Raw genomic sequence first — 144,179 nt, 5'->3', positions numbered from 1 at the left:
CTTGTGTCAAAATTTTGAGGATGTCTTTGAGTATCTACTTGTTTTGATTGATCCATACCTTGAGCATGTGATTGAGCATATCTATCCACATAAGGCTTCCATGATGGTCTTCGAAGGTAAGTATCATATGTTTGAGCTTGTGTATGTGGGATTTCTGGTTTTTGAAGGAAAACTGATGGTGACTCTGGCATCATATTTGGTGCTCTATTTCCTCCACTATTTGGTCTCCTTTGATCCATGTTGGATTGAGTTTGTTGTGAGGGTCGACTTTCCATAAGTTGAGACATGTCAAAGTCATGAGGTATTTTAGCTCCACTTTGTGCCATCATGTGTAAGAAGTATTATCTATCCCTCTTCATTATCTCTTCTGCCAATCTATTGAAATGAGGGTTCATTATGGATTCTTCTATATCTGCTGATTGTATTGAAAAGTTGTCTACATTATCATTGTGTGTAGCATTGTTGTTTGTAGTGTCTGCGTTTTCCACATTTGGAATGTGTCTATAAACATCCATGTCAGGCAGTGTAGTGTGCTCAGGATTGAAAAATAAATCATTGCCATACTCATAAGAACTCATGTTTGCGGACTCTTGAGCTTCTTTAGCTTTTCTCCTAGATTTTTGAAGACGGGTTTCAACCATGAACTAGGTGTTTGACCAAGATGTGTAAGACTAGATGAAAAATGGAAAGAGTATGGAAGACCAAGAGTTGTATGGAGCGTAAATGAATCTGAAGTTTACTTGCAATGTCCAAAGCGTAAGACCAAGTATGTAAGTAGTAGAGTAGGTGTGACTTCCAAAGAGAGGATAGTTTCTCTTGATGAGGTAAGCTGACCTTGACCCTAAGTAAGACCAAATGAGACCCAAAGGTAAGAAACCTTGATGAGGGACCACTTAGCAAAGTTTTGTTGTATGTAGTGTGTTGACAAAGTATGATGAGGACAAGCAAGTGACCTTTTGACTCAAGTTTAGACAATTGTGAATGTAAAGCGAGATGTGAAGCAATGATGGACTGTATGAGACCCAAGGACAGGTTGAATGCTAGATGAAACCTGAAGAAACAACCTAGGAAGCTCAAGTATTCCGAAACTGATTTCTTTTGTTTGTTGGACTCTGAAATTTTTTTTTCTTGCAATTTTGAACACAGACGCGACTGTATCCTTCACAGATGCGGTTTCCTGACACAGACGCTACTCTGTTAAACCCAGACGCGGTTTTGAGATTTTCTTGTTTATGTTTGCTGGACTAAAATTTTTTTTGCAATTCTAGACACAGACGCCTCTGTATACTTCACAGACGTGATTTCCAGACACAGACGTGTCTCTGTTCGACACAGACGCTGCTAAAAACATAGACGCTATTCTGCCCTTCACAGACGCGCTTAGACAACACAGACGCGGTTAAAACAGACACAGACACGTTTCTGTAAACTTCGTGCAATTTTTTCCAATCTGTGAAATTGTTTTTGTTGTGACCAAATCCGACTGTTTGACTGTTTTTCGTGACAAGAGGACACAATGTTGATGACTCAATATTTGCAAACTGTTTAGACTCCAAAAAGTGTATTGTTTGGTGTAAAATTATTTTGCATACACTTGAAGACACAAAAGACACAATGTTTTGTTGTTTGGTCTTGAATGTTTGAGTGTTTAGCATAAAGCAAGCACAAATCTTAAGGTTGGCCAAGACAATAGTTGTTGATCCCACATAGGGTTTTACCCCCGAGGCTGCGCTATTCAGAGCAGATACTTAGATGCTTGACCTCACTGGCTCCACCCTCGACACTCACTTCTCGGGTCAGCCAAGCATCAGTCCCCATGAAAACTCCCCATGGCAAACTTTGTATCTCTACTAAGAACCGTATGTGTGTGGGCCGCTACTAGAGGTCCGACCTCCTGCCCCAACAACTAGAAGGATTTGGGCCTTTAAAACAAAATGGTGCTAGTAAGGGCATCCGCTCGTGTGGCCATACATGCGGCACTTTCAGCTCTGTAAATACAGAAGGCTCCCAGCCGGTAGGGGTTACGCCCTACAAATGATCAAATAAATTTGATCAAACGGGTTTATGGGGAGACATAGTGTCGGTATGAACTAATCAGCACACGTTATCCATAGTTTTCACCATGAATACATTTGATTATAGTGGTTCGGATGAGGTGGGTTTTCCTCGCTACCACTTGGGTCGTCCTCTTCTCACTAGTAGTCCTAATGACCACACGGGAAGACAGGCCCTCTAAAGATTAAACAAAAAGAGCCTATTGCTCAAGACACAAAAGACAATGATTCAATTTTAGTGCACCAATGGAAGTGTTTGCTAATCTATGAAAACAAGGCACACAACAAAATTTCAAAACCCTAGCCAAGGCCCTGCAACAAAATTGTTAGTAGTTTGGGTTGTTTCAAATGATAACCCCTTCCTGCAAGCACACAAGTTAGGTAAATTTTAGAAAAACCCAAAAGACTTTGTGAAAAGGGGCCTTCAACAAAAATGTTTTTGCTCCCCAAAGCAAGCTGCACAACTTGATTAGCTAGATCTGCAAGGATTAGTGCAAAAATAAACCAGATCTGAAACCATAAGCGCGAAATCCGAAAATGGAACCAAAGAAAAATTGAAAATTTTCAAAACAGTAAACACGGACGCTGCTATACCAGACACAGACGTGTCTATATGACACAGACGCGGTTCTGTGATGCACAGACGCGTCCAAAATACACAGACGCTCTTCCAGGATGCAGACGCGATTAGATGCAACACAGACACGTTTACGATACACAGACGCGGTTCCAGAAACTTGCAAAAAATAAAAATTTGGCAAAAACACAGGCGCGATTCCCGACAACGCAAACGCTTCTGAAACTCAAAGACGCGATCCGAATGCTCGCAGACGCGGAAATACCTAAAATGCCGTCGGAAAATGTCCGATCTGCGACTTCAAAAATGCAAAATCTGCAACAAAAATGTTAAATGCAAAGGGACAAGAGTCCCACCGGGCGTGCCAAAATGTTTATGGTAAAAATGGATAACAATAATAATAATATTGAAAGACTAAATGAATTCAACCACAAAACCCTAGCCTAACAATCAACAAAGATCCACCATAACATATGAAGATTACCTAAGACAATGCAAATCACATGAAATCACAAAGATTATACCATCACATGTCCAATAGGGTTTTGATCTCCATTCTTCCTATCTCCATTGATCTTGCTTGATGAATATTTGCTCTCAGATTTTTGTATGCACAAGAGCTCAACAAAGAACGGAATGTGGTTGCAAGTAGGATCATAGTGTAGCCAAGTCTTCAAGATTAGTCATTAGGGTTTGACAATGAAGGAAGCATCTCCTTAAATAGAAGACACAATATGAAATGGAGGGTTAAGATTGAGAGGTGTAAAAAGAGAGGTCGGCTAGGATTAGAGGGTAGGTAAAAGAAATACCAAAATAATGAAAGGAGTAGGTAGTGTAGGAATTAAGAGATGAACGACATGTGTCATGGGTAGAAAAAGCTAATGAATTAATTAAATAAATAAAGATTTATTTAATAAATAGAAGAAGTAGGATAATTAAATAAATAAAAATATTTATTTAATTTAGGAAAAGGATAATTTAAATAAATAAATGTATTTATTTAAATGAGAAATAAGGCTAGAAGAGGATAAATGAATTAATTAAATAAATAAAGATTTATTTAATTAATAGAAGAATTAGGCTTAGATAATTAAATAAATAAAATATTTATTTAATTAATCATGATAATTTTGGGTGTCTACAGTAACCTTTAACAGGGTTTAACCCTTAACTGGGTATTCTAGCCATCCCTTAACCAGGTGATCCCTAACAGGATCAGTTCCTAACAGAACCTATTGTAATAGTCTTTAGCCGGACTAGGCTTCTAATAGAGCGGACTTCTAAAGAGTTCAAAAATAGCTTGTGGGTATTCATCCCCACCGTGGTTTTTCCCAGTTGGGTTTCCACGTGAAAAATATGTGTCTTATGTGATGTCTTTTTCATGTGATGCTCTGTCAAGAGGTTAATCATGTTGATCTAGAAAGTTATTATATTTCTGATGATAGATTACCTATTTATGCACAAGGATAATGTGGAAATGAAGGTGTAGGTTGTGTGTTAAGATAAGTGTTTCCCTTTATATCTTTCATAGTCTCATTGTGCTTAACCGGTATTAATCTGGTTTAAGACCGGTGTTAGTGATTGCCAGTCAAGTTCACTATTTGCAACCAAACCGGTTCAGAAAAAGTTTTTGTGTCTGTATTGATTCACCCCCCCCTCTCAGTACCAGTTTGGTACTCACTGTTCATCATTGAGTTATCATATGTGTGTGTGTGTGTGTGTGTGTATGTATACATGTATACATGTGTGTGTGTATGTATATATGTATACATACACACACACACACGTGTGTGTGTGTACATGTATATATGTTTATATGTATATATATACACACACTTAAAATTTGTATTATTATTATTTTTTAAATATAATAATCAAATGACTTCAAGAAGTTTCATTAATTATAAGGAACATAAAGAGTTAAGTAAATATCTGAAAATAGTTCGACGAGAGAAAAGGCTACTAATCTCAGACAAGGATGGTAAAACCCTAACGTCTTATACTGACCAGTTGGTTACTTGACTTGACATTGGCTGATGGTAATAAGGTTAACACAACTCTACATGTTCAACTTACAGATATGATTACAGATGGCATCGATTCTTTCTTTGTTATCTCTTGACCTAAAGATACTTCCCCTCCCTTCTTGGAGGATGACGATCTCCTACACACACTAGGTAAAATCCATGTAGTTAGTCTGAAATCCCGACATATCTCTATCATTGCATTTATTATTAAAAGAAGCAAACATCTCATATTTCATAATGATTAAAATTAAATCATCAACATATGTTTTGTGAATCATCATTCCACAATATTGAGCAACGAGTATCAATGCATAAACTATCATCAAAATATCTAGCGAACAAGTGGGATATAACAGTACCTGACCAAACTATCATGTCACTCAACCATAATAGAATGAGATTATGATGTACTCATAGCTATTGATGAAGAGTTGATACCACTATATCCTCACCATCTAACCCATGATGCTTGCCCATCCACTCATATTATTGTATGATTTCTATATGATATATGGAGTCTATGGTCTATCAAATGTGAATCTCCAATATAGTAAATCTCCTCTCCTCACAGTATCCTTAGTGTGTAGGCATGTGATCGTAGTATTATCCAATAAACTATGATCATATAATCCACTAGTCATGTGCATGCAATATGCTTTAATGAACACACTTGGAGAAGTGTTGAGGTTACCAAGATCTATTTCTCATAGTGGACATGTCATCCTAGATCATAATACAAATGTGCTAGCATACTTTGTCCCCATGCAAAGATACTCCTATGGTCCTTCATATCTTTAATGGTGCATATGAGCCCCCCATGAAGGTGTGTTCCTCATTCATCTGGTTCTACTATAAGAGTGATAGTAGTTATGAGGATACACCATAGGATAAGAATGTCCATGGTTCCTTATAGAACCAATATGTATAGATGTGACCCTTGGTATCTCTTCCTGTGACTTGGTTGGGACAATACATCTAGTACTATTGGTTTATGGTTGGTGATCGTAGTCCTACAATACTCATGGTCTTGACTACACTAGAAGCCATAAAATCTTGTATACATTCTCTAGAGTGAGAAACATCTCCTCCATCAAAAGATAAAATGTGGAGGTATCAACATTCCATCGCTCCATCAACACTAACATCAAATTGTGAAATCACATCCTCGACATGTGGTAGACCCACCATAGGTCGATCTCTCATAAATGTGTTGATTCGTAAAATGACATGGAATATGTGTATTCATGTAGTAATGTGTATATATGATGACCCACATGCTCTCACATAATTGGAGGGACTTGTGATAATATCAAAGAGATTTCATTAGATTTTTTTATCAAATTGATAAATTATCATCAATTTCACAAAGTTTCAAGAAAAATCACATTGATACCTGTTTAGACCCGAGTACCTATTGCAAATATGAAGTTGATGTGTGTCAGTATGGTTGTCATTGATGTCAACATATTGATTCTTTGTTTTAGTGATTGGTTTGTGCTCCGCATTTCAAATATGTTGCAGTTGCAGTCATGAAGTTTTGGTATGTTGTTGGATGTTGCCTTGGGATGTCATGCTTATGATTTGGTGCTTTGGAAGTTGTGCCCTAGAAGTGTATACAATGATGATGGTGTTTTACAGTGTTTGTAGTGCTCCACATTTATCTGCATTTTTGGTTCTGATGATAATATTTTGGAGTTATGCTATTTTTGTCTTTATCTTTGTTATTCTGATTGGAGATGCGATGATGTGCTCTGGAGACGTGGTTGTTAATATGTTCATTCCGGGTCTAGGTGACCTTGAATGTTTTTGTTTTTGCTTCGGTGATTGTGGCATATGGATAAGGTGTTGTTTTGGTCAATGTACTATATTATGGTGTGGTCTACTTCTCATTCCTTTCCACCATGGGAATGTTTAGCGTAGACCTATTTCAAATTGTGTTCCCGTAAATTCTTTGGCCAACTTGGGAGACCTCTTATTCAAGATATTAGTATAAATAAAGGATGATTGTAATGAAGAATATATAGAAGCAAGTGGATTGAGAAAGAAGATCTATCTCCTATTGGTGTGAATTTGTGCGAGGTTGTGTGAAGTTGTGATTGAGTAGTATGGTTGTGTGTTGTTGTTGTTAAGTGTCGGAGGTAGTGAGCCAAAGGTCTCTTTTGGCATTGCAACGTAGTGCCAGCTGTGCTATAGTGGTGGATTCCTTCTTTTTCCTTCTTCCTCTGGGAACTGAGTCCTCTTTTTCTTGTGGTTTTTATTGGGCAATGAGCCCACCTGCAATGAGCATTCTGGTAGTGAGCCACCCTTTGTAAAAATCACCTTAACTAGTGTCACCCTAACAGGTGTTTTATACTTGAGAATTGTCATTCTCCATGGTTTTTCCTTTTCTTGGGTTTCCCACATAAAACCTAGTGTTTCATGTGTGTGCTCTCTCATTCTTATAGTAGTTTATGGTTAAGCAATTAAGTATTAGTTTACTAGATTTATTTATGTGGAATAAGAAAAAGATTTTAATTGACAAATGATTCACCCCCCCTTAGCTGTCCAGGATATTCAACAGTACCCAAACAAAACCTAGGTGTCGAGATTGTACTCAAACACCCAATCTAGAATTTAACGCCTAATGAGGGTACCAAATCCCTTAAAAGGGCTATTTGCAGATAAATATCTAAAAATACAAAAAAGAAAAAGCAAATCAAAGTCAATGTGGCCTACCTCATGGTTTGGATGCCCTTTACAGCATGTTCTCTTAGTACTTGGATCCTGGGTGGTTGATACATTCATGTACGTGACACTCTTGTTCTCTCATTCGCATGGACCCCTCTATAATGATTATAAAGTAAATAAGACAAATGAATATTATAAAACTAAAAAAACTTTCACTATTTATGGTAAAATTTATTTAAACTCTAATTCTATATATTTCATTCATTTCATATTAACTTGAGCTTGTGAGCTTTGATTTTCATGTCATTTGTTATGTTGAAATCATGATTTTGCTCTTGTTTCTCTCAAATGATTTTCTAATTGGTGTTGTCTTGCTAGATGACCATACCAAAATCATTTTTCATTACTCCCTTAACAATTCATTGTGGTATACATGATATTGTGTTTCTACCTTCAAAAAAGTAAGCAAAAATAGGGGGCATATATCTACCCTTGAATTTCATCACTCCTAAAATTACTCTTGATGATTTTGATTTTCCTAACAAAGTAGTTTTGCAGGATGTGATTCCTCATGTTGCAGTATTGTAGGTCAGCACATTGCGGGCTTCATTTGACATCCTTTTGAGTTTTCTTTTTCACGAGTATTTACTTTTCTATACTTTAGCTTACATATTCACATAATGTTATATGATTATTAAAGTGGGGGATAAATATAGTGTCGTAAATTGTACTCCTCAATTGTGAGACCAATTTCACACTCTTCTTAACATATGCTTTAGTTTCCATTTCCCTAGATCTTTTTATGACCATTTTGTAGCCTTGACTTTACTCCCCAACTTGAGGATATGTGTCTTATTCTATTTTAAATATTCATCATTTATTCCACACTAAATTCATTATCAATTACCAAAATTAGGATTAGTTATGATTTGCAAGCCTTGATTCATGCACCCCTTTTTCAAAGATCAAATTTTGGGAGGACTATGATGCCTAGCTCTCGAGTCTCCCCAAAATTTCTTGAAAAGTTTGAAATTCAAGTGTTGGCGTTTACATTATGGAATTTGGTCTCAATTTTTGTATTTTGATCATTTTGTGTCAACTTTTTATTGAATATTTAACCTTTTGATCTATATATAAGCTAATACATTTTCTTATTTTGAAATAAAATTTCAATGATGGTGAAGCTCTGCCAAGCTGATCACTCAACTCTGCAAATTTGAAGCTTTATCTGAAATTTCATGAAATGATGGAGGATGATAAGGACTATTGCTTGATGATTGAATTGTACCTATCCTCAAAGGTTTGGTATGGTTCTATGTTCTTCTTACATTTTTTAGTTTTGATCTCTAGACCTGAAAGCTACTATTCCTTGTTGTCCTTTATGTACTTAAGCTCTCTTGCGTTAGTTTGTACACAACATTTAATTAATAACATTTAGGGATCTACTCTAACATACTTTTGTAGGGTTTCCTTTTTGGAATGTGTCCAAAATTTCCCCGCAAGTTTTGTGATATGGTTTAATAGCTTCTTGCCTTAACTAATATGGTAGTGGTTTCCTTGATAAGTTCTCCTTTTGGAAACAATGATTAGCTCAACTCCCTACAAGTGATATTAGAGTGGGGTCACAAGTTCAAATCCCCTCAAGTAACACTAAGAGGGATTTGTTGGAACATGTCTATCATATACCCTCAAGGTTTGTGACATGGTTTAATAGCCTCTTGTGAGATCCTTAAATTGGATGGTAGTAATTTCCTGAACATGTACTCCTTTTGGGAAAAAAAAAACCAACTCAACTCCCTAAATTCCTTTTTATATTTATGCATGTCAATTTTTGCCACAATATTAGATGCACTTAAGGTTCAAAGCACACACTTTATTTCAATATCTATTCAACTATTTGTGGAGGTAGGTATACTAAAACAAGGGCTTGATTGCAGAAAGCTCCTATGTAGCCACAAGCATTTTTCTTCTCTTTGTGCTTGTGCAAGTACATATCCCAAATTATACAAGACTACAAAGGTACAATAATATATAATTTATAGAGACAAAGAGTGTCATCACAAATTTAGGAGAAAAATATTGGACAAGGGCACTTAGTGCCCTAGTCCTGTCTATTTGAGATATTTTTTTAGGTGACAAAATCTTTGTGTCTATTGATTCTAGATCTAGACATTTCCTTTCGTCTGTGAAATTTTAGTTTGGTATAAAAACCCTCTACTTTTAGCTACAGGTGCACCTATGTGTCTCTATTCCATATCTACCACTATTTGTTATGTCCTATGTGTTTTCTATTTTGTTTTTTCATTTTATATTGTCATTTATACATGATTCTTAACCTAATTAGACAACATTTGAATTAATCAATCCATCATCTTTGCAACAAAGGAGCAAATCTAGGTTGTTTGGATATCTTTGAGTAGAGTTAGCTAGACGAAATACCTTTGGCTAGATTGTGTTCCAAGGTTTAATGGAAGAGAGGTTGGTCATAATTAAATTACTAGCGAGTTTAGTCCATAGCTTTTCCATATTAAACAAGAATAACAAGATAGTTTGGCTCTAAAACATGATCTAAATGAATATGAGAGCGAGAATGTAAACCAAATAGTAGAAAAAGAAATATTACAGATTTCAAATGGTTTCAGTTAGCTATGGATAATAGAGAGGTTATAGAATCAAAGCTAATGGAGAAATTAGAAGAGGCCAAGTTTTGGTCTTAAGTTGTAAAAGAACCAACAAAGACACAAAATTATCTTATAAATAAACAAACTAGGTTGCAAATGTGGGAAGAACAAGATTGGCTATATAGAGCAACAAATATTATAATGAAAGGTTTAAAATAAATCAAGAAAGAAGAAAATACTAGTAGGTTGGTAAGTGACTTCTTATAAGACAAATTTAAGTGGGAAGACATGTAAAGAAACTTACAACCTCATATAAACAATTTTTGCATAATCCAAATGAGAAATCAATGCAAACACGTGCTCATAATCTACATGGAAAAAATAGACAACATACACATCAAATATGACACGAGATATACTCTAGGAAGACCCTCATGAGGGAAAAACCCAACCTCTAAAAGCATTCATCATCCATGTATTATTCAACAATGCAACATTACAGTACACCCATGAACACCTTTGAATGACGAGCCACCAACAAGCACTCCATGTGAACAATCATTTAACCACACATCCCATGTCATGCTTGAAACCTCCAGAAATGCTAACTTAGTTAACTTGTCAAACCTTGAACAACTACCCTTGTGGTTGCTTTTATAGAATCAAGCTCCCACAAAACTACCAAGTGGTATTACATAAAACCATGTGACTGAAACCATGGTCTACATAACCATTGACCTTATATTTAATATTGGGTACTAAATTTTCACTTTATTAAATTGCATTCTCTAATATTAAATAAATACTATACCTAATTCCCAACAAGACACATCATTCGAGTAAACAAAATGAGAAGACTGACAAAGGTAGAAAAGTAAGAATAATATTAAAAAATATAGAGGATAAAAATAAAATGTTAAGAAACAAAAGATCCCTCAAAGGTATTGAACTGTATATAGATGAATATTTAACCACTGCATAGTTTTAAGAGAGAAAAAATGAAAAGTAGAAGATTATAGCAACAATAAATGAATAAAAGAAGGTATGGTTATACAAGGGGAATTCCCAAACAAATCACAACATGACTCACAATAAATAGGAAAGTGAGGCTTCCTAGGATTGCCTCTCTATTGTAAGTTGGAATCGTAGGGGCTACCCATGGAGGAGGTGTCTTGGTTTTGGGCCCACTGTAGAGGTAAAGGATATCTTTGTCCTTATTGAAATACATGAGCATGAGGGATGCAATGAACTGGTTTTTGACAATTTTAAAAAGTTTTCAGTTTAGAATGAGTTAACTCAAAATGACAAAGGGCATGGCTAAGTGACAATTTTAGTAAAGGATTCATGACAAGAAATCATAAAAATGGGAAGAAATGACCCAAATAACTAGTTTATATGGGATAAGATTATATATAAAGAGACTACCAATTTTATTGTTTCTTGTTACTTTGGCCCCTATGGCTTAAAAACCTACAAGAAAAAGAAACTAAACAAGGAAGATCCTTATGAAGTTCTAAAAAGGAACATAGTTGATAATTGTGCCATGGGTGAGATCATGCTTATTGGAACTTTAATTCTAGATCAATAAATAATCAAGCACTATGCCTCAATGGGTAAGACATATTGAATAGTAATTTGTTATGGTTAGAAGAAGAAGGGAATCAAATGTGGAAAAGGGTCTCTCTAGAAAAAAAGAGAGGATGTATTTAGTATTTTGTAGTCAAGTTTTTTGGATTATGCAACCTTCATTATTTGATAATTTGTAATGGGATAAAAATATGATCAAGATCGAGGAACATCACATATCGAAGGTACAATGGGCAAAGTGTAGTAGACTATATCATTCATTTGCAAAAAAAATGTACCAAGGATAAGAGAGGTTGAAATTGGAAGTTGTCCTATAGAAATGAAATATGATCATAACGTTATTTATGCAAAGGTTAACATGAAAACAATCAACCAAAAAAGGGAAAAACTTTAGATAAATAAAGAGGCAGCTCTGTAAGATAAATATTCATGAACCAAGAGAGTTAAGACTCAAAATATTCCTTGAAAAATAAGTCCAAGATTGAAAAGGCTAAGAACCCCCAACAAAGGAAAATGACTAATAAACAAAAATAACCTTATGACAATAATATATAATGCTCTTCTCACATGCAAAAGAGTCAGAATAAAAAAAAAGTATCAAAAATAGTTTCCCAGCAAACTATTTGTTTGATGAAAAGTGAAAGATCACAAAAAGAAAGCTTAAAATCTAAGGAAAGGAAAAAGAGTTTAAAAAGGTGTATGAAAAGATTGCAAGATCTAAAAAAGAAGACTACATGTAAATAAGAAGGATGGAGCTAATCTCTTTCAATAAGAATAATCCTAGGTGTTTTTGGAAAGAATTACAAATGCTAAACAAAAAATGGAAACTAGCATCTTAGGCATCCAATGGCTTGGATATGCCAAGGAATTGTATGAAATAGGATAAGATATATAACCTTCTCTAATTATTAACACAGAGACCAAACTCTTCTCTACTAAGGACATAAGGGTAGGAATTAAAAGGTTGGTTGAAGGAAAAGCTCATAGATGAACTTCAAGCTATACATAAAAAAAATACTTAATCAAGTAATTGAGGATGGATTTCCAAAAAAATGGATAGCTACTATTGTCATCCCTCTCTTAAAAAATGGCGATGTTAACAGTCTAGAAAAATACCGCACTATAATGATCAAACCCCTTTTTGGTGAACTCTTTGGAAGTATGGTAGAACATAGGATCAACCTTTGAACTGAAAAATAAGGGATAAGGGTGAAAGGTAAAGCTAGTTTTATACCAAGGCACTCTATTATTGATCACCACATCAAGCTTAAGCATTTCATTGAGAAGGTTTGGGAAAAGCAGGGGGAAGAGTTTTTTGTTATTTCATCAATTTTTAAAAAGGCTTTTGACATTTTTCCTATAAGTAAACCATGACACATAATGGAAGAGTTCAGAGTTTTAGAATACTATAGGGTAGCAAACCATAGGTTGTATAAGTAAGTATAAGCCAAAATAAAAACTAAGGATGAGTTCTTTGAGATTTTTGGGAGTGACATCAAAATCAAACAAGGGTGTCTATTTTCCCCCACTTTGTTTGGGCTCTACATAGGCAAATTAGAGGATTATATAGTCATGTCATATGGCGAGGGTGTGCATATGTTGATGACCTTTCTCTATTAGTTAAAACAACTAACAGTCTTCAAGAACACCTAAGAGCTCTAAAATCATTTTTTCAGGAAGTGGGAATGCAAGTGCACATTGAAAAACCAAAGTCACGATTTATACTTTGAGAAGAAAAACGAAGCAAGTAAAGTTTGAGTATTAGGAAAGCCCCTTAAAAGTGGTATACAAATACTTGGGCCTCAACTTTCATATCAACCTTAGTTGGAGGCCTATAGGGAAAAGAGGGCAGAAGAGGGATGTAAAGCATTATACATGCTTCAAAACATACACAAATGAGTTGAGCTATGAGATTGGAAATCTAAGAAGACATTATTTGGGTTGCTTGTTTTACTAGTGCTATTGTATGGTTGTGAGGTTCATAGAAACCACACATCAGTATCAAGATGGAGGAAAATAGAGAGATTACAAATATATCTCATCACATGCAATTTCGGATTTAAAACTAGAGTCCCTTACGACATTTCCTTAGTTGAGGTTGGAACCTTTCAAATTGAGGTAGTTGTGACGATTAGGTTGTTAGGTTATTTAAAGATAACAAAGAATATTGAAGATCACCATTAGCCCAAAATTATATTTGACAAAAAACTATATAGAAGAAAAAACACTTTGATGAAACAAAACATCAAGTGGTTGAATAGATGGGGAATTAGTTTGCATGAATGCCTAAATGTAAATGTAGAAATCAAAAAGTATATAAGAGAGAAAGTGAAAGTGGCATCTTGGTGAAAACATCTTGGGCAAAAAAGGGAATACTATGTCAAGAATTTCAATCCCACATGTGAACATCAAAAAAAATACTACATAGAGGCAAATATAAAATGGAAAGCTATAATTTTAATATCCCAATTAAGAACTAGCTCACACCATCTTAGGTGTGAAACAAAGAAGTGGAAAACACCTAAAGAAGAAGGGGCTAACATGGTTTGTCAACTTTGCACTTTAGGGTTGGTGGAAACATAATGACATTACATCATGGAGTGTTCAACATTTGAGGATACTTAGGGAACACATACTAATATTTTAAAAGTTGAGTCTCTAATGTTTTTTTTGAAGAGGAATGAAAACTAAAAATGGCAAATTACTTGGTCGAAATTCACAATAAAAGAATCTCGATGAAGGATTAATGGTCACTCTATGTTTGCCTCTAGAGTTTGTTGGTTGGTTCTTTTGTGGTCATTGTGTTGTTCTCCACCTTGGGTCCCATAGACTACTTTGTCTTGTGGACGTCATTAAAAATATTAATTCATTCATTCATTTTCATGAGAATCCTTTCATTTATGCAAAGTGGCGAGCTATATTTATGGTATATAATTGTTATCCTTTCACACACACAACTCATTTCTTTTCAGATATTTTTCAAACATTATATGTGAATGCATGGTGAATAAACTGACACAACCATTGATAGATATCATTTAAAACTTAAAATACAGAAGAAGCATGTTTATAAATGAAAAAACAAAAATATTAATTGCTATTTTTAGGGGTCAAATAAGGAATGATGTGAAAATCATATATTAGATTTTTTTCAATAGATCAAAGTTGTTTTTTAGACATGGGAAATACTTGAATCCAGTAGGCAATGCCCACACTATATAACCTATCGGCTAAATTATATTGGTGTCGGATGCTTTTCTCCCTTTTATTTTTACTGTAGATTATTTCTTAACATAATATTTTTTTAGTAAATAAAAATAATTATTCAAATAAAATTAAAGTAAACAATAAAAATAAAATCATCCATAAGTAATTAGCATACTTATATTTTAAAAAATCTATGTACAATACACCAAGAGATCATTTTAAATTATAGAGAGACATAAATATAAGAATACTAATACTAAATATAAATCCCATTAATTTTTTTTCTATCACTACAAAATAAAATTTAATTAAATTGTACAAAATTAAAATTTACTAAAAAAACAAATTTGACTATTGCAAATTCAAAATTTTTTGATATTTAAATTTTTAAATAAATTTAGTCATAATTTTTTGAATATTATAAACTTAAAAAAATATATCAAAATAATTAAATTCAAACATATATTAATAATTAACTTGAGTATTATTTGAAAAGGTTTTGCATTAAATTGAGTATTAATTGAAGAAGTTTCATGTTACCTTCATAAGCATAACATGTAATAGACAACATAAATTTCATTGAATTGATGATTCAAAAACATTCAAATTACAAAATGGACTAAAATCACTTAAATCTATTTCTCATGTTATTAAAATTTGGGATGAAAGAAAAGCATATACCTTATTGATAAAATTTACCAATCTAATTTTAGTATTATTTTGATAAGTCATGGACAAATCCACACATACTCCATTCACAAATGACAAAAGCGAATATCCTCTAACATTTCTATCTAGCAATACTACATTGATAAGATACGAAGAAAGTTCATTCAATTGATGTGCATCTTTGAACCTAAGACAAACACAAAATTGATCTAACTCAATGACACATATATGAGAGAAAACAACATTCTTGTTTGCACTTACTTGTAGTGTTTCCTTTGAAAACTCAAACGCAAAATTTGTTTGTCCATGAATTGAAGACTTGATTTTCATTGCTCCTTAGTTCAATGTATACCAAGTACAATATTTTATAAAATAGAATTGTCCATCTATAATTTGACCCTATAAGAATTAACACAAATAAATAAATATAAACAATTTGAAAACAAAAGATGTAAATCAAAATTAAAATAATAACATGGATGCAAACCTTAAAATACAATGCACTTTGATTTTATTAATGATTGATTTCAATAGACTAGATTTACATAGATTTGATTGAATGAAAATGTTGAATAATCATCTTATTTATAGATTTTTCTAGGAAAAATCAAATCAAAGATGGAGATGAGATCAAGGATTTGAGTTTGAAAATGAAAATTGTCATTTGAAAGTGATAAGGAAATAATGATGAATTATTTAACTCAATTGATAATTATGAAGCTATTCTATCTTTTTCTAAGTTTCAAAAAGAAAAAGAAAAAAATATTTAAAAATTAATAATAAAAATAATAATTTAATTTCTCATGATTCCACTTAAATAATATATTATTATAATTTATAATATTAATATATATCATTTTATAATATTTATTATGAAATTTTTTTATTTTTTATTTTTTAAAGATAGAAATATATGTTTTTTCATTTTTAAAATATTTTAATTTTTTTCATTAATACTATTTAAATACTGGTGCAGGGGCACTAGGACATGTGTCTACTTCATTTTGAAATGTGTCTACATCATTTTCATTCATGGTTATGTTAGGAATAGAATGTGCAATGTGTGTGTTTGAAGGCCTATTGATTAGGCCTAGGCAGTGTAATAAGCCTTAAGGCCCCAAGGTGTGTCAACTTGGTCAAAGGCCTTGCATGGGTATTTTATATGTATTTTTTTGTGTTTAGGGGTCTGAAATGTGTGGTATGTTCATTCTTGACCTTTGGTGTGAAGGCAAGACCGAATTGTAGAAAGATGACAAAAGTTGCAAAGTTGCATTATTGTCTTAAGCAACTTTTCTTGCAAGATTTTAAAATGTGGATATTCCAACGGTTAGTTGGTTGATTGTATGTGTTTGAGGTAGTTGGAGGAGTTCCTTGGCGTGATATAATCCTAGAGGCATTATGTCTACTAGCTAGAGATGATATTGAATGAATTTCTTGTCTTCAAAGCAAACGGTTATTATGTTTTCTTGCATTTTTCTTGAGTTTTCTACTCTTGCATAATTTCTTGTGAATGGTGGGAATGAATTAAATATTTGGAAAGTTATAGAAGAGGTTCACCATCCATTTGGAGTTGACCTGAGGTTTTGAAGCCTTCAGGTTTGGAAGAAACTGGATTTTCTATCCCACTGGCCTGACAAAACCCTCAAAACCAGGGTTTGGATGCAAACAGTGACACAAATCAACATCTCTCTATGGGATCGATTTGAAACTTGGGAGGATGTTTATTTGACATGTATACTATATGTTCTTGGAGTTTTTGGAGACAAAAAGTGTCATTTGTCTTTCCTAAGATGAAGCCCTAGGCTTGACATCGCTCATGTGGCAAGCCTGTGCAGTAGGAAAAGAGGGTGGAAACCTTGAACAATAGATTGCAGGATGGTCAAACTTGACATGAGAAGGACCCTTGAACAAGTTAAAACCCTTGGCAAGTGATATCCTTTCATTCCTTTGTGACTGGTGAAGCTTTTGAGAGCTTAAACCCCAATACTGGCTAAAAAAGGCTAAATAGGGTCAATAGGGGTTGACCATCAGTACTCAAAACTCAGATGCAGAAGTTTGGAATCTTGTAGAATTCCCAAAAGGATATTCAAATATTAAATTTATTCAGGGGGTTGTTTAGGTAGGTTGCGAGACAAATCAATAAAATTCCAAATGGAGGGCTAATTGCTTGTAGCCCTATTTCCTATGTCCAAATGGGGAAAAGATACAAAGGGATAGTAAACACCCATCCAAGGGGTCAAGATTAGTGAAAATTCCATATAACACATGTGTAAACACTCACATAGGTTAGATTCCACCTTTTGAGTAAATATCTCGTTGCTTGGAGTTTGGGGTTGTTAGGTGTCCTTGGTTGAAGGGTTGGAACCTTAGGGGTAGGAGACTCCTTGTCAGTTGTGAGTCATCCTAACTGAAGAGATCCTTGGGAAGGATCTAGGGAAAGCTCTATAAACCTTGAGAAGGTTAAAGACATTGGTCCATTGGATGGTACCAACTGGAGACCCTTTTTGAGAAAAAACCAAGAAAGTGATATAACATCCCAAACCTTCTGCATCATATTGGTATAAGAACTATACCAAGGGTGGAATAGTGTATGTCAGACTCAGAATTTGGAGAAGAGGCTGCTACAATGCCTCCTAAGGCAATGAACCCAGAGGCCATCAAGAAGATGGTAGAGGAGTTGCTTGAAGAGAAACTCAAAGAGACTGGATAGTCCAAGGGAAAGGACAAAATTTGTGATGATGAATCAGAAGAGGAGAATGAGGAGTAGGAGGCCATCCCTCAGAATATGGCACCTGATCAAAAGATGTTCTTGGATGCCCTGAAATCAGTAAACATGGATAATGTCAAAAGTCTACCTATCTATAGCGGTAGCCTTAATGGAGAAGAGGTGCTTGAGTGAATAGAAGCACTCAATAACCACTTTGAGTATAAAGAGGTCCCAGAGGAGAAAAGAGTGAGTTTGGCAAAGTCTAGACTCAAGGGGTCTGCCTTATTGTGGTAGATAGTGCTGCAGGAAGAAAGGGTGAACATAGGTAAGAAGAAGATATCCTCTTGGGAGAGGATGAAGAACAAAATCAAAGACCAATTCCTACCAATAGACTATGAGGTTCAGATGTATAAGAAATTGCAAAATCTTAGACAGAGGGAGTTGGATGTGAATGCATATACTGAAGAATTTGACAAGCTAAGTCTTAGGTCCAAGAAGCATGAAGAAGAGCTGGAGAAGGTGGCTAGATACCTGAATGGGTTAAGGAAAAACATCCAAGTTGAGATCAGCATCATGGCTCCAGACACTATGCACAAATGCTTCCAATTGGCATTAAGGGTGGAAGATAAGATAAAGATGAGAGGAGAACAAAATAATAGAGGAAGAGGTGGCAGGAATTTCAGAGGTAGAGGTGGCTTTGGAGGAAGGAATACTCCTTTTAAAAATGGTGATTCTAACCAGCAAGAGTCCAATGGAGAGTTCAATAATAAGAATGGAGGCTTTAGAGGAGGAAGAAGACCTTTTGTAGGGGTAGGCAAGGAAACCAAGGCACAGGACCTGGTGTTTTCACTAGTAAATGTTACAATCGCAACCAAGTGGGTCTCACTATGAGTAGATGCCCGGAGAAAGCTTCTAGCTCACATGGACTAGAAAGAAGGACTCAACTTGTGCAAGAAGATGATGGACAAAGTGTCAATTCACCCATGGGAAATTCAGGTCCTACCTTGGATGGAGAAAGCCTTATGCTAAGGAGAACGTTTTTGAAGGTACCCCAATGCAAAGAGCCCCCACAAAGAAATTCACTCTTCAAAACTACTTGTAAGTATCATGGTAAGGTTTGCCAAGTGATTGTTGATTCTGAATCAATAGAGAATATTGTTTCTTTAGAAATGGTAGAGAAGTTAAAATTGAAAAGGTTACCACATGTGAGTCCTTATAGAGTATCTTGGCTTAACAAGGGGCAACATGTAGTAATAGATGAACAAACTTGGGTAGATTTTGTAATGGGGGACTATAAGGATAGGATCTTGTGTGATATCCTTTCTATGAATGCTTGTCACCTATTGTTAGGCCACCCTTGGCAGTATGATGTCAAAGCACAACATGATGGTGAGAAAAATGTGTATGTCATTACCAAGAATGGTAGACAGTTTAGGATGGATCCTTTACCTAATCAAGGGGAAGAGAAGATTGTTAGTCCACATTTCATGTTGCTTAGTGGAAATGAGTTTTTGGAAGTCCTCAAACAAGAAGAGATCCAAGGCTATGCTTTAGTTTTACACCCAAAAGATGAGTCCAAGAAAGGAAATGGTGAGAAAGGAGAGATTCCTAGGGAAGTGAAAACCATGTTGGATAGATATAAGGGAGTTGTGGCCAAAGACATGCCTAATAACTTGCCTCCCATCAGAGAAATCAGTCATCAAATTGATCTAATCCCTGGAGTGCCTTGCTTAATAATGTTGCCTACAAGATGATTCTTAGTCAGAATGAGGAGATAACAAGACAAGTGCAAGACCTTTGGGATAAGGGGTTGATTAGGAAGAGTTTGAGCCCATGTGTTGTACCTACTATGTTGGCACCAAAAAAAGATGGAACATGGAGGATGTGTACTGATTCTAGAGCCATCAACAAGATCACAATTAGGTACCAGTTTCCTATGCCTAGGATTGAAGACCTAATGGACTATCTTGGAGGGTCATGCTACTTTTCAAAGATTGATTTGAAGTCAGGTTACCATCAGATCATAATCAAACCTGGTGATGAGTGGAAGACAAACTCTAAAACCAATGAGGGCTTATATGAGTGGATGGTGATGCCATTTGGCCTCCCAAATGCACCTAGTACCTTTATGCGCCTCATGAATGAGGGATTGGTAGAATTTATTGGCAAATTTGTTATTATTTATCTTGATGACATCTTGGTGTTTAAAAGGTCCAAGGAGGAGCATTTGAAGCATTTGGATCAGGTTTTGAGGAAGCTTCATGAGGAGAAATTGGTAATCAATCTAGAGAAGTGTGAATTCATGAAAACTGAGTTGGTGTATCTAGGCTTTATAGTTTCAAATGGATGTTTGAAAATGGATCTTTCTAAGGTTGAGGCTATTGTAAATTGGCCTACACCTAGGACAGTAGGAGATGCTATGAGCTTTCATGGATTGCCTACTTTTTATAGAAAGTTCATCACGGGCTTTAGTCATATTTGTGCTCCCATCCTTAACACTATAAAAGGAGGAATCAAATGCAGGTTTGAATGGACAGAGAAAGCAGCCCAAAGCTTTGAAATTTTGAAGAGGAAGGTCGCGGAACTCCCCACCTTGAGACTCCCTAGTTTTGATCAACTTTTTACAGTTGAATGTGATGCAAGCAAGCAGGCAATAGGTGCAGTCCTTAGTCAAGAAGGACATTTGGTGGCATTATTTTCAGAGAAGTTGAATGAGGCTAAACAGATTTATTCAACTTATGATTTGGAGCTTTATGCCATGGTGCAAGCACTCAAAAACTGGTACCATTACCTTCTTCCAAAAATTTTTATTGTTTATACTGATAACCATGCATTGAGTTTTCTTAATGGGCAACAGAAGTTGAACCAAAGGCACATCAAGTGGGTTGAATAACTCCAACCTTACACCTTTACCATCAAGAACAAGAAGGGTGTGACTGATAAGGTTGCAAATGCTTTGAGTAGGAGAACACTCACTGCCCAAGAAATTCAGTTGCAAAGTGTTGGTGTTGATTCTCTTAAGGTCATGTATAAGGAGGATCATGATTTCAAGGATGCATATGATGTATGTACTAAGTTTTATAACTCTTTTCATGTTGAGTTTTCTGATTTTATGTTGCAGGATGGATTGCTCTTCAAGGGGCATCAATCATGCATTCCTCAATGTTCTATGAGGGAGGATATCATTAGAGAGAAACACGATGGCAATCTTGGAGGTCATTCTGGTTTGGACAAAACCTTAGAGCGGGTATCAAGGTTTTATTTTTTGCCCAAGATGCAAGCAGAGGTAAGAAGATTTGTGGAGCATTGTCCCATTTGTCAAAGGGAAAAAGGTGTTTCAACCAATGTTGGTTTGTATCAGCCTTTACCGATTCCTACTAGGCCTTGGGAAAGCCTTAGTATGGATTTTGTACTTGAATTGCCCAAAAATCCTAGGGGGTTTAATAGTGTCTTTGTAATTGTTGATAGGTTCAGCAAGATGGCTCATTTTGTGCCATGTAAATGCACAAATGATGCATCTCATATTGGAGGTCTATTTTTCAAAGAAGTTGTAAGGATACATGGATTACCTCTTAATTTTTGTCACTGATAGAGACTCCAAGTTTGTTGGTCATTTTTGGAGGACTATGTGGAAGAAATTAGGTACCAATCTATCATTTTCATCAGCATACCACCCTCAGACTGATGGACAAACTAAGGTGGTTAATAGATCCCTTGGCAATCTCCTTAGATGCCTTACCAAGCAGCATGGACAAAGTTGGGATTTAGTGATTGGACAAGCTGAATATGCATACAATGATTCAGTCAATAGGAGCACAGGGAAAAGTCCATTTGAGGTTGTGTATGGCCTACATCCCAAAGGGATACTTGAACTCAAAGATCTTGGAGGCATGGACAAAAGGAGTGCCCAAGGAGAAGATTCTGTTGTCACCATGAAGGAGATTCATGAAAAAGTTAAGGCTTCACTTCAACAAAGTGTTGATAAATATAAACTGAGAGATGATGTTGAGAGGAGAGATGTTCAGTTCAAAGTAGGGTATTTGGTGATAGCTTACGTAAGGAAAGAAAGGTTACCTAAAGGCCAACCTTCTAAACTGCTCATGAAGAAGATAGGTCCCCTCTGGGTGGTTCATAAATTTGGCAACAATGCATATGAAGTGTAACTTCCAGCAGACTTGGGAATATCTCCCATCTTCAATGTATGTGATTTGACAGCCTTCAAAGGATCCTTGATAGATGCATCACATGATTCATCTCTTGAGGAAGAGGATGTAGAATGGATGAAGGATCTACCACCTAGCTAGCATTGGAATTGGAGTGCATTCTTGAATCCAAGGTGATCAAACAAACAAGGAAAGGTGTGTACAAAGACTATTTGGTCAAATGGAAGGGGCTTCCTGAGTTTGACGCTACTTGGATGAGTGAAAGTGATATCCTCAAGCATGGAACCAGAATCAACCGGTTGTCAACTCAAGGGACTTGAGTTTTCTTGTCCAGGGGAGTATGGTGCAGGGGAACTAAGACATGTGTCTACATCATTTTCATTCATGGTTGTGCTAGGAATAGAATGTGCAATGTGTGTGTTTGAAGGCCTATTGATTAGGCCTAGACAGTGTAATAAGCCTTAAGGCCCCAAGGTGTGTCGACTTGGTAAAAGGCCTTGTATGGGCATTTTATATGTATTTTTGGTGTTTGGGGGTCTAAAATGTGTGGTGTGTTCATTCTTGACCTTTGGTGTTAAGGCAAGACCGAATTGTAGAAAGTTTACAAAAGTTGCAAAGTTGCATTATTGTCTTAAGCAACTTTTCTTGCAAGATTTTGAAATGCGGTTATTCCAACGGTTAGTTTGTTGATTGCATGCGTTGGAGGTATTTTGAGGAGTTCCTTGGTGTTATATAATCCTAGAGGAATGATTTCTACTGGTTAGAGATGATATTGAATGAATTTCTTGTCTTCAAAGCAAACGGTTATTGTGATTTCTTGCATTTTTCTTGAGTTTTCTATTCTTGCATAATTTCCTATGAATGGTGGGAATGAATTAAACATTTATAAAGTTGTATCAGAGGTTCACCGTCCATTTGGAGTTAATCTGATGTCTTGAAGCCTTCGGGTTTGGAATAAACTTAATTTTCTATCCCACTGGCCTGACAAAACCCTCAAAACCAGGGTTTGGATGCAAACAGTGACACAAATCAACATCTCTCTATGGGATCAATCTGAAACCTTAGAGGATGTTGATTTGAAATGTATACTAGATGTTCTTGGAGGTTTTGGAGATAGGAAGTGTCATTTGTCTTTCCTAAGATGAAGCCCTAGGCTTGACATCGCTCATGTGGCAAGCATATGCAGTACAGGAAAAGAGGGTGGAAACCTTGAACAAAAGATTGAAGGATGGTAAAAATTGGCATGAGAAGGGCCCTTGAACAATTTCAGACCCTTGGAAAGTGAAATCCTTTCTTTACTTTGTGACTGGTGAAGCTTTTGAGAGCTTAAACCCCAATACTGGCTAGAAGAGGCTAAATAGGGTCAGTACGATTTGACCATCTGTACTCAAAACCCAGATGCACAAGTTTGGAATCTTGTAGAATGCCAAAAAGGGTATTCTAATATCAAATTTATTTATGGGGTTGTTTATGTATGTTGTGAGACAAATCAAGAGAAGTCCAAATGGAGGGCTAATTGCTTGTAGCCTTATTTCCTAGGTCCAAAAGGGGAAAAGACACAAAGGGATAGTAAACACCCATCTAAGGGGTCAAGATTAGTGAAAAGGCCATATAAAACATTTGTAAACACTCACATAGGTTAGTTTCCACCTTTTGAGTAAAGATCTTGTTGCTTGGGGTTTGAGGTTGTTAGTTGTCCTTGGTTGGAGGGTTGGAACCTTAGGGGTAGGAGACTCCTTGTCAGTTGTGAGTTGTCTTGACTGAAGAGATCCTTGGGAAGGATCTATGGCAAGCTCTAGAAACCTTGAGAAGGTTAAATACATTGGTCCATTGGATGGTACCAACTGGAGACCCTTTTTGATAAAAAACCAAGAAAGTGATATAACATCCCAAACCCTCTGCATCAAATACGAATTTAGAAACTTTACTTTATGAAGGATATCCTTATCATTGTTAGTTTATATTTAATATTTTAAATTAAATTACATTTTTTTGAAAGCATATCTTTATCTATATTATTCTTTTTTTTCGATTGGTAAAAGGTCGAAGCCAGAATATTTTATTAAATTATAAACAAGAATACATTCTCCACTCAGTGCGGGCGCTGGTAGGAAAGAGTGGAGAAGAGAAAACCTCTGGCCTTGCCCGAGACATTAATTTCCAGTCAAATAATAATTTTGAAACTCTACAACATTTAAAAAATTACATAATTTCCATCTCGAGCCTTTCATCCTAAACTAAGCAGACTCATTCAGGTCCAAGTGCTCTTCTCTTCTAACTATTGTAATGAAAGTATCCCATCATAGGGCTGCTCCTATCGACATTCTACCTCCAATCTCTATAGAATATTTCCTCATTTATCTTGATTCACAGGCTTCTAGCTAGCACTATCACCTGCTATATAAAATCTCAACACAACCCTACGACATACCACTTCATGATTTGTTAGTCCAATTATGTATGAAAAGACAAATTTCATATAAAATAGCTTTCAAAACACTTTTCACTATTGCTATTACAACCAAGGCATCTTTTATATTGAGACAACAAATAATTCCTTTTAATGTTGACTGCAAGATGAAAGATTACCTAGGTTACAATAACATTGTGAGAAGTGAACTTGCCCATCCCCATTCTAGGAAAACACCTTTTATATCATAAAGTCAAATAGATCATATACAAAGCCGAGGAACTGAAAAAGAAAGGATAAGCAATCCTCCTTACGGAACTGAAATCTCGTAATAATCACCCAGAGGAGTTTCAATCCCATTAAGTTTCCGCTTACAGAAGATTTCAGTTTCTTTCCCACAATAGTTGCATATGATTTCCAGATCCTTTCGAGAGACTATGTGTGTAAAGTTACATATATACATATATATTTATCTTAATATATGTATATATATATATATATATCATAAATATATTATAATTTCTGAAGAATCTAAGTCCCAGAATACCAACATGTGTGAATCATAAAGAATGTTGAAAAATCTGATCATCCTTATACCAGGAGTACAATGGTTCCTTAAGAGAACCACACCACAAACCATAAGTGCATCCAAAGGTTATATTATTTATCTTTCAAAATTAGCCAGAAATGCACCATGAAAATGGATAATGCTAAAGGGTAGGTAGAGATATCTGATTATAAACCCGAAGGCTACCTTCATAAGGCTCACCAACAAACAACCTATGTCAGATAGGCCTTAAGATAAATCCCAGGCCATGTCTCTAAACTTGCCTTAGAATGGCAAAAAGGAACCATTCATAAAGGGAGATTCTTCTGCCTACCTATTGTCATGGAACACACAACTCCTAGCCACAAATAACCAGGTAAAGAACAATCTGGAGCCAATTCTACAAATACACTAAAGCTTATCAAGTAATAGACCAAGAAAATAAAATAGCATGTCAGATGCACCGCTGCAAGTCATAAGAAATGCTTTAACCTATTAAACAACACCAGATATAAAGAGACAGGAACCATATCAATTTGCTAATACATACATAATCATTAGAGTTTAATAGGCATCAATACATATAACCTCTCATGTTAAACCAAAGTATAACAAAACTCTACTAAGTTACCATAAAAAAAACCAACCAAGCAAACACATATTCGAATACATTGTATAAGACCGGATAAATGAACTAAAATTTACAAACATACTATTTTGCTGGCCTAATAGCTCAAAAAGTCTATACGCCAAACTTAAGCTTATAAATCAAAGTAATATAATGCCTATTCCTTATTCTTCCATATCTGTGAGGTCAATAATAGAAGGAGATGCCTTGTCCGAGGTCATTCCCTCAGTCAGATTGCCAGAGGTATCACCAGCTTTTGCTTTCCCTTTGGTCTACAAGGCCTTAATTATAATTGGAGGTATTACCTGGATCCTGTCCATTGGTATGGTTGGCATGCTCTATGGGATAGAATACCCTTCCTTCTCGAGATACTCCACCCACCAATTGATATGAGGAGGGTCCTTGATATGATTCCAGATTAGCAGAAACTCTGCATTCCTGCGAATAATGAGAGTTCTCTCCTCAAATACTATTTCATTTTTAATAACCAGAATTGGCCTTCTATGTATGTTTGTTCCCTTATCCCCATAATCCTCCTTCGGATATGGAATCATAAGGGTTTCATCCACACACCTACTGCAATCTCAAAGAGTCTCGGAAATTCTTGCTTGAATAAAGACAAACCCAACAGGATTACCTCACTCTTTCGAATTCCTACCCTTAATAGTATTGTCGAATAAATGGTCAGGATATCGCAGTTTACATGGTACATGAATTTGAAACTAAAGAACTCTTCCCCCGTAATCTCCCGCACAGCTCTAATCATTAAATCATCTACCTCATTCAGGATTCTATACCAACGTTCCAGTTTAATTTCGCCTCTGAATGCCATAAGATAGTTATCGCTAGCAGAAAAAACCTTAATGTTTGATTCCATGGCTCTGAGATACTCAAGCATTACAGTATTCACTAGGTATTAACTACTGGGTTCTATCGTATAATATCATCCAATCTGCCTTGAATTGTGTGAGCCAGACCTCCATCCAGCTCAGAGGTCCGTCTTTTAATAATTAAATCGTATAATGATAATCTAAGCAATGAACCTCCGAAAAATATCAGACCTTAAAATAAATAAATAGAAATGCTATTTGAGCCTTTCCTAAGTATGATAACCATCATCAATTGCCTAATAATCATAACCTCTACAATGGATTTGAAAGGATTGCATCATGCAGTGATGCAAGAGGTGACAGTTGTAGGTTAAACTTGCACATGGTAGCAATAAACGACTACCACGTGATCAGGAAGAAAGCGTATACCCAAAAGGCGAAGAAATTATGGCCTCCAATATATATATATATATATATATATATGTATATATATATGTATATATATATGTATATATATATGTATATATATATATGTATATATATATATGTATGTATGTATGTATGTATATATACATGTACATGTTATACATATGTATACATGTACATGTATGTATACACATGTATATATATGTATATATACATGTACATGTTATACATATGTATACATGTACATGTATGTATACACATGTATATATATACACACACATGTATATATATATATACACATGTGTATATATGTGTGTGTGTGTGTGTATACATGTACATGTATGTATACACATGTATATATACACACACACACACACACACACACATGTATATATATACACGTGTATATATTGTAGACACTTAAAAATAATTATTTTAATTATTTTTAATTTCTCGCATAATTAATTAATTAATTATGTTAATTCAAATTCCTTTCAATATTAATTAAATATAATTAATATTGTCACTATAGCATATGATTGATTTATTTAATAAATCAATCCCTTTCTTTATTCTTCTAAAAAAATCAAATCCTCACAAATCTTCCTCTTAGCTAATTAATTTCAATTAATTAGTTAACCTACATGATTCTTAGAAATCATCTTCTTAATTCATTCTTCTAGAAACTCCCTAAACTCACTTAACATTATTCTTCTAATTTTTTTTATTCCCTCCACTCATTCTCTCTCCTAGTCAAATTCTCCTACAAATATTAATTCCACCTAACATTTCCTCTAATCCCCCTCCTAATGAGTCATTAATAGTTAATCAGCATAATTAGCCACAAAGTCAACTCTTTGTCCTTTTCATCCAGCCACTAGCTTTAAATGCTCTTTTCCTAGGTGAATGTAAGATTTTTGAAATCACATATTCCTCTAGGCATCCCCTCTCCCAAGGAATTTTTAATTCCTTTTTATTCCTCCAATCCCCATGATATCCTTTTTTGGAGAATTTTTAATTCCTCCAATGCATCTTGTGGAGTGTGGAGATACGAAATGCCTTTAAGGCATATTTCTTGGTCTCCACACCCTCTCTTGGACCTTGTGTGAGCTCACAAGTAAATCTTAGCCCTTCATCTCGAATTCATCCTAGCCATCCGTTTTCCTCTCCTCTTCTTATAAAATAGGGCTACATCCCTTCATTCTAAACATCTTGAAATCCAGTAAGTTTATGTTGCCCTTTTGAACCCAATAAATCATCTTGGCAACTTGATCATCTCATTCTTATCATTTTTCAAATCCATTCCATTTGTGCACAACATTGGAGAGTCATCCACATCCAGCAATCAAAGGAGCACATCAAGTGGAGCATTATCAAGGGGCGCCTTCACTTCATCAAGCTCAATCCGAAGGAGAAGGTAAAATAGCAAGGTGAAATGGTCTTTTAATGATATTTTAGCATTCTGCATGTTTATTTTGTTATGTTTTGATCATTTGACCTTCAAATCTGTTTTCCCCTCTTCATTATCCATCTCCAACTTTTGCTTCTTTGTCCCTCTTGGACAAATTTTCCCATTCCTTCATCTCTCCTCCAAAATCCCCATTTTTCGCTTGCCTATCCCTTGGAAAGCAGCAAAAACCTAGTCAAACCCCATTTACCCATCAAATCTTTCTTCAAATCCACATTTGTCATTAGTAAAAAAGTTTTTATTCGTGTTTTTCTATTCATTCCCAAAAAATCAAAAAAATTAATATTTTTGTCATTTTGTTGTTTTTTGCAGGACGCTTGTTGAAGACTCTATTTTTTCAAACTACTAATCAAGTTGTTTTGTAGGACGCTTTTTGAAGACTCCATTTTTCAAACTACTAATCAAGTGGTTTTGCAGGTTGCCTAGCTGATTCAACCAAATATTGTGCATTTATTTAAATTAGGCACCTAGATATTAATTAAAATGGAATGAACCATTGTCTTATGTGTCTTTAAGAAAAGCGTAAAGGTAGGAAAGTATGCTCTTGTCTTACTAGATGATCAGAAATCCAGACCCTCCAACCTTTTCTTGTTTGATTGCGTGTTTACCTCTAGCGAGCTTGCCTTCCCAACTTGCTCTTTGAGAAGGTAAGAGGGGAACGACCCAAGTGAGTACACCCAAACCTAGGGTTCCCAACTCACTATAATAAATAGGCCATTGACTACGAAAGGGTTAATGGTTGGGGCTATATGAGAGTTCACTCTCACATTGGGTGCTTAGTAGGATCCTAGAGATCTCAATCACGGTTGCATGACTACTAAGTTCTTGGTGCTTCGTTGGGCTATAGGCCTCAATTACGCTTGTGCAACTTCGAAGGGTAGCTCCTAACGGGAAGACTTACTAAACACCTTGTTCCTAGTGGCCAAAAACCTTCTAGTCATTGGTGCAAGAGGTCGGACCTCTGAAGTGGCCCATATTCTTACGGCCCTTAGTAGAGACACAAAGTTCACCATGAGGAGTTTTCATGGGAATTGATGCTTGGCTACCCCAAGAAGTGAGTGTCGTGGAGGGGAGCCAGTGGGGTCAAGCATCTAAGTGTCTGCTCTAGGTAAGCATAGATGGGAAACCAATTGGGATTCAATGACTATTGTCCTTGCCAGCCTTAAGAATGTTGTATATGAGCATGAGTGTCTTTGATATAACATGCATTTGATCACTGTGTTTGCTTTGTTTGATACATACTTGCCAAGAGTAGACTAAAAACACATCACTATCCCCAAACACTTTGCAAAAACATTTGTCAAGACACAAACAATTGTCCAAGTCATTACCCACACAAAGTCCAAAATTGCGTCAAAACTCTGTCCGTCCCATTTTTCATAAGCCCAAGAGAGAAGCTAAGAGTTTATCCTCTACATCAACATTCAAGTTTGTCCTTTGAAACACCTATTATTGTCCAAATCAGGGTGGTCATATCCCTTCATACAACTTGCCATTCAAATCGATCCTCCATTAAGTCGTATTCATGTCAAAGACAACCTAGTTATCAAGTTTCTTCTAAACCATCACTACCACACCTTCTTCATCAATCATCCTCAATTTTCTTAAATCCTTTCATCCTCAATTTTCTTAAATCCTTTCATCACAAATTTCTCAAATCCTTTCATCACAAATTTCTTAAGTCCTTTCATCCTCAAATTTCTTAAATCCTTTCACCACAAATTTCTCAAGTCTTTTCATCCTGAAATTTCTTAAAAAAAAAAAAATTCATCACAAATTTCTCAAGTCTTTTCATCCTCAAATTTCTTAAATCCTTTCATCACAAATTTCTTAAATACTTTCATCACAAATTTCTTAAGTCCTTTCATCACATTTTTCCTAAGTCTTTTCATCACAAATATCGTATATGGTCGCAACTCGATCCCAAAAGAAAAAGATGGTTGAACAGCAATATGGCATGCTAGACATTGGTGTCCTATATGAAGATCCTTATAACTCAATGATGAACCACGAGTACCAAACCGGTACTGAGAGGTGGGGTGAATCAGTACAAACACAAATACAGTCCAAAACCGGTTTGACAACAAATACCCCAAATGACTGACAAGCAAGGATATCGGTAAAACAAAGTGCAACCGGTAACATCCAGTACAACTCACTCAGTCATGAACCAGTCACTCAATAAGCTACCCTCTTAGCTCAATACTACTGTATCATTATATTCTCATGTTTAAATAGGTAAACTTGACCATCAGATCTTCACAAAAGTGAGTTCAATATGTTTTATAGACAGGCATAAAACATAGAACCTTCATATGCTTAACAGGTAAAACAAAGCATCACACGACAAAAGCATTTCACATGACACACATATTTTTCATGTGGAGACCCAACTGGGAAAAACCACGGTGGGGATGAATACCCACAAGCTTCTTTTTGAACTCTTTAGAAGTTCGCTTTGTTAGGAGCCTTGTCCAGTTAAGGACATTACAATAGGTTTTGGTAGGAACCGATCCTGTTAGGGATCACCCGGTTAAGGGATACCCGGTTAAGGGTTAAACCTGGTAGGGTCACCTTGTTAGAGGATTTCAAGAACTTAATAGCTGAAAGGATCTCCTAAGCTCTCTAGCTTCTCAGAACTCATTAGCCTTGAGTTACCCGATTAAGGGATTTTAATCAAGCTGGTTGAGACCACCTGATTTAAGGGATTTTGAATCAAGTCAGTTAAGGCTACCTTGTTAGGGGATTTTACAACTGTTGAAGTGGTTAGAGATCAACAGGAATTACAATGATCTGTTAACAACACTAAATGTTAATGCAGATCCGTTTAGGCTCCTCTTCACCTTCTGCACATTCACTTTGCAGATATCTCTTCTCTCCTTTGGTCTGGCAAGAATCACGTATCACTTCTCTTGGATACACACTCACAACTTTTGCCAACAACTTCAGAAAGAAACACAACATCGACCTTATAGTAAACATACAGGTCGGTAGAAAAAACCCTAAACCCTAAACCTATTAGGTTAACCAATTCAAACAATTCGATCCTGACCATTGAATCATACTGCATTAAATGCAACAATCTTGAATCGATCTCAAGACATTCTCCATCATCCATTATCCACCGATTTCATGGCGGCTGATAACCCTTTACGCGTTATCACCGTTTGACAGACTTCGCTCATTCCTGAGGTAGATAGGAATAGTCTTCTTCATGCAAGATCCTTCACGTGCACAGAGCTTACGTGGCAACACAATCTGTCCTCCATTATACTGCTAACTCATCACACAAAGATCACCGATTGAGTCACACAAATTTGAGGTATTCCAACCAGAAACCTTGAAGTGGAAGCTACCTACCAACCGGTAGTCATACAATGCTTCCATGTGTCAGTTCCCATAACTACATGTCGGTTCCCATAACTACATGTTGGTTCACCTTGAACAAATATGCCGCTTCACTTTGGCATATAAACTGGTTCATACATATGCCGGTTCCTCTCTCTTCACCTATCACATGTGCCGGTTCACACCATGTCTCATATTGACATCAATGACAACATACAATATCATTATGTCTTCATGTCGGTTCACCTAATGCCATGCCAATTCACATAATGCCAACAGATCCCACACAAGATCATACACAAAGTGGGAAGCCTAGCAATCAAGATCAAAGTCAAAATCTTGACATGGTTAACCAAGATGAACTTTGTCCGAAAATGCAAACTTTCCTAGCGGATTCTTATAACCAAGAGATGATGGAAAAGTTTATTAAACACAATCCTACTACACTTCTGAAAACTCTCCTTGAACATGGAGCTCAACTTCCGCTTGAATTTAATAGATCCGCTCTCACCCAACAACCACAAGGAGACCTCGCTCCCACACAAAGTGTTGCACCTACTATTCAAACTCAATCAATTGTAGCCCCATCAATCATCCAGGCTCAATCAATGTCACCCATGGTACCTCCCACCATGATCTCCATCCCACCTTCTTCCTCCTTACCATCCATACCACTATCAAATCCGATCTCATCCATTCTTCAACAAACTTCTATACCACCTCCTTCTATTCAACCACAAATTTCTATTCCACAAACTTCCCTTCCTCCCAACAATGTCGCAAATTTTATCCAGGTCGTATTCAATCCCATCACAACAATTGGCAGACCGCAACCAACTATCCCTCAAACCCCAACGACATCGGTCATCACATCCCACGTTCCCACCTCCTCATCATATCAATATATTGGTGGTGGTGCACCTTCTTTGGTTCATCCAATTCTTGGGGAAAATACAATTCATCAATATCAAAGTCCACAACAAGACCTCATCGAGGAAATTCAAGACATGAAGAATATCATCAAGGACATGAAACAAAGGACTAATAAAAGGAAAACTTACTCGTTCGAAGAGTTTTGCCCTTGTCCTTATGACCCATCTATATCAGTTGCACAATATCCCCCGGGATTTGAGATCCCTAAATTCACCAAGTATGAAGGCAAAGGAGATCCCCGCGACCATGTCCAAGAATTCCACATCTTATGCCAAGAAGTCTCCTATAGTGACCTTTATCTTCGCAGACTCTTTCCCAAGAGTCTCACGGGAGACGCCTTAGCATGGTTCTCATCTTTACCACGAGGTTCCATTGTCTCTTTTTCAGACTTGGCAGAAAAATTTGTGGCCCACTATGCATACAACATGGGTAATGATGTATCTATGATGGACTTATGTAATACAAAACAAAGGCCCGAAGAAACCTTCGCCAATTTCCTACAAAGATGGCGACATCTTATCAAGAAATTCCAGTGGGACATGCCAGAACAACATCAAATTGAGCTATTCCAAAAGAACTTAGTGCCTGAACTTTCAAGACCTTTAATATCTCAATGTATCAAATCCTTCCAAAAATTGACAGATAAGGGTCTCGCCCTTGAACGTGTCTTGTTGGAGGAAGGAACCTTGAAACATTACCAGAAATCAACACAAAGTTCTTCCTCTTATTATAACGACAAGCCAAAATTCTGGTCCAAAAACAAAAATGTGGTCAATGATGGTATAACTAATGCAAAGCAGGTCCAAACCGTGTCGCTCCCCCAAAATCCACCACCAACAATCATCAATTCAATAACCAAAATCAATCCCAAAAACCTCACAACAATGTCTCAATCCAGGGACGACCACCCCGATCGAATAACAGAACTCCAAGAGATTTCACTCCTCTGGCTGAGCCTATTGAAGTGGTGTTTCAAAAACTTGTCCAAGCAGGTATAGTAATTTTTCCAATCACTCGCCCGTTTGACCCCAATCAACCTAAACCAAGATGGCATAATGAAAATGAGTATTGTGAATACCATTGTATCAAGGGACATGTTACACGAAAGTGTATGAAACTGAAGATCTACATACAAGATCTCATTGATAGAGGTGAGATTGAGATAGCAAATACAAAACCTGGTAATAACAATGACAAACTCAAAATGTACTAGGAACCCTTCCCAAAGCATGATAAAGGAAAAGGCTCATCATCTAACGCAATGGGTTATGACTATGCTAATCATGTAACCGGTTTTGATTTTTTGGTAGGTCGCATTGAACCTGCAGACAATAATGTCAATGCCATAACCATTCAAGGAGTTCATCCTCCTTCTTCCCAAAGAAGACCAAATCCTGCTCGGATAGTCATTCAAGGCGTCACGCCTTCCACCTCCCATTTTCAGAATGACTGCAATGCAACTACACGCCAAGGAAGAGTCACCATCCAAGGAGTTCCTCCCCCACCAAACCCCCCACCCATGTCTTCCACCTGCCGATATGACCTCCTTGATCAACTTGGGAAGACACCCGCGCAGATCTCCATTTTGGAACTTCTCAAGACCTCCCCGGTCCATAAAGAAATTTTGGAACAAGCCCTTCTCCAATCACGCGTTCCAAATAACATCAATGCCACCCAATTCCAAGCCCTCATTGGAAACCTTGCTGCCCAGCAACACATTGTATTTAACTCCAAAGATTCTCCCGCACATGAAGACCATAAAAAAACCTTTACACATCGAAGCTCTTATCCACAAGCACAAGGTCAAACGTATCCTGATAGATGGTGGGTCCGGGCTCAATCTGTGTACATACAAATTAATAAAACAATTGGGACTTTCTGAGGATCTGATAGACACACTAGGAAGGATCACAATAAAAGTATATGATGATGCAGAAAGAATTTCAAAGGGCATGATCACTTTACCTCTTCAAGTGGGCCCCATCACAATTGAAACCCCTTGCCAAGTACTAGATCTTGACCTCCCCTACAACATTCTCCTCAGGAGGCCATGAATTCATTCCTTGCAGGTCGTACCCTCTACCTATCACCAATACATCAAATTCCCCTATAACAAAAGAGAGATCACTATCAAAGGTGATCCCCAACCTTTTCAATATTGCAAACTATTAGAGGGGAAGCATCTGTATCATTGCCCACTAAATAGACCCTCGCCAACGCCTCCATCTGACACATCAAATGTTGCCTCCACATCATCCCAACCAGATAATCAAATCAAGATCTTGGACAATGGCTGTGGAAAATACAAATTGGAGGATGTCTTATTAATAGGCAACCTCCCTCTCTCTCCTAAGTCATTTGGCAAACCAAAAGAGATAAAAAAGGACCCAAAACTAGTCATGCAATGCCAAAACACCACCTTCCAGCAATGGGGCCCACTTGATAACGAGAGCCTCGAAGTAGATATCTCTTCATGGTTGTACCGGGAAGAAGATGAAGATCCAAAAAGAATATCCAAAGAAATGTACCCAAAAGCATCTGCCATAGTTTTAAAAATGGGTTATAAAGGACACGATCTGGGACCAAAGGAGAAAGGAAGAAAAACACCCATAAATCCTATCTCCTACAGATACAATAGAGGCTTGGGGTACACCCCAGTGCCTAAGATTACTATCGCTGGTACCCCTTCTAGTCCTTCTTCAGATATCAAAAGCACCGACAAAGAGGAATTCCATGAAATGTCTTATTAATATGAGAAAGATATCTTCTTGGCCGCTTACATCAATACCATCACCCCCGTAATCCCTCCCACTTCACATGAGCTACATCTTGTCCATCCTGAACTCATTGACTGGGGCCAATGAGACAAACCCACTTTAGATATCTGCGACGACAATAATGCTCTTATTGCTCTCCTAACAACGCAAAATATGGAAGATTGTAGCAGAATCGAGGGTATTCAACTACATGAAAAGGGATACTTTTGTAGTCAAGTCAATGCCCTTAGCCACAAAAAAGATAACAAAAGAAAAAGATATGATTCCCTAGGTGAAAACCTCCCCGAGGCACCTTTGGATGAACAAGAAATAAAAACAAAGGGCGTATCTGAAAGTGAAAACCTGGAAAAGGCACTTGACGATGAGGGATTTGACCTCCCTACCATTGGTTACCTTCCATAGGACAAATCAAATTTGTTGATAGAAGAAACAGACAACATCAACATGGGCACCGAAGTCATTCCGAAAAATGTGCTCATTGCCAAATCCCTCACAGAAATCGAGAAACAAGACTTCATCAACTTCCTTACAGAGGTAAAAATCAATTTTGCATGGTCCTATTCTAATATGCCAGGGTTGGACCCTGCCTTGGTGGTTCACAATCTCGTCGTCCGCCCAGATGCAAAACCTGTAAAACAAAAATTGCGCAAAATGCACCCACATATTGCACTCTTGGTCAAGGCAGAACTCCAAAAGTTATTAGACACAGAATTTATCAAACCAATAGATTATGCTGAATGGGTCTCCAACATTGTACCTGTCGGCAAACCTGCTGGGGGCATCCGCATCTGCACAGATTTCTGAGATCTAAATATAGCTTGTCCTAAAGATGATTTCCCGCTCCCTAATATAGACATGATTGTGGACCTTACAATAGGACATAAAATGTTATCGCTAATGGATGGGTTTTCTGGATACAACCAAATCAAGATAACAGATGAGGATCAGCATAAAACTGCATTCACAACACCATGGGGTACCTTCTATTACCGGGTCATGCCTTTTGGCCTTAAAAATGCTGGAGCTATGTATCAACGGGCAATGACAATAATTTTTCATGACCTCTTGCACAAAATTATGGAGGACTACGTGGATGATTTGCTAGGAAAATCCAAGACAAGACAAGAACACATCCTCATTCTAAAACAAATCTTCGAAAGATTGGAAAAATACAAGCTGCGTCTAAATCCCCAAAAGTGTGTGTTTGGTGTCACATCGGGAAAACTATTGGGATTCATTGTTTCCCGTAGAGGCATCGAGGTTGATCCCGCAAAGGTAAAAACTATTATGGAAATGCCTCCACCAAAAACTCTCAGACAACTGCGCAGTCTCCAGGGAAAACTCCAGTCTATCAGGCGTTTCATTTCACAGCTAGCAGACAAGTGCCATCCATTTGCACACCTATTGCGTAAAGACACAAAACTTAAATGGGATTGCCTATGTCAAAAGGCCTTTGAGAAATTAAAAGAATATCTAGCATCATCTCCCATATTGATGCCTCCTGCTCCTGGAAAACCCCTTATTTTGTATATATGTGCTACTGCAGTGGCATTGGGGGCATTATTGGTGCAAACAGATGATCAAGGGAAGGAACACGCCATTTACTACATCAATCGGATGTTGGTAGGATATGAAATCAATTACACCTCCATTGAAAGAGCATGCTTGGCATTGGTGTTTAGCACACAAAAACTCTGACATTATATGGTAAACAACAAAACAAAACAAATTGCTAAAATTGATCCACTTAAATATCTCTTGTCTAGAGCTACTCTAACTAGTCTAACGACTAAATGGGTCATGCTCTTAAGTGAGTTTGACATTGAATATGTAGACAAAAAGGTAATCAAGGGACAAGTCATTGCAGATCAGTTGGCTGAAACTCCACTTCCAGGCGATCATCCTCTTCTCACAGAATTACCAGATGAATTCATTATGACTGTTACCACATCCTCCACATGGAAATTGTATTTTGATGGCTCCTACACTCAAAATGGATCGGGGGCAGGAATATTATTGGTCACACCTCAAGGAGATGGCATCCCCAAATCATACAAGATAGCCTTTGCATGTACCAATAACATAGCAGAAAACGAGGCCCTCATCATAGGTTTACGCTTGGCTATCCACTGGAAAATAAAGGAATTACAAGTCTATGGCGATTCCCAACTCATCATAAAACAAGTCAATGATGAATACCAGACAAAAGATGATAAACTCCTTCCCTACCATACCATGGTTGAAGATCTTAAGCAACATTTCACGGCAATCAAGTTTGACCAAATCCCACGAACAAACAACAGGGCTGCAGATGCAATGGCCACCATTGGCTCCCTCCTTCAAATGCCAGCATACAGTCAAAAGTGCGAGTTCTTGGTCGAGCAATTGTTTATACCGACATACGACCTACCAGAGTCTGAAATGGTGTGTGTTCTCGTTGGTCCCAAGTCCCCTTGGTACTAAGAAACCTTCACTTTCCTCAAAGACAACACCATTCCCCCACACCTCACCAAAACCCAACAACAAACCTTCATCTGCCGATGTGCCCGTTACACCATCCTTGCAGACACCTTGTTCAGAAGGCATTTTGATGGTTCCCTCCTAAGGTGTTTAGATAAACAAGAAGCAGAATGGGCATTATGTGAAGTACACGAGGGTATCTATGGGGCACACTCAAGTGGACTCACATTGGCTAAATTTTTTTTGAGAACATGATACTATTGGCCTAAAATGGAAGAAGATGCATACAATTATGTGAAGAAATGCATCCCTTGCCAACAGCATGGCAACAAGATTCATGCACCGTCACAAGAATTGTAGCCATTCATTACACCATGGCCCTTCTCGTAGTGGGGGCTTGATCTCATTAGGAAAATCCACCCTTCATCTTCCAATAGACATAAATTCATTATCACCACCACCAAATACTTCACCAAGTGGGTAGAGGCTATCCCTCTTACTTTCACCATCGGCAAGCAAATATCCAAATTCATCCTGAACTGCCTAATATGCCGATATGGCATCCCAAAAGTTATCATCACAGATAATGGTAAACAATTTAAGAACCAGGATGTCAAAGAACTCTGCCAAAAATTCAACATCCAACACCGCTTCTCCACTCCATATTACCCCCAAGGCAATGGCCAAGCTGAGGCTTCTAATAAAACCCTAATAAAAATCCTCAAAAAGATAGTCAATGAAGCGGGTCATGATTGGCACCTCCAAATCCATCCTGCATTGTGGGCCTACCGCACCTCCATCTGTACCCCCACAGGCGCCACTCCTTATTCCCTGGTATTTGGTTCCGAAGCCATCCTTCCCCTTGAGATTGAGATCCCCTCTCTAAGGGTATCGCTGCAAAACATCCTACCAAAGGAAGAATATAGAATTGCCCACTTACAAGAGCTCGAATTGTTAGACAAAAGGCGCCTCAAGGCCTTGAATCATCTCTGGGTATATCAAAACCGTCTGCGCATGAGTTATCATAAAAAAGTCAGAACCCGAGAATTCCAAGTTGGTGATCTTGTCCTCATGGAAAATCAAAAAAATCTACAAGAACGAGAAAAGAAAGGCAAGTTCGAGCCTAATTGGCTTGGACCATATGTAATCACAGCGAAATATGGATCAGGAGCTTATCAGTTGGCTACTCTTGAAGGCGATCCTTTGGATGATCCAATGAATATCATGCACCTCAAAACATTTTATGCTTAGTCCTCATAAAGTCTTAAATTGTCAAAAAAAAAAAATCAAGAAAAATTAAAAAAAAAATGAGAAAAAGATCCTGAAAAAATCGTCACTTTGGTGAAAACCTGGCAAACAGGCACCTTATGACACAAAAAAATTAAAAAAATCAGAAAAAAAAAAAAAAAAAAAACAATTCGTCCATTAGTGAAAACCACTTGGTGGCATTATGGACAAGTACCTTGGTGAAAACCTCTGTGTAGATGCCAAGGTAAATAACCAAATCCACTGTCTATCATGTTGATACTACAAATCATCTGCCATCCAACCCACCCATGCGCAACATTCCTTCTTTCCGCCTCCCAATAAAACATGCGTATGATGATGAAGTCTTCGCCTGAGTCATGAACAAGGAATGTCCCATTGAAACTAAGATTTTATGCCTCTATGTGTAAGCTTCAATAAGTCTTGAGAAACAATCCCTAGTCCATCTTAGTTCTACTCTTGGCAAGAGGTATCATGTGGTCGCAAGGAAGAGACTTGTTAGATTTTGTTAGATCTTTTCATACAAGCTTGCATCTTTTTCCCTATGACTGCCACTATTTAGGACTGCCTAGGTTCTTCCATATCCAGGTACGTTATGATAGGTGCATACTGGGGCATATTTCATAGTATGGCATGTTTTGGATCCTTCTTGTATAAATCAGCGACCTGGTACTAGTGTTTATCAACACTTACCTTCTCGTGTGCAAGAGGTATCAGTGTGTTTGAGGGTTTCCTTGCACAAACCCACAACTTTGTATTAGTGTTTCTTAACACTTGCATTATTGTGTGCAAGAAATTCCCGTTTGTCTACAGAGTCAATCCACGCCCTGTGTTTCTCATGGCATCCTGATTTCTATAATCAATGGTGCAAGTCACTCAGGGCAACATCAAACTAGGTTGGCTCTCCACATTTGTTGTGCACAAAATCTCACCATCATTCCATCAAATCCTAAACTCAATAATCCCATGGAGTTCTCAATTGCCCCCATTTTCCTCTGCGGTCTCGCATCTCGTATTCTTCTTTCCAAATACCTCACGACTGCTTCATATTTGTTCCTCATCTATCCCTTCCACCCTAATTTTTCTTCCTCTATTTTTTCCTCACATAATCAATTTTGATTCTGAATCATGTCTTATACATGATGAATCCTTCCTGAAACCAGACGTTGTGATCTGATCATGTCTTATACAGGATGAATCCTTCCTGAAACCAGACGTTGTGATTAGTCATGTCTTATATAGGATGTATCCTTCTTGAAACCAGACACTCCGATCATGTCTTATACAGGATGAATCCTTCCTGAAACCAGACGTTGTGATCAATCATGTCTTATACAGGATGAATCATTCTTGAAACCAGACATTGTGATCTGATCATGTCTTATATAGGATGAATCCTTCCTGAAACCAAACGTTGTGAATAGGATGAATTTATGGCTCTGGTGGAAGGGCTTGAAATGTGCAAAGCATCAGGAGTGGAGAAATTGGTTGTTGAAGGGGACTCGACCATTGTGATCAATGCTTTGAGAAAATGATCCATTCTAAATTGGAGGTTAGATACGTTGCTTAGCAAAGCTCTAAACTTGGGTAAGGCCTTCAAGAAGATTATATTTAATCACATCTTTCGGGAGGGTAATTCTAGAGTAGATGAATTAGCTAATATGGGAGCAAATGGTCTCTACATAGAGTAGTAGTAACCTCATGTTTTTTAGCCTCACGACTCGAAAAGGTCATTCCTTCTCCTACGTTCCTTGATATATGAGGGGATAACAAATAGGTAGACCCTAGCCATACTGGTGGCTTATAAGATGGATAGCGATTTATCTCTCATCACCTTGCGTTAGTGTACATATATACGACACACACACACATACATATATATGTACACTAACGCAAGGTGATGAGAGATAAATCGCTATCCATCTTACAAGCCACCAGTATGGCTAGGGTCTACCTATTTGTTATCCCCTTATAGATCAATGAACGTAGGAGAAGGAATGACCTTTTTGAGTCATGAGGCTAAAAAACATGAGGTTACTGCTACTCTATGTAGAGACAATTTGCTCCCATATTAGCTAATTCATCGGCTCTAGAATTACCCTCCCAGAAGATGTGATTAAATAATGTGTGTGTGTGTGTACATATATGTATCTCACACACACACACACACACACATTATTTAATCACATCTTCTGGGAGGGTAATTCTAGAGCCGATGTGTGTGTGTGTGTACACACACACACACACACACACACACACACACATGTACACTAACGCAAGGTGATGAGAGATAAATCGCTATCCATCTTACAAGCCACCAGTATGGCTAGGGTCTACCTATTTGTTATCCCCTCATAGATCAAGGAACGTAGGAGAAGGAATGACCTTTTCGAGTCGTGAGGCTAAAAAACATGAGGTTACTGCTACTCTATGTAGAGACCATTTGCTCCCATATTAGCTAATTCATCGGCTCTATAATTACCCTCCCGGAAGATGTGATTAAATATAATCTTCTTGAAGGCCTTACCCAAGTTTAGAGCTTTGCTAAGCAACGTATCTAACCTCCAATTTAGAATGGATCCTTTTCTCAAAGCATTGATCACAATGGTCGAGTCCCCTTCAACAACCAATTTCTCCACTCCTGATGCTTTGCACATTTCAAGCCCTTCCACCAGAGCCATAAATTCTACCCTATTGTTGGTTTCGATGCCTACTAGTTTTTCTCTCTGAGTCACCTCGATCCCATTAGAGTTGTGAAGACAACACCCAATGCCAGCCTATCTTGAGTTACATCTAGAAGCACCATCAAAGTTTAGCTTGAACCATCCATTCTTGGGTGGTTGCCAAACAAAAGTTTCCCTATTACCTTTACCTTGCTTAGGCCCTGGTCCAATGTAAGGGGGGATCTTCAAGACAGTCCACCGACCCCTCATCTTTTCATCCCAGAAGGACATATTTTCCTCCCCATGCTGACACTTCATGACTCTATTATTCATAATTTTAATAATAACAACTTCCATTTTTTTAGTGAGTTGTTCGCAACCCAACCTTTGTCCTTTAAAGAGTCTCCTATTTCTTTCTTTCCACAGTTCCCAGATAACAATAGATGGAGCAATGATACAAAGACCTCCATACAAGCACTTCAAGTTTCTTATAGGCCAAGCTTGGAACATGTTCAGAACAAAGCTCAGAATTGTTGAACTCCACCCAAGTTTATTATGAAGCCAGTTCCAGCAATGAAGTGAGAAATCGCAAGATAATAATAAGTGGTCCACATTTTCCTCATCCTTTTCGCAAAGAGGGCATCTGCTTGGACCCTCATAACCCCATTTTCTAAACAAGTCAGCAATAAGGACCCTATTTTGTAGGGCTAGCCAAGAGAACATTCCTGCCTTCGGGAGGCAATTTTTATCCCAGCATAACTTTAATGGAATATCGCATTTTGGCCTTAGTTGTTTTCCAACAAGGACTTTATAGCCCTCCTTGGTGTTATAGCTCCCATATTTGGAGCCATCCCACAATAGTTTATCCTGGCTAGGTTGAAAAGTTATGACTCTCGACTCTAGGATTATAATCAACTCCTCCTTCTCACAAGTCGGAATATCTATGTTATCTAGAGATTTCCACCTCCAATTCTTGGCTATGCTGCCATCTGCTTCTTCAATATAATTTCTGACATATTTTCCCCATCTTTCTTCCAAGAGGGTTTGGGAATACTTGAAATTGGTCATCTTGTTGATTACCAAATATCCACCCCATGAGTCAGACCAGAACAAGGCTTGTTCACCCTCTCCTAGATTATAGGTTAGTTTTTCTATAATAATACTTCTATAGTCTAGCATGAAGTTCCAAATGCGGGACCCTCTTGGGGGGTTAGCAGTTCTAAAGATGCTCATAGGGTTGATACTACTCAAGTATTTATGACAAAGGATCCTGGCTCATTTAAGGTGGGGGAATTTGTGAATTCTCCATACTAATTTCGCTCCTAAGGCCTTACTCTGATCTCTCATATTCTTAATTCCAACCCCACCGATCTCCTTGGGATTACAAACTTTATCCCAAGCTAGTAATGCAAATTTGTTTTTATCCCCTGACCCTTGCCAAAATAAATTTCTAATGATTTTATTTAGCTCCTCCTTTTTGACTATCAGTAGATCAATACAAGAAAATTGATAAACTGGCATGGAAGAAAGAACTGATTTAATCATGGTAGCTCTGCCAGCAAAGGAGAGCCATTTTGCTTTCTAGGATTATGTTTTAATTTTTATTTCGTTGACAATATTTTCCCAAAGTTTAGAAGATCTACAACCTTTAGCTAAGGGTAAGCCTAGGTATTTGCATGGAGTTCCCCTACCCTAAAATTCAAAATATTACAGATTGCATATTCCTCATTTCTGTAAGTATTAAAAAAAAAGATTTCAGATTTTTCAGTATTAATTTCCTATCCTGAAGCTTTAGCATAGGAATCGAGAATTACTTTGAATGAGTGTGCCTCATGTCTATTGCCAATTCCATATAGCACAATATCATCAATAAACTGACGATGAGTGATGGGAACCACCTCATTGGTTATTCTAATGCCTTTAAAGGACTCCCTTTCTCTAGCTCTGGATATGGACCTACCCAGAGATTCTACCATAATGATAAAAAGAAAGGGAGAAATAGGATCCCCCTGCCTCAAACCTCTAGAAATGCCAAAGAAGCCCTCAGGGGAACCATTTACTAGGATGGATATTCTAGGAGAGGAGATGCATTCATAAATGAGGTTAATCTATGTTTTAGCAAGGCCAAAGGCTTCCAGAAATTTACAAAGGAAATGCCAATCCACTTTGTCATAAGTTTTCTTAATATCTAGCTTAATAAGCATACTTGATTCCTTGTTTTGTTGGATGGAGTGAATGGCCTCTTGAGCAATGATAATACCATAAAAAATAGACCTGCCTGGGACAAAACCTGTTTGATCTTCACTAATAAGGAGAGGGAGCAATTTTTGTAGTCAGTTGGCAATAGTTTTGGTTAGCAATTTGTAAATAGTATTGCATAGAGCTATTGGCCTGAAATCACCAAAGTTGTCTGCCTTATCCTTCTTAGGAATAAGGGTGATAAAAGTATTATTGATTTCCTTAAGCATCCTACCCGAGTTCCTAACTCCCTCCAGTGCCTCTATTACATCATCCCCAATAAAATGCCAACACTTTTGGAAAAAAACAGTTGGGAAACCATCAAGCCCAGGAGCCTTGCCAGGGTTCATCTGCATTAGGGCTATTTCCACCTCCTCTTTAGTGAATCTGGCCCCTAGATTCTTGTTTTGCGCTTTAGTGACTATTTTTGGGATGTTGGCTAGGATATCAGCTCGGGAGCTTAAGTTAGAGCCCTCCCAGTTATTTAGGATATTCTCAAAATACTTAACTGCCTCAATTGTGATTAGGCTAGGATCTTCAGTGGTTTGACCTTCACTTGTTCTGATTTTAGTTATTCTGTTAACTAACCTCCTCTGTTTAGTACTATCGTGGAAAAACTTAGTATTCTTATCTCCATCACTTAACCATAACTCTTTAGACTTTTGGTGCCATAAAACTTCCTCCTTAGCTAGGATATTCTCATAATTCGCTAATAACCATTTTTTTTCCAAGAAAAGAGCCTGATCCATCCCATTATCCATGACTATCCTATTAAGCGCACTAATTTCATCCTCGAGTCTAGCCTTAGTCTCAAAAATGTTACCAAAGTGCATTTTATTCCACCTTAGTAGATTATTCTTAACCACCTTCAGCTTGCTAACAACTCCAAAAAGTTTGGACCCTATGATTTCCATCTCTTTCCACCATTGCTCAATCGGTCCCATGATCTTGTCCTCTTTCAGTCACATCAATTCAAACTTAAAAAGACACCTTCTAGGTTTAGATTCCTCTATGATTGATAACCGAATGGGATAATGGTCAGAGTCGGAGATAGGAAGGACTTTTGCATATAGTGAGTTAGGGAAGTCGGTCAGGCTCCCCCAGAGAAAAAACCTATCCAGTTTTTCTGCTATGAAGCTAAAGCGTGACCTTCTATTGTTCCAAGTATAAGTATCCTTCACTGTCTTAATCTCCACGAGGTTTGTTCTATGTACCCACTCACAAAAATATTTTTCTGATTGTGAACTTGTTCTAATACCTCCCCATCTCTCTTTTGGGTTCAAGATGGCATTAAAGTCTCCCCCAATGATACAAATTTGGTTAGGGATTGCTTTTAGAAATAGATCAAGTTTGCTCCAAATCCTTCTTTTATCCTTATTTTGTGTTGGGCCATAAACATTTACAAGAAGGAAACAAAGGTTGTTTCTAATACTTTTTACCCAACCGCTCATCCAATGTGCCTGGCTATTAACCATCTCAAAGGAGACCACTCTAGGATCCCAAATTACAGCCAAACCCCCTAAGGCTCCAATAGCCAGGTGTCCAACCATCTCCCTAATACCTAATCTTTTCTTAAAGATCTCAATATCAGCTGAATTAAGTTTGGTTTCCTGTATCATTACTATCTTAGAGTTAGTTGTTGTAATGCAGCGTTTTATGATCCGCTGCTTGTTAGAGACATTCATTCCCCTAACATTCCATGAGAGGAGTTTCATGGCTCCTTGGGAAGGTACTTCCCCTTCCCCGCATCAAACATAGAAGTTAATTTTACCTGGCCTTCTGCAGACCCATCCAAATTTCTCAGTTTTGATAGAGATTTCCTGCCACTTATTTTAATCTATTTTGCATAGTCCGGGGTTTCCATGCCAAACTCATTTTGATCAATCCCCAAAACTTCCACCCTGAACTCGCTGACCTCAACATCTTCATTGCCCAACCCTTCCACCAGCTCAGCCTGATTGCTTACCTCCCCTACCTCATCTTCTAATTCCATAATCTCCGCAATTAGGGCTTGTTTCTGGAGTGTCAGTTCATCTTCATCAATAATTTCCTCTATAAATCTATCCATAAGATCATTAATGACATCATTACAGGCTTGGTTGATTGAAGCCTCCCTCTTTTCCTCATTTGTCTCATCCCTGTTAGATGGTGACATCTTATTTCTACCCATCAAGAACTTAGGATGCTCAATTACCGACTGATCAACACAAGCCTCATTTTCAGTAGTATTAATCATCCCTACAACCATTGTGGGGTTCTTAGGGGAAGGCTCTTGAGTCCCACCATCCATCTTCATGATCTCTAACCTTTTACTGAGACCATTCAAATTCTCATCCTCGATTCCACACAACCTATGATTATTTTCATCCTTATGAGATGAAGGTGGAGACAAATTATCATGCGAAAGGTTTGCCAAACCTAGCGATACAAATCTCGACAGCGAAAAATTGCCATAAAAAATTACAGTCCCATTGTTTTATGAAAGCTTCTCAAGTGCTAGTGGGGAAGCAAGGGGAGGGGATAAGGGAAGTGTCTTATTCAACACAAATTCTCCTTCTTCAATCTCGGAGGGAGGGTTTGGAACGAAGGCATTCTCAGTCAACCTGGATGGGCGCTTAGTGCCCTCAGAGCCCTTCGACACAATGTTTGAATTAGCTAAGTTCAAGTGCTCTGTGAGCGGGGGTTTGGGAGTTGTATTTTCCTTTCTTACAAGAGAAGAGGGTGATAACTTAAAGGCTATGTGGTTCAACACCGGGCCATCGTAAAGTTTAGGTTCTAAATGATATTTGCAATTAGTAGTTGTGAAGATTGTTGGTTTAAGCTGAGATGTGTAGGTGTCCAGATTGATAAGCATTTTAAGATTCGAGAAACGATACCAATTCCTTTCAAGGCCCACAAAACCCCCAAGGCAGTCATCGATATTAACCAGAATTTGGGCATGCATGAGTTATATCAGAATGTATTTAAATCTAACCCATTTCGAGATTTTCTAAAACTTATGCGTGCTAGGGCAAAAATTCGGCTGCCAATCTATGAAATTAAAATTAAAGCTATGATAAAATACAAATTCACTAGTTAACAACTTCATTTTTAATGATTGCCTTCCACAGTCAATATAAAGAAAGTCATAAGGAAGGATAGTAATACTTACTTGGCCCGCATAAGTCTCTTCCAACCAATGGGCAATGGATTCCACAGATTGTCCTTTCCCGCACCATTTAGCAAACAAACCATACTTTCTGTAATGATCCCTCAAACCCTTGGCAAGTTTATCTTTAGAGACATGCAGAAAATCGTCCTGCGATCTAGGGTTTGCAATTTTAGATTCGTTTGGCCTCTTCCGAATAAAAGTTCCATTCCTTGATCGTGTTTGAGGCAAATGATGATGGGGCGAGGAGGCACCGAGGATAAGGTTTCATCTCTCACCTAGGGGAAGCAAATTGGTACCTGAAGCAAAACTTGATGTGAATGAGGATATGGGGGCAATCCAAACCTTCTCTCCGAGATTCTCATAAATAAAACTACCAGAGATCTTGCCATGGGCCACATTGGTTCGAGCTCGTAATAACCTACAATATCTCTTGCTTAAAACATCTCACTATTCATTAGAATTGTGCCCATTGTTTATATTTTCTAGATACTGGTTCTGAGGCCGCCACTCCCTCCCATGGTTAACCAAAGCAGAGTGGGACAAACAAGTAGTAGGTTCTGTGCTTGTAGTAGGGGGAGGATGACGACCCAGAATTGCGAATCTGTTTTCATGAAACCTATAGGCACGAAAACATGAGAGAGGGTTTTGCGTTGTATTCTGCTTTACTAGAGGATTTTGCTTCTTGCGAGCCATTTCAATTATTGAATAAGAGTTGTGAGATTTAATTTTATATGTGTTATGTATTTTATCTATATTATTCTTATACTTTTTAAACATAGCTTAATTTTTTAAATATTGATACAATTTAACAATTAAATATTTATTTTAAAATAAATAATATAATTTAAAATAAATGAATAAGTAAAATTATTTATATATAAAAAAGAAACTTTATTTTTCAATTCATTATGTGAATGCATTTTTTTTTAAATATGAAGGAAGGAGGCAAGGGAGGTATAGAAACCATGAGAAATGGAGTATACAAAGAAATGAAGGGGGTTTATGGAGGTTAGGTTCTAGAAGGTGTCAAAGCAAGGAGAAATGTATCGATATATAATTGACCTCTTCTAAATGAGAGATATCACTTCCAAAAAAGGACATTCGCAGTACGGTCACAGGCGAGCCGTTAACCTAAAAATACCTGGATATTCAAAACAGCAGGAAAACGATTTAAGAGAGTCGAGATTTATGATGGTGTGAGTTGCAGAAGTATAAGAACAAGGTGAAAAATGGGGGCAATGCAGCGGTTGACTCTTCCATTGATTTCAGCTCAACATCCTGACAAGGACTTGGCCACCATCACAACTCTCTCATTTCCCAAACGGGGTATTACACAGGTATTGCTAAAAATATTACATTTCCGTAACAATGTAGTTGACAGGGTTTTATCAGGGTTTTTTAAGGTTTCAATATGGTTTTAAGGGTTTTAAAAGGGTTTTTACAGATTGTAGGACTTGATGCCTGCGAGAAGTTATCACGCCTTGACCTCAGCAACAATAGCTTGTCTTCCATTGAGGTAACCTTTTCCAATAGATTGCTTTTAGTGTGTACACTCACTTTTTTTTATAACCGCTAAAAGCTTGTAAAAGGCAATTTACCCACATTAGCGTATCTATTAATTAGCTTTTTTTTCCAGACAAAGCAGATTTTTTTTTTTTTTGTCGAAACAAACGTGGCACGAATAATTTTTTCATCCCTTGTAGCTGCAACACGGGGTTTATTTGATTCAAATAGAATATGATTCATATTGTGACGGGTCTTTGTTAGAAATTAGAATCCCAGGTTATTAATCATTACAAATAAATAAAGTTGGACTTAAAAGATATGATATATCTCGACTTTCACATGCTCAATAATATTTCTTCTGCATAGTGATAAAATTTGTATAAATCCCCAAATTCATTTTTCCCAATGAGAAATAACCTCTTTAAATATAAGAGAAGGCGTGACAAAATATCTAAAAGGGTATTAGTTACATCTATTCAAAATTACCATCTATAAATAATTTAAAAATCTAATAATATATTAGATTACCGATTATCTAAATGGTATATGCTAAAGCATATAGTGTACATAATGTTTTATATCTTTATATTTGAACAAGATATTAATATTATACGAGTATGACGCTCCCATGTTCATTACATACTGCTTGCAGGTCTTATATTATATAGAAGGATTTACAATGTCTTTGCCTTTTGGATATAATATCTATTGGTTTTATCTTATGCCCGTTAGGTCTTATATCCAAGATTTAGCCAGTAGGAGGTGTCATTGACATGCACATTCCTTTTCATTGGCTTCACTTCAAGGCCAATGTTGATCTAAATTTGAAGAATTTGGTATTGCACACAGATTTGATATGTGATTGCCAGGATTCCAGCCTAGTTTTTCTTGGTCATAGTATATCTTCCACTTGATAAATGAATGAGTAGAACATGAATTTTTTTATGATGGAAAACTTCGCCTTGAATGAAGTGTCCATAATCTTCAACTTGCTTTTTCTCTTTTTGCTTAAAAAAAACATGAAAAAACTATGGTAAGAGTAAAATTGCTCTAGTTAAAAAGCATTGATTTTACGAGTATTTATATGAATTTCTTCCATTAATGTTCAAAGCCCCGTTGATTTTTCTAGAGCTACTTTTGTATGTAGCCTTTTAATTATGAGCCATAGAAGGTAGCTTGTTTAAGTATGACCCCATCTATGGGATAGCTTTTGCATCATTTGTTTTTGAAGACATAGTTTGAGGTGGATTTTCCATCAACAGGATCGCTGACATAGTCAGTAACAAAATAACAAGATAGGTTTTATTTTTGGTTTAGAAATAATAAAGACTATGATTGATTGACCTTTAATATATTTTAATCTGCATTTATCATTTTTTAATGATTGTTTAATATTCTGTAGATGTAATACCTATTGTATAGTGTAACATTTTGTCTAAATATGGTTAAGATCAATCAAAATTATTACAAGGTAAGTTTGGTCTTTTTTTTTCGATCGGTAAATGGTACTTTATATTGATATTCCAAAAAACAGTAGATTACAAACGTTATACCGCAAGACAGAGTCCACTAGAAAACTTGCTACAAAAAAGCAAGACATATACAGTCTGATAATTACATACAAAAAACTGTCAAAATGTTCATAACAAAAACCATCAAACAGAAACTACTGTGGTGCATTAACCACCACAATCTCCTTGCCTTTCTCGCATCCTTCCATGGCATGCACACGCTGGTCCTCCTCGTCGACATGGTCATCATGGGCTTCCGGGGGGAGGCCAATCCACAACGACCTACCATCCGAGATGTTCTTGGAGCCTCGAGGCTTTCCGCATTTCTTCTTTGGAGAGGAACCCGAGCTTGAGTCCCCACCCAGTCGCCTTCCAAGAGAGGGGCTCCATTTTTCCAGGTCCAGTCGGATTTCTGCATTCTCCCACGACCTTATGTAGTCCTGCATCCCTTGCATACCGATTTGGGCCGAAGCCTTGCGAACTTCTTTACTACAGTTTGCACTCCATAACAGAAACAGACGTAAGAGGGGTTAGAAATCACACAAATGCAGCCAAACACCATTTGGGCAGACAAAGCCTTCCCCATCCCTCGCCATCCTGATGAAGCCCGTCAAGTCGCCTCTCCATTCTTCCTTAACACTTTTCGAGACCAAGACCAACCAGTGCACTCGGTCCACCCCTAGCAGCTCAAAGGCCCACGCAGTAAACATGGAAGCTATATCCACATTAGTGTGATATTTGAATTCACCCCGCATATATTCGTCCCCAAGAACAATCTTTACTTTGTTGAGAAAATCTCGGTCTTCAAACTTGAATACGTTTGAAAGACGCTCATCAGAGATGGCACCTCAAAAGGCCACCATAGGGCGCGTCGCCTTAAGAGAAAGGTTCGGCTCCATCAGTGAACCAAAACACCAATCTTGCACCACCGACACTCCTGCAACTAACTTGCCAAAGACTCACTTCTCTACGCTCATTAACCAAGATTAGTTTTGCTTCCTTACCACGATAACTCCCTTCATAAATGCATATCATCCTTCGATATCCTTGAGACATTCCTCGACTGCACACCATTAATGCGAGTACCCTTTTCGCGTGTACATCACATTTGGCCAACTCTCCAGCACTACCACCCTGCCCGATATAACAACCCGCCTACGTGGAGGAATGTCGATCACCACGGTCTGTCAACCCGTACCACCGCCAAGATGCATTCAAACCTCAACATTAAATGCTCGTCATCTCAATTGAAACAGATACTCTATCAAAATTTAGCCCCAAGATATCGCCTCTACTTGGGTACGGATATCCTCACCATCCCAGCGTCCAAATTCTAAGCCTTGTTTGCGCGTCTATTTGCCTCTTGATTGCCACCTCGAAGAGTGTGGGATATCTTGAAATCATCAAAGGATTTCAAGCAATACGAGATCATATCGATATCACGACTTATTTTCCAGCTAAGCGAGCTGCCACAAATAATTGCATTGACAATCACAAGGGAATCCCCCTCTAGATGAAGCTTAGTCACCCTATTCTAGAGCCAGAATTACAACAAGAACGGCTGCTTTGGCCTCAACTTTGTTATTTGGACCGTTTGGCAACATTTGCCATCCTTCACCAATTATGACCCCTAGAGAGTTCTTTGCAACACATCCAACACTCGACGGTCCCGGATTACCCTTGGACGCACCGTCGAAATTGATCTTTGTTCGTCCATCTTCCGGGGGTGTCCACTCAACTCCTCTCTCCCCAACGTCTACCGGATTAACCCGATCCTGCCCATTAACGGGCGGTAAGTTTGGTCTTTTTATATGATTGACTTATGGTATAATTACATACCAGCCTTAATAAGCATAACAATTAGTTGATCGTATTACATTTCTTAAGTACACATTTTGTTGTGAGATATTTGTAATTAATCCTAGAATGTTTCTAATATAATGTAGCTATAATAATATGACAACACCAAAAACTAATGATAATTTGTTGATACTTATCATGGAAATTATAAAGACATGAGATTTTCATAATCAAATGTAGCTATAAATTCTATTTTATTTAAGGAGGAAAAAACATTGGACTCAACATATAGTAATAAGTGAGCTATTTGTTCTAGGTTTTACTCAAATAATTTTTTAGTATTTGTTGATAATTGTCATAAACCAAAATGATGACTTATATTTTAGTTTTGAGATATTTAGGAGTTGTTTGGTGGCAAAGGAAGTATATTATATAATTCATAGCAGCAAAAATTGTTTGGGAAAAAATCGGCAAACCAAAAGTATAATTTTTTTTGAAAAAATAGGATTTTAAAAAAAACATAAAAAATTGTGGGGAAAGAGACTTTTTAAATTTTTTTTAAGGGCATTTCCATAACATAAAGATATAGGGAGAAAATAAAATAGAGAGTTTAACCCATGAATTGTCAAAAATAGATTCTTGTTGTTCATATTCATATTGTTGATTGCATTGCATTGTACAAAGCATATTGTGCATAAATTATTAAATAATAACTAGATGGTGACAATTGTACGAAGTCAACATATAAACTAAGTACAAAGATTGAAAAACTCAAATGTAGCCAATGACGATTAATAAAATAATGTAATGTTTCTAATGGTCATCTAATCATTTTTAGTTAGGTTAGGTAGTTTCTATTTTTGGCTTCAGTTCACGATTGTTTCGTTTAGAAACATCGTCTTGTAATTTTCTATTTAAATAGACTTCGTCTTATTGTTTAATATAACATCGAATATTTTAACATGGTATTAGAGCAAGCCAATGGGATTTCTTAAAATTTGAATTTTGTGGGATCTTTTGGAGCTATAATTCGAAATTTTTGTGGGTTCATGGACCTTTGTTCGTGGGCAGTTTGGGTGCTATGTTTGAAGATTGTGGAGGTTTTCTTTTGTTATTTTCGTGCCCACGGATTTCTGGTATCTATTTGTGATTGTGATGTTTCAGATTTGTAACCCGCAGTTGTATTTTGCATCCTGCGACCTAGGGTTTCAAATCCTCTGTATCTATGATCTAGGGCTTCGTGGAGTCAGGCCTTGTTCGATGTCTTCATCTCCGTGTAACAATGCGACTAGGGCATAATTTTTGTATTTTGATCCATGTCTTTGATTTTGTGTCTTGGGTTTTAATCGATTTTTCACCTCAAAAAATGTGTCTGGTTTTGATCGATTTTTGTCCCCCAAAATCTTGTTTCATTTGTAATTCGCAATGTTCGCGTGGGATTTTGGGTTTTGCCTATTTTTTCCTCAAAAACAATGGGTATAGGGGTTCTTGTCTTAGGGTTTTTACCGTTTTTTCTGAAAAAATAATGCTTTGTAATCTCCATTTTTTTGGGTTTGGCGATTTTTTCCTCAAAAGTCATGGCTTCTTGCAGTCTGTTTTGAGGCGTCGTGCTCATTTGCAAAAGTTGCTGTTTTTTTGAATCAATAGAGGGTTTGCCAATTTTTCCTCAAAATTGTGGTTTTGGTTTATGCGACTATTCCAACTTTAGGTTGGATGATATGTGGTGATATCTAGAAGTTTTTCAGATTTTGGGAGGGTCAGTGGCAAGCTCCTGTCGCAAAATGTTCTTAAGAAGAAGGGGGCAGCCTTCTCTATTTTTTCTCTTGGCAGTTAGAACGATTACCATTAAGGGAGGCTATTAAAATAATGTAATGTTACTAATGGTCATCTAGTCACTTTTAGTTAGGTTAGGTAGTTTCTATTTCTCGCTTCAGTTCACGATTGTTTTGTTTAGAAACATCATCTTGTAATTTTCTATTTAAGAAGACTGTGTCTTCATTGTTTAATATAACATAGAGTATTTTAATAATAACTCTTACTACTACAAATAGAGCTGTGCTAGAGGGTAGGAGGTCATGATTATGAAGCTCCTGCGTAAGAGTCTGCCCTCACTTCTTCAATAACATGAGGATCCAAGTTAGCCTCCATTAGGATCTCAAAATCCTTAGGCTCAATAAATTCATCATCAACAACAATAAACTCAAACTTTGGATCAATCTCATCAAGGTCAATCGGCTCATCATCCTCAATAGTTCTTGTTTTTGTCCATGTAGTAGTCTGTCTTTGCCTAACAAGTGAAAAACATAATGAATACAATTTCAATTGCCTGCAAGTATATTTAACGTCTAAACTTGAACTTTTTTTAGCTTCAAGTGGAGGTTATGGTGAACAAACATCAAGTCATTCATCTGTTGCATTAGGCGGTTGTGTTTCTTGGAATGTGTTCAAAAACACCCCAAGTATGCTCACAAGTGGATGAGTTGCATGGCTGGCTAAAAATGCGTCTCGCCATGCATCCAAGATTTTTGGTTTCATGACCAAAAAAATCCCACTATTGCGCTGAAAAACACATTATATGGAGATGATATTATGTAAGAATATTTTAAAATCTTAACACATTTAATGATCATGTCCACAAAATAGAGAGATTGTCAAAAGTTTATAGGATCTATATGGTTGGAAGGTCTTCTTGCCTTCTAGGAAAGCCTTAGATGAAAGAAAACCCCTTGTTTACTTGTACATTGGCAACTCTGCCATAGCTGCATGCAATTGTTTTCAGGTTGGAAATATTTTTTCCATGCATATGAACAAATCTTGTGTTATCTTAACATCATCATGTCTAAATGAAGAGTTATATAACAATGTTGGATTGAGATAGTATCTTGCAACATGTAGAGGAGAGTGCATTTGTTGATCCCATCTTTTGTCAATTATGCCCCATAATGGCATATACTTGTCCCTATTATTTTCCATTCTACCCCTCATCCCCTCCTTAGCCCTATCCATGACCTCATACAAATATCCCATGGGGCACTTATCCCCATCCACTAGTCTCAAGACTTTTGCTAGAGGCTTTGAAAATTATACAACTTGCTCAACTGCTTCTCAAAACTAGTAGAATACATGTACTTTGCCACTGCCATGCCATGCGCTTGATTTGTGAAGCTAGACTCCATCCACTTGTTTGAAACAAATATTTGTTCAAATTCATTTTTTGTTGGCAAAGAGTCTGTAGTGCAAGGAAGTTTGTTTCAAATCTTGTCATCTTTGGTCAAATCAGCTCCTTACCTTTTGTGAAAGAGTGCATCATACACAAAATCTTCATGTGATTATAGATAAATTTGGTAATTGTGCTAGGTTTCTGCAATACCTCCTTAATCCATTCAAATTTTCCAATGTCCTCTAGGGTTAGATCAAGCCAATGTGCTACACATGGGGTAAAACACATGGACGGTTATTTGTCTGCTAGGGGTCTCCTAGCAACAACACAAGTAGCATCATTGTCTCGTCTGTAATTAATTGAACCACATTTTGTGGCCTTACATCTATGACCACTAGGTTAAACATCTCAAACAATGCAGTTGCAAATTCAATTCTATCGATGCATCCATAGGTTCCAAAATTTGCCAATATCACAAGAGATAGGGAAGTTGATGAGGGTTGGGTTCCTTATATTTGTCCATCCATCTGACACTAGGGTCCAACCACTATTAGTCCACTCTAATTGTGCAACTACATCATTGAGCATACCAACCCCCAATGTCTCATATGATGGGGCTTGAAACCCAAGGCTTGTAACTGCAATAGCATCCACTGTACCTTACCAATTTGGAGTCTTGGCAACATGGAATGGCAAGCTAGATTAGTACCAAAAATTTGCTATCACCTTCTTTGCTTGTTTGTAGACATTCTTCCTCCATCGTATACTCTCCAAAGTGGTCTGTGATTCTTGTGTAGTATTGGGTGCAAAGAAAGAATTAATGCTTCCTCCACTTGTGTTTCCAGCCATGTGCTGTAGAAGGAGGTGTTGACCAAATTCCCTAAAATACTCATGTGCACCATTTTCCCCATCCAACCAATTATTTCTAGCATTTGTAGAATTAGAACCTATGTCAATCTTGGTTCTTGCCTTTTTCGCCTCACCCTCAAAAATCGAGTCAAGAGCATGTTTTGCTTGAAATGTGACATTTGCAGGGTAGGCCTTGCAAACTTTGGTGATATTTTCCGGTTTTTTTAACAAATGCCATTTGCATTGATAAATTCCACCACTAATTTCACTTTGACACTAGTTGCATTTAATCTTTGTGCTACCCACAATTGGTGTGCAATGTGTCTATGCAAAGTCTTTTTGACGTGGCGTTATGATCAAGAATCAAATTCGCAAAAGCATTTTAATTTAGTCTTTCATGGTTGGAACTACCTCATTCAAGTGATTTGACATGGGAAAACATATGAAATTTGACCAAAGTAAGGCCTTTGAAACCACACAAAACTTCGTTATGGACGCCATATGAAAATTTATCCCTTATTTTTAAAACATAGTGTTTAAGAAAAAAATGATTTGACAATGTGAAACACATAAAACTCGGAGAGAACAAGCATCAAGACACAAACACTAATTTCTCGTGGAAAACCCTTTCGGGTAAAAAACCATGGCACACCAATAACTTTTAAATAAAAATGGGCACTGACCCAGTATTACAAATGTGAGCACCGACTCTCAGAGAGCACCAACTCATATCAGCAAAGGCACCAACCTCAATTTGTGCACCAACAAAACTCAGTAGTCTAGAACTCACAGCTCCTTCACAGACCATCACTCAAAAGCATATATTCATTTTTTCAATCACCTTCTCAGACTCAGATTCCTTCATAAACTCAACACCTTCATTTGTCAAGAATGCTTTTGTCACAGCCAAAACAGGCTCCTTTTAAGTCTTTCAATACATGTCCTGTATTGGGAGAATAGGATTCCCCACCAACCAAGTAAAGCACAGCTCCTTTAATTTCCTCGTTATTTTTATTTGACTGTGAATTCCCCACTCCAATCTGTGTCAAACTCCTTCTAATACACACATTTTGCTCTGTAACATGAATTATATTTCATAAAGGCCTCTGCCAACAAGACCAAAGTAAGGCCTTTGAAACCACACAAAACTTCATATGGACACCATTTTCACAATTTTATCACTTAAGGGATAAATTAGGTATTTGGCACATTTTTGTTCATAAAAATGTTTTAAAAGAATGATTTTGAGTTAATGTCTGTCTGAGACTTGTCACGTGTTTTGAAAAAATTCGCCTAAAGCTTGCCTAAAATGCCTATGATTTTTTTCATGAGTTACTTGCCAGACAAAAAATTTGGCGAGTACTTTATTGACTCTGCCAACTATGGTCTCTACAGACCTGCTCATAGAACTTTTTTTAACCCCAACATATGGCACACTCTAATATTTTAGCCAGTGTCTGAATTGAGCTCTTTTGACATCTACAACCTATTTATAGCCAATGTCTGACCTTAGCTCTGTTGTCTTTTGCATGTAGGCTAATTGATTTTTGCAACAACTCCATTAACCAACAAGAAGTATGATGGGCTGTCACTGGCATAAATTTGTTAGCTGACAGAAACATTAATGACAATCTAATTTGCTAATGACCCATTCAAGGTCTTGTTGCCTTTTGGGATCATAACAAACCCACTTTCTTGTTGTTTCTTTTCAGTAAAAAGCTTTTGATTGTTTGAACTACAGATTTATATTTTACTTTGATTTATTCATAAATTGGATGCTAGGAAAACAAGTTTACATTGTGAAGCTAACAAATAAAAGAAAAAAGAACTGAATTAATAATATAAATAAAGTTTATGTGAAATTCATCCCTGATTGATGAATTGTAAATCATAATGCAAACAGAGGATATGTCAAGGCATTATCTATGGGGAACAAGGACTTCGTTTTTTGATATATTGTGTTCTGGAAATTTTGCTTGGAGGCACAAAATTTGTTACTTCTCTTTTTCTATATGTTGTATGTTTGGCAATAGCTTTTGAGCAAGTTTCATGACTTACGTTTATTCTTTCATGACATTGGACAGGGACTTGCATTGTGTTCAAACCTAAAATGGCTTTCAGTTGCAGGCAACTGTCTTCAGAGTTTAAAAGGAATTGAAGGTCTAGTGAAGCTCACTGTGAGTTATTAGAATGATTTTCTGAACATTTTAGAAAATGGATATTTTCACCTCTAGTTCCTTTGGGTATGTGCTTTTACTAGTGAAAACATAGATGCTCATAGATACATGTATTATATATCCCATGGTGACAAGTAATTGTGGTAAAATGTGCTCCTCAAGTGCTTTCAACTTTTGGCAGGGAGGTACTTGTATTTGTTGACATATAACATATGTAAATTTTTATGTTTTAACTTGTAAAACTTCTACCTCTTTTATAATATCCTTGTTTTTTAATTATCTTTGCTTATGTCTTTGAGGTGCCAAATTACCTTCTTTCACAATCTTTCATGTGTATGTCCCTATGTTACTCAAGGATGCCTCCCCAGCCAAAATAGGGATGTCCCTTGCAGGGGATGTTTTAGGGATGTGGGGATGGGTTGGAAATGTCCCCTCGCTGTCTCGTTTGTAAAATTCTTGGAAACCGCAGGGGATGGCTAGCTGTCCCCTTCGGTCCAGCTTGTTTTCATTTCATTTTTCTTAAATAAAACACAAGTAAAAAAATAAAATTACTCCGTATTGTTATGTTGCAAACATACACGGCCCATTGCAAATGGGGACCCCCACTTTTTCGCTTTTGTTTAGGTGTTTTAGTCTGTCATCTTAAGCTTGGCAGTAGTTTCTTAGTCGTGGTTTTAGCCTAAGTTGCCGGTTCGGGTTCGAGAACCTGGTATGCGAGTACAACAAATTATAGTGTCACATAGCATCATATAAACAACAAAACCAACATAAACTTGTAATCATAGCATCATGATCATACCATCATAGCATCATATACATCAAGTTCAATATCAAAATGACAAAATAATATCGAGTTCAAGTATCATTTTTTCAACTTTAAACAATTGAAACTATAGTTTTAATTCTTAAAGTTTAATCATCAAATGGTTTTTCTAATTCATCAACATCATCATTCTCATCCTCATCCTCCTCATCATTGACATTGACATTAGATGAACCAATGCCAATGCCACTTGCACTTGCACTATAAGTTTACTCTCTATTTGAGTCATCAAATGCAACAAGCTGAGAAGCAGAATCATCCAAATTAGTATGCTCTACCTCTATATCTCACATCTTCGTCTCCCCTTGCTTGTAGTCATGTTGCTTGTGTGTAAGAAGACGTAGGTTGGAATGTGCATATACTAAATTCTCTGCTCTTTTCGATTGCAATCTATTGTGCTTTACTGAGTGGATGAAAGAGTATGTGCTCCAATTTCTTTCTAATGTAGATGAATTAGCAACCTATGAAGACAAAGTAGGCAATTAAAGTTATAAATTTATAAAATTAAAAATTACTAGCAACCTATGAAGACAAAGTAGGCAATTAAAGTTATAAATTTATAAAATTAAAAATTACTAGCAACCTATGAAGACAAAGTAAACTATAAATAAAACTTGTGATAAATTTTAATTAATGAAACTTGTGATAAAACTTTGATTGTGAGAGGATGTAGGTTTTGGAAGCATGTGCCATGGAAGTACCACCAACTATGAGCATCCTTCTTCAATCTATGACAAAGAGTATCAACACTTAGACCATTTCCATTTGCAAATTCTATGAACTCATTTGTAATAATATCTCGCAAATCATCTTTAGGGTAGAGTCTAAGGAATGCTGCTTTGTACCCATTAGACACTTCTAAATCTCTCTATGGTGCAAGTTTTTTTGGTTGATCAATAAATTGACTGCTATAGTACTTTGGTGTCAAGGCATAGGCAAGAAGATGCAAAGGAGTGGTCATCTTATTCCACCTTTCTACAACAATTGCTTCCACTTGTTTGAAATATTTCTCCTCGGGGTCTTGCTCTTTTGCATTTATAATGCACTTCATTTTTTCAAGCATTGAGTCAGTGCCATCATAAATCTCACCAATGCAAGGCCTATCCATGTTAGTGTAGCGAATCATGCTCATAATGGGCTCAGTGAAACTAAGGAGATATGTCACAAGATCCCACCATGACTCATCCAACATCCTGACCCTAATTCTTGCTGCCCTCTTAGTGCTGCTTTGCTTCCATATAGCCCAATTTTGGCTGATCACCATATTGGAAAGTGCCACTTTAACTTTCACAAGTAGTTTCAAGACGATGGCGTTTGATGCAAAACAAGTCTTAACAACCTATAACACAAATTAATGCCAAAATGATTAAAAAATAAAGCCAAATTTTAAAGAAGAATACACATTGTAGCTTACACAATCAAATTATGAACATTAAAAATAAAAATTTAAAAAATCAAAAAATGTTAAATTAAATTACTATTTCACTTACTTTCAATATCTCCAAACTTGAAAAAGATCTAAAAATCCTTTGAGACGTGGGGGTTTGTGATGAACATCTGGATGTCCTCAGCCTCCCAATCAATTTTATTCCCAATTTTTTTAAGCATAAGATTGAGTGAATGGACCACACAAGGTGTCCAAAAGATGTGATGATAACGTTCCTCAACCAACTAACCAACAGCTCTACAATTTTTTGCGTTGTTCTGTTATGACTTGAACAACTTTGCAGGGTCTCACTGTTTCAATGAGAAAGATGAGAATATCTGCAATAAATTGCCCATCTTTTACTTGGCCCTCACAATCCATAGTTTTCAAAAAGATTGCCCCTTTAGGGGACACCACCATTACATTGATCAAGGGACGATTTTTAGAATTTTTCCACCCATCTGAAACAATTGATACACCTGTTTCAGCTCATGAATCCGTTATGGGCTTCAATACATCTCCAACCCCCTTCACCTCTCTTTACAATAAGGTTCTACATAGATTCTCATAACCTGGGCCCTTATACCCTTTTAGAGCTTCATTAACACTTTTCAATATTTTTTTCCAATATTGGGAGCAAACCATAGCTAGCAAACTCGTAGAGTTTTCAAAACTCGATGAGTTTCTATAAAAAACTTGAGTACACTAAGAAAAGAGGCCCAAACACGTAAAAAAAAATCTATTTTTGTTTTTTCAGGTCAATTTCATTCCCTTCATCAGAATATATACATGAAATATAACATTTAAGTATAAATGGTTAAGTTATATTTCATGTATATATTGGCAGGATGTTTGAGAGTGGTTTCAGATCTCTAGGAGTTATAATTCAAATTCTAGGTTTTAGGAGATCTTTTAATTTTTCAGACAGTCAAATTATAGTAATCAGTATGCTCCTATCAACATTCTTTCGCTCTCTCTATCTCACTCACTTTATCTGCCTTAATTTTAGACCTATCTATCTTCCTATCACTCTTCCTCTATCCCCCTCTCTACCACACTCCATCTCACTCTCTCCTCTCTCCCCCAAGATGTAGACCTATCTCTCTACCTCTCTCTTTCTCACCCTCAGACCCCGGCGAGGGGTGCTACTCTCAACCTAATTTTAATTTGCAGATGCTTGGTGCAAAGTTGGGGTGGAAATACCCCCCATCTCAAAAAATTAGCCCTCAAAATCTTATGTCAGCCTTGTAGTTCATCCAATTGTGAGCGCAATTGGAGCTTGTTTGAAGCAATCCACACGAAGAAGAGGAGCGAGTTAGTGCAAAAACGCCTCAATGACCTTGTCTTCGTGCAATATAATCTTCGATTGCGCGTAAGGAAGGTAGAGAAAGTAGAAGGTTTGGATGATATAGATCCTTACAATGATTGGACATCATAGGAGCAGCCTCCATTGTTTTCCGAGGATGACATCACTGATTTGGAGAGGCAGGCTATGGAGGAGGGGGGTGGATTTGGTTTCACGTTGGGTGACATTGAGGAGGAAGAGAATGAGGATGAGTCATTGCTAGTGCCAAAAGGAGGTGGAGACATAGCTTCATCCAGGATGGAGAACGAGCCAGCCATATCGAGCGAGGAGGCACAGTCACACCCACTGCAGACTTCTAGGACTAGACCCTCTAGTTCTACCTCTCCCCTAGTTTTTGCTAGAGTTGGAAAGAGGAAGTTGTAATTGTAATGATGTATTTACTTTTGGTTTTACAAAAAACTATTTACTATTTTGCTTCCAGGCTTCCAACCATCAGCATTCCTCATGAGGATGCGATTTTGTAGACACTTTGCATTTAAATATATCTAGAATTAGCTTGTTTCTTTTGTGTTCTCATTTATTGACTCATTGGATGCATCTTCTCATTAAATTTTGCAAAAAAAATTCATTTTTAATTAAATTTAAGTGTGTTTTTAAGTTATCGATTTTTTCTCGAGTTTTTTTTTTCAGGCCTTGGCGAGTTTTGCTGAGTGGCAAGTAGTTCATCTATGGAGCAAACAACATTGAAGGCCAACCCATTTGCATATATGCATCTTGCTACATCTTGGCCGGCAATGTCTCGACTCTCATTTTGAAATGCGGTTTTTAAAGGCCCCTTTGATCTATTGCGTGCAATGGGTGCTTCACTTTTAGGCTCAGTTGTGGAAAAGAAGGGGTGGTTTTCTACTACAACATTGGGATTAAATGGGGGCTGGGCTGCATTCCCTTTTTTTTCTGGAGTGGTTTGATTTAATCTACGACCTTCTTTCTCTTCTGGTTCTTCGTGCTCCCTAATATATTTCAACATTGTCTCTTGTGGTGTACTCACACCATTTTTTCTTAGGCATTTTTTGATGCCTCTTCCTGGTATTCCACACAAATGGCCTATCAACCGATAATATGAACTATTACGTTCTTTATCACATCCTCTGCATTTCCAACGAAATCCCCCACCTCCTGTAAGCGGTTGTATAATGTTAACATACTTCCATAGGGGAGAATTTTGATCATTTCTTTGTTTTGATTGTTCATTTGTGCCTTTGGAGGAACAAGTAGATGCCATTCTAGTGTTGAAGTTAGGTAGCAATCGTTGGATGACCCTAACAATTCAAATGTCTAACTAGCCTTACGGCCTTAGACATCAGCATGATTAATCTTTCTCTTCTATCCTTGCATTCTGATCATAGATCAATGTACTGTATGATGATCGATTTAATCATCTATATAACTATCGAATTATACATGCTATCGATCCTATGTATAATTAGTAATAGCTTGATATTACTAATTATACATAGCATTGATTGCATTTATATATATCAATCCGTATGTGCTATGATTAATATTGTTATCATTATATGTTATCGGTTAACTAATTATACCGATTGCAAATTGTGGTTAAATGTCACTTATTATTGATCGCTATTAATTGACATGGCTACACATAGGAGTCACGACTCTATATGGAACTATGTCGGTTCCACATAGAGCTGTGACTCAATGCGGTCCACAAAAGCATAGATATATCGGCACTATCACATTGGGTGGTATATAGATACAACAATCGATACGATAAGGTGCAGTCGATATATGAAGGTGAAGATCAATATAAGTGCTGTCAATATCATTGATTGATATTATTACAAGTGCAATCGATATTCTGCAGATATATATAGTGTGATCAGCATTAAAGTAAATGCTGAAATATATGTATAGATATTACTGTGAATAATTCAAAATCAGAGATTAATCAAAATATCAGAATATTTGAATAACAATTACGGTTTGAAAATTCAACAGAAAATTCCCAAACCATTAAGAATATTTGAATAACAATTACTGTTAGAAAATTCAACAGAAGAGGTTGCATACAAACTGTTTGACAAAATGCCTATGAAGCATAGTTTGAGAAAAATGGCCAGTTTGTTCGGGATTTTGACAATAACCTAGAGTTTCAACAATCCCTTCCTCCTTCAATGGCCTCACATAAAACCTCTCTTGTGCAGTCATAGTGAATATAAAACCTCTCTTGTGTAGTAATTTTCAGATTTTAAAAAACAATACAATAACAGGTAATGTATCACCTGACACAGATTTCTGATTAAACATAATTTCTGATTAAAACATCTCACATCTGATGTTGTTGTTGATTGTGTTGTTTGTAACTAGGTCTATATATGGGTTCGGATTGCCTTAAGGCAACATCCAAACCCATTTAGGACTGAGCCCTATCCTAAAGGGTAACGTGCCCCCAAGACTAAGCCCAACCCTATACTTGCACACCATCCTAAATACCCACGCCACAATAACTATATTGGCACCTAAAAGGAAGGAGGCCGACTTGAATTAATAAAGGCTAAAGACACATATAAATAAAGATATCTTGCAAAGACAATTCATTCAAGTTCAGCGAATTAGCTCTGCATGAAAAGGTGCAAATTTACACAAGGAGGGTGTGAACTTGTCCAAGAAGACATAGGCTGTTTTGGTGCAGACTTGAAGAGCTTAGAAGTGCAGATCTCTCATACAAAAGGGATCAGATCTGACAAGGAAGCTAAGTATTGTACTTGTGATTTTAAAGGGAGAATATATAATCTGACCTGTGGGTCTTTAATGCTGGGTTTTTCCTCCTTGGAGGTTTTCCCAGGGTATTTGTGTTTGTCTCTTGTTTACTTCCTTCATTTCTGAGTTTACTGAATTATGATTTACTGAAATGTTACAAATCTGATTAACAAACTAGGGCATAATTAAAGGACATAAATCTGATTACTGATCTAGGGCACAAAAATTACATGGTATCAGAGCTAAGGTGTCACTAACTTCAGATTTTAGTAAATCATTTGTTGCATATAGCTGCTGTTTGTTTTCAGATTAAAATGTCAGGTTTGAGGGCTGAAGATAGACTTGATGGAGCCCTTGATTTTGCTGCTTGGAAAGTCCGTATTCTATTGATCCTTGAAGAGAATGATCTGCTGAAATTCGTAGAAGATGCTGAAGAGCTGTCCCCACCAGAAGATGCTGAAGAGCTGAAATAGTTCAAGAAAGACTCCCTCAAGGCTAGGAAGATCATAGTTGAATCCGTCAAGAATCATCTTGTCACTGTCATATCAAAGTTTGTGTCTGCCAGGGAAATGATCAAACACTTGGAAGGGATGTATGAAGTCAACAACCTCAGCAGGGCTCTTGCTCTAAGACAACAACTTCTTCACATGAAAATGAAAGAAGAAGACTCAATCATAGCCTACTTCATGAAGATCAATGAACTAAAGGACAAGTTAAGTACTCTTGATTGCCAAATCTCGGATAAAGATCTTGTTATGATTGCATTAAATGGTCTACCTGATGAATGGGAACCATTCATCCGTAGCATTGGTGGAAGAGCCGATCGTCCCAACTTTGAGCGTCTTCAATCTGATTGCATCAAAGAGGAATCTCGAATTGAGGTAAGTGGAAAACTCAAGAACTCTCACAAAGATAATCATGTTCTCTTAGCTAAATCTAGGAAAGGTGGACATTGGAAGAAAGAAAAGAGAAGCAAAGATTTTAGATCCTCCTCCTATGATCCAAGGAAGAAGTCAAGAGATTCCTCTCACATTCGTTGCTTCAGATGTGATAAATATGGTCACTATGCCAGAGATTGTCAGAATGATCCAAAGGAAAGGGAAGTCAATTTAAATGAAGTTGCCGAACAAAGTGAGGATTATCTTCTTATCTCTGCTCTATCCAACAATGTTCCTACGGACAGTAATACGTGGATACTTGACAGTGGTGCCTCCAGACACATCTCAAGTTTTCGTGAGCATCTCTCAGATCTGATTGAAAAGGACACCAACCTTCATGTGGTAATCGGTGATGATGCTCGATACTCGGTAAAAGGTTCTGATACCACCTCTTTAAAACTAGATTCTAGTATTTCCTTACAACTCTGTGATATTCTCTTTGTACTTGGTATTAAAAGAAATCTTATTTCCATTTCTGCCTTAGAAGATAAGGGTTTGCAAATAGCATTTTCTGAAGGGAAAGTACTCGCTTGGTCTAAGAAATCTAATTTCAAAATTGCTCGTGTTATTGGAAATAGATGTGATAGTTTATATAAGCTTGCAGCTAATCCAATTCAATCTCTCATTCATGAGGCCCCTGAATCATGCAAGCTATGACATAGAAGACTTGGACATCTACACTTTCAAGCTCTTCCCACTCTTGGTAAAATGGTTAAAGTTATGCCTAAACTTGGTTTATCTCATGATGATGCTTGTAAAGGTTGTGCAATGGGTAAGAATGTAAAGAATCTTTTTCATAAAGCGATAGTAGGGCTAAAGAAAAGTTAGAACTTATTCATTCAGATTTATGTGGTCCTATGTTTGTAGCATCTCCTAGTGGTTTCCTGTATTATGTTATCTTCATAGATGATTTCTCTAGGAAAACATGGATCTACTTTCTTAAATCTAAAGAGTCTGAAGAAGTCCTAAATAGATTTAAAAAATTCAAAGCCTTGGTTGAAAATACTACAGGAAATCGAATTAAATGTTTAGGGTCTGACAATGGAGGTGAATACACCTCAGGTAGTTTCTATGACTTTTGTGTTAAAGCAGGAATTAAGAGGGAGTTCTGTGTTCCCTACAATCCTCAGCAAAACGAAGTTGCTGAAAGAAAGAACAGGACCATTGTTGAAGCTGCAAGAGCCATGATCCATGATCAAGACCTGCAACCTTTTCTATGGGCGGAAGCATCTAAAACAACAGTTTATATTCAGAATAGATGTCCTCATCGTGCCCTAAAGGATGTGACTCCTGAAGAAGCCTTTACAGGAATCAAACCTGACATCAGCCACCTAAGGATATTCGGGAGCCTGGTGTATGTTCATGTGCCTAAAGAAAAACGAACCAAGTTGGATCCATCTGGAAAGAAAGACATCTTAGTGGGATACAACGAATCTTCCAAAGCCTTTAGGATCTACATTTCAGGTCAAAGGTATGTTGAGGTAAGTAGAGATGTAACTTTTGAAGAAATTGCTTTCAAAAGATCTAAAGGTTCATTATCTAACAATGATGATATGGTGATTGAAAATCAAGATTCAATAGTTGATGCTAACCCTGAGATACAAGAGCAGTCTACTGACCTTCCGGATTAGGAAGTTCAAAATGACCCAACAGAACCCATGCACTCTACCGATATACCTCAGGATATTGTGGTCTGCAAGAAGAGACCACCTTGGGTTAGAAACACGATTCAAGATGTTGAAGGATTTGCTGCTCCCAGAGGAACCTTTAGAGATAGCAAGAGATTCCAAAATCACGCCAACTACATTTCTATGATGTGTAATATCAATGAGTCTGAACCTCACAATGTTGAAGAAGCTATGTCCCATCATGCTTGGAAATTAGCCATGGATGAAGAGTATGGGTCTATCATCAAGAATGATGTCTGGGACATTGTACCCAGACCCAAAGGTAAGTCTGTTGTTTCCTCTAAATGGTTGTTTAAAATTAAGCATGATGCTGATGGTAGTATTGAAAAATACAAAGCTAGGTTTGTAGCTCGTGGTTTTTCTCAAAAGGAAGGAATAGATTATGAAGAAACTTTTGCTCCTGTTGCTAGATATACTTCTATTAGATCTATAATAGCTATTGCTGCAACCAAAGGTTGGGAACTGCATCAAATGGACGTTAAGACAACCTTCCTCAATGGTGTTATTGAGGAGGAAGTCTATATTGAGCAACCAGAAGGTTATGTAATCCATAAAAGAGATTCTCACGTTTGCAGGTTGAAGAAAGCCTTATATGGGTTCAAATAGGCTCCTTGGGTTTGGTATGAAAGAATTGATAAGTACTTACTAAGCTTAGGGTTTCGTAAGAATGATGTTGATGCTAACATTTACCTAAAGGTTTATAATGATGATATGCTTATTTTGGTTTTGTATGTGGATGATTTGTTTCTCACTGGTGAAAATAAATTAATTATAAGATGTAAGAAAGAATTAGCCTCAGAATTTTAAATGAAGGATTTAGGTCTAATGCATTACTTCCTAGGGTTAGAAGTATGGTAAAAATCCAATGAAATTTTTTTAAGTCAAGGAAAATATACTATTGATATTTTGAAAAGATTTAGAATGATGGATTGTAGACCCATGCACACTCCTATGGAATCTAACTTAAAGAAGTTAAGTGTTCCAACAGCTAACTCTGATTTTGCAGATCCATCTGAGTACAGGTAGCTGATTGGATCATTAATGTATCTAGTCAATACAAGGCCAGATATTTGTTATGCTGTGAATGCCCTCGGTCAGTTCATGAGCTTGCCTAAACTTGTTCCCCTGGTGGCTGCCAAGCACATCCTAAGATACCTGCGTGGCACTATTGGTTATGGGCTGAAGTATTCACTTAACACTTCAATCTTCTTGGAAGGCTATTCAGATTCAGATTGGGCAGGAAGTGTCAAGGACAGGAAAAGTACTTCGGGTATCTGCTTCAACTTGGGTTTTGCAGTGATCTCTTGGGCATGTAGAAAGCAATCTTCCGTAGCATTGAGCACTGCAGAAGCTGAGTACATTGCAGCATCTGTTGCATCCAGAGAAGTAGTGTGGCTTCGCAAACTCCTCGTTGGATTATTTGGTCAAACTATAGGTCCTACCACCATTCATTGTGATAATCAAAGCTGTATAAAGATGTCAGTAAATCCTGTATTCCATGACGGGTCCAAACATGTGGAAACGCACTATCACTTCATTCGGGATATGGTGCAAAGAGGCGCCATTCACCTAAAGTACATTAGCACGGATGAACAGGTTGCGGACATCCTTACCAAACCTTTATCCAAACGGAACCCTGATTGAGAGGGAGCTCCAACCTCAGTGACTATCTGCAGCACTTTGATCATTCTTTGCTTGTGTGCAAGAATGAATTGTGTCCAATCTATGCTTGTGTGCTAGATGGATAATTGTAATTATGTAAAGACCCACTTGTGTATTACACTTTCTATGCTTGTGTGCTAGAACCATCCTATGCTTGTATGCCAGGTGGAAGATGTAATTCTATGCTTGTGTGCTAGATCCATTCTATGCTTGTGTGCTAGATGGAACTCTAAAGGTTCAGATTATGTATTCTCTTCTTCCCTAGTTAAGAGGGAGTGTTGTTTGTAACTAGGTCTATATATGGGTTCGGATTGCCTTAAGGCAACATCCGAACCCATTTAGGACTGGGCCCTATCCTAAAGGGTAACGTGCCCCCAAGACTAAGCCCAGCCCTATACTTGCACGCCATCCTAAATACCCACGCCACAATAACTATATTGGCACCAAAAAGGAAGGAGGCCGACTTGAATTAATAAAGGCTAAAGACACATATAAATAAAGATATCCTGCAAAGACAATTCATTCAAGTTCAGCGAATTAGCTCTGCATGAAAAGGTGCGAATTTACATAAGGAGGGTGCGAACTTGTCTAGACTTGTGCGAACTTGTCCAAGAAGACATAGGCTGTTTTGGTGCAGACTTGAAGAGCTTAGAAGTGCAGATCTGTCATACAAAAGGGATCAGATCTGACAAGGAAGCTAAGTATTGTACTTGTGATTTTAAAGGGAGAATATATAATCTGACCTGTGGGTCTTTAATGCTGGGTTCTTCCTCCTTGGAGGTTTTCCCAGGGTATTTGTGTTTGTTTCTTGTTTACTTCCTTCATTTTTGAGTTTACTGAATTATGATTTACTGAAATGTTACAAATCTGATTAACAAACTAGGGCATAATTAAAGGACATAAATCTGATTATTGATCTAGGGCACAAAAATTACAGATCGTCCATTTGAGATTGAAGATTTTGATATCACGAGGCAAGCCAACTTTGGTCCTCAATGGGTTGAATGAATTAGGACATGCTCTCACCCGAGAGCTTCATCATTAGGGCCTCCTGCCCTCTAGTATGTCATTGCCTACATTTGATATTTTGGAATTTTGTACTTAGTTTACAAGTTGACTTTGTTCAAAGTCACAAACTATATTGTAGTTGACATTTTGACATCTATCACCATCTAGATATTATTTATGGTGTAGTATATTTTGTGCAATGTAATCAGTGATATGAATATAAACAACGAAAATCTATTTCCTGCAATTCATGTGTTCAAGTGTCTATTTTATTTGCCTACAATATCTCTATGCTATGGAAGTGCCCTAAAATATAAAATAAAGTAGTTTTTGATTGTTTTTCTGCAATTTTTTACATTTTTTTTGTAAATCTGATTTTTTCCCGATTTTTTGAAAAAATTTACTTTTGTTTTGCCGATTAATTCCCCAAACGATTATTGCTTCCTTGACCTATATAACTATCGAATCATACATGCTATTGATCCTATGTATAATTAGTAATAGCTTTATATTACTAATAATACATAGCACTGATTGCATTTATATATATCAATCTGTATGTGCTATGATTAATATTGTTATCATTACATGTTATTGGTTTACTAATTATACTGATTTCAAATTGTGGTTAAACGTCACTTATTATTCATTGCTATTGATTGACATGGCTGCACATAGGAGTCACGACTCTATATGGAACTATGTCGGTTCCACATAGAGCCGTGACTGTATGTGGTCCACAAAAGCATAGATATATCGGCACTATCACATTGGGTGGTATATAGATACAACAAGCGTTACGATAAGGTGCAGTCGATATACGAAGGTGAAGATCAATATAAGTGCTGTCAATATCATTGATTGATATTATTACAAGTGCAATTGATATTTTGCAGATATATATATAGTGTGATCAGCATTAAAGTAAATGCTGAAATATATGTATAGATATTACTGTGAATAATTCAAAATCAGAGATTAATCAAAATATCAGTAATACAATTATATACTGTAAATTGAAACAAATAGAAATATAATATTGGATTAAATCTAAAGTGACAATAAAAATTTAAAATACCATATATATATAAATCTGATAAAAAATTTAACATCTAGTTCCTATGGCAAGAAATAATATGAACACATTCAAAAACAAAAACAAAATAATGAAAAACAAATAATGTTTCATGTTTGACAATTTGTGAAACAAAAATGGTTGAAAAAATGTACAAAAACCTAACTCTTTCAGCCGATGGAAGCCCGCAAATGTGTAGAAATGATGCTGCAACACTTGTTCAAGCTTAAAAAATCAATCTTCAACTCCTAGTTGATGTTGGAAGCCAATCTTTCTTCAACCTACTATGAAACAACTGATGTTTGCGACACAAATGAGGAGAAATGATCTAACTTTATGTTTTAAATCTCACTTTTAGGGTTTTATTGTTGTTTTTCAAGTGGTGGATTTCAAAATTTAATGAAGTTTTGCAAAAAAAAATCATTTTTTGGGTTGTTGGATGCCTGGGTTCGACTTGGGTTCGCCCTAGCCAAACCAGCCCTCCCAAACATGGACCTTGGACGGACCCATAGGTGGACCGGACTAGGTTTTGAACTAGGACCAAACTGGACCGGAACCAGGGGGCCAAACCAGCAAACCCTGCAATTTAGGAACTTTTAGCCTTTGCTTGTGAGAGAGGGTATGTTTTATTAGTCTAGGGTTGAGGATCGAGGTGGTATGTTTTATTAGACTAGGGTCGAGGATCGAGGTGAGTTGTCAATGTTGTAAATGCTGCAAAATCTTGTTAGATTGCTAATATGGTTAATAAATATTAATAGAGTAATATAATAGAGTAGAGTAGGAGGAAGCTAGAGATTGTTGCCAAGACTATGTTGAAATCAATACATAACTTTCATTAGCTATGGTGGATCTTTGTGTTGTGTTTCTACATTTTGCATTGTTTCTTGTTACTTCTCAGTTAGTTAAAGTTCATTGATCTTGATAGAGAAATGCGATGATATGTGATGAATTCCTTGGTTCCTACTCTTTGTAGTTTGTTGATTGTAAGATACAACAGAAAGTTATTCCGAGCCTAATTATTGTTGTTAAGTTTGATTATGGATATGCATTTGGATTGCGCCAATATTGGGTATTTGGATGAATGTTTATGATATGAAAATCATTCACTACCTTTGGAAATCACATTAGTTTTGTGTGGTTGAAGCAAAGCTTGTTTTGAGGAATTTGTATATCCTAGCATCATCCATTATTATCATTGTCCTTAGGATTAGCATAGCGCATCTAAACCCTTTCCCTTTTGATCTTTATTTGTTTGGGAGAAGTTAGTTTTGAAGAGTTTCAGCTGTTTAGCAAAAGCGTAAGTCCCTTTGTGATACCAGCAATATCACATCATATACATCGAGTCGATCCATTTGCATTGTCAAGAGCTGACTTAAGAAACCTTGGGGTAGCCTTGCTTGATCACATTATTTAGCATATAAGGTTTTCTTGTTCAAGAGAGGATATATTACTTAGAATTTTATTTTGTGTTCGAGGTGTCATAAAAAACACATCAACAGGTATCCCTTTGGATCCCTTTGGGTTTGCAATGCATAATTAAATTGATGGTTCAATTGACCAGTTTCTAGTCACCTATTATATTTGATTCTTTTCTAGTTATAAAGTAAAAATGAGGGATTTGATCCTTTAGTATAAGATCTTTACCCAAGCTGATTTCGTGGCAAATGAAACACAACATGCACATACCAATTACTTTTTCATTGGTTCTTAGTAACTGCAATGCTGTTTTTTCTAGTGTTGTTAGGGTCCATATGCCACTGTGTATGGGTGCAAATGCATTAAAATCTGCACCCAAGGCAGCCTATTGAACCCTAGGTGCATTGTGTCCATTTGCCTTAATTTTATATGCAGTTCATAGAAAATCAATCAAGAAAAAACTGAAATGTCAAGACAAAAAATTCAAAACATATAATTTGTTAAAAATCCTAATGTATATTGCCTATGTTGCCTAGTCCTTCCATTTTGCTTGTTGTACTTGTCTGGTTTAGGTATCAGTTCGGGTTCTTTATGGGTGCCCCACAGGGAACTTGGGCTCCTGAGTGTATCCGGGGTGTACCTAGCAAGACCTTGGCATAGCTGCAGCCATTGATCCATAGGGAACTTGGGGTGCCCAGGCATACCCAGCAAGACCCCGACATACTTGTGGCCAGTGGGCCTTAAAAGAAATAAGAAAAGCATTAAAACATTAAAGTTTCCTTGGCTTCCCAAGCCCTGTTTTTCTTGCCAAAAACACCCAGACCACCACTTTTCCCAGAAATCAAAGGTTTGGTACTCTGCTAGACCACACCTTTCCCAAAAATCCATAGTCTCTCCTTCTGATGGATCACAATTTTTTTTATAATCCATGGTCCGGTCCTTTTTGGCTCAAACTTTGCATATTCTTGAAAATTAATGGTTTGCTTAGGCCAAAGACTGAAAATCAACAATCTGATTGTGACCTAGACCATGGATTTTTCCGATAACCCATCATCATATGATGATGACTCCTTTACATTGTATCAGACCTGCAAGAACAAGGAAAACATCTCAACGAATAATTACAAATGAGAAGCAATAATAGAAAAACCTCTAAAGAATATATATATCAGCCCTTGCTCAATTATTACTTATCCTGGAAATGACTATCTCAGGTCTGATTTGTGAATTAGGTTTGCATCTCTGATTTCCAAGTTATTTTCAGGTCTGATGCTATGTTAATTTTCATCAAATTCTGCCCTCATTTCCTTCAACATGGATAAAAATGTCTTCTTTCCAATTTGTCTTCCAAAATCGCCTTCTTTGATCAAGAAATTATTGTTCCTTGGGATGAAGAAGTGCTGGTCTGATAAAAATCGTCTCCTTTACATATATATATATTGATCAAATGCAATGATCAAATGCTAAATGCAAAATCACTGCCTTAATGAAATTCGCTGACTGGAAGTGCAGATCCAATTTGAAATTGTTTGATTGCTTGGAATGATGACTAAATGAATTTGAAAGCATATTCATTTATAAGCGCTTGATGAAAGGATGTGTCCTTTACCTATATGGTCGACTTGCATCATTTCAAAACTGTTTTATTTGTTGGGCGCTTCCTTTATATTAGCCGACTTGCATCTTTGTTTGCACAATGTGATTTTTATTCAATCAAATATCAACCACTGAAGCAAATCGTTATTTTTCTTTTCATTCGTACCAAAGTCATTTTGTATTACTTTCATTTTGTCAAATCTAAACTTGAAGTGGCAGCATTTCAAGGTTCATTCGTACCAAGTTCATTTTGCATTTCGTTCGTACCACTTTCATTTTGTCAGATCTAAACTTGAAGTGGCGACATTTCAAGGTTTATTTGTACCAAGTTCATTTTGCATTTCGTTTGTACCACTTTCATTTTGTCACATCTAGACTTGAAGTGGCAGTATTTCAAGGTTCATTCGTACCAAATTCATTTTACATTTTGTTCGTACCACTTTCATTTTGTCAAATCTAAACTTGAAGTGGCGGTATTTCAAGGTTCATTCGTACCAAATTCATTTTGCATTTTGTTCTTACCACTTTCATTTTGTCAAATTCAAATCTGATGTTAGCGGCTTTTGCAAGGTCATTCGTACCTCGATCAAATTGGCATTTCAAGGTTCATTCGTACCTCAATCAAATAGGTATTTTAAGGTTCATTCGTTGTAATGTCCCCTACTAGGAGGCTGCCAATTCCTGTAACTTAATAATAGTTCTGATCTGATCTGATCGATGATCCTGTCACTGGATGCTTTTCATTCCTTTCCTTTCTATCTCTCAATGTGAGGGAGAGGTTACACCTCTTCATTATGGATGCCCTTTGGCAAGAGACACACCCTTTCACCATTAGCACCCTTTGAAAGAGTGCACCTCTTCATTACTTCTGTCCTTTGAAAGGGACACAACCTTTCACAATCAGATCTGCACTTCTTATTTAAATCAGATTTGCAATTCTGATTCCCAAATTATCCCCTTCTCAAAGTGAAATTCTCATCTCCCTTTTTATATCCCATGTTTGAGGGAGTCACAACTTTTCCTTCCATGTCTTTTGACCATTCATTAACTTAATTAAATTTTAATTTAAATTTTATTTTTATTCTTTTCTATATTAATATTATTATTATCTATTATTAAATTATCTGGGAACATTACATTCGTACCTCAATCAAATTGGTATTTTTGTGTTCATTTGCACAAACTTGAACTTGCTAAGCAAACACTCATCAAGATCGATCTTTTGAGCAAACTCATGCCTTAGTCTATTTTTCACTCTAAAATCCCAATTTGACCTAAGCTTATGAGATTTCACCACTTGTCTATCCTTGAAAGCAATTTTGGTGACTCTTTTCCTGATTTAACCTACGCCACTCTAAAACCTTAATTCTTACCATTTCAAACTGTAAGACTTATTTCTTTCAAATTGACAACTTTCTTGCCTCTTGACAATCTTAGCAACTTTGCAATTTTGACATAAACTCAACCTTAAAACACATCCCATCTCACAAGCCAGGGCTAACAACTTTAGACTTACCGAGCTAAACAGTAAGCAAAGCAAAAAAAGTGGGGGTGCCCATTTGCATTAGGGCAATGTGTGATTGCGTCACAACACGTACCAAGTTTCAATACCTGTATGTGCCCCCATACCTAAATCTATAACTTAGTATATTACCATTCACGTAATGTTTGATTATTACATTTATTGTGCATTTTCAATTATATTGCTGAGATTTGCATGTACTACCAAAGAACTAAGCATTTTGATATGTGGTAACAAATAGTTTTTGAACATTTCAGATATTATTTTGTGGTTGTACATTGATTATATTATATGGTATATGTTATATAAATCAACAATAATGCATTTGAAAGCAAGATAAGGATACGATGGCTTTGTAGTTTCCTCCTAGCCCTAGGGTTTCTGGGTTTTTGCAAAATGGTCAAGATTTTCACAGGAGCCATTTTCCAAATCGTGCGATGCATTTCCACTTTGCGACTGCTATGTTTGGGGAATCTTCTGGTTCGTTTAGTGTGGCTGGGTTGGGTTTGATCAACGGTAGAAACGATTGCTGTGGGGTTATTGGATGTGGTTTGTGGCCCTCGCTCAATAATGGCCATTTTGAGAATGCAACATGGAATCAGAGAGGTGGCCCTTGGGCACAAAGGACGCAAGAAGAAAGTAGTTTGAGGGTGGGATGGAGCAAACAAAACAAGGATGGTAAGGTCAGATAGTCTGCACAACTAATGTAGGCGAGAGAGAAAAGAGTTTTTGGGCATCTCGTAGAAGAAGATTGGACGGAATGTAAGAATGATAGGTTTTTGGGAGACAAGTGGATTGCGCCTTCAGCGGATAAGCCTATGGTTTGCTTGGACAATGAGATTGGGGAAGAGGTGATAGAAAATGAGAAGTATTTTATTGAATGGGGCCTGATAGGAAGATTCAAGGTGTTTTGGCCAAGCCTCGATGATTTGCACAAATGGATTTCAAAGTTTTGGGGCTCAATCGTGGAGGGGGATGTTTAGATTTACCCCAGGGCTCGAGGGTTTTTTGTGGTCGTCTTTGTCAGTGCACAAGACAAGAAGAAAATCTTGTGCGGATATCAATGGAGTTGGGAGGTGTTGGTGTCTATTTTATCATCTACCAAACATTAGAATAAAATACCCAAAGATAATTTATCCTCTCTTGAAAAATCACCGCGTATGCTAAGATTGCGAGAAGATCATATGGCGATTCCAAGGTTTCTTTTGTCAGGTCTTGATGTGTGGATAAGCTCAATGGGCGTTGTGATTTTCTGGTAGTACACAAAGGGACTTATGCTTGGCTCGTTTAATTCACAATGAAGGTTTAGACAATGAAGCTCTATCATTTGGGACTTGGATCATGGGAAAATTGAAAAGGAGACAAGGGTTTAGAAGTTCTAATCTATTCCTAAGAATTCTAGAGACGGTATTGGTTTGATGACCTCAATAAACCACACTTTGCTTCGCCTCATTCACGACAATTACACAAAGTGGGTGCAATCTTCAAAGGACGTGCTTATGATTTTGAAGTTAAACATGCACAAAGGAAAGCTCAAACTAACTTTGCACAGTGAATGAAAATCATCCATTCACCAAAAGTATGAGCGGAGATACACAATAAACCAATACTTATCAGATCTTTCATTCAATCTAATGACATGAAATAAAATCTAAACTATTTGGTGGATGAAATTGAAAACCTTGCTTGATCACTCAAACAATAGGGATTACAAAGCCTTAAGAGAAAGCACACATGTAATATATTATCTGGAAATGACCTTCATGCAACAATATTTCAAAAACTTCACCCTCTCCAAATGAGAGGAGGCAACCTTATATAGGCACATAGAAAGTTTGAATGGCCGAGATCGAACAGTGATCAAGGGCCCAAATTGAAAGATAAAATCCTAATTAGGGTTTCCTAAAATTAACTACCCCTCGACCAATGAGATAATTACATTTGGGGACACTTGTCCTTCTTGCTAAATATGAACCAATAATAAAAATACTAGAAGCTTCTGTGGATAAGTCAGGTTCATTGAACCTAGACATGTTGACTTGGAACAATCTGATTGGTTGGAAGATGACGAGACGCCACCTTAGCGTGTTGGATATCCTCTTGAATTCTGCAATTTGTGCGAAGAAATCGTCTAAGTATGGAAATTTGTTTCTTCTTGTCACCATCTAATTCTGATTGGGAGCTTGTCTTTAATCTTTCAGGAGATGAAATCCTTCAAGAAGTTGTCTTGATTGCTTCCATAGGTTTGGGATTGTAGATGAAATTCCCCAAGAAGTTTGAAATTCTTTTCTATATTTTCACCAAGTCTGAGAACTTTTCTTTCTTGATGCCTTGAGATTCTTTCAAGTGCCTTGAATTCGGAGAAGAATTCCTCTAGGCCTTCGTCATAATAGCTCTTCCCATACTTAGCCAAATTTTGGCCATTTGTATGCTCGAACGAACCTTGCTCGTGGACTTGTCTTCAATTCTGAATTTGGCTTGAAACTCCATTTGTGTTTTTTGCGATGATCCCGCCTTAGCTCTCATCCAAAACCTGCAAAACCAAAAGAAATTAAGTTAGAATTCTCATTTTGAGCGTGAATTTTGAAGGTTTGATGGCAAAGTGTCCTCTGATTCTCCACTTCCTCAACACTTTTAGCTTTCAACAAGCTGCAAACACTTGGAAATTTTAGAAACCCTTGAAAACTCAATCTGATTTGAAAGTTTGGGAGTAAAATTTGTTTCTGATTAATAAAAAAAATGAATAACTTAGTCCCAAAATCTGTGAAATAAATGTTTAAACCAGATTCAAATTTTGGAAAATATGCGAAAATCAGATAAGTCCCTGAAAATCTCCTCCAAAATCTTGAAAAGTGGATTGAAAACCACCGAAGATGCCTTGAATTCTTGATCAAAAGGTAAGGAAACAAACTAGAATACCCCTGTCACCTTGAGAAATAGATGAAAACCCTTGTTTGCCTTCTCCTCAATGCCTTAGAAATTTTTTGAACTGCTCTAGAGGCTCTGAAAATGCTTTGGAAAACTTGAAATAATCTTTCTTCAAGTGTCTTGTTCTCCAATTTCAAACTGCTTGAATGACTCACTATAAGTATAAGCTCCAAAGAGTTCAATTTCTGCATTTAGAAACACGATTCATCCCTCCCAAATCGAACTTATCTTGTTTCTATTCTCGTGATCTTATTTCTTTATCAATTTTAGTTCATTGAGAAAGTTTCTATTTTTGATTTCAGTTGAGTTTAGTCACTTGGGAAAGTTGTGATTTCGAATCAAGTCTGAGTTCAGTTCAATAAGAAAGTTTCTATACTGAGATTGAGTTGAAAAAACTTTCTTCTGTCCTTTGGCAGATTTTGAAATTTTCTTTCTTGAATTCTTTGTTCAAACTTAAATACTTGATAGCTGGGCAAACTTTGTGAAGTTTGTCTTGAGGTAGGGTAGACTTCACTGATTTCATGACTTCTTATCACCTCCATGGCGGACTTTGCCACATTCATGACCCTTCTCTTTGGGCAGGGTTGAGGAGACTTGTGCACCATTCTTGTTATTGCTTCACACCCCAAGGCGGACTTTGTGATAGTCAAGAACCAAGGTGAGGGCGGACTTCATTAACCTCATGCTCCTTACGTTCAACCAAGGGTGGACTTCATCCATCTTAGGCACCAAGGAGGGTGGACTTGGTGAAGTTCATGCTCATATCTTAGGCAGGTTTCATCATTTCCTTGCACCATTCACAAGTTACTTCTTACATTCTTGGGTGGACTTTATCAAAGTTATGCACCTTTCACTTAATCAAGGGCGGACTTTTCCACACTTAGGAACTGCTGGTTGCAAGGTAGGGCGGACTTGCTAGCTGTTAGGAACCTTGACACATGATTCAGGGCGGACTTGATGAAGAATGTGCACCACTTATTATTTCTCTAGGGCGGACTTATTGAAGTCATGCACCTTGATTTGAAGGAGGGCGAACTTTGGGGAATTCTTTTCCCTCTCATTGGAGTTTGCAGATTTTTTCTTAGCCAAGGGCGGAGTTGAAGGAAAGCCTTCCTTTCTAACTGTTGAGTTCATTATTTTCTTTCTCAGAACTTCATCATCAGCCAAGGCAGATTTGAAGAATTCTTTTCCAAGCTGCAGATCAAAGTGTTTTCAAGGTAGGACAAACTTCACCAAAACATTTCCTCATTATTTCTGAACTTGGGCGAACTTCAGCCTTCTCTTTCCTTGAACAAATGTCTTCCTTGGGCGGACTTCTTTAACTTCATGCACCTTATACAAAGGCGGACTTGAAGACACATGTGCACCTTCTACCTCAATCAAGGGCAGAGTTTAAGACATTTTGGCACCATCCAATCAAGGGCGGACTTTGTGATTATTTGTGACCAAGGAGGGAGGACTTCCTTGTGTTTGTGCACTCAACCTCTTGGTAGGGCGGACTTCATCATGTTTGTGTACTCAACTCTTGATAGGGCGGACTTTGTGAATTTCAGGAACCATGGGATCGAGACCCAAAATCTTCATTACTTGTGCAATTCTTGTCGGATCATCCATCAAATTCCTCAGGATCCTTAAAATTTAGGAACTTAGCTTTTTGGGTCAAAACTTGGATTTTAGGAGGAATTTGTCCATCATTTTAGTGCATCTCAGTGTGAATAGTGCAAACCCTAAATCCACTTTCTAAAAATAGAAAAAGAAAGGTTCACTAAAAAATAGGAAAAACTTTCTAAAAATAGCCATTTCGAGGATCGTGCTCAAAATGCCAAAAACGAAACTTCCTAGAAAATAGGAAAAAGCAAAACTTTCCAAAAATAGAAAGTTGTCCAAATTAGCTCAAATCAATTGTGATCTTCATCCTTTGGGCTTCCTAGACACAATGATGATGTCTAGACTCTTTTCTAACCATGGGACTCATAATGTTCAAAACTCAGGTCGCTCAAAACCGACAAACTTGACAATATTGATGCAGGAAGGTCACAAGGCTCTAACAAAAACCCTAGAAAACAGGAAACAGGGAGGGTCCCCATTCGCAATGGGGCGATGTGTGAAAAATGTCACAACAGGAGGATAAGCATATGTACCTCCTTAAACCCTTGTACCCGACTTTCAATCTTGCCACTACGTCTTTTGACAAGATACAATTATGGGTAAGACTTCCTAATCTTCCATTGCAGTACTAGTTTGATTCATTTTTGTTACATGCAACAACATATGCAAATTTGAAATAATTACTTTTACATCTTTGTAGTATAAAAGGAGGGATAAACAACTGTTTTTTTTTTAAAACATCAAATAGTTGAAAGGAAATTTGATCTTAGCTGAAATCTTGCATTAAACATAGATCTATGCTATGAGCAAAAATAGTAGATACGAATGTACTTTAACATTTCAATTTAAATGAAAAAAGAGGTTTAGAAAAATACATATTTCCAGATGCCACAATTCTGGACTTTCATAACTTTAACAATAGACCAATGAGGAGGGAAATTATCATTTGGGCGCTTTTCCGCCCAACCACAGACTTACTAGTCCCCTGTGTCATTTCTTACTGGATTGGACCAACCCTTCGTAGGGAGATAATCGAAAGTCTAACTCATGCCATCTGAACTGGTGGATAATCCTACATGGATCCCTAGTCGGTCGTACACCATAGGTTTCCCCTAACTAGTACGACCCTTGACCAGGTTGTGCATCTGGATTAACAAATTGGTTTACGCTTGTAGAATAACATCACCTTGGCTGAAAGTTTAAATATAATAGCAATCACGCTAGTTCATGAAGTTAATTGCTCATCAACCTGCTCGGTTGGATTAAATTCTTGAAGGTATCCAAGTCCTCATGTCTGTCTTTATGCTATTGCATTCTGACTCTATGAGACTCATTGGCTGTCATTCAGGTGTGGACCCAAGTTTGACATATTGGTCTATAAACTCGAGATGACTTATACTCTTATAATGTAACCCTTCTTGACCAAACCCTAAATTATTTTAGTACGAAGTTCATACTTGTGCCCTTGAGCTAGCAAACTGCTCTCTCATGAATACAAGAATGAAAAACCTATGATGCCCTTTTTCACACATGAATATTACAGGAAATATCTAGACAGTTGATAGTTCTCTACAATCTGGCGTAGTTGATTGTATCGGTCGGTATTCTACCTCATCTTGAGGTTATGGCCTTATATTATTTTTAGATGTAAAATTGTTCCCTTCTAGTTCATTGAAGCATGGCTTACACCGATATACTTACCTTAGTGCGGAAAAGATGAGATACACAACAAGCTGCTATCTCCCTCATCAACATTAGCTTCTATGTTCTGTGTGTATTATGAGCATTCGTACTGCTTCTGTACCATTCTGTGATACTGTATATTTTGTAGGAATGCCAACTGCATTAGGAAGCAATGACGCTATTTATTTTTATACATATGACTATCTGCATTAAGAAGTGCTATAGGCTCCCTTGTCTATCAAATCTTTTCGCACTAAGGTATTGTTTACTAAATGTCTAAATGCACCTGTATTTATTCTGCCCAACCGCATTAATGAGTACTGAAATACTTCTCTCGCCTGTCGTTCTTATCACTCTGAAGATAAATTGACCATCTTGACTGATGCTCTATTATGAGCACCTCCTTGGCCCAAAGCTTTTCAATAACTGCAATCACACACAAGTGTGAAATCAAGTTCAACCCTTCTTGGCTGCAACTTGAGGTTCTTGGCATAGGTTTAGAAACAAGTAGGTTTAACTTATAATGGACCATATTTGCACTTTCATAGAGTCTCTTGGCCACACAATAGTTTTACATTATTTTTGTTATCAGCACTAATTCTCAACACAGGTTTAGGCCAATCTTTCTCATGAATCAATGCATAAGTTATCAGAGTATACAACTAAACCCCTAGGTTAGGAGAGGTAAATGACCTAAGAGCCACCAGCTGCTCGAATGAGTTTTAAATTTGGAATGATCATCTTGCATGACATGTCTCTGCTGTCATGGCAATGTTGCATGCATTTTCTTGTAATATATATGCTATTTGCATTTCGGTTCTGCTGTTAGCTCTTACCCATTTACCTTCCTAAACTAGGGTATTAGTTTTCAACACGTGCTAGAGAAGGTAAATCTCATGGAATGATCAATCTCACTGCTGTTATAATTTTCAGATTTGGATAATTCTGAGACAACTCAAATTAAGAAAGTAATTTCTTCATAATACAAGTCTCTTTGGTATGCGAACCCTCTAATCTGAGTAGTATCATTCTGCATAACTTTACAGTTACACTCACCTTTCTTTCAGGCTATAACTCACACCCATGAATATATATATATAATTATGAAAGATACATTAAAGCTTAACCCTGCTGTAATATATATTCCAGATTTAGTCAGTTTGGAATTTAGTTGGCTAAGAACCTTCTAACTGCTCATATTGTTTTGTTTATGACAACAGTATTAAATCAGTTCTATAAGACTGCTTCTACCCCTGTTTTACAAATTTTCCTGGGTACTACATGACTACTTCTGAGCTGTGCTGCTCTAGTTTTTTCCTCCCAGCTATGCTCATTTGATTATAAGTTATAATCCATCCTCACAAACTTACAGAGAAAGGTATGTTTAAATATAAACATACAGACCTGCATACATATCTACACACACACATATATAAAACTCCTGTATGTTGGTCTGGGGTATCAACTTAATCATGCTTTTCAGCTAAAGCTACGAGGCTTATTTTTTTTTAACAGTAAATGAGAGCTTGAACAAGAAATTTGGACAACCCTTCTGCAGTTCAAAGAAATCTTATCAGTTGAAGAAGAAAGACACCCTAACTGGTATGATTTGACAACCACAATTCAATAGCATAGATATCCTTTCTTTCTCATTTTAGAACAGAATAAGAGAGAGTTTTCAATTTTATTATGCACATTATAAGTATAGAAAGAACAACATACTGCTAAGTACTTCTATTTAACCTTTTCTTTCATATTTCCTTTGCTCAATTTGGAAAGACAAATATATATGCTCAAGCCGTAGGGTTTAAGAAATATATCATGACCTGAATAATGAGAAATTTAGCAACTGATACACAACACCTTTCACAGTGAACCCTCTCTAGTTCCCACGTTTGAAGAGAACCTACATCCTTTAACTCGCAGAACAAAATGTATCTTTCCAACGTCCAGGAGAAGAATATTAATATTATATTTTCCTAAGTTATTAATGCTCAATAATGTAATATATTGTAATTTTAGTTTCTTATTAGAAACTTTCTATTTTGTATTTCTTTGTAATTCTTTATAATGATCTTCATGATCATTCTTAAATACACAATAATTTTTTACCAATTATGTTCCCATAATATGGTATCAGAGCTTGGGATCAATTTCGAGGAAAAAATTTCAATAAAATTTTTGAAGGAAAATTTTTCTGTTTTTTGAAAATCTGAAGATTTCTCGAAAGTTTTCAAGGAGTCGTTTTTTTTTAGACGGCTAACCCGAGATAAGCCCTGGCTCCTTTCCCATCGTCTGCAACCTCCCATGTCTGCATTTGTGCGATTTATTTTCGCTGTGGTTGTGCCTGCAAAACATGAAGTTTTTTTTTCGCGCGATCTTTTTCTGGGCGGATTTTTTTTCTAAAATCGCGATTGGTGTTCACGCGCTGGTTTTTTTCTAAGGCTTTTGCCTCCCGCGACCAGTCTCTCCTGCATTTCGTGCGACCACGTGACGCGTTTTTTTTTCCCACCTGCAAATTTGTTTGGTGACGAAGAAGAAGGATAATAGATTTAAGGAAGAATGAACAAATGGTTTAGAGGTTGGGGCTTGTGATGCGGTGGAGAAAGATGAAACACAAGATTGATCACGGTGCCCGGAGTAGAGAGGGAGGTCTACTATGGAAGAATCCAAGACAAAGAAGTTGGAATCAGAAAGGGAGGAGGAAGGATGGATGGATGTGAAGAGGAAGAGAGACAAGAGAGTAAAGGAAGAAGGAACCTTCAAAATGCTTTTTTTCTCTCATGATAGGGGTAGAGTTAAAATCAATATGTGATTGTTGATTTGTTTATGGGTCCTGCACTTGGGTGCTTTGGTTTTTAGGGGAGGTGGTTCGCTGGATGTAGCCCCACCTGGTTTGGGCAAAGTTTAAAACGCGATATCACTAAAAAACTAAAGAACCTTCTATCGATCAAAATAAAAGAAAAAAAACAATAATGCATTATGATGTATATTAACCCATGATATTATGGCATACATTACCTAACTCAATCATAATATGATATAATTTTTACATCATAATACATGTTTTTGATAAGTTTCACAAGAACGTTATGTTTCAAGATTCAATTTTTCAAGTTTGTTTTTTGAGTTTTAATGTTATAGTGTACCCATATTTGTAGTGGGCAACATGCTGTGTATCCCCACATCATCGCACCTGCCTACGGAAGTTTTGAGGGTTTGCAGTGGCTGTTCCATACCAGCACCTTGCACACCTACACATCCATGTAACCCTGGTTTTTTTTCAATAGAATTGTTATGTTCTGTAGGCAGTCAAATTTTATTTTGAATAGGGATGGGCCTCCAGTCTTTGTGCCGTTTGAATAGATTATGTAAAGTGAAAGTTATATCTTTGTTGGAAAATGATGCAATTTTGAATGATTTAAATACTGAGGAGTGAGGACTTTTAATTTTTCTAGGCACTGCCAATTGAACATCTGTTATTTTAATATCGAGTTTGAGAGAGAGAGAGAGAGAGAGAGAGAGAGAGATTTGATCATTACAAACCTTTTGTCTTCATGTGACTTCATCTGTGATGAGATGCTTACAAACCTTTTGTGTTCATGTGACTTCATCTGTGATGAGATGCTTACAAACCTTTTGTGTTCATGTGACTTCATCTGTGATGAGATGCTTAATTATGGTATTGGCTGTTGCTGGGTTATAATACTTGGAGTTCTAATCTTGTAGGTTTTGAATGCAAGTCACAATGAACTGACATCCATGGATGAGGTTTCACTCCTTGTGGATCTTCGGGCTCTCATCTTGAATGGTAGTTTAATTTTTTAATTTTTTAGCTTTGTAATTGTTTCTCTTTTATTTTTGTAATGATTCTTGTAAAATATTGATGAAAGTAAAGTAGGCATAATTTCTATCTGAAGGTATGATTTAGCTTGATTGTTAAGCTACTCTTTTTTCATGCAAAATCATTGGTCTTGCAGATAATGAGATAGATTCAATTTGCAGGTTGGATCGACTTATTAATCTCAATACTCTGGGTATGCACTCTGTGGTCTAAATGATATACAAAAGTTTGATTTAATTTATAACTTCAGAGTATTGGTGCCATCAGTTTTAGAAATTATAAAGTATAAACCTAAATGAAGAATTTGGAAGAATTTTTTGATTATCTCGGCCATATTTAAATTAAATGTAAATTTCATTTTTTTTAATCATGGACACAAATTGCATTTTTTACATTTTGAATAACTTATAAAGTAATAGCATTTTTCTTGAGTGCCTGAGAAAATAGCAGTATCAGGAAAGGAATGGATAGAGAAAATTTTAGTTAATGAACAAATGTTATTGCCATGCACATCCTGGGTCGGGCTGATGGTGAAGGCATGTGTACATGAAAATGGAGGCCACATTTTTGAATCTAGAGGGGGTTGGTGTTGTACACCTTAATCAATGTAAGTGAAATGATTAAAACTATCCCCTTGTGGCATGCTTGCATAAAGGGGGTCTCGTGCCAAATTGGTGTTTCACTTGGTGGTGATGATGCAGACAAGATAAGGAGTCAAATTGATGACAGCCCATTCTTGCAGTCATATCCCAGGCCCCCTTAGTGGACCCAATTGTAGATATAACTCATTGAATAAATTCATACTTTTTCCATAAACATGCTATAGGCAGAGATTGCTGCTACAGAACAAACACTATAGGTTGATTATTACTGTTAAACGTAACATGATAACAGTACAAGGTACTACAGGTGGAAACATTATAAGCAGTAACAGATCAGACCATGTGCAATGACAGAAATTACTACAGAAACTCCTTCAGGCAGCTACAGGTGGATTTTACATCAGCCATTCTTTATATCCTTATTCTTTTATGTCCTCATCAAAGGTCCCCTCCCCCACTCTCTCTCTCAGAGCTTCACATATTTTTCCTCAAGAGTTTAACTCTACCTGAAAGAATTCTCCCGTTCTTCTTCTATCTTGTTATTGTGAAAACAATTTGAAGATCACTTTTCCAGAACTTTGTTTCTTGGATTTTCACCTTCAGCTTGATTCTTTACTTCTATATGATGAATCTTTGCTTCCAGATGATGATTCTTCATGATCCTATGCTTCTTGGGATTGGAACTCTTGTGATGCCTCTAATTCTAACAAGAATGGTGTAATTGTTGGCTCTGTTGTCAGATTGCTGTCTTAATGATGACATATAGGGCATCTTCCTTTCTTCTAAGTGCTGAAGTTCTACAATTGCTACCACCAATTTGATTGACTGCATCATTCCTTACGTTCATCTCTTTGATCTTCATAAGCCCCAATAATATCCATCATCATTTCCTCTCATAGTTGATATGCCATGCTAGTAGTCATTACCTCCAGATGATCATTTTTTGAATAATCATAATGGTTGTTTATGGCAGAAAAATCCAACAGTGCTAAAGTACCCATGAGCAACGCCTCTGAACCCGCTGGTGCCATGTTACAGTGCCTTTTAAATGGAATCCTGCTCATCTGATCAACCTGCATATTATTATATCTTCAACAGTAACACAGCCAGCAAATCACAACCTGTTTAGTGCCTTAAAAGACTGCTTATGTTCTGGAATTTTGCATCTTTTCAGCACTTTCATGTTGTCATTCTTGCCCTTCTTTTCTATGTGTTCCAAATTCTCATGAATCAGATTCAGGGTCTTGTAAATGCAAGCACAAACTTACTTTTCCTTTTTACTTTCACGTTCAGTATTGTGTTTGTTCTCCTGAAGCTTATCTTATTAGACAGAATACATGCGTGGTTGTGATAAAAGCTCCAGCTTCTTCAGCTGTTGCAAATGATCTTTTATGGCATGTGTAACTACCATGAATAACTTATCACAGAATCTATGTGTCTTCTATGAGAGATCTTTCTGTAGCACTTGTGTAACTGTTCTGAATGAATATTCCACAGCATCTGTGAAATTGCTGCAAGGGAACTTTCTGTAGCGACTGTAGAGTTGCTGCAAGTGTTTTTCCATAGCACTTGGGCAAATGCTGCAAAGGTCCTTCTGCAGCAGCTGTGCTTGTGGCAGCTGTATAACTGCTGCAAATGATTTGCTTTCAGTAGCAGTTGAAGAATTGTCGTGGGTGGCTTTCTACAACAACTGGAAGGCTTATACAGAATTACTTTCTTCAACAACAATCACTATGACAAAACACATTTTTGCTTAGCCACCTTCACACAGTCCATCATTACATTGAACCTCATTGTGGTCTCTGCAAAACCTTAATTCTTGCTCCACACATCTGATCAAGACGACTCACTTATTCTACCTACCTGCACCTGAAAATTACATATTCTTTTTGAGTGATGCAGGATTTCATTACACTTGGGATGCTCCTGCATTGGGTGACCTAAAAGTAAAACACTACCTATATATTTAATTTATGAAGATAATACAGAAAAAAAATTAGTTGCCTATGCTCATTTTGCATAGTCAAATTTATCAAGAAGTCAAAAGCAATTATTGAAAAATTTGATTGTAACCAGATGAGAGGATTAGAATGAACATGGATTGGAGAACTGGTATATTCTTCTTGATCATGGTTAATAATTTATTGGGAAGGTAAAAAAATCTTTGTACTAGCAGGATTTATGAAAACAAGAACATTCAATCAAGCCTGCAAATAGTTGTGTCAGTCTTAGGCATAAACCAGATTGAATTTCCTTTGCATAGAAAGTCAAATTAGTTCTCACTTTACGTGTAATACTTTCCACTATATCTATAGCACTTCATAGCAGATTCATACCCAAAAACGATCTAATTCTATTAGTCCACCTATTTTCTATATATGCTATCGGGAAAAGATTCCTGAGCATGAATCTTATCACTAGGACTTCGTGAGCATCAATGCGAAGGAGGCATCTCTCATCTTCTGCAAATCCCGCTGCCTCTGTGCCTCTGTAAATGCTTTATCAAAATTTCCTAGCTTGTTGATGATGAGGGTCATGCCTTCACTAACAGGTTTTTCTAGCTTCTTGTTGAAAATCGTTCCATTTTGAGGTTTGAGTGCAAGGAGGATTGGCTCTATTTCATCTAGTATATTAAATTACTACATATTCAAATAAATATTGCAGTTCCAACCATTTTTGTAACTACTCGAGAAGGTTTTCAAACAAGTACTGAACAAAATTTTAAACCATATAAAGATCCAAGCAGCTTGTAGGAATGTGTTTACTTGGCAAAAAATAAATGCTAAATCTTCATAATTGACATGTATTACTAGGATGCCAGTACACGGCATACAATCTCTGCAATCTCTGCTGTGGGTGTTAATGTTTTAGCAACATAGAAATCTGAAACAAAATACACAGAATTTATCTTGGGAAAACCCTCCACTTGAGGGTGAAAAACCCAGCCCACTCAAAAATGAACTTTATTATATCTCTAGAAATGAATACAACTGTTGGTAGTTTCAGATTGCTATCAATCTCAATAAGATAAGTTTGATTTTTCACAAATCAATCTTGACAATGAAGTCAAATGATACATCTCTTATACATTCTATAAACCTTCATAAGTCTGAAAATTCAGAACACAGAAAACATATATATATATATATCTGATCTGACAGACCACATACACAATATTCTCAACTTGCTCCAGACAAACGAGAGAAGCCAGCAATATATATCTATCAATCTGCCGAAGAAGAAGAAGCAGAATTTCAAGTGAAGAGACACCACAAAGGAAGAAGAAACGACACCAACAGTTACATCTTCACCGATAGCAATATGGACATGAAGAGTCACCGGCAGCCACAACTACACCGTCAGCCACATAGACATGAAGAGTCACCGGCAGAGAAGTGAAGAGACTCCATGGTGGAGAGGAGGAGTCACCGACAGGGAAGTGAAGAGACTCCACGGTGGAGAGGAGTAGTTAGATATTATCTTAGATCTCTATCGCAGCTATAAATCTTCAACACTTCCTCTTAGCAAGGGAGAGATCTTTAAAATGTCATCACATGACAAGTACACATAGCTGCAACCAAAAGAATGTCAACAAAAAATCTCATCACAAATTTTCTCAAATAAAAATGTTATCTCAGCATAACAATATTCACCATAGCTACTCCTAGAGGGTGAATCAGAAAAAACAGAAAATAAGTCAGAAAAAACAGAAAATAAAGTCATGGAGTCGTACACATGACTTCCACCATGGCTACTCCTAGAGGGTGGATCCACCATAGCTACTCCTAGAGGATGGAACAAGGGATTTCACCTCGAACTTCTCTCTCAGAGAAGAACTCGTTAGCAAGGAATTTCACCTCGAACTTCTCTCGCAGAGAAGAACTCATTAACCAAGGGATTTCACCTCGAACTTCTCTCGTAGAGAAGAACTCATTAACAAGTGATTTCACCTCGAACTTCTCTCGTAGAGAAGAACTCATTAACAAGTGATTTCACCTCAAATTTTTCCATCACAGGGAATTGCCTTAGAAGTCACAAGCATAATAGAGATTCTTAAATTCATCATTCAAAGATAAAAACAAATAATCCAACAGTGAAATCCATAATCAGTTTCTTACCCATATAACCACCATGGGAGGTTGCCCCATAGCCATATCTTGACAACCTTTTTCAGAGCTACTGGTCAATGGGAGCCATTATCATCAACAATAGCTATCCACTGTTTCTGGGAAGTTAAAAGTTAAAACACAAAATGCATGGTTTTGTTATTAAACAGATGCTTCCTTAAGATGAAGACTGATTTGTGGGAGGATGTTGTCTCTTGAATGTACAACAAATACTATAATCCTCAGGATATAACCAAGTAGTCTCTTCCTAACTGCTGTGAATTTCTAGTTCAGTTGATTCCTAACACCAGTTAGCGCCTTGGTATTGTGTTTCTCTTTTTCTTGCACTATCTTATTAAGTGCCTACGTTTGGAAAGGTGTCTCAACCTAGCTTCTCAATGTTACATGTTTATTATTTATTCTTTACCTTGTCCTCGCATTAGAAGTGGGGTATCCCACTTTGAGGTGGCATGTTGACCACGTGTTGATCAAATTGGATTGTGTATAAAGGAGTTGTAAGAGCATCTTAATTCATTATGATGTGTAAGAGCATTTTATAACATTGTAAGGTGTGGGAGTTGCTAATGGCAGATTCTATGATGCATAAGAGAATGATTATGGGGGTTACATTGGAATCTTGACAAACATTATGATGGTCATATGATGCATGTCTTAAGGCACCTTTGAGTGGAGGAACATGATAAATTGGAGCACCTAAGTGGGAATTTTTTCTATGATAGGCTGTGATAAGTTGACAGCTGTAAGGAATGCATTAATTACAGCCTAGAATTCAAACTTAGTATGGGGCATTGGAATTTGGCCATGGTGTTTGGGTACCATACTTCTTGCATGTGGGCTCATGGATTTCCAAAAACATTAGATGGTTCTTGTTTTTGTCTTATATTTATTGGGGTGCTTGGATGGAGTTTTTATAATGTGCGGCATAGATGTTGTTATGTTGTCAAAATTACTCTAGGATTTATTGTTGGTGTAGATTATTTTTGCATTTGATTTCGTTTGTTTTTGCATCAACGTACTGGATCACACTTCGTGATCCATCTTCAGGACAACAATAAGTTGGAGGAGAAAATGGTTTGTTGTAGACCACATTTGACTAAAATGGTGTGAAGAGAGGGAAAGGGCATGTGGTTCGAGAGCCAAAAGAAGAAAGGAAAATTAAGTAAATGAAGAAAAAAATAAAAGAGACAAAAAGCCTTTAGGAGGGTATGAGCTTAAATATTATTAATTGCATACAATATTAATAAATCACAAAAAGGTTTTTTTTTTAGTTAGTTTTTTTATCGGTAAGGAGAATTCTTTAAGGTGCCGAATATTATTGCTGTTCAAATCGGCGAGTTCATTAGGCCAGCGAAAGTACCAAGCTTGTGAACATAGCGGCCCAACAGGGATTTGAACTCGGGTGGCAGTTTCACCAAGCAAGTGTTTTAACCGCTGTACTACATGGGTCACCCCCCAAAAAAAGATTTTTTTTATTATGTATATTATTTATTTATAAACCAATACCAGAATAACCAAAAAGGACATATAATCAAAATGTAAGTAAAATTATAGATAGAATAAGATCTAATTATTTATAAAGATATTTGACAAAAGTGAAATATTTGAAAATATATGATAACTAATAAACCAACTAAAAAACTAAAAACTAACTAATAAATAACAATTTTTTTTGAGTAAAGGAATACGAAAAATTAAATAAAGAATTTGTTAGATCTAAGAAGAACAAGATCTAAAAAACAATTAAAGAATAAAAAAAGAAAATAATACAAATTAAACTATTTAAATAGGAATAGTTAAAAAGAATTAGTAAAATATATTAATTTCACAGTTGCTTCTACTTCAAATAAGTCCTCTAATTCTTCTTCATACAACATTCCTTTATTGTCCTAGACTAGGGCACCCTACACTCATGTCCGATAGCGTCAGGTTTTGCTTGCTGTCATAGGCGCACCTCTGTATCTTTGTTCCATTTCTGTAACCCTCAGAGGCATCCTGTCTGTTTATAATTTTGTTTCAGTAGTTTATGTTGTCATTTATGCATGCATTTAGACATAATTAGCTCACATCTACATCAATCAATACACCACCTATACAACAAAGGAATAGAACCCAAGTTGTTTGACTCTCTTTGATTAGAGTTAGTAAAACATAACACCTTTGGCCCGTTCGCATTCCAATATTTTATGGAAGAGAGGTTGGTTGTGATTAAATTACTAGCTAGATTTGTCTATCTCTTGATTGAATTGAATAGGAAAGCTTGATATTAGAACTTAACTTTATGAATGATAAAAGATCGCTATATATAGGGTTTACAAGGTATTTTAGAGTTTAGGCCAACATAAAAGGGTCAATTACAAAAATTGAGATCATAATTCAAATTATGAAAGTCGACACTATTAGAATATTAATTATATTTTAGTCACCTATATTTAGTTCCTTGTTTAATGGTCATTTAGCTTTTTAGTTAATTAGCATTTAAGCTTTATTTAGCATTTAGCTTTTTCTTTTTAGTTAATTAGCTTTTAAGCTTTATTTAGCGTTTAGCTTTTTAGTAGTTCACTTTAAACGATTTGTTCTTAATTTAGAACATCGTCTTGTAATCTCTATATTTTTCATGGTATCAGAGCGGGTCAATGGGATTCTTTAAAGTTTGGCGAATTTTTTTATAAAAATTCATGCTCTTCTTTCTAGAATATTTTCTAGGTTTTTTTTTTATTGTTTTTTTATAAAAAAACGATTTTGTTTTTTAGAAGGCTTTTTGAGGGTTTCTGGTTCGTGGGCGAATTTCTTTGTGCTGGGCAGCAGTTCAAGTTTTTATTTAGCGTTCTGGAGATTTTTGGGCCTGCAACTTGGAGTTTTTTTTGCAGATTGAAAATTTTCTTAGGGTTTCTGAAATTTTCGATTAGGGTTTTGTCCCTTCAGTTTAAGTCGAAATTTTATTTTGCTTGCAGATTCTTGGTGGGTTTTTCGAGACCTCAATTGGGTCGTCGTCAGATTTTTTTGGGTGCATCGTTTTTCATGCCTCGATTTTTGAGCCGTCGGATCTGTATTCTGTTTTCAGATTCTTGGTGGGTTACTTGTTCTTAATTTAGAACGTCATCTTGTAATCTCTATATATTTTTCAGACACTAGCAATGGCTGCAATTTTGGGGAATTTTGGCTAGACACGTGTTGGGTGCCCTGGTCCCACCAAAATAGGGCCTTCAAAAGGGAGTCAATAGTGTCGGGGTTTGTGATGTTAAATCAGGTTTTAATTTAAGTATTTGATGATAGTTAATTTGTAGGATTTAATAGTAAAGTTCTGATGTAGAATAAGGCTCAAATAGGCTTAAAATGATATATAAAAGGCAAACTAAAGTAGGGTCCCAAATAGAGTGTGAAATTTTAAAGGGATACAATTTGCTACACTACAAAAACTTAATTGCATGATTAAAATAATTCACTTGAGTTGTGGAAAGCACTGCAACAACATCGAAATCCAACTTTGACCACACCATTGTGAAACTGAAGAAGTGGGATGATGATCAGAGCCAACCAAGTGACTTACTAAAAATAGACACTCTCGAAGAAGTTTGGAGAACACCTCAAATCAAAATGTCATAAAGCACTTTTGAAAGTCACATGACAAATTGAAGAAGTGGGATGATGATTAGAGCGAACCAAGTGACTTACTAAAAATAGACACTCTCTCCAAGAAGTTTGGAGAATACCATTGTAATATGGTGAAAATTAGGGTTTCACTAGTTATGCTTTGTAAACTAGGAAATAACCTAACTTTCACCTCCAAAACAATCAAAGGAGGATAACACAATAGATCCAACCTCAATTCTATTAAGAAGAGGGTTGAATGCTGGTTGCAGTCCTTATTCCTTTTCTTGTTTGAGTTGAAAATGTAATTGGAATTGTATTGTTTGAATTTAGGGTAAATACTTGAGAATTTGAAGCAAACTGATGAAAACAAATTGCTACAAATATCTAACAGAGTTCAGGTTGATTTTTTGGGACCAGGCAGTACATATTCACCCTAGTCCTCCAACTTTCTCTTCGTCAAAAGTTGAACCTATTTGTCATCGTCAACTTTGTCGGAATCCCTAGGTACAACTCTTGAGCCAATTTCTTGCACACAGAAAGAGAGGCAAAATGTTGTGGATAGGGGTTTGCCTTAGGTCAAACCCTTGTTTAGGAATTTACCTTGAAATTGAAATAATAATTGTAGCAAGATGCTTTCCTTTTGAGGGAAAAGGCTAGATCTGAAATAAAATGCTTGCAATTGAAATGTATACCTTGATGAAGTTTTGTTTGGATCCTCATGCAAGGGTTTTAAGATGTCTTGTAGAATGTCTTCATAAAAAGTTGATCATGGATGCTAGCTTGAATGCTTGAATTTGAATTTACTTCTTCTCCAATGCTTGAGGAATGATTGATTGCCTGCTCACTTGAATTGAATTTGAGATCATAGAAGTTCTTAGATTAGGTTCATTAGGTTTTCAAATGAGAGGGGTAGACCTCCTTTTATACATGACTGCCGGAAAATTAATTGAATTTACAGAGTAGGCTCACATGGGGTCAGATTTCTTGCTCACTTGAGGTGACCATTTTGAGTACCAAATTTGGGTCTTCATTAAAAGGACTAGGGCGCCCTGGTCTTGAGCTCACCTTGGTCTTGACAATCAGGGCTTAGACTTGGAGGGAAGGCAGCAAAGAAGATGGAAATGTAGGATTGTAGGTGGTATGAGCAGAATCAAAACAGGCATCAAGCCTTGAAAGCTGAAGCACCAAGGTGAGGTCTAGGCGAGGACAGAATTGTCTGCAGATACAATTTACGACGCTACAACCTCAAATGTCATAAAGCACTTCTGAAAGTCAAATGACACTCTACACTGCCTAGTGCTCATTGCATAAGTAGAAATCTTGAAATATTGAACCTGTGCTCTCCAAGAACTTTTGACTCCCTATTTCCTCACCAATTAGAATACGGTAATTCGGGAAATAGGCTAACTACCACCAAACTAATGAGGCCTGATGAGGTGACATTATAGTTGACTAGTTAATGACATTTGCATCATATGATGACTCTGATTACAAAGCTGTTGCTCACAGCAACCATGCATTTCTTAATTTGGATTTTGCTTCAGTTTTGTTTCTTATTTCATGAATTGAAGAAATAAATACCATAATCACTCAATGAATATTAATTGTATGTTTAGTACTTTTGTGTTTTTGTTTTACTATTGAAAATATTAGATTAAAGTAGTTTGTTTAAGTTACCTCTTAAAATTTATTTGTATTTTAACATTCATATGTTGATTTTTATACTTTAATATTCATGCCTCTGCAGTCCTCAAAACCTAGAATTCTTTTTGCTGTCCCTTGAACCAATCCCCTATCTTAGAAATTCTTAGAAGCTCATAGAAACATTGTCTATATTTCAATTTGAATGATATTCTTATCCTTGTTTGGGGAGCTTGGGCACCAACTTTTGCCTTGAAATTGTTAGAAAGTAAGGCGGTGGAATGTTCTACACTTAGGGCCATTCTGATATGATGTATATGGGTTTACTGAGTAGCTGATTTGTGATGCACACAACTCATGTTTACATTAGAAGGTCTAGTAGGAACTACTGTCATCGGTCAAATGGGTAATTTCAAATTTGTAAAATAAGCTATTTGTGGTCATGTTGCCCTAATGTTTAATGAGAAATTTCCCCCACTATTATTAGATTAGTGTTTATATACAAAATATTGTACCATCATTCACAGACTCGGACTTGGAGAGTACTCGGCAAGCCCAAAATTTTTGACTCGGCAACTTAGAAAGTACTAAAAATTACAATTTCTTAAAAGAACATTTTTTGTTAGCAAAATTCAATTACAAAGTGCATTAAATTATAAATTGACATCTCAAAAGAGAAAATGCATGGTTTTATAGCCAAAAAAAAAGTGTGAAAAATGGGATTTAACTAGTGTTTTAGTTGTGTAGGCATTTTTACCCGTGTTTTTCTTGTGCCTATAAAAATGCGAGAGTTAAACTTGTAAAAACTCGTGGAGCAAAGGAAATAGAGTACTCGACAACTTGGAGAGTACTAGCAGAGTTTGTAAACTATGGATTGTACCATAGGAATCACAAACCATGATTTTATGGATGAATTTTATCAATTAGTAAAGATAGAAAAGGGAAGCAGGTTTGGCTCTCAAGTTTTAAGAGGCAGTGCAGGTTTTGGGGTCATAAATTTTTTTCTATTATCCCCAGTGCCGAAATTAGAAGAGCTAAGACACCAAGGCAGATGCAAAGAAAGGGAGATTCTTACATCCCACCCAAAATATGAGGAAAATGGTAGAAACGGTGATGATTTGACTACTTGAAGAAGAGATGCCAGTAACTGAAACAATTTGACACTTCTGACCACCAATATTAACAAATGAAAATGCTGCCTTCCGAGGTGCTTTTATTCTCTCTCTCTCCTTTGTAATATGCTGCCCTGTTGTTCTTTTTGATTAAAAATACTATGTTATTTTTTTGGTGTGGCCTTTTAGACTAGACAGAAGGTGCATAAGGGTTTGTTTTTTGTTTGTTTGTTTTGATGAAGAATCAGCATGAAATAAATAATTTGCAGCAGTAACAAATTGTGAAGTAATATAAATAACATGTTATTAGAATAATTAATTCTTTTAGTCAGTTACCTTTTTACTGGTTTTATTTAATGGTCATTTAGTTAGTCATTTAGCTTTTTAGTTTGTCATCTTAGTTGTCGACTTATTTAGCTTTTTAGTTCGTTTAGTCTTTTATGTGCCACTATTGCTTCTTTTATAAGAACGCATAGTTTGCTTTTTAGTGTTTAGCTTTTTAGCTTTATTTAGTGTTTTAAGCGTTTTAGCTTCATGTTAAGGCTTTAGTTTAATGGTTCGTTCTCTTTAAAACACCGTCTTGTAATTCCTTTATATACGGTTGTGTATTCGTAATTAATTTATCCGATTATTCAATTATTTTTCACATGTAATATAGGGGTAGAAATTTCCAGTTTAGATACTGATCAAAATAATAAATTTTTCATCAATGCAAAAGCAACCTAGTTTGTAAAAAAGTTAAAAACCCTTACATATCAAAGCCAAACATACCCAGAAAATGTTGTTGACTGGAAACCACTGCTGTAATGAAATCAGAACTGCAAACTCCCAGATATGAACACGACCTTCAACTTTGAGTGCGAATTGCCAATGAAATGATGGAAGGATGTCTGCAGCCTCTAATTGCCTAATTTGGTCTGATCAAACCCTTCAAAACCTGTCTAATCAGCTTCTACAAATCTGCAATAGCACTATCATCGAATGATTTGATTATTCTGTTGAACCCACGTGTTGCCTGTATGATAGTAACCTCAGATCTCCCAGACCGTATTTGTCAATATCGTAGAAGATGTCATCGGCAAGGGGTTTTGTCCTCAATAACCCAGAAGAAAGCTTTTAGAGAAGTTGCAGCCAAAAACTCCAAGCATGAATAACCTGAATGAATGATCAATGCTTGAATATCCCTCAAATAGGGTACCACCTTCAGCCCTAAATCCCATGCCCAAAATGGAGGAAAAAATCATTTTATTTTTAACTCATTAAAACTCCTCATGCCGCGCAAATTCCCACTCCCAAATGGAGAGGAAATCATTTTATTTTAATGATTTGTTGGAACCCTTATATCTCCCAGATTAGATGCCACTTGGGCTCCCCGATTTAATTTATTAGTAAAATCACCTTTAACTCCCTAGGTTGGGCGCTCACCCCTAGGAGTCCCTTTTTTAAAACAACTTAATGATGATGGGACCCTCAAATGACTTTACAATATTTAAATAACATAAGTGTCATATCTTAATTTTCACTTAAGACCTTATGTTATTAAAAAATAAAGTCTTGAACCACAAAATATAGAATTACGTCCAGAATCAGGTAAATCACCACCAGAGCTCCTTATTATGCTACCCATTAGCCTGTGGGAACTCGACTCACTAGGGTAATGGCCCACCCTATCAACTAGTTAGGAAGGGGTCATTACATCCTCATAGTAAGGCATTACTTAAATTGAAACCAAACACCCTTGAAGCCATTTTTTTTGAAAAATAACATTTTTACCAACAAATAGAGCTGATGACAATACATCAAATCAGGAGTTATCAAGACATAACAGATATAATCTGAGAATTGCCAAATTGGTGAGGAGATCTTGATAGGTAAGTCTTCTAGCCTTCACAATGAATAACCCTTCCCATCACCTACTTCCATCATACTTGTGATAGGAGATGGCATTGTTATATACTAGGCATGATGCTTACTCAAAAGGTACAAATATTATCTAAAGGCTTCAATAGATTTCAGTATCCTCAAGTTTAGAAAAGACTTTCTCCTTGTGTTAAGGACAACTTAACAACAATGCTGGTATGTGGTCAACATTAAGAACTCCCTATGTCATGACAATGTAGTGTCATTTGTAACCATTTCATTTGTGGCTATCCTAAGTTCCTAACATTGTTGATTGTTCATTTGCCAATTAACTTGGTCCACAATTCTGAAGACATTAGGGATGACACTAGCCATGCTGAGTTATGTGTGAAACTGAGGATTCCATTAGACTGTGGATGTCTTTGATTGGCACATATGGTCACCAATTCGTTTTGGCCTTGGAATTGAATGCTAAAAGTTGAGTAATAGTCTTTAGTGATGAAATTTTATTTGTTTATTTTTAGATTTAATTGTGTATAATGAAATTGTTGATCCTCAACTCTAAGAATTGGTCGTAACATTTAAATTGTTGATCTTATGTTGTTGAGTTTTTTGCATGTAATATAGAATTGACGTCTCCTTAAGATTATTTTGATTGGCACCTGCAATGACCAAATGCTTTGTGGCTGTGAAATTGGATGCTAAAATTTGAGTAGCAGTCTCCATTATGAAATGTTTTTTGTTAAATTAGATTTGGATTTAATTGTGATAGTGAATTGTTGATCCTAAAAATCTAAGAATTGTTCGTAACAAATAAATTGTGGAAATTATGTTGTTGAGTTTTTTGCATGCAATATTGAATTATTGTCTCCATAAGATTACTTGTTAGGAATCCCATACTAATGTCCAACATGTACAATGTGGAGTGTGGACGATTGTTGACCTGCTACAAGATGAGGCTAAGAACAAGCAAACTGACAAGCAAGGGTTGCTATGGGGTGTTGGGCTATGTTACCAAATTGGTAGTAAATCCTTGTTCTGGGTATGTGATGTGTTTCCAAATCAGATTTGGGGACAAAAGATTTGTGGATTCGATCAAGGTATTCTTTTTTTTAGGTGGATTCATCAAAAAGAATCATCAATGAGCATACCTAGCTGATTCCAACTTATACAAGGTGTTTTCATAGCAATTCCAGTGGCGGATGAACATGTCAGTGCCTTTTGTTTAACATTTTTACCAGAAAACATATGACCTAAACCTGAAACAACAATATTTTGAGTACATTTTCGCAAATAGTAGCATATGAGGAAGAAAGGGTTATTTGATCAAGACTCTTAACTATAACAAAACTTGAACATAAAAAGTTAACCAAGATTGCTTAAAAAGCAGTTATGAAATAAGGAGCAAAAGCATCCTTATATAAGATTACAAACACCTTATCCATGGAGGATAAGATTGAAACCTCAGAGGATAAGATTGTCAAGTCATAAAGTAAAAAGGTAAGATTGACAACTCATAAAGTAAAAAGGTAACATCTAAAGTCAACGTGACTTTATTAAAGAAGATTCCTAAAGTCTATCCTAAAAGCTAATTGGCCATTACAATATAAAACATTACTTTAATAGTAATGGCATGGTTAACCCCTTTTTAGGTTGCATTTGTTGTTATGGGCCAATAACTATCTCTACTAAGGTTGCATTTGCAGCATTTCTCCCGTCCTCCTCTCTACTCTCCATCAGAATATTCCAGCTATTCGAATAGCCTCTATAGCCATGTTTGAATATTATCTATTGGCTTCCAGCCATTTGAATAGCTTCCAGTCGGAACAATAGTCTGAATGAGAGTTTTTTTGGTCCTCCTTTAATCGAACTTATGATATAGGATTATCTAAGCTCAAATTTTAAATTTATTAAAATTTTATTAAATTTAATATCATTTATTAATATTATTAATCTTAAAATCATTTTTAATGAAGCTAATTACTTATTAAACTTAAATACATATTAGCTATATTAAATTATATTAATTAGTATTCAATTGATTATTTATTTAATTTGATATTAGTTAATATTTATTGCTAATTTTATTTATTACTTTTAATATATGTGTTATATTATGAACATCATATTAAGTAGTATTTATTTTAGTAGGTTTTGAAACTTAATTGTATCTATATATTATATGGTATTCTACTATTCCTATCGGTAATGCAGTTCTGTTTTAATTTTTTTAATTTTTATTATAAATATTTAACATATTTAAAAAATAAATTTAATATAGTATAATTTTATATGTATATTTTTTTTTGCTTGGTATTCGCTTTTGACTGGAGCTTTGAACCAGTGGGGGTCACAGTAATGGGGGACCCCCTCCCCAAGATTACAACTGAGGTATTAACACCTCCGTGAATTTGTCTCAAGCGGCTGTAGCACCCTTATCCCTCCATACGTGTCACTCCTTATCTCTCCATTCACCTTATGTCTCCCTGTTCCTTATCACTCCACTCCTTATCTCTCCACTCACCTTATAACTCCCGCTCCTTATCACTCCGATCTCCCTAATATCTCCATCCTCACCTTATAACTCCCGCACCTTATCTCTCCACGCGTTAGACAGCCTCAATAATCCACATCCTTGATGAGCCATCGGTCAGCATCTGGGCCTCCCTCGCAACATGTGCCCGTAATAAGTGGAGGGCATTAATACCCTGTCAAAGACAATCTACAAACGGCGCACCACCATCGGTCTGAATGGTCAAACCACTGATCGGTCCGGGTCATGATGGGCTCCACCGTGGCAAGCAGCACGCACAATCACCGCAGTCTGGCAGGGAGTGGTAATCGACGGGGACCTGCAAGGATTCGAATGTGAGAAGTCGCATCAACGCGACTCGCAACTTTGCCGTTGCGCTGCGGGGTTAACCCCAGTATAATTTTATATTAATATGGTATTAATATAGTAGTTAATTAATTTAATATAATAGGATTTATATATTATTATGGCATTAATATAGTAGTTTTTAGGTTGCAAATACGTACACATTTATGATTTTATATGTTTGTTGAACAAACATACCCAGAATGTACCTAGCCCCCTCCACAAAAATTGCTATACTGGCATACTGAATCTACATGCCTGTACCTGTACCCAATTCTGATTTGGATTCAGTTACCTAGGAAACAAACACAAAAGCCAGAATTGAAATTTAACACAGCAAAGTATATTTTCATCAATTAACACAGTCCTCAGAACCTTCCAAAACAAATCAGGTACCATTTTTCATGTGAATTGTAGCAAAATTTATAGAGTAAGGTAGTCAGGCTAAGATTTTAAACTGATAAAACAGAAAAGTCTCTTCCTCTGATAAATTTCTGAGGCATAAAATGGATATGGTAAGGCCACTAAGGCACAATGGTTTCAGACCCACATTCCTCACTCTTCCAATTCCCCGTCAAAACAAAATTCCAGTCCAACATCCTTATTTCCAGTCTCCAACTAGAAGCACTGTTGGTCATAGAGTTTCAGAAGTCCCATTTCTCACAACCCAATTAGGAACATCCTCAGTTCCAACCCAAGCAACAACAGGAAAAACAGGACTAAAACATCAGCAGCAGCAACTGAGACTACTGGCACCGAAGTCAGATACATGGAATCTCTGTTTTATAATAGCTGGATGAAATAAGTTCAAAGAATGGCAGTGGAAACAAATCAGGAGCATACAGTATTTCAAATGTTTTAAGGTAGAACACATCAGCAAGACCTTTAAGGCTGTTACTCTATTGAAGAATGTGTCCTGGGAGGCAAGAAAGGGCAAGATTAACACATCAAAAAGACAAAAACACAAACGACTTTGCCTTTAACTTAATTTGTCTGTTCTCTCGTGAAATCTCAATTCAGTTCTAATGTTATGTAATAAGGTTCTTTAAAGTATATGATGAATATCTAATCAAATGAATTATTGAAATTTCTTATAATTTAAAAAATTCTTTATTTGTTTAATTGCAATCCCTTGTGGTTCCCTACAAAATGGCTTCCTAGAAAAGTTGTCTCAGAAATTCACCCCCTTGTCCCCTCCTGTCGTCATCCTGGAAACTTGTTGGAGCATAGTATTTATATTACTGTAAAGTATGTATCATATACTAGTAAACTTCTGCCTTGAATGAGACTACCTGCAGTAGCTCCAAAAATGTGGGAGTCTTAAAGAGCTGAACAATAGTCTGCTTAAGCATTCACTTTGTATTCTTGATGCTTGTATGGTGTTCAAAGGATTACAAACATGTACAAGAAACATATATGCATATTGGCTGAGAGGACATGTGCTTGCATGTCTGTCCATGGGAACTCCAGCACAATAAAATGTGATGGTTGCAGAAATTCTTTTTGTTTTTTTCTGTTTCTTTCTTTGTGGTAAGCTTAATTTTTAAAAGAAATTCTAATTTTTAATTTGCAGTGCTCTCACATAACCCTATTCGTGAGTTGGGAAAGTCATTGGCAAAGATATCATCTATCTCGAAAGTAAGCAGACTTTGATGGTTTTCCTTACTAGCTTGTCCCTTAATGTACAGCTCCGTCAGAATGGTCAGATGTGTAACATAATTTTTGTACTTTTCTTTCCAGCTCTCCCTGTCATATTGTCGATTGCAAACAATTGGAACATCACTTAAGTGTTGCGTGGATTTGAAAGAGCTCCGTCTTGCTCATAATCAGCTAATGGTAAGCATCAAGCATCTGTTAAATTACAGAGAATGCTTTTGAATATAATTATTTTTGTGAGAATGTTTCCAAGTTTATGATCATTTGAAGTTTGACAAGGTGAGATTCACTGTTTTTGTATCTGAATGTTACTCTTGAGCATGCATAATTTTTTTTCCTTTTTAATGCTCTTATGTTGGCCATCTTGCCACTTATTATTGGTAAAGTAGTTGATAATAGGATTGTGGTAATAGCTTTAGGATCTGACCTCATTTAGCAGGTCTTTATAGGCTATAGGATTTCATACCAGTCTCAACAATTGAGATTGAGTCTTCAGTCAGCCTATTATTTCTTCATTTTGACAAGTAACAACCTTAATAATCAATTAGCAATGCAATACTGGAGAACTGAGATAATGATAAGGTTTCAATTTTTCAACAGTTGAATATATATACTTTGATGCATATGTGGAATATTTGGATACAATTTAATATCTGATTGAAGGGAAAATTGAGATTCAAGCATGTTTCAGTGAACAATGCCCATATTTGGAGATGGTGTTGTCTCTGTTACCATGGCCTTTACAGTTTGTCATCTAAAGGAATGGCAGTTGGCTCATTAAAAGATTCTAATGTTGAACGAGCAGAACTATGTATATTGCTCATGTTTTATATAAAAGTGTAGGAGACTTATAACTGAGAAATAAGAGGTCATCCATATAGCTAATAGATATCCAGGTGTGAATTTTTGTAACCATGGTAGAAAATATATTTTTTGGCAATAAATCAGCAAACCAAAAGAGAAGATTTTTTTTCAAAAAATATGGGATTTAATTGGGAATCCCGAAAGCACAGAAAATAACTGTTGTTTTCTAATAATTAAAAGAAAATTAATTGCATAGAGATAGGTAGAGAAGGGAAATGAGAATTTACACCGTGAATTTTGCAATATAGTATTTTTCATTAATTTTCAGTTTGCTGGTTACATTATAAAATGCATGTTACATTATTACATAGTAACATACTACATATACATAGTTCGAATTTTAAGTTCAAACCTTAAAATGTGTGACAATCTGAACCTACAAAGTACAAGGCAACAAAATGTGGAGTGATCCAATGACTTTCTCATGTCTATGAAGACAGACTCTAGATGCTTGTAGTTCTTGATGATGAAGCTCCAAGGGCATAGCCTCTCCTAATTCAACTAATTTCTTTGGGATCGAAATCGGCATCCCCTAGGATAGTAAGCTCTTTCCTCATCAAAACGTCTCTCTCATCATTTGTGATCCATTTGGAATTTTGTTCGATCTTGTCAAAGTCAATTAGTAAATCTTTTTTGACACTACATGATATTGTCAAATTGAATGTATATGTCAGCGAGAGACACAAAATAAGCTCTAGAAAAATAGAAATTAGCTTTTGGTTAATGAAACAAAACAATAATTATAATTTAGAAGTCTATTTTTCAAAACAGTAATTAGAATTAGCTAAATGTATAGAAGTATACTTTTCAAAACAATAACTAGAATTAGCTTAATGTAGAGGTTGGGGTGAACAATTACCAAATCATTCAATTGTTGTTGAATCAAGAGGTTTTGTTCCTTGGAATAAATGTCTCTAAATACACTTCAAGTACGCTCAAATAGATCTTTTGCACATCTAACTCAAATTGTATGCCATCATCTATTGGGGTTTTTTATTGCCCGTGCCGAAAAAACCCCACCATCACATTGAAAAATACAAAAAATATCAAGATTCTATGATGTATGTTTGAGTCAAATTTTTGTACTTATAATGATGTATGCATGTAAAATGTAGAGAAAATGTTGAAAGTTTGTAGAGTCTACTTGGTTTAAAGGTGATCTTGCCTTATATGGTTGAAACATTGTAGAAAAAACCCCTTCCTTGCTTGTATGGGATCAACTTTACCATAGCTACATGCAAATTTTCTAAACCAGGGAACAATTTCTCCATGCATCTGAAGACATCCTTTATGCTCATGCATTGTTGCAAAAGGAGGGTCGTAGTACAATGATGGATTGAGATGGTATCCAGTGGCATGGATGGGGGAATGTATCTATCAATCCCATCTCTCATTGATTGTCTCCCATAGTGGCTGGTAAGTTTTTATGTTTTCAAGCTGTATTGAGACATTTTATTACAGAAAACTTAGTTGTTTCATTTTAGATCTGCACTTGTCATTGTTTGCAAGGGTTAACAGTTGGCTGTGACATTGTTGATTAACTATGGTAAATTAAGTCCCTAGACATAACCCTAGGGATATTACATTATGATGCATATTGAGTCCCTTCTCTAAAATTTCATTCCAGTGCAGTGTATTTCTTTTCAGTTTAAATAGAAGATGCAGTATTGGGGGTTCAGATCTGTGAGTATTTTCTGTTCATTTTCTGACCAGTATGTGTTTGTAGATTAGCATACTGAGATATGCTGTTTTGATTGGACTTTTTATTTTCAGTTCTTTGCATTTATAGGACTAAATTTTCTGAGGGCAGAATCTGCTTACCATGGTCTGAAAATAGACAACTTTTATACGATGAAATTGCCTTTAAATTATTGCTCTACCATATAAGTATAATGTTTAAATTAATTATTATGCCACAAGCATGATTATTTCAATTGTACTAAAAAACATTGATGCTTCAAGTTCTACCAGCCAAAAAATGGCCACAGGTTTCTCAGAAGGAGACTTAGCCGCCAAAGTCAGAATCCCTGTCTAGACAAAAAGCAGGACACAGCATACAACCTCATGTAAAGACCTGCATAATTTTAAAATATTAAACTAGATAATTAGACTTAATCTCATGCATGATTAAGAACACATCAAATGAGAAAATAAGTACACATAAGACATCAATTGTCTTTACAAAAGACCATACGGTCAAATGCAACAATGCATAATTTACAAAGCCGATGATAGTCCTGACAGGAGCTCCCAGCATCTATCTCACACAAACACACCACGTGCGAGAACATTGCCGGAGCGCTTTACCGACCAACCACGAAGCATTTATGCTACCTCGGAGTTCTTCATGACACGGAGAACCACCGACCCTGCACCAGGACGTCTAGTGACTCGAAACTGGTAGGGGATGGAATCTGGTGCAACTTAGTGTATCTACAATCTAAGATGCTATTGTAACGACACTAAGATATGGAAGAGAGTGAAAATATAATGATTCACTTAGCAAGCATACACTAAGAGATCAACAAAAACTTTGGCCAAAGTTATTTTTGAGCCCACTACCGGCAGATGAGTTTAAGCAGAGACTTAAGCTTCTCTGGAAAACTCACCCTTCTCTTTACTCCATATTCGGCACCCGTCCGACATACATTAAAACACATTGAATACATCTATGAAAACATGCATACAATGGCATCGGTCTAATCTTATCCACCATTCTACAAGGGCACTCAACACCCTAGATAAGCATCTACCTATGCACTATCATTCGATAAAAAAAGTCCATGCATGAACACCATTTTAATCATATTATTACATACCTATACAAGTCATATACACTTGAAGAGAATAAAATGCCATACATAAGCATAGTTAACAATATTCTAAATATTTAACTTAACATCTTCAAGACAATTCATATTTCTTTCTCATCTCTTAAACTATGATAAACCTATCAGTTGTTTCATGCATTATTAAGAGAATACAACTATTTACCCACATCTTCTTATTAGCATGCAATAATTTGATAGGAAAATATATCTTCGAGTCAATTAGATTGATGGAATCTACTTATTCCTTATGCATTCCCTTTTACTCTTAGAAGTTCTAAAAGATTGTCATCTTTGGCAGGGGATTTCTTAAAATACCAATGCTTATATAATCTTGTGCTAAGATAATTAGTTGACCCAATACAGTTAAATGATCTATAATCCTTATGTACGCCAACATGGTTCACCTTCTACATCCTTAAACAAAGATATTAACTACGTAAAACCTTGATGTAAGTATAAGATCAGTATAACTTTGCTATATATTTTTGGTCTAAGTAAAGACAACTTTAACTACTTTGTCTCATGTTGTCTAATATCAAGCTTTTAATACTATAACTTAAATGATACCAAGAATTTATCCTTTCTCATTTCTAAAGTATTTCTCCTTTTTAGTATGTAAAACCAAAAATCAATATTATTGAGTTTTAAGCCAATGATTTGATTTACCTATTTCACTAATCAAGAGGTTTTGTATAACATGAAGTTATGATGGCGACTTTCACTTAGGGGTAATCATCATCATGCTAGAGATAAATGAATCGTTTTATTAAATTGATTGGATCCTTTTAATTCAATTCAAATTTCTATATATATACCGAATCTTAATTTCAACAAAACCCTATTCACATTTGAAATCTAGAACTTTCATTTCCTCCACTGACATTAGTTTAGCTACATAATGCCTCTCTATTCATTCTTTACTCATCATTTATTATCATAACCTTTCAAACTACTATGATATAGTCTTAACATTAAATAAATATGATCAAATTCCTACCGAGTTAATCACGTTCCAAGTTAGAATTTAATAAATTAACTGCTTAATCCCAAAAGATCAAATTCCTATGGAGAGACTTAAACAATGAATCTTTATCCTCAGATCATACTCTCTTGAACTCTTATCATAAGTTATGGTACAGGTTTGAGTCATGGTGCAACGGTATGTTTGATCACCATTACAAAAAAAAAAGAAAATTTACTTTTGTTGGTTCACCATAGAGACTAACTTAATTCCATTGGTGATGCCAGACTATACAGGAAGGATTCAATAACGGCTAGAAAGGTATTCGTTATGTAACAATATCTGGAACATATGGCCCGATACTATCTTTCTCACACAGTTTGAAAGAGTTAGAACTGCTTGGTAGACGTGTATGCAAAATGGAAAAACACAGACAAAGCATCGATTCCGTTTGACAAAAAGCCTCAAAGAGGTGTCATCTCATAGGATGCATTGATTGCAGATTACAGAGAATGGACTCATTAAAAAGGCTTTCAAATTTTTCAACCAAAACAAATGGTAGGTGTAAAGCTGAATTCCACAACTTCTGCCAGCAATAAGATTGGAGATTTGGTTTAAATATATCCAAACTTAGTGATCAATAAATCAGGGAGCTGTTACAAATTTTGCATTGTTCACCCATTTTAAATATAGATTTGAAGACCAAATCTAATTATTGTGCCATTATGTGAATTGGGCGTCTTAAGATAACAGTCTAGAACAAAAGAATGGAAACATATTGCTAGCAATTTCAAGCAACTTACGCTTAGCCCACACATAGAGCGCCTGTTATACTCAAATAGAAGTCCATTGGGTGAGGAAGAAAAGGATAATTAATCACATAGGGCCAAGAAATGCTTAAGACAAAAGAAACGGTTAAGTGAGATACTAGGCGGATTACCGCACCTATACTAGTGAAATGTGTGAGCATAAATGAAGATAAGAGAAGAAAATACATAGTAATGCTCTGGTGGTTCTGAATGCACATTATGGCAATGTAGCCAGGCGCTAGCAGTTTTCAAAATGTGGAAATCACTGACAAATAACATGTTGAATCCTCAAGCAAAATAGGCTATAAGATTTATAAAATGAAAATGAGAAGCAAACGAAACAAATCTGTAGAATATCATTCGGAAGTATGACAGAGAGTATTCACCATTTGTATTTCACAAGGCTTAAATACTTTAGTCATTTTCAGGAAAAACCAAAATATAATCTTATAAGAACACACAGTTCCAGTAATATAATATACATCAAATAGAATTCTCCTACCTATTATACGATTTTACTTCAAGGAATACTACCCAATAACATCTACTATGTTTTTGTGTGGCTGCGAAGGATAGAATGTAATAAAGCTGATTATGAGTTCACCAAAATGATTAAATTTGAGATTAAAGTCATCATACCTCTGTGCATGTTCTTAATGCATCTTTGAACAGGTGAAACTACAAACCTAAGTCACCAGGTTCGAATTCGAATTCGAAGTTCGACAGCTTTGAAATTCGAATGAAGTTCGATGAGGAAAAAATTCGAAATGTATAAAATTCGAATTAAATTCGCCATATGTAATTTTTTTAAATTTTTAATAAATATATGTAATTGTCATGCCCAAAATTTAGGGCAAAAACGGAACAATTTTTTTTTTTTAAAACATACTAATTAATTAACAAGTTCATTCACACGACAAGCGTTATAGGAATTTTCATAATTAAATTCGATCTAGCTCTGAGACGAACCAAGCATCGATAGATTGTTAAATATTATTTGCGGAAAACTAACTGGTTTAATTTTATCTCCTCGAGATACCTAGCCATTAGGCTTATTAAATCAATCACGTTAAAGAAAATTAAGAGAGAAAAATTAATTTAATCTCCAATATGACTATATAGCTTAACCAACCATTTTTAAATTTCTCTTTATTACTTGCTTCAAATTACAACCAGAATTTTATATATATATATATATTTATAATTTAATACTTAATCCAAATTATGACCAGAATTTATATATATACATATATATATATATATAGATACATATATATATATATTTCATATATTTTAAATATTTTAATTCTAATTCAAAAGCACAAAAACTTTCTAAATATTAATCCATATTTCTCCAACCCTAATTAGGGTTCTATTTTCTCATATATATATTATCAAATCTAATTATCATATTATTTTTTAAAATCCATCTGCCCTAGCCCCACCCGGGCTAGGGTTTAACCCATATCTTTTTTAACAGAAAACTTTTCATGCTGGGCCGAAGACCCCAAGGCGGCCATGTTTTTTGTTTGTTGCAGGTTACGGAAGTGGAGGCGGGGAGGCCGTGGCGCCACTGTGTGGGCGCACAGTGGGCGTCGCGGCACCACTGTGTGTCCACACAGTGGGCGCCGCTAGCGGCTCCCCACTGTGTGGCCACACAGTGGCGGCCGCGGCCGTCCACTGTGTGTGCACATAGTGGGCGCCGCGCGCCCCTCACTGTGCGTACACACAGTGGGGTCCGCGTGGACCCAAAACAATTCCCCTTTTTTTTTTTTGTTAAAAATTTAATTTTTTTTTTTTTTTAAATATATAATATATATATATATATTTATATTTATATAAATTTATAATCATAGTTAAAAAGGGTGTAAATATTTCAATATAAATATATATTTAAAAAAAAAAAAGATTTACATTGCAAAAACTTTAAATTAATATAACAAAGGGAAAAGCATTAAGTTAATTCAGGAATTTATATATATATATATATATATAAATAATTTATATATATATACATATATATATATATGAGAAGCTCTTTAGTCAACTCTAACTAAAAATACAATTTAGAAATACATTTTAAGAAATACAATATACTCACTAGAATAAAAAGATTCATTGATTTTTCCTCAAATAAAATATTTACATAAAACATCTTTTTTTGAAAAAATACTTAAGATCTTTCAGCATAATTAAACTCCTGTTTTGCCACAAGTAAAATATAGATAAAATTTAAATGAAATCTATTTTTTTTTTTCATAATACAAAGAAGCTTTTGCATGCAACTCAAAATAACTTTTCTTTTACTAAAAACCAGAAGTAGAAATAAAACAAGCTTTTCTTTTTCTTTTTTCTTTAACAACTCTAAGATATTCTACCAATTTACAGGATGTTTCTTGAATAGCCACAACAGTAAAACTTCAAGTCTATTTTCAATAATTACAACTTGCTTCTCTTTTCTATGAATGAGGCATACTTCTATAACAAATTTAAAACAATTATCTGCAACTGGATTTAAGTATCTTCAATAATAATCTTCTGTATCTTTTTCATGGATCCTATTCTCTTCCTCCTGACTTTCCTGCATGATAGATAAACACAATATGACCACGGAGTGCTCACCTCCCAGCCTAGGCTAACTGGTAGCCACCCTCGAGCTCGGAGAACCAATTCCTAGATGGGTAACAAATAGGCAAACACATAGAAAGCAATGCATACAGATATTCCAGACACATTCCCAACTTGGCTTTCACAGCACCACACTTTGGTGATGAACATTTTCAAAGGGTGGTAGTGGACCAATTCCCTGAGGAGAACTGCAAGTATGAAATAACAAGAAGCCACCTCATGGCACAATAATAATATCAAGAATCTCAACCCCTTATTCCTTATGCCCCCCAAAGGCATTCTAGCCTTATATCCCTCCTTATGACCCCCATTGCACAAACAGGCCATGCAGCAAGGGTCACACAAAGATCCCTTGTGATCGCTCTCAAAAGAGAGTCTCTCACTCGAGGGTTGTCACTGCTACCACCCTCAAGATCCTCTTCTCTCCCAAGAGTAAGAGATCTTGAGAAAACTCCCAAATCACAACAATTCATAAAGCAAAAATACCAAAAGATTTTCTAACACAAACTTTCAAGAACACAGATTTCTTACACCAACAACTTCCAGACATAAACAAGAAGAAGACATTAAAATGAATAACTGAAACCAACCTTAATCTGCCCAAAGGTTTTATGATACTTGATGAAGAGCTGCCCAATCCACAAATCTTTTTCCTTCTACCCTTAATCAATTTTTTCTATTCCATAACACTATTTTCTTTTCAAATTTTCTTCTGTCTCCAAAAATGGAGAGTGGGTGATTACCCTTCAATTCCCAAAAATCTTGCTTAAGAAGCTCATTCTCTGAGTTCTCACAAGTTTCTCAAAACCAAAAGGGAAAGAAAGCAAAAATGCAAAAAGACTCCCATTCGAATAAGAAAAAACTAAATTAGATTTAACTTCTAAATTTTCAATTTTCGCACAACTCAAAAAAGCCAATTTTTAAAGCGTTAAAAAGATCATTATAAAGTAGAAACTTGCCTAAAATTACCCCTAACCCCTAGGTATACCTTATGGGCTTTAGGAAACCCTATTAAACTACCCCTAGGTGTTCATTTAACCCATTTTAAACCCCTCTGAAGTTTATTTTCGGGTCAAACATAAGTTGACCACCTCAAATATTATATTCCCAAAGTATTTATGACAACACATTATTTTATTTAAGAAGAACTATAATTAAACACTTTCCCACCAAGAGACACAAATAAAACATTTAAATTTAAATCCACACGTGTCAAGTGACACAAATAAAACACTTTTACAAAAATAAAACATGAAATTGTCTCTTGTGGTTTTTACACAATAAATTTAAATAACACTTAACACTCATGTAGCATATACTGTTACGAATAAAATACAACACAAACGGGGTGTTGTCTCTCCAAATAGACAAACCCTGGCTTACGAACATACATAAGTCTAGGTTTGATTCTCCGTAATTTTCCATGGTCACATGGTAAATTTCCTGCGCATCTCAATTTACACATTAGTGCCTCCAAATATCCATATATAATATAATTCAATAATATAACAATGCACATCATAACTTGCATACAATTTTCATCTGCACAGATCAAATACAACTTTTACCAAGCAATTTTACATAAGCAATTTCATCCCAATTCACATAAACTAACTATACATCATAGTTCTATATTCAAAGAAAGTCCTGCAAATTCAAATAACGACATCTATCATTGCAATATCATTCTATCTAACAATCATGTAGTGTTCTATCTCATAAAGCATGTAAGTAAATCATCCAATCATAGCAATGTTATCCAAATCCTGAAATCATATAAGTTCTAAGTCTCAAAAAGCATCAAAATAAAGTATCCATCATAGTCTAAATATAAAATCCACTGAATGTCAGACTGAGTCGAGGTGAGGCCTCACAGTAATATATCTATAAAATTGCCTAAATAGTTTAACATTGATAAATAGATTTGAAATCATTACAAAAAGATGACACATATATAAAATATAAACCATAGGAAACATATGCTTTCACGATTGCAAAGATGTTCTTTTGTCAAAAAGGTACAATAACAATCAAAGACTTCAGAACTTTAAAATAACTCTAAGTCATCAAGAGCACTTGTCTGGGATGCCAAATCATCATTATCTGTATCACTACTCAGTTCATCATCTGCAAAGTCAGGATCATCTGCAAAGTCAGGCTCATCTGCATCTGGCATTGCTATGCCTTCAAGAGTTTGTTCTAAAGAAGTGGTCTTTGCTGATTTGTTCATCAGCAATTTCAAATTGCTGCGAACATAGACAAGATCTCCCAACTTTCCAATCAACAATTTGTTCCTCTTTTTGGAATGGATGTGGTCAAAGCAACTCCAGTTCCTCTCACAGGCTGATGAACTTGCTCCATGACTCAAAATTCGAATAGCAAACTCTTGCAGTTCAGGAGCTGATGATCCATAAGCGCTCCACCATCTATATCCAGGCATACGTGGCGAGTCATATTTGGCTTTTGCCCCTCCAAACATCCCTTCTCCTCTCTTGTATTGCCAACTTTGATCTCTGATTAGTGCTGCAATTTCTGGATCTGGTGCATACCTGCTAATGGCTTGGTAAAGCCCTGCCATGATTTCATTATCACCCCTTCTATCAATAGCAAACAACTTAGGCTCCAAAAAGCAAGCTGCCGCATGTAAAGGTGTGTGCATCATTTTCCATCTGCAATCAACTGTCTCCCATATCTGCATATATTCCGTTTCATTATTTAGTGCTTTTTGAATAGATTCCTTACACCAGTCCACGCTTTCATAAAGCATGCCAAGGCAAGGAGTGTCACCATCAACCATACGAAGCACATCAACAATTGGTTCACATACAAGCAAAACTTTTGCTGCACTTTCTCAGAAATTGCTGTTTAGGATGATTTGCTCTATGTTCTTCCCCTTAGGGCTTTTAGAAAGCACTGATCTTTCCCATTGATTGGAACAAATAACAGATCTCAAAGCTGCTTTTTTCTCAACCACTCTTTTCAAAGTGATATAATATGAAGCAAATCTTGTTTCACAAGGTTTCAACAATTCCTTTGATGCATGCTGCCTATAAATACTCAATGTGAGACGATGATTCTGTATGAAATTTGCAATTGCTCTCCCTCTATGAATAGCTTCATTTACCCATGGGAATTTAGCCAAGTCATGAAGCAACATATCGAGACAATGGGCTACACATGGGCTCCAATATATCTGTGGGTACTTCTCTACAATCGGCCTCCCAGCTCCCACACAATTTGCTGCAGTATCAGTTACCACTTGAACCACATTTTCCACCCCTACTTCAAGAATGGCTTCCTCTAATATTTGAAAAATATACTCAGAACTTTTCTTGTGGTTCATGGTGTCAACGACTTTCAAAAACACAACACCTTCGGGACAAGACACCAAAACATTAATCAATGGCCTTTGACACATATCTGACCATCCATCACTCAATATAGTGCAACCTGTTTCTTTCCAAGTGGCTTTGACATCAGCTAATTTTCAGTCACTCTATCTTTTGACCTTTGCAAAAGAGTTGTCTAGATAGCCTCTGAACCTGGGGGTGTGTACCCTTTGCCAAACTCTGCAATTTTCTGAACTGCATTACGGAAATGAGGATTTCTTGCAATTTTGAATGGAATAGCACTTGTGTAAAACAAATCAGCAATTGCATCATCCACCTGTTGTTTCTCTACTGGTTTCCAAAAGTTTTTTAGTGTTCCACTCTGTTTTGATACACTCACCAGTTTGGATTGCACAGAAGAGGAAGACATGATAGATGTGAATCTAGATATATCTCCTTCAATTCTCTGTTTCTTTTGTGCCTTCTTCATTTTGCCTACCGTTGAAGCAGCCAACTCTTTCTCTAGAATAGCTTTAAGTTCTGGAGTCGCACCTATACATGCTTGAACACCTCCACCTGGACCCCCTGTATTAGCAAGGAAGTGGTCCCTAAGCCTTGTTAAAGTTCCAATCATAGTTCTCTCACATAGGTTACATTTGATGTGAGTTCCATTTCGGGGCACATGCTTCCATGCCTCAGAAGTTGATTTAGGAGGAGCCATTAAATGAAAATCTGCATGTTTGGAAAGAAAAATTAAAAAACACACTACATTTATTTCAACCTTTCAAAATAGAAATACTTTTAAGGTTTAACAATTTCACAAATGACCTCTTAAAAATATATAATATTAAACAATATAATAAAAAACTATTAATATAAAATTATAAATTATATAATAATAATATTAAACAACATTATAAAATATAAACATTATAAATTTATAAATAAACATTATAAAGTATAAACTATTAATTTATTAAACATTATAAATAAATATTATAAATAAATAAATGTGTATCATGTGTATTTTGTAATATTATATTGTATAATATAATAATAATATTAATATATTATTAAACCTAAAAAATATTAAAAAAATATAAAAATATATAATATAAAATTAAAAACTATTAATATAAAATTATAAATTATATAATAATATTATTCAACAACATTATAAACATTATAAATAAATAAATGTGTATTATGTGTATTTCGAGACTTGGGAGACGTCCGTCTGCAATGGTGGTGGTCTGGTAGGCGATGTCGGGTAGCAACCGTGGGCGACGTCGGGTAGCAATGATCGTGGCGGTCGGCAACGTCGGGTAGCAATGGCGACTGGAACTAGTGCGTGATGTCCGTGACTACAACTCCATGACTGCAACTCCATCTGTGGCCGCCCGTATTTATTAACAAACCTCGACAAAACCCTAAAATGCGCAAGAGAAAAAAACGCTTTTCGGCAAACACGTCAGCACGTCATTTTTATTCGAATTTAATCAATTTTTTTAGGGTTTTTATAGAATGTTTCAAGTTTGGCGAATTTCGAACTTCAAGGTTGAAATTCGGCCAAACCTGGTGACTAGCTACAAACAACAACCACTACCATGTTTCCCCTTTCTATCTGTTTCTCCAACATTCCCCTACTGTCTTGTCTTTTCATCGTCCCCTAATGAAGATAAGAATGATTTTCCCCAAAGTTTAGCATTAAACTATGCTTTCTGATTTTGACAGAGTGTAATCCTTAAGGCATTCCATCTCATATTCTGCTCTGGAACATCTCACATTTTGCTCCTCATCCAAACCTCTAGCATGAATTTCTTCTCCTACTCGAAAAGTACCATAAGTTAATCTCCTCTCCGGGTGTTCAACAATTTTACTAACTCACTGCCATATCTAGAAAAAAATTCAACAGCTATGGATGGCTGGTCTGTAGAGCATGGGTGACCGTAACATATTAATGACAAGGTAAGGTAAGAACTATTAGGCATGGGCTACGTATGGGTTTCTGTCAGCATCAATTTAATCGACATTACTCCAGTCTGCAGTAGGATAAGATAAGGTTAATAAAAAAATAACTCCAGACATTGACTGATGCAGTCTGCCCTCTGCCAGTGCATTGAATGCCTTCATCCTTTCTAATCATCCTGAGATGCCTATCATACTCCCCCACTTAAAATTAGCCTCTTCTACTTTTCTTTAATTTTTTCGCAACCATTATATATTTCATTTCATTGTACAGGTTTATCTATTAAGTTTAATTCTCCAGAACCGTCCCGAACAATGACTCTCTTAGCACGGTTTGATTTGGCTTTTTATCTCCTCCTTAATCTCTAAGAAACTACTCCTTATGTTAAATAAGGATTTTCCCTTTATTTTTTCGTAGAAGCTACTAAAAGTAACTTTTTCATAAACTAAGCTTTCCTTAATTAAATTCTTTATTTATCTTTTTTCTCTTCCTACGTGGAAAGCTAGAAAATCTCCTTCTTTCCTTCATTTTTCTAAATGCTAAATTTACAAGGCTTTAAAACTTTCACATTTAATAGGAGTTTTTTTAATTTAATAAACAAAAAAAATTTTACTTTTTCTTTATGAAAATAGATAGATAATTTCAAGTTACATGAAATTTATATAGATTTTGAGTTTTATTTTTATATGGTTTAATAAAATATTTTTAATGATAATAATATAAAATATATGTATACATTATTATAAATATTAAAATATCAAATTTATTATTTTTATTATCATTATGCTTTTTCGATTGTGTAAATGTTAAATAAATAAATAAGCATTCGAAAATAGGGTTGTGACACCTCAATACAATAATTCTTTAGAAACAAAAGTTTGTAGGAGGCTGAGGCAGTGGCAGGGCAGAATGGTTTTGATTGTTTTACAAAGTGGAAGCAGCTTCTGCAGACATGACTATCTCCCTGGTTTTTTAAAACATGCCATAACACTTGGTAATATTCCTCGGTGTTACATTTGAGCTGAATAATACAATGGCAAATTGGTACACATGCACACACATGCCGTCAATCACAGTTCTTGTCATTCCCGAAAGTGATCTGTTTATTAATACCATTGCTGGTTCTTCAGCAAAGCAGCAAAGGGATCTGAACCTGATAGTCCAGTATTTATATGGGACAATTGTAATGATATTGTTCATTTTAAATTGGTACTACAATCATTCTATACATTTGCCCTCTGTTGTCCAAAAACATGCTCTATATGTTTGTTACAATTGCTAAAGAATGCTGATTATCAGGCTACAACAATTAATCCCTTATTAAGCACGAGCCCAAATAATACAGGTTATTACATCTTTAACATTCTGATTGTAAATGAGTATTGCTTAGGATTAGATACTGGGAGGGGATTCTAGTACTTCGTAACGAAATTTACTTTTTTATTTGCTAATGCTCCCAATCTAGTACAGTGTCTTGTTTGCAGTTCTTATGGGATTAAGCAGAGCATTGTGTGGGAACTATCAGTTCCTCAATGCAAAATTCAGTATATGTGATAAAAGTTAATTCTAATAATCAATATATATGTTATAAGAAAATTGTTTTTGCTTTACAGAATCTCCCGAAAGAATTGGAGCAGAATGGCAAGCTTCAAATCCTAGACTTGGGACATAATCATCTTCGTCTCTGGTCAGAAATACAGGTATAATGATAAAAGCAATTCTATCCTTTCTTTGTCCTATTTCATCATGGAGGATAAAATGTAGGTAATATATCTTTGTCTATAGCTTGATATATAATAATATGTTGAGAAATATAAATTTATATGTAAATTTCACTTACAATAAAGTGTAGGTTATTGGTGTTCTACATGAATTGAAAAACCTCAATTTACATGGAAATGGTGTATGCGAAGACGAACAATATCAGAGCAAGGTATTGAATTAATGCTTTGGTCTTTCCCAGTTATGAGTATACACTATACAATTTAAATTGTTTTCTTAGTGCTCTTATCTATAGGAGACTAAGAGTGACAATATGTTAATATTGTGTGCACAGGTCAAAGAATTGCTTCCAAACTTGCAGATCCTTGATGGACATCCTATTGCGAGCATTCCAAATCACCAGAAGAAAAGGAATAGATCATCGAAGGGTCATGATCATGAGGATCTCAGTGAGGATGCCAATGCTATAATTGCAAATCTAGCAACTCACAAGAATAAGGGACATGAGACCACTCGCAAAAGACATTCTAAAGAAAGTAAGGGTGAAGATAAAAAGGAAAGAAAATTAGACAAAAATGAAAGTGATGACGACAGGCCTTTCATTGATCTAATTGCCCCTTTGGAAAAGGCTACAGAATTAAAGATCAATGCAGTTGCTAATATAAAAAAGAGGAAATCTGATGGTTCTGGTGATTTACCTATCTTAAAAGAAAAAGTGGATAGTGGCGTGGTGTCTATTCTGGAAGGGAACACAAAAGGCATCCAACCTAAAGGGAGAGTTGGTAAACTTGGTCCCATGTTCCTTCGCAACTTGAGAGAAGTAGAAATTGGAACAGGTGGACCATCATCTTGGGAACCCAAACCTGAAGAGAGCAAATCACAGGAAAACCAAGTCAATTCTGGTGCCTCGTCTCACAATGAGTATACATTTAGAAGTTCCTCGTATTCTCGATGGAAATTAAAGGGATCAAGGACAGAAAAATAGATTGCATTTACATTGTTTTAATTCTTCGTTTATTGTTATTGCTCTCATGGAGATGTATTCTGACCACGTTAACAACTAAGAGATGTTTTCTTAGATGTTTCACATGCATGCTTAATGAATCCTATAGATATATATTTCTTTATATGTAACTTTCTAGGGAACTATTTCTATTTCTCTTTTTTTTTTTTAACTAAATTTTATGCATGCAAGTTGATAATCTTTCAAACATGGATCATATATGTCATTTTGTTGGCAGATATGACAGGTCAGATGGAGCAAGTAGCATTAGTCAAAATTGTACAGAATATGTAGTCCTTATTCTCTGTTCCAGAGTATTATTAACTTTATAGGAAGGAAACTGAAAGGTTTCTCATGATATTGAACACCTTATTTTTTAAAGCTTTACAAAATCTTTAATACCTTATTGTCTGTTTCAGAGTAATACTAGCTTTATATGAAGGAAACTGTAAGGTTTCTCATGGCATGGAACACCTAATTTTTCAGAAGTTTACAGAATCTTTATTACCTTATTCTTCTCTGTTAAGAGTAATACTAACTTTATATGAAAGAAACTGAAAGTTTTCCTGTGACATTGAACACCTTATTGTTTTAGAACCTTCAGAATCTTTGGGACCTCATTCTCTGTTTCAGAGTAATTTTAACTTTGTATGAAAGAAATCATGACATTGTAATATATATATATATAAAAAGTAGGCAATTCTAGAGGAAAACTTCAACGATGTCAAAATATATCGTGAAAGCATTTGAGAATCATAAAGTGCAACGATTTTTGTCTCGACCCATAAAACATGACTGTTAAGTGCCAAAAGACCAAGGTATCTTTAATGATTTCACATTAGAGTTGTTTATTTTTAAGCATTGTTGGAAAGAAGTATTGATACATTAACAAATTACAGCCAAAACTTACTAATCAAAACGGCTGTAAGTGATAAAACTGACTAAGCAAAACTAAGTTTAAATGTGTTCTCAAGAAAATAAAGCCAGTTATCTGAAGGTGCTGATAGCCAAGGCCAAGGGAACTGCAGCTTGAAAGAAATAAAGTTGACAGAGTTTTGCTTTAATTTGGTACAAGAAATGGGCCAATTCTTCATCTACGTCAATGTTGACTGCATTTCTCCTAAGCAGCGATGCCAATGTTGCCTCCACGATAGGGAATGAAAGGGTGGTTCTGTTTTTGAAACAATAAGATAACCGTTTGCCCTGCTTTCAATTTGTGATTTTGTGAGGCTCTTTATTATACGTGAAGGCATCCTAGTATAACCCTGACATAAGCTTTTAATACGATTGCATTAGATTTACGTACGATGATGGTGGCTTAGCTTCTGGGCAGGTCAACTTAAATCTGAATCGAAATTACTATTCTCTATGGTTGCAACCTTGGGCTGCTTTTGAAGGCACAAATCAAAGTCACCTGTTAATATGCTGCTGAAGTGAACTATCCATTGGGTATGGTCAGTGAACCACAGAAAAAAGAAAAGAAAAATTGAATATAATAAATATTTCTCACTCGAGTTCCCTGCACGATTGTCAATAATATAAATCGGTGTACTTAAAACATTTTATAAAAGGGTTTGCAGTCACATTTTGAAGGCATATGTTTGACTTTCTTGCAGTGGCGTTTCTAAGCCGCAGGAATCATGTCAGAATATTTTACCTAGAACTCGTGTTGCGATTTATTTGGTTGTTGTCAAAGGATTAATTTTAGTTAACGATAAATACTCTGTCAAGCTTCCTTTTTTAACTTTATCCTAGCAAGCTCCCTCCAAAATGAATGAAACAGAAAATTATTTTGAAGAGCTAAGATAAACTGATACAGGAATGCCTCCTAGAGCCTAGAGGTGGCGTTAGATAATGTTTTGTTGGAGTTAATGATGATGAAGCAACTACAATAATGATGATGAAGGAACCCACATCTTCATGGCTCAAGAATCAGAAGACGAGAGGCACACATCTGAGAATGATCATGCAGATCACTTCTACCGGTAAGATGTGTTTGTAGTGATAGTGAAGGTGAAGAAGAGGAGGAAGTAGAAGTTGATCTTGAAGGTGAGCTTGTAAATACACTTGAAGAACTTAGTAGAGTAAGAAATGAATACAAGCTATTCAAGAATGCTACTATTGTGGAGCAGAACCGGTTGATCAAATGCCTTGAAGAATCTGAGAAGTGTGTCTCAGAGTTGAAGACTCAACAAGAAAGCACTAAGGAGTGTTGGTGTAATGATCTAGCATCTAAACTAGAATTAAAAGATAAAGAATATCAGCAGCGGGTTGGAGAAATGGAGATTCTCTGAAATGACCTTGAAAAATGTCAAGATGAGCTCAAGGTAAAAATCTGGTTTGATGGCAGTAGTGATGCCTTGGACAAGATGTTGAAGAAGCAAAAGCATGCCAAGGACACTATAGGTTTAGGAAGTGGTGCCTGTGAATGCTCCACTAGCAAGAATGTCTCCCACAACGACATTTTTTTTGTCTCCTCAAATGGAGAGAACAAGGGACAAACCTTCACAATTAGAAATGCTCCCCGGAAGAAGGTTGATCTAACCACAACTGATGAAGACTTGTAGACAAGAGTGAAGACCAGTGTTGCAAGAAGGAGGAACAATGTAGATCCGAAAGGAAAAGGGAAATGGGAGAAGACAGCTTCACCAGAAGCAGGAACATGAGAAGACAACAAAGAAGACCTCCTATCGGTAGAGGACAAGGAAATTCTATCGCCCACGAGACAAAGCGTGGTAAAATAAGAGAACATATGGAAGAGTTGCAAAGCATGGACAACCTATGATCTATCCCCAGAGAAGAAGAAATGGAGATACTAAACCGGTAAGTGTAATACTCTAAAAATGGTCATCCAAAACCATGGGCCGCTAATCTCGACTAATGTGCTTAAATTCAATAAAATTCATCAAAGTTCTGAATCAAATAATCAATTTAACTCAATCATGAGAGCTTGATTAATTAATTCCTAAGGTATAAAAATGTAACATGACAATTACAATTAATTAAATTCTCATTTAATTAATTGATCAAATTCAAAATTCAAAATAGAAACTTTTTAAAATCAAATATCTCATTTATTTAATTAAATATCTTTTGCATGCATAATAAATAAATAAAAATTGTCATAAATCTTCAAAAAAAGGAAACAAATCAAGAAAGACGAATTAATTTGAAAAATAGATTGGAAATTATGAGCACAAAAATTCAAAAAAGAAAACAAATCGACTGAACTCAAGAAAAATGGAAAGAATCTAAGTTGCTAATTTGAACTCAATCTTATCTCTCCAAAATGGAATTAAATTGTCCAATCAAATCATTTCACCTAGATTGTGCTTCCTTCGAATCAATCTTGATCGTTCATTAAAGATCAATCCTGATGTTTGGTCTTCCTCTTGATTTTCCTATAAATTTAGGCTTTCATTCTTCAATCAACATCCAAGAATTTTACATCGTTATTATGCTAATATTGTGTTGCAGTTTATCGAGAAAATTTTGAAGAAGCTTTGCATATTTAATTCATCAATCAACTTAGTTTTCATTTAGCTTTCATTTAATCTTAGAATAATTTAGACTTCTAGTTCGTTAGCTTATATTCATCTCTCTTATCTAGATTCAATTTCTTGCATATAATCTATCTTAGCTTCATTTAGAGCTTTGATCATTTATGTTGATAATCTCATTTCGCTTAATCAATTAATCTTACATTTAATCATTAATCTTGCATTCGCCTAGTTGCATGCATTTAAAAATCCTCCGTTTGAGTGTAGTGTAGTCACTGGATATCTTAGCAATTTGAGAGAAATCCACACACACTTTCTAGGAGGCAATAAGACAACTTGCAATGGATTTTAGTTTGTTGTTTTTTATTAACTAACCCATGCAAATAATGGTTTATTGAAGTATTTGTGCCCTTGCAGGTTCCCCAAATTTTACAAACACATTTTTGGTGTCCACCGTGGGGCTCGAACCCATGACTATAAGATTATGCCTTCCGAATAGAGACCATTTTTTATTGTCACAGAAGAACAAGTAAAATGATAGTACTGAACTCTGTCCAGACAAAATTAGGAAAATCCCTCCAGTTAATAATAAACTTTTAAAAAAATTCATAAACTTTTTAAGCTTTTTATATATTAAAACTTTATTGACTTTTTAAGGGAACTTTTCAAAACAAACTTTTTTTTAAACTTTCAATATAAACTTTCAACCTTTTTATATATTAAAAACTTTGAACTAAACAAATATATAGAAATTAAGAACTTTTTAAAGGAAAGATTTTAAAGAATCGTATAAAAGAGAAAAGCGTTTAAGTCAAGTGTACAGAGTGAAAAGAAAAGAGCAGAGAGCCACATGCAAGGATAAAATACAAAGAGACGTTACGACAGGACAAGGATAATTGGGGTGTTATTATGTAGTTAACAGGACACAAAGCAAACACAAAGAACAACGAGGTAGGTGTGTTAGTCCTACAACATGAATGTGTAAAGAATAAACCTTGACTGATAAAAGACTTGAAGAAATGTAGAAAGAATGAGTAAAATAAGGCATTGCGAAATGAAGAAAACAAAAAAGTAGCAGATGCCTAGCTTGGTGAGATTTGAGACAAGAACAAACTAGAGTAGAGATGCAAAATGACTAAACTTTCTATAAAAACATTAATTATTTTAAACAGAATTAAGTTTTATTTAGATTTAATTAGAAAGATAAAACAATTAAAAAAAAAAAAAGATTAGAGTAGAGAGAAAATAAAATAGATCTTTGAATCTGCAAACATAAATAATTAGGAATTTAAAAAAAAAAAATCAAAATAACCTGCAAGTGAAATAAAATGTTAGAACCTGTAAGGAAATTACAGATGCAACTCAATGATAAACCAATTTTAGTGGCAAGCTTTCCAAAAACAAGTTAGATAATATGGGTTTGGCGACAAGCCGACCAAACAGATTAAGGAGGCCAAGTTTGGTGGTAAACCTTCCAAACTAGTCACAAAAAAAAACATAAACCAAAGAAATAACTTTGGCGGCATGCCTTCCAAAACATGTTAGCAAAAAATAAATAAATACAGATTTAAAGCAAAAAACTTGCACAGTAAAAAATATTAGATAAGATAACTTCTTCTCCTCTCAAGAATGCCTCCAAGAAGGTGAACTCCACAAAATGGTAACTTTCATCAATCTCAACTTGAAACAAGGATTAGAACCTGCTCTGATACCATGAAAGAAAATACAAGAGCATGGAAATAAAAACAAAATCCAAGTAAGTTTATTGATGAAATAAATGTTACCAAGAGAAATGCAAAAACCTCAGAGCAGTCACCCAAATGTGAAGAAAGAGGCACAAGAACTTTTGAAAGGGGAAAAGCAGAGAAAAACCCCTTGTGTTATTATGAATGAGGCAATGCCTAAAATGTGTGTGTGTGTGTGAGAGAGAGAGAGAGAGAGAGAGAGAGAGAGAGAGAGAGAGAGAGAGAGAGAGCAAGAAGCTCTTTACAATATTGTCATTAAGAAGAAATGAGAGAGGAGACATGTCTTTAATAGAGATGAAGAGGGGAGTTACAAAAAATCTGTGAATGCCACTATTCATAAAATGTGTGTGCCATGTGTCCACATCCTCTTATGGAGGAAATATAAAATTCCTTAATAAAGGAAACTAAAAAAAATGACTTGTCCTCACACATGTACTAAAGGACAAAATTGATGTAGGGATTCCAAAGGAATATCCTAAACTAAATACAAATAAACCTAAGCCAAGTAAAGATTAAATATTCTAACACTAAAGATTCTATTATTTCGTTATGGCCAAAGATTCTGGATCAAAATAGAGGGATTGGCTTCCCATATATAAGAAAACATGGCATTATAGTGGATCTTGGGCCAACTTTGAAATTGAGATAATAAGTTATTTCTTAATGAGGGATACCAATCCAATTGAAATTGAAACCATTTCCAACACTTCTAAGCCAATTCACACTATATATGGCGGTATGTGCTTAATTTCCATGAAATAACCACAAAATACACAACGAAAAACTACAGTGATGCCCATCCTATCTAATCTCATACATGATAGAATGTGATCTTGAATAAGTAACCAAGAGAAGGAGCCTGCCTTAGGAAGGCAAGTAGATCACATGCCAATTTGCAACTAAGGGCGGGCCAATCAAGGAATTATAACCATCTTTAACATTGTAGTCATCTGATTTATCATCTTTAGTTACATTGTAACTTCTTAGTAATAAGCTTAGAGATCTATAGTCTAAAAGACCCGTAAGGTAGTATAAGGGTATTTAATGACAACATTTGGGATATTTTTATGCACAAGGTATAGCCAAGTTATGTGAATGTAACTTTTTATTTATTTTTAATTATATTATAAGGTATCTAGGGATACCCTCCTTAGCCTAGTAGATTTACAAGTGTAAAAGTGCCACCCACTCTAGTTAGCCTAAATTGTTGATGATTTGATTATGATGGTAACTTGATTATTTAGTCCAACTTGTTTCCTTGGGTCCATAAATTTCAATATTTCCTTTAGATTCATAATTGTTGGTGCATATTTATATTCTTTAATTTTATTAATTAGTTTAATGTATTAGTGTGATAGGATAAGTAGGAATCTACTTGGGTATGTGTATCTCCCTTGAGCATAAGTAGGTATTTACTTATGAAGGTAATACACATTTAATAAAGATGGTTAATATTCCTAGTTTGGTGGAGATTTATACTACGCATGTGTACTATTTCCTTTATCACACATATTGTGTTTCCTTCTATTATATTCCTTTCAAGAATGAGAATCTATTTTGTATTCAACACTAGGTTTGTTTCTTTCCAAGGGAGAAATATTACTTAGTGATCATGGATGAAGTTCAAATGTTTATTGTCAAACATCTACTATGAATGTAGGAGACTACACATTGAAGGCTACATAATCTCTCTTTTGGAGGAGTTTTTCCTTGTAGAGAGTTTTATATCCCATATTATTTTGAGAGAGGTTATTTTGTATATGACTACTTAACATTGATGCACATGTTTCAGGAGCCATCTATCCTACACCTAAGATATGGTCATGGTGATGCAATGCAAATTTATGTTATTGTAATTAGTTAATTATTTTATTGTGTTAGTGTGCACCTAGGATAACTTAGGCAAGTACTACTTGGGTAGATGTTATATCTTTTACACACAAGCATACATCCACCAAGGGAAGTAATACATATTTAATAAAGGAGGTTTTACTTTTCTATTTTGGTGGATACTTATACTACACATGTACTTATACTACACATGTATACTATCTCTTGTATCCCACATTGGTTGTACATTCACAAATTTTAATGACACATAATATAAATGCAAACCTTTATCTCTCTCTTGAGCATCTATTCACTATATATGTTATGGGAAAATATAAAAAAAATATTCCACATCTAAAGAATTTTGCAAATAAAAATGGTGAAAATTGAGTTATATCATACTATTTAGGAGGAGATTTGAGATTTATAAATTTAGATTTTAGTATTCCAAAAATTTACACTGTCACTTGTACATGTTAATAATTTTTTTTAAATGCATGCAGTCATTGTCATACACTTGTAAACATTTGAAAGAAGTTCATGGAGTAGATGGAACCAAATTTAGTCACCCCTTTAAGCATAGGTAAATAATTTAAATGAATTTTATGTGAAAATAAATGATACATAAAAATTTGGTATCACCTTCTCTTATAAAAAATAATTGCCAAGAATATAGGTATTGTAAAACTCCAAGCAAGTTACAAACTAAAAATATATTATATGTATGTTTGTGTGTGTGTGTATACATATACATATTGATATTCATACACACACATATGTATACTATATATATGTACACACACATATACATATATATATACATATACATATACACATACATATACATATACATATACATATACATATACATATACATGTACATATACATATACATATACATATACATATACATACATGCACACACACACACACACACACACACACACACACATGTAATATATACACATTAAATTCAAAATAAGGTATATATTATATTGGTTGAAAGCTGACAATTTTCCCAATAAACTCTTTTTGTTTCATCAAATTCGGATAAAAAAGAGTTGTTAGCCATAAGCGCGAATTCTAGAAAACCAAGAAAAAATTATAAACACAATTTTGTCTTTAACTTTCCAAGTTTGTCATCCCCACGCCAAATCCCAAAGCAATAACAAGGCAAAAATGGAGGGAAAAAAATTATGTCAGAAAAAAGGATATTTGTTTGTAATAGATATTTGTTAGAAACGAATATCTATTTCTAAAATGTCAAAAACAGATATATGTTTCCTCAAGTTTCTTTTTAATTTTTCTTAATTTTATGTTTTTAGAATGAATATCTATTTTGAAAATCCTAATAACACGTTTTAGTAAAATGAGCATAACATTTATATCTTATTGAAATTTTTATTTTTTACAAGTGTTGAAAAAGTGATTGGAAGCTCTACACAATGAAATAGGTAGTGATGCTCTGCAAAAAGGATTAGAAAATCTGTTTGATGGCAACACACACAAGATCACAAAAAACAAATATTAGTGTTAGCAACAAAAGATTATCCTAAACAGGCATATCAAGAGAGATATTAAGCATGAAATAGAAAGCATACAAACACAGAATAGATAAACTATACTCCTCCAAATGCTAATCAAGATGCTCATAGTTGCTTCTCCCTTGTTCCTCTCCTCTCCAAGTCCCAAATGAGTGTAGCTCTCAGCTTTTAGCACTAGCCATGGATGCCATATGGAGATTCAAGATAGTTGAATATGATAAGCAAATGCTATGCAAGTGTAGATAGTGATGCTATGAAAAAGCTCTATGCTAATGCCAGTATAACAACAATACTCTAATGCTTCTCTTTTTTGCTTGAGGAGAAGGGTTCTATTTATAGAAGAAATGGGGAAATGAAGGGTTAAGATTGAATGGTTTAATCAAGGGCCAAGTTTGAAAGTTGGGGATCCATGTGCACAATTGGCACCAATAAAATGGTGACAAGTGTCAACATAGGATTGGGTTGAGAGAAGAGGTTGGAGGCATTAAAGGCCTGAGAAGACCTCATGGTTATCTAGAGGCTAAGGGTCAAGTCCAAATTAAGATTACCCACTGGATTAAGAGTTAATCCAAGGATAAACCTTTGTGCAAATGTTTAAGAGATAATCATGGTCAAAGCATTAATGGCCTGATGAGACCTTTGGGTTGGGTAGAGGTTGAGTCAAAACAAATGTTTTAACCATGTGGGAGGGTTTGAGGTAACCATTAATGGTTACTGGAGACTTTGGGGATTAAGTGGTTGAAGGTTGAAAGCCTTCAATGGTTATCAAAGACTTTGAGCCATTTAGTGGTTGAAGACTTGAAGCCTTTAATGGTTATCAAAGACTTTGAGGTTTTGAGAAGTGACTTCCCTTTTGCTTAGGAATGTGACAAAGTTTAGAGAAGGGGTTAGGTTATTTAGAAGTGATTAGAAAATTCTAGAAGGGGTTTAGGCATGCAAGTGGATTTTGTAGGAAAATGCAAGTGGGAGGAATTTTGGTATTTTCAATTAAAATAAAATCATTTATTTCAATTAAATGGTGTAATTTGCATTTGGGTAAATATTCAAATAAATATTAATTTATTTAAATGAGAAAAAGGAAGATAAAGCATTAAAATGCTTGAAGACTTTGAGGGAAACCATTAAAGGCTTGAAGACTTTAAGGGAAGCAATTAAAGTCTTAAGAAGACTTTAAGGGAAGCCATTAAAGGCTTAAGAAGACTATAGAAGGAAGCCATCAAGTTTGAAAACTTTAAAGCCATCAAGTTTTGAAGACTTTAAGGGAAACCATTAAAGGTTTCAAGTGGGTGAGGATAAATAGGATTTTAAATAGATAAATAGGATTTTAAATAAATAATTTATTTAAAATAGTTGTGCAACTTGCATTTGTAGGAAAATGCAAGTGGGTGGAGGATAAAGGTGATTTTAAATAAATTATTTATTTAAAATAATTGTGCAACTTGCATTTGTAGGAAAATACAAGTGGGTAGAGGATAAAGGTGATTTAAATAAATGTTAATCTATTTAAATGTGAGAGGTGGGATTTTGGGGGAATTTAAATAAATATTAATTTATTTAAATGTGAGAGAAGATTTAATTAAATAAATATGATTTATTTATTTAATTAATGGTCTGAATTTGGTTAAGTGAATTAAATCAAATAAATTGAATAATTTATTTAATTAATAGGAGAAGAGGGTTAAGATGAATTAATTAAATATTAATTTAATTAATTCCTTAATTGATGGTTAAATAATCAAATAAGTACTAAGTATTCATTTAATTAAGTGGACAAATTTATGTGACTACAGGTAGTATTTATATATTATGAATAAAAAATAAATTATAATTAATTTAAATTCATCATTCATTTTTGAAACATCAAATGCTCACAACTTTTACATATGAAGTCCCATTTTCATGATTTTTTTTGTAACAATCATCTCAAAATACTTGAAAAATTAAATGATTAATTAATAATAAAAAAACATGAATTTTACTAAGGAGAGTAATAAATTTTGATAAACCATCATATCTCTCTATTCCTCTCTCTCTCTCTCTCTCTCTCTCTCTCTCTCTCTCTCTCTCTCTCTCTCTCTCTCTCTCTCTCTCTCTCTCCTAAGATCTAAACCTATTGTTCAACCTCTCCCTTTCTCCCTTCCCCTCTTTATACATCTCTCTCTATTCATATCTCTTTACGTCTCCCTCAATCCATCCTTCTCTCTTTCTCTCTCAAGATCTACAGTTATATTTCTACCTCTTCATCATTCCCTCCTCTATCTCACTCTCTGCCCCCTAAGATCTAGACTAGTCTCTCTACCTCTCCCTCCCTCCCTCATTCCTTTTCTCTTTGTCCTTAATTGTAATTGTCACTCACTAACTCTTCCTTTGTCCCTCATTTCCTCCCTGCTCTCATTCTCACTTCTCTCTCTTCCCAATCCCTCTACATATCTCTCTTTATATCTCCTTATATCCTCTCAAACTCTCTCTACCTACCAATCCCTCCCTCTCTAGCTTTGTATCTCTCCCTCCCACCCTCCTTTCCTATCTATTTGTCTAGATATTTAGAGCTCTTTATATTTTAGTGAACCAACTAAAGCCTATACAACCTAGCCTTCTTCTAGGGTTTCTTAGAGCTATACTTTCATTATATTTGCATCTCAATTTTATATTTGAATATCTTTACATGACAAAATATTCATTGATTTTATATTGTTACATATTTTTCTATTATCTTAATTGTGAAATGCATTTAACTTTCCCTACCGATCCTTGGAAAACACATTGGGGTTTTATTTTAATTGATATATCGTTGATAATTCTACTTTTTCAATATGAAAGCACACATATTTTTTTATTTAGTTTTCCTCTCTCTCGCTCTATCTCTCCCTCTCCCTCTCTCTATCTACCTATCTCTCTTCCTTTCTCTTCCCCCTCTATATTTTTGACTTCATATCTATCTCTATATCTCTCTCCCTCTCTCTCTCTCTCTCCCCCCATATTACTCTTCTTTCTATATCTCTCCACTTATATCTCTAGTTATCTCCCTCCCCCTCCCTTTTTTAATCTATATCTTTATCCCTCTATATCTATATCTCCATATTTCTCTCACTCATACACACAAAGTCCCTATTTCTTCCTCCTTAATTTCTCTCCCTCTCTCTCTCCCTCTCATTATATATCTCTTACCCTCTGAATATCTATCTTCACATATCCCTCTTACTCATTCACACATACCCACTCCCTATTTTTCTCTCCCTCCAAAGCAAAAAATGTAAGAGGTGAAAGATACCCCATACACCTCATCAAAAATTAAGATCCAAAATAGGTAGTATAGAAACATCTAAATTAGAAAGATAATCAAGGTCCATTACCAATAGGGAGAGATATAGATTAAAATAGAGATAGAGAATGAGACGAAGATATAGAGGGAGAGGAAGAGATAAATATATACAGAGGGAGAGATAAAGATATATAAAGTTAAAGATGAGGAGAGATATGAGGGTAAAGAGAGATGGAGAGATTTAAGGGGAGAGAGGTAAAGAGAGGGAGAGATAGAAGGAGAAATATAAATACCTAGAAAAGAGATAGAGACACAAATATGTATATAGATATTAAGGTCTAGGAAGAGAGAGGGAGAAAGACAAAAAGAGAAGGATGGATAGAAATGATGGTATGATGAAAAGAATTAGGATCCAGTCAACTACTGAGAGGGGGGGGGGTGGTGAATCAGTAGATAGAAAAATTGATAAAATTTCACCTAACTCAGAAATAAGCTCTCAAAGTAATCTTCAAACTGACAAGTTAAACCACTGAACTTATAATGCAATACCATTATCAAAATAAACTGTCAAGTTAAACCGGTTGAATGTTACAACAGATTAACAGTAAACAACTTGTAACTCAAAAACATCCAAATACATTTCCTGACATCATTAAAAAAATATTTTTGACTACTGCCTGTTACCATAACTTATCAAAGTGAATTAAGTAGTTAAGCAATTCAACCATAGAAACATAACCACAAAAACATTCACCACTTGACACTATATTTTTGACGTGGAAACCCAAATGTGAAAAACCATAGTGAGATGAGACTCACAAGATAACTATTTGAACTCTTCTGAAGTTCGCCTTGTTAGAAGCCAAGTCTGCAGTTAAAACTTTTACAAAAAGTCCTGTTAAGAACAAATCCTGTTAGGGACCACCCGGTTAAGGGATTTGACTATAATGCCCTATTAGAAGCAATACCCTGTGAGGAGTAACCTTGGTAAAGGATTTGAAAATCCAAACTAATGGATCACCTAGTTAGAGGATTTGAATAGAGAAGCTTGCTTGAGCTTACCCGGTTAGGGGATTTTACTGCTGTAATTGTTAGAAAACAATAGGAGTTTGCTGATATGTTAGAACAACACTACACTTGCTTGTTCAGATCCTTTTCATGCTCTTATCTTCTCTTACACAGACTACAGATACATCATCTGGTTTGGCAACCACACAATCAATTACAACTTTGCCAACTCTTCAAACAAAACAACTCATCGACCTTATATACAAATCAATTAGGTCGGTAACACAACAAAAACCTAATCTCATAGAGATTACAAACAAGTTGATTCAGGTATGACTGTTGGATTACATAACAATCTCTGCACATCATTCAAGAAAGCCTCAACCACTCCTTGATCACCGCTCCATCGAACTCAGTAACTCATCACACGCTTTTCATTACATGCAATATACTTGCTCATTCCCAAGATGAAAAAACATTAACTCAACATGCCAAAAACACTTTGAAACTCTCCTCATACAGTATGCATACGCGTCATAATCATTACCGCTCATCATCAGATCATAAACCAATATACCAATTCACCAAACTTAATCGATTAGGGTTTATCAAAACAACAGGTAGGGTTTACCAGTTCAACTCTCCAATGCATAGCAATATCGGTTCACTCCACAAATTAACCTACCGGTTACAGTTTCCTTCACTAGCTCTTCCTACTGGTTACAAAACAACATTATAACAATATCATTACCATTACCAGTTTATTGACATCAATGACAACATAACATTTCATTAATGCAATCTTCATGCAAATGCAAACAATCTCCCCCTTTGGTATTGATGGCAATACAAATATCAAATACCATCGATTGCTGTGATTGTGAATAGGAATCCTGGTTTACATTTCTTCATGTATTCTCCTTGTCTTCAGCTGGTAGCTGGCAATAGAGTTCTTCTCCCAACAATCACATAGTTCTTTTCCCTCTTTGACAACAATGCCAAATTGAAAGTAAAACATGTGATGCTCTGCAAAAAGGATTAGAAAATCTGTTTGATGGCAACACACACAAGAGCATAAGAAACAACGTTAGTGTTAGCAACAAAAGATTATCCTAAACAAGCATATCAAGAGAGATATTAAGCATGAAATAGAAAGCATACAAATATAGAATAGATAAACTATACTCCTCCAAATGCTAATCAAGATGCTCATAGTTGCTCCTCCCTTGTTCCTCTCCTCTCCAAGTTCCACATGAGTGTAGCTCTCAGAATTAGCACTAGCCATGGATGCCATATGGAGATTCAAGATGCTTGAAAATGATAAACAAATGCTATGCAAGTGTAGATAGTGATGCTATGAAAAACCTCTATGCTAATACCAATATAACAACAATACTCTAATGATTCCTTTCTTTGCTTGAGGAGAAGGGTTCTATTTATAGAAGAATTGGGGAAATGAAGGGTTAAGATTGAACAATCTTAACAAGGGTTAGGATTGAAAGATATTCAATCCATGTGAGACTTTCAACCCAATCCCATGTTGACAAGTGTCACCATGAGGAGGCTTGAGAGGAGAGATAAGGAGAATTGAATGCTTGAGGGGACATGATGGTTACCCTAGGGGGTTGGGTTAGGGTTAGGTTAATGGATATTCCTTTTATCCAAGGGATAAATGAATGTGCAAGGGTTAAATGGTTACCTTAGTCAAAGAAATAAATGATTTGAAGAGACCCATGAGTCAAAAGGATGGTTAAGTTAGAGGAAAGTCTCTAACCAAAGGTTGAAGGTGAGTTAATCATAAATGGTTATGTAAGAGCCTTTAATGGTTTGGAAGACTTTAGAGGTTAACCATTTGAAGACATAAAGCCTTTAATGGTTATTGAAGACTTTGGAGGTTTTTGAGAAGTGACTTCCTTTTATTTAGGAATATGACAATGATTAGGATAGGATTAGGCTAATTAGAAGGAGTTAGAAGAATCTAGAAGGGATTTAGGCATGCAAGTGGATTTTGTAGGAGAATGCAAGTGGGAGGAATTTTGGGATTTTCAATTGAAATAAAATCATTTATTTTAATTAAATGGTGTAATTTGCATTTGGATATATATTTAAATAAATATTAATTTATTTAAATGTGAACGTGAATTTTGGATTTTATTTAAATAAATCTTAATTTATTTACATGAGAAAAAGGAAGATAAAGCATTAAATGCTTGAAGACTTTGAGGGAAACCATTAAATGCTTGAGAAGACTCTAGAAGGAAGCCATTAAGTTTGAAGACTTTAAGGGAAACCATTAAAGGCTTGAGAAGACTCTAGAAGGAAGCCATTAAGTTTGAAGACTTTAAGGGAAACCATTAAAAGTTTCAAGTGGGTGAGGATAAATAGGATTTTAAATAAATAATTTATTTATTTAAAATAGTTGTGCAACTTTCATTTGTAGGAAAATGCAAGTGGGTGGAGGATAAAGGTGATTTAAATAAATGTTAATTTATTTAAATGTGAGAGATGGGATTTTGGGGGATTTAAATAAATATTAATTAATTTAAATGTGAGAGAAGATTTAATTAAACAAATATGATTTATTTATTTAATTAATGGTTTGAATTTGGCTAAGTGAATTAAATCAAATAAATTAAATAATTTATTTAATTAATAGGAGAAGAGGGTTAAGATGAATTTATTAAATATTAATTTAATTAATTATTGATTGATGGTTAAATAATCAAATAAATACTAAATATTCATTTAATTAAGTGGACAGATTTATGTGACTACAACATGCAATCTCAAACTCACTGTGCAACATCAATAACCTGCAACTTGATGCTCCCCCCTGTGGATTAACTCCACTTCTACACCAATCCTGCAGTAAAATTCTGCAAGTAGCTTCAGGATTGATGTAATCTACATCATGCTCAATTGACCTCATGAAGGGGTACAACCCCTAGTTGACTTCTAAGATACTCAAAAGTAGTCTTAGGAAGATGTTTAGTAACGATATCTACAAGATGCTCCTTGGTAGAAACATGCTCCAAGATCACATCTTTACTTTGCACTTTTTCGCTTAAGAAATGATAATTCAATTCAATATGCTTGGTTCGTGCGTGCAAAACATGATTCTTTGAAATATTTATGGCACTTTTATTGTCACATAAGATCTTTACAGGTTCTGAAAACTTTATCTTGAAACCTTCCAGAATGTGCCTCATCCAGATAGCCTGGGTACAATTCATATAAGTAGCAACATACTTAGCTTCAACAATAGACTGTGAAATACAACTCTGCTTCTTGCTACTCCATGAAGCAAGTCTTCCTCCTAGAAAGAATGCTCCACCGGTTGTGCTTTTATGATCATCAACATTACCTGCCCAGTCTGCATCTGTATACACCTTCAAGTCAAAGTTTCCTTCATATGGATACCATAATCCATAGTCAACAGTGCCCTTCAAATATTTGAAAATCCTCTTGGTTGCTGTCAAATTAATTTCCTTAGGATTCTTTTGAAATCTAGCAACTAGACCAACTGCATGAGCTATATTCAATCTGCTATGAACAACATAGTGCAATTTTTCAATCATTGACCTGTACTCCTTTTCATCAACAGATGTGGCATCATCTTCCTTAGACAACTTACAACCTGTAACAATTTGTGTCCCAACTGGTTTATAGTCACTCATACTAAATGACTTTAACACCTCTTTCACATACTTAGACTGTGTAATGAAAATACCACTCTTCATTTGTTGTATTTGCAAAACTATGAAATTTTTTATTTCTCCCACTAGAGACATTTCAAACTCACTTTTCATTTCATTTGCAAAGTCGTTGCTCATGTCATCATTGCCTCCAAATATGATATCATCCACAAACACTTCACTAACTAGTATCTTATCTCCTTCAGATTTGAGATAAATGTTTTTATCTTCACTGGTTCTTTGAAAACCTATCTTGATCAGGTGTGAATGAAGCCTTTCATACCATGCTCTTGGTGCTTGCTTTAATCCATATAATTCCTTGTGCAACTTACATACCATGTCTTTCTTATCAGTCAAAACATAACCATTTGGCTACTCAATGCATACTTCTTCCAATATACCATTCAAAAATGCAGATTTCACATCCATCTGATAAAATTTGAATCCCTTATGAGCTGCAAAAGCCAGTAACATTCTGACACCTTCCAGTCTAGCAACTGGTGCAAAAGTCTCTCCATAATCTGTTGGCATTATGTGAACCGACATGAAGACATAATGATATTGTATGTTGTCATTGATGTCAATATGTGACATGATGCGAACCGACACATGTGATAGGTGAGTGATAGGTGAGAAGAGAAAACCGACATATGTATGAACTGGTATATATGCCAAAGTGAAGCGGCATATTTGTTCAAGATGAACCTACATGTAGTTATGGGAACCAACACATGGAAGCATTGTGTGACTACCGGTTGGTAGGTAGTTTCCACTTCAAGATTTCCGGTTGGAGTATCTCAAGCTTGTGTGACTCAATCGGTGATTTTTGTGTGATGAGTTAGCAGTATAATGGAGAATAGGTCATGTTGCCACGTAAGCTCTGTGCGCGTGAAGGATCTTGCATGAAGAAGATTATTCCTATCTACCTCGGGAATGTGCAAAGTTTGTCAAACAGTGATAACGCGTGATGGGTTATCAGCCACCATGAAATCAGTGGATAATGGATGATGGAGAATGTCTTGAGATCGATTCAAGATTGTTGCATTTAGTGTAGTATGATTCAACGGTCAGGATTGAACCGCTTGAATTGCTTAACCTAACAGGTTTAGGGTTTAGGGTTTTTGCTATCGACCTGTCTGTTTCCTATAAGGTCGATGTTGTGTTTCTTTCTAAGGTTGTTGGCAAAAGTTGTGAGTGTGTATCCAAGGGAAGTGATACGTGATTCTTGCCAGAGCAAAGGAGAGAAGAGATACTTGCAAAGTGAATGTGCAGAAGGTGAAAAGAACCCAAAACGGATTTGCATTAGCATTGAGTGTTGTTATCAGATCATTGTAATTCCTGTTGATCTTTAACCACTTCAACAGTTGTGAAATCCCTTAACAGGGTAGCCTTAACCGGCTTGATACAAAATCCCTTAACAGGGTAGTCTTAACCGACTTGATTCAAATCCCTTAACAGGGTAACTCGAAGTTAATGAGTTCTGGGAAGCTATAGAGCTCTGGAGATCCTTTAGCTATTGGGTTCTTGAAATCCTCTAACAAGGTAACCCTAACTGGGTTTAACCCTTAACCGGGTATTATAGCCATCCCTTAATCGGGTGATCCCTAACAAGATCGGTTCCTAGCAGAACCTATTGTAATGTCTTTAACCAGACAAGGCTCCTAATAGAGCGAACTTCAAAAGAGTTCAAAAGAAACTTGTGGGTATTCATCCCCATCGTGGTTTTTCCCAGTTGGGTTTCCATGTGAAAAATATGTGTGTCATGTGTAATGCTTTTATCTTGTGATGCTTTGCTATTACCTGTTGAGCATATGATGGTTCTATGTTTTATGTCTGTCTATAAAACATATTGAATTAACTGTTATGAAGATCTGATGATAGTTTACCTGTTCATGCATGAGAGTGTAATGGTACTATAGTATTGAGCTAAGAGGAAAGCTTAGTGAGTGACCAGTTTATGATTGTTTCAGTTATTCTGGGTGTACCGGTTGCACTCTGTTTCAACCAGTATCCCTGTTTGCCAATCATTTGGAGTATTTGCTGTCAAACTGGTTCTGGACTGTATTTGTGTTTGTACTGATTCATGCCCCCCCTCTCAGTACCGGTTTGGTACTAGTGGTTCATCATTGAGTTATCAATTGGTATCAGAGCACTCTAGGTCCTCTGTGTTGTAAGCTTAACCGCTTGAGGTAATGATCCCAGTCAAATGATGAAGAAGGAAGGTCCAAATTTTAACAGGAAAAATTTAGGTATATGGAAAGACAAGATGAAGATATTCATCAGAAGCATGGGTGTTCAACACTAGAGTTATGTTGAGAATGTCTATGTTGTCCCTACCGGTACTCTCACCGTTGACCAAAAGAGAGAGATACAAGAAAATGGGCAAGTCATGGAAGTCCTCATTAGTAGTCTATCTGACATTGAGTTTATTGATGTTCAGGACAAGGCAAATCCCAAAGAGGTATGGGATGCTCTTGAAAATATCTATGGTGGTGATGAACATGTAAAACAGGCTAAGGAAGAAAGCCTGAGAGGGAAGTTTGAAGATATGCAGATGGTTGAAGGTGAGACCATTCAACAGTATGGAATAAGAATCAAAATGGTTGTTGGAGAAATCAAGAGTACAGGTGGTAAAATAGAAGATTCCACTGTGGTAAGCAAAGCCCTGAGTTCCCTGTTGTCGGTCTATGCAATAAGGGTTGCTGCTATTCAGCAACTGAGATCAATAGACAAGTCTAAAGTATCCTTGGACTCCATCATAGCCAAGCTGATAACCTATGAGCTAAACAATTTTGATGGCAGTGTTCAAAAGACCGAATCAGCATTCAAAGCCTCTGCTATACCATCCAGAAATGGAAAAGAGGCTAGCACTAGTGGGGAACCTAGTCAGAGCAGAGAAATGAATGATGAGGAGATTCTGATGGCATTTGAAGCTCTCATTGCTAGGAAGCTTCCTAAAGGAACCGGTAAATACAAAGGTAAGCTACCTTTGAAATGCTTTTCTTGTAACCGGATAGGACATATTGCTATAAACTGTCCTAATGGCGATAACAAGGACAAACCATAAAGGTTCAGGAAATTCAAAGGAGGAAGCCGAAGAAACTGTTTTGTGGCAGTTGATGAAGGTGTCACAGATGAGGAATCAGAAGATGAAGAGAATGAAGACATTGTGTTTGTTGCTGTAAAGGAAGATGTGGCAGACAAGAAGGCTCTTGTCTCCTGGTTTGATAATTCCAATGAGTGGATCATTGATAGTGGCTATTCTCACCATATGACTGGTGACCGGAGCAAGTTTCTATCCTTGGAGGAGTATGATGGTGGTGTGGTTCGCTTTGGCAATGATGCACCATGCATGGTCAAAGGCAGAGGGTCCATCTCTCTGAATGGAAAGAGCAGTGCTGACAATGTGTACTGGGTTGATGGTCTTAGACACAACCTTCTGAGTGTTGCCCAACTAAATGACAGTGGCCTCACTCTGGAATTCAAGAATGGAGTTTGCAGAATCAAAGGAAAAGATGGTAAATTGGTGGCCACCGACATGCAGACCAAAGGTAACCTATTTCATCTGAATGCAAATATAAGTACATGTCTTATGGCTAAGCTTGATGATAGCTGGATATGGCATAGGAGACTCTGCCATGTAAACTTTGATAACATTGTGAAGGGTAGTAAGATCAAGGCAGTTAGAGGGTTGCCGGTGCTAAGCAAACCAGCTAATACCTTGTGTAGAGAGTGTCAATTGGGGAAAATGTCTTCCTCAACCATTAAAGGTAAATCTTTCACTGCTGACAACTTGCTTGATCTTGTGCATACTGATTTGTGTGGTCCTATGAAAACTAGAAGTGTGCAGGGTGATAGGTACTTCATGATTCTTACTAATGACTGCTCAAGAATGATGTGGGTCACATTATTGAAAGACAAGTCTGAAGCTTTTGTGAAATTCAAAGCTTTCAGAGCATTAGTGGAGAAGGAAAGTGGTAAAAGGATCAAGTGTCTCAGAACTGATCAAGGAGGGGAATTCACTTCCGATGAATTCAACAAGTATTGGGAAGAATTTGGCATCAAGAGGCAACTGTCTACCCCCGGGACTCCACAACAAAATGACCTAGAAGAGAGGAATAACCAGACTGTGGTTGAAGCAGCTAGAACCATGTTGATTCAATGAAAGGTAGCTCACACCTTTTGGAGAGAAGCGGTGAGCACTACAGTCTACACTATGAACCAGGTACACATCAAGAAAGGTAAGGACAAAACTCCTTATGAGTATTGGACCAGTAAGACACCTATGGTTAGCTACTTTAGGGTATTTGGTAGCAAATTTTACATCAAGAGGAGTGAACATCAGGGCAAATTTGAAGCTAAATGTGATGAGGGAATATTCCTAGGATATTCCACCAAGAGTAAAGCTTTCAAGTGTTACAACAATAGGACTCAGAGAATTATGGAAAGTATCAATGTAAGAGTTGATGACTCCTCTGAGAAAATTGAGGAAACCGATAGTGAGCAAGCTGTAAATGAACCAGTTGCAACCTTCTGGGAACCAGTCGTTAGTCAACCAAGTACCAGTAACAGTGTTCCTGAACCAGTGAATGCTGATATTGATGAAGATGAGGATGAAGAGGAAAAGCAAGAAGAACCAGTTAAGACCATTCCTCGGTATGTCAAGTTGAATCATGATCCTAAGCAGATCATAGGAGATAAGGATGCAGGAATCCTTACAAGAAGAAAGATCAGAGAAAACTCATGTATGATCTTTGAATTTGGGCCTAAATCATTCTAAGAGGCTCATAAAGATGAAGACTAGATCAAGGAAATGGAAGAGGAACTTGACCAGATAGAGAAAAATGGTACATGGTCCTTGGTACCCAGACCGGAACATAAAAATGTCATTGGCACGAAATGGGTGTTCAAAAACAAACCGAATGAGGATGGCACAATGATTAGGAATAAGGCTAGATTGGTGTGCAAAGGATATGCTCAAGAAGAAGGAGAAGACTATGGAGAAACCTTTGCTCCTGTAGCCAGATTGGAAGGAGTTCATATGCTTCTTGCATATGCATCTTTTAAAGGGTTCAAAGTATATCAAATGGATGTAAAATCTGCATTCCTAAATGGTGTACTTGAAGAGGAGGTATATATAGAGCAACCATATGGGTTTTCCCTATTTGAAGACAATGATATGGTGTGCAGGCTACATAAAGCCTTATATGGTCTAAAGCAAGCACCTAGGGCATGGTATGAGCGCCTACATTCCCATCTTGTGAAGATTGGATTTGAGAGAACAAGTGAAGATAGCAATATCTATTTGAAGTCTAAAGGAGATCAGATCTTGATCTGTGAGGTTTTTGTTGATGACATTATCTTTGGAGGAGATGACAAGATGAGTCATGAGTTTGCTGATGAGATAAAGAAAGAGTTTGAAATGTCACTCATAGGGGAGATTAAGTTCTTCATTGGACTGTAGATCCAGTAGATGAAAGATGGAATCTTTATCACTCAGTCCAAATATGTCAAAGAGGTGTTGAAGACCTTTGGCATGGAAGATAGCAAACCAGTTGGTACACCGATGGTGACCAGTTGCAAATTGATAAAAGAAGATGATTCCACACTAGTTGATGAGAAGGAATACCGATCAATGATTGGTAAGTTGCATTATGTAGTGCATAGCAGACCGAATATTGCACATGCAGTTGGCATTACTGCAAGGTTCCAAAAAAAGTCCAAGAGAATCCCACTTGATTGCTGTCAAGCGGATTCTTAGGTATCTGAAGGGAATAGTTGACTATGGATTGTGGTACCCATACAACAATGATTTCAATCTGAAAGTGTTCACAGATGCTGATTGGGCAGGTAATGTGGATGACCAGAAAAGCACAACCGGTGGTGCATTCTTTCTCGGTGGTAGACTGGTCTCATGGATGAGTAAAAAGCAAAGTTGTATCTCTCAGTCTACAGTGGAAGCAGAGTATGTTGCAGGTTTCATGAACTGCACTCAGACAATTTGGATGAAGCATGTACTAGAAGGCTTTAGAATCCCTATATCTGAACTGGTAAGTATCTTCTGTGATAACACAAGTGCTATCAATATCTCAAAGAATCCAGTTTTATATTCTAGAACCAAGCATTTTGAGCTTAAGTATCATTTCTTGAGGGAAAAGGTTCAGAATAAAGAGATTACATTGGAACATGTTTCCAGTAAGGAGCAGTTAGCAGACATATTCACCAAGCCTCTCCCAAAGACTACATTTGTGCATTTAAGAGGTGAATTGGGGGTACTGCCCCTTCAGGAGGTGAACTAAAAGTATTTGTTCCACATCAGTCAGGTATTGCATAGTCAAATTTTTGTTGATTGATGTGTTGAAGGATGCTACTCCTTAGGGGGACCAGCATAATGGAACAGAGATGCTTGTGCCTCCACTTTGGCATTATTGTCAAAGGGGGAGAAGATGTGAAGCGAAAGAGATATCTGCAGCAAATGGGGGAGAAGATGTGAAGCGGAGAGATATCTTTGTATATTGCCATCAATGCCAAAGGGGGAGATTGTTGGCATTATGTGAATCGACATGAAGACATAATGATATTGTATGTTGTCATTGATGTCAATATGTGACATGATGTGAATCGACACATGTGATAGGTGAGTGATAGGTGAGAAGAGAGAACCGACATATGTATGAACCGGTATATATACCAAAGTGAAGCGGCATATTTGTTCAAGATGAACCGACATGTAGTTATGGGAATCGGCACATGGAAGCATTGTGTGACTACTGGTTGGTAGGTAGTTTCCACTTCAGGATTTCCGGTTGGAGTATCTCAAGCCTGTGTGACTCAATTGGTGATTTTTGTGTGATGAGTTAGTTGTATAATGGAGAACAGGTCATGTTGCCACGTAAGCTCTGTGCACATGAAGGATCTTGCATGAAGAAGATTATTCCTATCTACCTCGGGAATGTGTGAAGTTTGTCAAACAGTGATAATGCGTGATGGGTTATCAACCGCTATGAAATCGGTGGATAATGGATGATGGAGAATGTCTTGAGATCGATTCAAGATTGTTGCTGTAGAAACCTAAAATTGTCCAGTCTAATTAAATAAATATTTTATTTATTTAATTATCTAAGCCTAATTCTTCTATTAATTAAATAAATCTTTATTTATTTAATTAATTCATTTATCCTCTTCTAGCCTTATTTCTCAAATAAATAAATACATTTATTTATTTAAATTATCCTTTTCCTAAATTAAATAAATATTTTATTTATTTAAATATCCTACTTCTTCTATTAATTAAATAAATCTTTATTTATTTAATTAATTCATTAACCTTTTCCACCCATGACACATGTCATTCATCTCTTAATTCATACACTACCTATTTTTTTCATTATTTTATTATTTCTTTTACCTACCCTCTAATCATAGCCGACCTCCTTTTACACCTCTCAATCTTACCCCTCCATTTCATATTGTGTCTTCTATATAAGGAGATGCTTTCTTCATTATCAAACCCTAATGACTTGATCAATTGTTTTCTGGTTATAATCAAATCAGGATTGCACCCGAGGATCAACACAAAACATCATTCACTAGTCCGTGGGGAACTTTCTGTTGGAATGTCATGCCCTTTGGGCTAAAAAATGCAGGTGCTACATATCAAAGAGCGATGACCACTATCTTTCATGATCTCATGCACATAACCGTGGAAGATTATGTTGATGATCTCTTGGGTAAATCAATAGACAGAGACACACATTTGGACATACTTTCAGTCGTCTTTGATCGGTTGGAAAAGTACAAGGTAAGATTAAACCCCAAGAAATGTGTCTTTGGAGTAACCTCTGGGAAGCTCCTAGGATTCATTGTGTCCAAAAGAGGAATTGAAGCCGATCCAGCAAAAGTCAAGGCTATCTTGGACATGCCGCCACCCAGAAATATCAGTCAACTTCGATCCTTACAAGGGAGACTCCAGTCTATACGAAGATTCATAGCACAACTTGCAGATAAGTGTAACCCTTTTCAACACCTGCTACATAAAAATATCAAGTTCAAATGGGATAATAACTGTCAACAAGCTTTTCAGACGCTCAAAGATTATCTTTTGAATCCGCCAGTTTTGATGCCACCAATTCCAGATTAGCCTTTGTTACTATACATATCAGCTACTCCAACAGCACTGGGGGCACTCCTAGCACAACAAATAGCTGACGGCAAGGAAAAAGCAGTATACTATATCAGTCGCACATTGGTGGGATATGAGCTAAACTACACACCAATCGAG

The 144,179-nt window shown here is 36.1% G+C and overlaps 1 protein-coding gene across 2 annotated transcripts; it reads left to right on the top strand.

Moving 5' to 3' along the window:
• The first annotated feature begins 48,408 nt into the window (after positions 1-48,408).
• LOC131072918 (uncharacterized) lies at positions 48,409-119,681 on the top strand. Of its 2 annotated transcripts, XM_058009215.2 has the most exons (10): positions 48,411-48,761; positions 48,869-48,940; positions 58,335-58,427; positions 85,617-85,698; positions 85,868-85,924; positions 103,116-103,180; positions 103,283-103,378; positions 118,203-118,289; positions 118,442-118,522; positions 118,646-119,681. In XM_058009215.2, exons 1-10 carry the CDS (start codon positions 48,654-48,656, stop codon positions 119,294-119,296), a joined length of 1,392 nt encoding a protein of 463 aa, XP_057865198.2. In that variant the 5' UTR covers positions 48,411-48,653; the 3' UTR covers positions 119,297-119,681. The 2 variants fall into 2 exon arrangements, with proteins under 2 accessions (XP_057865199.2, XP_057865198.2); XM_058009216.2 differs by lacking the exon at positions 85,868-85,924 and having other exon boundaries at positions 48,409-48,761.
• The last annotated feature ends 24,498 nt before the right edge of the window (positions 119,682-144,179 follow it).

The sequence above is a fragment of the Cryptomeria japonica genome, chromosome 11, assembly GCF_030272615.1.
Source record: "Cryptomeria japonica chromosome 11, Sugi_1.0, whole genome shotgun sequence".
Taxonomy (NCBI): Eukaryota; Viridiplantae; Streptophyta; class Pinopsida; order Cupressales; family Cupressaceae; genus Cryptomeria; species Cryptomeria japonica.
This window is presented reverse-complemented; position numbering and strand designations above follow the sequence as displayed.

Excerpts from the sequence above, each read along its gene's own strand:
- LOC131072918 (XM_058009215.2), top strand. The coding sequence starts at position 48,654 with ATGGGGGCAATGCAGCGGTTGACTCTTCCATTGATTTCAGCTCAACAT. Across the intron at positions 48,762-48,868 it reads CCAAACGGGGTATTACACAG|ATTGTAGGACTTGATGCCTG; the intron begins GTATTGCTAAAA and ends GGGTTTTTACAG. Across the intron at positions 118,290-118,441 it reads GTCTCTGGTCAGAAATACAG|GTTATTGGTGTTCTACATGA; the intron begins GTATAATGATAA and ends AATAAAGTGTAG.